At 38.9% G+C, this 144,179-nt stretch overlaps 1 protein-coding gene across 1 annotated transcript; it reads right to left on the bottom strand.

Annotated features, from left to right (window-relative positions):
- Positions 1–12,795: 12,795 nt before the first annotated feature.
- Positions 12,796–13,849, bottom strand: LOC103981759 (NDR1/HIN1-like protein 6). Its single transcript, XM_009398493.3, has one exon. The coding sequence runs from the start codon at positions 13,764–13,766 to the stop codon at positions 12,990–12,992; it is 777 nt and encodes a 258-aa protein (XP_009396768.2). The 5' UTR covers positions 13,767–13,849; the 3' UTR covers positions 12,796–12,989.
- Between the last annotated feature and the right edge of the window lie 130,330 nt (positions 13,850–144,179).

A 144,179-nucleotide genomic window follows, 5' to 3' on the forward strand; every position in this document is an offset into this window, starting at 1 on the left:
TCCTTCACCCTCTCCTAAAGATTTACAAGGAAACAGGGATATACATTCTCCCTAGGTAACACAATCTACTATATACGCAGTTTTTCAGTTTCATATATTTTGCGGACCAATCTTCGCACGACGACGAACATCTCTTTGGGAATCGGGGATTTTGTTTTCTTGTTCTTCCGCTGCGCATGTGATGTCGCCCCCAAGATTTTCCAACAGTGGTATCAGAGCCAGGTTGTTCGTGCGATAGATTGGTTTTGAACTGCGTGTGTTGTGTTTTGGAGAAGCTTTTTGACGTCAAAATCATTGATGCAAAAGCGAAAAAGGGCAGCAACTATTGCTGCCCTCGCTGCCATCACAGATGATAGCACTACCATCGGCGTATAGGCAAGCAGCCTGCAGCCGCTTGGTGTGTGGCGTTATCACAGTGAGCACTGCTCTCACCCCACGCAGCGATAGAAACTGCGAAAAAGTCTCGATTTTCTCACGCACCAATCGTCAATCAATGATCTATTGGTGTTATCACATTGGTGTGTGGTGTTATCACAGTGAGCACTGCTCTCACCCCACGCAGCGATAGAAACAACGGAAAAGTCTCAATTTTCTCATGCACCAATCGTCGATCAATGATCTAGTACTTAACTTTAGAAAATTTGGTCTTGTTTTTGTTTTTCGCAACGCATGAGATACCGACCGGCAGATTTCCCAACACTGACCCTATGGGCGATTTTACCCATAGGCGGCACTACCCCCACGGGTGCCTACCTACGGCCCACATACTATTGGCCACAAGCAATCGACGGCTATCCGTCGGCCACCTACATGCAGGTGGCTGGGCATCGGCCAAGGCTGCAAGCAATAGTTGTTGCTTCCTCTCACCTTTTGTGTCAGCAATTTTGACATTTAAAACCTTTCTAAAATATAACACACATAGTTCAAGACTAATCTTTCATATGAACAACCTAGCTCTGATACCATTGTAGGGAAATCTATTGGGAAATCTAGGGGGGTGACATCACATGCGCAGCGGAAGAACATTAAAAAGAAAATCCCTAATTTCCCAAAGATATGTTCATTGTCGTGTGATAATTGTTACGCAAAAATCGCGAAACTTAAAACTACGTATATGAAAGATTGTATTACCAAGGGAGATTGTATATCTCCGAATCCCTATAGATCTCTAGGAGAAGGTGAAAGAGGTCAAGTATCCTCCTCTCTAGTGGTGATCCACACAGTAGGGCTACGACGATGCTCCTCAAAACTCCAGGCCTGATTTGAGGTAGAGAGAGGGAAGAGAATAGGAGAGGCAAGCAAAAAGCTCTTGCCTATGAACCACTGATTCTCTCCTATTTATAGAGGTCCCCTGTCAACTTAACCCTAATGGATCCTACCCTATTGGGTATCATATCTTCATCCAACTACCCAAGTCTCATAGATTAGTGGATTTCTATCCAATAATCTCTCATTTGCTCTTATTGGATCTCATCCATAGGATCCAATAATTCAGGAGCTTATTGGATATCTAATAAGATAGGGGCTTTGACATATATCTCATATCCGAATCTCTACTCATCGTAATACCCACCATATGTATGTGACCGTCTAAACCCAATATCGAGTTGACCATAAGTCAATCCTGTCGGAACTCCTTCTGGCTAAGTGAATTATTATCTCCATAATAATTCACTCAACTTATCGATTGCGAGCATACTAGGCCACTACGCCGTAGTCCCCAAATAATATAGTGGAATCCAATTGATAGGACCCTAGTAAGGTTGGGTCCTACTCAACTAAGAAGTAGGTAATAAAACCCTATGAGATTGTAATAAACCCCACCTAGCCATCTCTATCGTATAAAGAAGAGTGGCTATGGTTTATATTTGGGTCTTTGGGCTTCCTAGCCGTCGCCCCTTTTACTGGGCTGGTTGGTTAGGGTTGAGGGCAAAAGGGATAACTCACTTAGGAAGCAGCCCCTAGGGCTAGGGTTAGGAGGTTATTTCTTAGAGAAGCATTAGGAGTTGTAAATGAATAGAAGTCTTGAGTAGGAGTCTTATTAGGAGTTGGTTAGAAGCCCATTAGGAATTAGAGATTAGAAGCCCTATAAATAGCCATGTATTCATCCTCTTTTTTTAAGTAATAAATGAATCTTTTCTACAGCTTTTGAGCAGCAATTTGGAGGAAGGAACCCCTATAGAGTACCAAGGAGGTCGATCCCCTAAAGAGATGAACCCCAAGCTTAAAATCTGCAAGGGTTCTAACATCTGGTACCAAAGCAGCGATCTTGCTGCTTTTGCTACCATCCCTGCCGCCCACCACTAGCTAAGCAATTTCCACAATTGCTCTTGACGTTGCCATCTCCATTGTCATCTTCTGCCATAGATCAAATCATTCTACTATCGTCACCTCCAATTGCATTAGAGATTTGGTATTCTCCTATCACTAATATATTTTGTTGTTGCAATTTTCCATTCAAAATACCAAAAAGAAGTCTTCTTACCTATCCCGTACTGTGAATTCCTTTCGTCGCAAAAGTTATCATCTTTTTGAACGAAGGATTGCTATAGAAAATTTCAATCGCATATTGTTGCCTTAACCGATCTATTTACAATCTTTTTTGAATGAAATTTCTTATACACTTCATAGATCATCTTGGCTTCCATCTAAGATTGATCTATTAAGGAATTCATCTCTAAAAACGTTCTTGTGTTGCTATAAATTTTCATCGTAAAATCGCTAAAATTTTTCGACGAGAATTCTGCTATCGCAACTTGCACCAATTTCCTTGCTGTTATACTGCCAAAATTTCCTTGATTAAATTGGTCACCTTTGCTATTATATAAACCAAGATTTTGCTGTCAAATTCCCTCCTCAAATCTCTCAGTTTTTGCTAGAAATTTTATCGAGAAATCGTTATTTCTTCGACGATAATTCTGCTCTTACAAGACAACACATATATGGAACAACTTCCACTTATTTCTATCAAATCTTTGCTGCCCTCTATTATAGATCTAAAACTTTTTTCCCTAACCTTCATCCACTACTATCATAGCTCTAAAACTCCACTAAACGACACCCTCAAGCTGCACCCAAAACAGCCACAAAACAAGCCTAAACCGTAGCCTACATCCACCAATCCACCAACCCTTTTGACGACCACTTTTCTCACCTATACATGCCTTTAACCCAATAACAAAAGAGAGATATTAACATTACAGATTTGGAGGTATATACTATGGCATCTGAGGAGGCAATCAATGCTAAATTTGAAGCCTTCAAGGCGCAAATAGAGGATAAGATTCAGACTCTCTTTACCGAACTCAATTTGGGCCGACCAACAAGCCTAAAGAAATTACATCAAGGAGAGAGCTCTGGCCAATCGCCCAAAAGCTCAGAAAAGGGGTCCTAATAATTCCTCCTTCTTCAAATCAGCCTTGTCCTCAAGGCTAAGCAGCATCAAACTCAGAGAGCTTCTCTTTCAACACTTCAGTCATAGGCTATCTGCAGCGCATCACAACCTGTTGATCAAGTAAATATGGTCTCCACTTTTTGATAGTGTAAGCAACAGGTCGATCTTTCAGTGTAATAATCATTGCAAGAAACTCTTGGCCTTGTATAATCAATTTTATCTTTGAACATTTGCTATCATAAGCTAAAATCCGTCCATCAACGATTTTTACTTCAAATCTGTCACAACCTTCAATGTGGTGGGCTAATCGGTCAACAGTCTCACTACCCATAAAATTGTTAGTGTTACTAGTATTAATCAAAACTATAACATGATGATGTTTCAAAGTTCCGCCAACTTTCATAGTTTACGGGTTAGAGTAGCCAGTTAATGCATGCATTGTCTATATGGTAGGTTCAATATCTTCATTAGTTTTCACACCTTCATGATCGAAGTCCAACTCTTCTGCTTTCGGTTCCTCTCCAATTGGCTCAATCATCAGAAGTTACTCTTGTTTACATCGGTGCTCCATACTCCAATTTTCATCATAGCACAAACTCTTCACTGATCTTTCTTTGAGTTCTTCTCGGGTTAGTCTACGAGTGATAGGATTTTGACTAGGAGTAGATATGGTGGGCTGTTTGCTGCTCACCTGTTTATTGACACCTCTGTTTTGATAGTATTCCATGTTGATTTTTTCCTCATGTAGGGGTGCAAATGAAATCGCAGCTATCATGGTGTGTGGTTGACGAGCCTTAACTTCACACCGAATCTCTGGATTAAGCCCTTTAATAAATGTACGCAAAAGTTATCGTTATGACCAATCTCGAGTTTGATTTGTCAATCTTTCAAACCTACTCTGATATTCCAATATTGTAGAATTCTAACGAATTTTGACGAGCTATCCATCAACATTCTCATATTCTGATGGGCCGAAGCGAACAAGAAGCCCTCTTTTGAACTGCTCCCATAAAGGAACTCCGTGGGAAGTTTCATACCAATCGTACAACTGGATTGCATCTCCATCGAGCTAGATTGAGGCTACTTCTATCTTGGATTCTTTTAGGATTCTGTAAAAACAAAAATATTTTTCCGCCATAGAGATCCAACTAGTCGGATCCCCATCTTCCCATCTCGGAAATTCCACCTTCATGTGTGAGTAGTTTGTGTCATAGTCTTGGGGCCCTTTTCCTGAATTTTCATATCTATGCAATGTAAAACTTGAGCTCCCATCTTGTTGAAACTTGCTAAAGTGCTCCAACAAGCTCCTTTTGAAATCATGAAAGGGTTACTTGTAGCCGATTCTCAATTATGGTTTCCAACGCTTTCATTAGTCGATTCTCAATTCTGGTTTCCAACGCTTCCATTTGTGCTTTCACTAAGTTATCGACAACCATTACGTACAACTACAAATTTGTAATTTCAACTCCTATTTTTGATGCCGGTCAAGGGCATCAGCACTATCGATGTGAAGTTGCCAAGGAGGTGGACGTCGAGGATAGTGCTTCGGTCGCTGCGTTGGAGGAAGAGTTGCTGCCCTATTTTTGTCGTTGCATGGGGTGAGAGCGCCGGTGCTGGAAGGTGACTGCGTTAATGTGGTTGTAGCTGTTACGACCCAAGGGGTGATCTCCGAGCAGCGGGGTTGAGGCTACAGTGATGGCAACCTACGGTTGCTGCATGCGCTGCTAGAGGGTGGCTGCTGCAGAATGAAGGGTTGGTCATTGGCCAGGAGCAACGGCGGCGACGGTTACAATCGGCGGCTGCGGTAGTAAAGTGTCACGGACAAACTTCGAAACAAGATGTTTGATGTAATGCTTATGTATGTCCGTGTCTTTTGGTATGTTCATGCTTTGTACAGCATATAGAGGGATGGTCGAAGGCTTAATAGTCCCATTTTAGTTGGGTTGGTGGCCGCTTTAGGCTTATAAATAAATGTTGTGTCATGTGGACACTTATGAGAGATTTTTGGTCTGCAATGGATCATTTTGACCCTTTGTTGTGCAACTGTTCAGAGCTTATAAAGTCTGTTTGTAATTTGCATTATCTATGAAGTGTTTTCGGAAATGTTTGCTTGTGGATCCCGAATGAGGCGTTTTCTCTAACCTGTTCTCTCTTTTGTGGGTCCTAAGAGACCGTGGGAGGCTTCGGGGAGGCTGACCTTTGCGGACGGATACGCAAGGGTGTTGTACGACTTAGGCAAAACCAGCTAAGTCTATGATAGATGGTATCAAAGCGGGACAAAGAATAGAAACACTTAGCATGCAAATGTGGGGGACCTAGCGGGGATGCGTTGAGGGCAGTCAGCACACGTGCGACCGTTTGGGGGAAAACGGGCATGGAGATGTAGGAAAAAGGAGTCGCTCAAAGGAGTGAGCATTTGAGATTAGCATTCAGAGGAATGGCCAACCCTTCGTGCAAAAGGCACCACGAGAACAGGCAAGCTTGGAAGAATGCGGAGTGCACAAAGGTTGGGATGATTGAGTTTGAGCTACGGCTCAATGTTGACAACTATACTTGATGGTACTCAAGGCAAGCGAAGCGCTTGGTACAGGATGAGACCATACAAGGTGGAATGAGTTGTTCAACGACCGAAAGAGTTATGTAAAGCTCACAGAGGTGAGGGGAATTGCTAACTCGAAGAATTTGGTACTCATGTATGGGCTTGTATGCGGACGATGGAATGTTCGCGGCCATCCCAAGGCGACCGAAACTCAACGCCATGGAGCATTGAAACTTTCTCTTCGGTATGTGAGGGATACATTTGTAGGAGGCTGAAGTATGCATCAAGTTCAGCATGTTGCTAAGCCTTGAGTGGTGTAGCGGGGGCTGTATTGATGTGGAGTCGCAATCTAGCAAGTGAGTTTGTAGGAGGCAGAACAATGCACAGTTTGTTAAGCAAATCGGAGTAGTCCAAAGGGACGGTGGTCTCCGAAACAAAAAGAGATGTTGCTCCAATGGGATAGTTATCCAGGAGGGATAAGTCCCGGCTCTCTAGAGGGAGAATCATGTGGGACAGACCGCACATGTTGAGGAGGAGTACCTCAACAAACAACAACTCCACGAAGCTCAATGGACCGAGTAAGCGGCAAGGAGTCATCTGTTAGGACTCTAGCTAGGAGAGTCCTAATTGAGAGGGACATTCATGCAAAACCTACCTAAACCGACCCCTATTAAAGAGGTGAAGTGGCCGGCTAGGGTTAGGAGGTTATTTCTTAGAGAAGAATAAGGAGTTGTAAAGGAATAGGAGTCTTTAGTAGGAGTCCTATTAGGAGTTAGTTAGAAGTAGAAGTCTTAAGTAAGAGTACTATTATGAGTTAGGGTTTAGAAGCCCTATAAATAGTCATATATTCCACCTCTTTTCATAAGCAATAGATGAATCTTTTCTGCAGCCTTTGAGCAGCAACTTGGAGGGAGGAACCCCTATAGAGTTCCAAGGAGGCCAATCTCCTAAAGAGATCAACCCCAAGTTTAGAATCTGTAAGGGTTCTAACACCTGGTATCAGAGCAGCATTCTTGGCATCTTGTTGCCCTTCCACAGCCATCCATCAACCCTCCACAGCCACCCAAAGCAATTCCCACAATTGCTTAAAAGATCGTCGCCAAATTCTGCCATCATCTCCACCACCACGGATCATCCTTTGATCTCTCCGTGAATTGCAATAGGTTCTAGTTTCCTACCTTATTGCTACTGCAATCTAGTTATCCTTATTCAAAAATTCTAAAAAAATTGTTCCTATATTGCTGCATAAACTTTTCATCACAGAGTTTTCATCTCTACGACGAAAGATACATTGCAGAATTCCAACCGTATAGCACCATCTGTTTGATCTTGCTACTATGCTTTTTCTATCCAAATTTCTATGAAATTTTTATGACATCTTTGACACTTCCTAACAGTGGATTTCCCTTTGGTTTCATCGAAAAATTCTCAATATAAACTACTGATCTTTTATGTCCAATCTGCTACACTTGAAAATCTATGCTGTAGAAAATTTTAACCGCATATTGTTGCTTTAACCCATCTATTTGTAATCTTTTTTGAATGAAATTTCTTATACACTTTATAGATTATCTTGGCTTCCATCTAAGATTGATCTATTGAGAAATTTATCTCTAAAAACGATTTTGTGTTGCTGCAAATTTTCGTCGTACCCATCTATTTGTGGCCACAGGCAGCGCACACGGGTGGGGCACTCGTAGGCTGCCAGCCCCGTCGGCCACAAGCCTGCTACATGCAGGTCGTTGGCTGCAAGCCTACTGCATGCAGGCCGTCGGCCGATTGCTGCAAGCGCAGCACCTGTGCGTGTGCCGGCGTTGTGCTACAAGCGTAGTGCTTGCACGTGCACCGACGCTGTGATGCCTGCCTACAGTTGCATGTACGCAGATTGAGTGCAGCAAGGGCAGCAACTATTGCTGCCCTTTCTCGCTTTTGCGTCAACAATTTTGACGCCAAAAGCTTCTCTAAAACACAACACACATTTTGAAACCAATCTATCGAACGAACAACCTGGCTCTGATACCACTGTTGGAAAATCTTGGGGGTGACATCACATGCATAGTGGAAGAACAAGAAAATAAAATCCCCAATTTCCTAAAAAGATATTCATCGTCGTGCAAAGATTGGTGTGCAAAAATCTGCGAAACAAACTGTGTATAGAATATATTGTATTACCTAAGGAGATCGTATATCCCTGTTTCCTTGCAGATCTCTAGGAGAGGGTGAAGGAGGTCAAGCGTCCTACTCTCTAGCGGTGATCCACACAATAGGGCTGCGACGACACTCCTCAAAACTCTAGGCCTGCTCTGAGGTGGAGAGGGGGAGGAGAATAAGAGAGGCAAGCAAAGGCTCTAGCCTATGAACCACTGAATCCCTCTTATTTATAGAGGTCCCTTGTCAAACCCTAATGGATCCTCCCCTATTGGGTATTGGATCTGCATCCAATTACCCAAGCCTCGTAGATTAGTGGATCTTTATCCAATAATCTCTTATAGGCTTTTATTGGATCTCGCTCATGGGATCCAATAATTCAAGGGCTTATTAGATATCCAATAAGATAGGGGCTCCGGCGGATATCTCATATATGAACCTCTACTCATCGCAATGCCTACCATATATGTGTGACCCTCTAGGCCTAACATCGAGCTGGCCGTGAGTCATACTTGTTAGAACTCCTTCTGGCTTAGTAAATTATTATCTCCAGAATAATTCACTCGACTCATCGACTGCGGACGTACTAGGCCACTACGTCACAATCCCCATATGATATAGGGGAATCCAATCCATTGGACCTGTCTATCCTCAGTTACCGTATACCTGTAGTCCCTCATCCATCTAATATCCCAGAGACCTTATACCGGGTATGGTGCTGTCAGACCCATACGATTTCTACTCGAGTCTCGCTCTAATCGGATTCTCCCGGAGAACTCTTTCTCCCTCAATCCGAATGACCCTAGCCAGGGATTTGTCTAAGCAAAAAAAACACCGAGATATTCCTCTCATGACACCGAGAGCGGATGATCCTCTATCGACACTCAATAGCCCTCGTAAGGTCGACTGCCACTCCCAATGACTAGCTGTACTAGATATAGGACATGCAAACATATAAGTCTGGTATCAAAGAATGGAGCACTCAATCAGGACATCCTTGGTGTCTCAAGTCTAAGGACCAGATACACCACTGAGACTACAAAATCACTGTCTAACAATAAGGTATCATCAACCATCTAGCATTCCATAAGCAGATCAATTAGTGAACTCATTCTCCAATGAGCACCTGTACTGTATTCCTAGTGTCCCCATATAAGCAGTTATGAGACCAGCTGCATCCATCATATGGATGGGTATACAGAACACCAGTCTATCCGGTTATCTCGATGCCCCCCTCAAGTAACCTATGATCGGGATTATTTAAGATCTGCATTTAAAGGTGAATCGGTCTAATTATCGTGCATATATGTAATAGTCAATATAAAGTGATAAATGTCAAAATATAATAAGCAAAAAGATTCTGTATTAAGTCACACGTGCCATCACTCACGTGATTGGCTTACTCGGCACCTATGATTAGCATATTCCTCTCATGATACCGAGAGCAGATGATCCTCTATCGACACTCAATAGCACTCGTAAGGTTAGCTGCCACTCCCAATAATTGGTTGTACTAGATTTGGAACTTCCAAACCTATAAGTCTGGTATCAAAGAGTGGAGTACTCATGCAAGACATCCTTAGTGTCTCAAGTCTAAGGACCAGATACATTACTAGGACTATGAAATCGTTATATGAGAATAAGGCATCATCAACTATCCAATATTCTATGAGTGGATCAATCAGAGAACTCATTCTCCAATGAGCACCTGCACTGTATCTTTAGTGTCCCCACACGAGCAACTATGAGACCAACTGCCTCCATCATATGGACTAGTATACAGCATACTAGTATGTCCAGTTATCTCGATGTCCCTTTCGAGTAACATATGACCAGGATTATTTAGGGTCTATGTTTAAAGGTGAATCGATCTTATTATCATAATCTCATCACGATTCGATTCCCATTGCACAGACCTAAGGACATCACAATATATATGTGTTTATGCAATAATTAATATAAAATATTAAAATATAATAAGTAAAAATATTGTGTGTCAAGTCACACGTGTCATCACTCACGTGATTGGCTTGGAGGGCACCTATGACTAGTAACGTCACCCCTAAATTTTCCTACAACCAGTCGCCTCCATCATATGGACGAGTATACAACGCATCGGTCTATCCGATTATCTCAATGTCCTTCTCAAGTAACATATGACCGGGATGATTTCGAATATGTGTTTAAAGGTGAATCGATCTCATTATCGTGATCTCATCTGATTCTTATTGCATAGATATAAGGACATCATAATATACATCCATATAATATGTGATAAAATGCTAGTAATAATAAGCAAAGAGATCGTCACAACGTGTTACATATGTCATCATTCATGTGATTGGCTTGTAGGGCACCTATAACAAACACTACATAAGACCATCTGGGCCCAGAAGGCGACGATGTGCTCCACTAGGTTGGAGCCACCATTATAGGCCTCCAACATTGGGAGGCAGAAGTTGAGGGAGATAGGTTTGTCCTGGATTTCTTCAATAAAGGGGGACCCTATCGAGGTGTTTTTCCCGAGTTCTTCCTTAGACTTGTGGAATTCTCTTTGGACCTCATCCAGGCACCGATTTGCCAACTACAACTAGGCCCGAAATGAGTCATCCGTCGAGTTGGACTATAGAGTGTCAAGCTCCGGGAAGGTCGAGGTAGTGTATCTGGGCATGAGGGCATCGTACTATGCGGTTGGCCTCGGGTCTTCAAGCTACTCCTCGATCGATGGGTGAACATTCGAAGCCAAGGGGGGCTGGTCGACCAAGATGGCATCATGAGGTGTAGGGGTGAGTGCAAGCTAGATCACAAGTGACTGCTACAAGGGAGGAGCCACCTATTGAGCTAGCTGGGGTATAAGGGGTGTGATGGTCTGCATTATACCCACCAATACCCTGCACCTGGTAGGTGAGGTTGAGGAACGCCACGACAAGGACGACTAGCTACCCTACTTCAACCCTAAGGGACGAGAGCCCGAGGTCATTGAACAAGTGCCAATAGCAACCCAGGGTCTGAGCTAAGGCGCTCCCATTCATGTGCGGGAGAGTAGGCAACTGCGCCACGAGTTCAAAGATGGAGTTGGTGGCGGGCACCTCCTCGCTAGGGTGCTCGCTGGGATTATTCATTGGTGGATACTCTTACGATATCGGGCCCTCCTAGTGCCAAAAATATTGGTGTCTTCATGCTGTGTTCCAGGAGCCGATACGGCTCGGTTCGGTTCCGATCGTGTGAGGGCATCCACGTGGATGTCTAAGGTGGTGATGGAAGGATAAGGTCGGGTTGGGGTTGACGCCTCCTAGACTAACCCGATGTAAGATTTGAGCTCTATCTTCAGTGTTACTTTCCTACACAAAAGGTCAATGTCGGGAGGGGGATCCCTAACTCGACCCCTCTAAAGCTCAAGTTAGATCGAGGTGAGTTTAAGGGTGTTTTTGGTCCTCCCTATCACTGACCAGGGGATCATTATTTATACCTATCATCGAGCGTTGATCATACGTAGGTCGTTGATGATCGTCGATACTCCGGGCGACTAGCTCGTGCACTCCACACGTGTAGATCGACCCACATGGCTCTGTGTCGTGTGACACCGTCTTGTACGACCTCGGGCAACGGAGGCACCATCGCATATTATCATTGAGCCTATCACATCATATCGAGCTCGTACCACATGCGTGCACCTCGTCAGTTCCAAAATGTTACATCAACTTTGAGGTGACTATCTACTATTATTGAGTGGACGGTATTAGAATATTCTCAATTAGATCTTTTCCCCATTGTTGGCTGGCTTAAAAAGTGAAGATAATGATGCCCGATAGGCGTAGCTGTTTGACGCGGAAGATTAGAAATGAGGAAAACCCGCACACGGGGGAGGTCTTCCAAACCCACATGTTGGGAATTCCTTCGCATCCAAAGCAATGGTCATCCACCCCAAGTCCATCGACCTCGTGCCCTCACGTGCGCTCTCAGGTGCGTATCTGATCTCTGCAACGCGTCCTACTCCCGGCTATTCCCATTCCCAGAGGAAGAACCGACTACAAGGCTTACGCGGTTGGGATTTTTAATCGCCATCCATAATAAACAACCAAACCAAAGTGTCAAGCACGGTCGAGGATATTAAACGTGTCTATATGATGGTCGTTATCTGATAAACGCAATTACTAAGCATGCGTACTTTCTACTACCAATCCCGTGAGGTTAATCTTATGAACTCGTTCGCACCGAAGCTTCTTTAGGATTCGGTATATTACATACGCTACATAGATTGTGAATTCTTGCGCCCGATGCAGCACAAAAACACATCGTCATCAGTACTCGACCGCCCACCCACGCGGTTAAATTGGAAAAAAAAAAAAATTCTAAAGCCAGCCCACCACACTCAGTCCACACCACGGCGGTGCACCGCACGCTCCCTCTGCAGTACCCATCAGTGGCGTTGTTACTGACATGGATCCATCGTGACACAACACTTATCCACATACAACACCACCACCACCACCACCACCAGACCGTGGAGCCCCTTTCTATCATGTGCCAATGCAAGTGGTGTTAGCGACACTTAACATCACCATGAAAGCATGCCCTCCACTTGTTATATTCCCTCCACCACCCTTGTTTACTTTTGATAGTGTCCATTCGAAAGTGATAACGACGATTCGAGGAAGGCGAAGAATCAAGGCAAATTGTCAACATAGATCATCGAAGAATTCCAATCCCCAAATACCAAAGAACACAAATATTAAGATCCAAGAAGGCCATCGGAACTGACAAATCAAATAGAGGGAGGTTTACAAAGGGGGAAAAAAATACTGTACTCCACTAGAGAGAGAAGGGGGGCAAAAAATCAATATAGATACCTTCCTTCTAATCTAATTTATTTTCCTTGCTTTTAACCTGGATAGCCAGTAATTGTTTCTAGATCGTCCAGTTCCAGATCTTGATTCGAAGTTTCACCTTGCATTTGGCCGACCCGGTGGTTGTGGCGGTGGCGTTGCCCTTGGCGACCACCGCCTCAATCCCGTCGCACGAAGCGCGGATGCCGAGGCGCTTCGACTTGAACCCTCCGATCTTGACCCCGGCCCTGGTGTCGAGCTCGATCTCCAAGGGGTACCGTTTCCTCTTTCTCAGATCCGACGCCTCCGTCGGGTCCAGGCTCCGCCCTGAGCTCGACACGGTGGTTTTGAGCACCGTGGTATTGTCGGTGCCCTGTGCGAAGCCCGGGATCGTCCCCTCACCTATCGTGACCCCGCCGGAGGAGGCGGAGATAGCGACGTCGTCGTAGACGAAGACGAGCTTCCTGTTGGGGTTGCGGGCGGTGACGGAGAGATCGAGGCGGGAGGTGAGGAGGTCGGCGGCGGAGAGGTTGAGGGCGGCAAGACGGAGCGAGGAGACGGAGAAGGTGGGGTGCTGGGGGCGGTAAAGGACGTAGAGGACGCCGGCGGCGATGGCAGCGAGGAAGACGAGGGCGATGAGAAAGAGGGTGAGCCAGAGGCAGCAGATGCAGCAGCATCCCCGGCGGCGGCGGCGGCGGGGCGGCGGCGGCTGGGGACGGTAGGGGAGGCGGTACTGCTGGGCCTTGGTTGGCGGGAAGGTGGGTCGCGCCCCGTTGGCTGTGGCGGCGCCGCCGTTGGCGGTGCCATTACCGTTGGCGAGTCGGGGAGGGTTGGAGTTGGGTTGCCTCGACGCCTCCATTGCCAACGACGTCTCTCTCTCTCTCTCTCCGTGTGACACGCACAATGAGACGCACCGCTGAAGTGGTAGTAGGAGAATAATTAGGGGGTGGCGAACCGCCACGGGTAACCGGAATTGTGGTGGCGAACCGCGTGGGACGTGTCGCCAGTTGGTTTAGTGGTCAATTGGTGACAGAGATGGACGGATAAATAGATATACTTTTGTGATAGTAGAACAAAAATCCAACCAATGGGAAGGACATGACAATTTTTCATAATTTTCACGGCGAAGCAACATCCGTGTGGTAGCACCGCCACGGGTAGCACTTCTAAACTCCCAACTCCTTATTTGATATAATAGATTAAGATTGTCTCATCAAAACGATAAACACAGAAACACAGGATGCTTGTCCGGTCGCGGCATCAGCAGCTACTACCCTCATCTTTAATCGTATTAATTAATACGACCGATCCGATGAACAACCTTTCATTGTCAGCTGCAAGAGCAACATAATTGAGCTACGCAAAATTCCAAGAGTACTCAAAATCTCTCGGTAATTGTCGCCCACCTGTTACAGTGGGTGCACCACCGCCACGAATTGAAGGTGAAACATCATGAATACGTCAGCGACGAGAGTTGGGACCCTCTCCCACTTTATGTATGTTCCTCCCTCCAATTCGGACAATCCTTGTCAAGGATGACATCATAATGATGGAATAGGTGGATTAACTATCATGCGATCTAGAGAGGACCCAAACCTAAGCCCAAGCCCCGGTGAACACGTCTTCCGAGTGTGTCCGCACATCGAATACGGCCAAAGCGCCGCTGCTGATGCCTTAATGGGTTTCGTATTAGCAAGTCGTCGGCATTGTCCATGTGAGTTGCAGCTCGGAATTGATATGGGAAGCAAAATGGGTATCGATCGAATTAGCAAGTCTAGCTTGACATTGTCAAATTAGGATACTGACATAGTTAAAGTAACGGGTACCCTCTCGGTTGTTCCTCCTCCCAGCTTGATTACCTGAAACAACATCTCGCCCGGGAAGAGCCAAAGGCTGAAACTAAAACATGCAGCAATAATAAACCGGCGAACCTTCTATGGGCCTAACTGGACTCTGAGACAAAAGCCGGTATCTTCAGACTTCATCTTGCCCCCTATGAGCCCATTAGACTATCATTCGCGGAATTGGTGGAGTTGAGCTCTTTCCTAGATCCAATCCATATACTCGATGAATCGGTTGCAATGATTTATATTACATGAAAGATTTTAGTTTAGAATTACTTATCTGTGAAGAATATCAGGGAATGCATTTTCATACAAGTCGTAAATTGACTCTCAAAGCATAATCTCATATCATAAAGGATCGAAAGAGTACTAAGTCAAAAATAATGAATGTTTAAAAACCTAAGATACCCCTAAAATTCTTACACACATAATGATTTGTCCAAAAAAAATTTAAAATTATTTAGTATTCTAAATAATAGTCAAATGATAGTTATCCAATGAAAATTAATAACAATGGCATAAGGTAGGTAATATTTAATACTTTATGATGATAAAAATTTAAATTTAAGTTTAAAGGAATAATTCTAAGATTATTTATTTTAGAGTGATAGATATAAAATCAGGAAGTATTCTCTCAAACGGACAACACGCCACTTATCCATCCTCATTACATTTAACGTCACAATAAAATTACTTTGTGTGCTTTGCTTTAGCGATCGTACTATTTGAAAAATGATTGCACATCAAAGGGAGTGCTGATTTGAGATCGTTACCCCGGGTTCTATCCTCTTATTTAAAAAGGACATCATTCGTTCCATGTGTTTCATAACTAGTGGACAATCCTAATTCCAATGTAATGAAGCACCAGAATGGATCCTTGCCTTGTTTGACAAGCGTGCGTAAACGGAGACCCCTTTCTGGGGCTCAAACATTCCCAATTACGACTCCGATTATGAATCAAAACACATGACACACATCCTTCGTGATAGTAGTCAACAGAAGGGGACAATGCATTTCTAGATGTCTAGCACATTCTCTCGGTATGAGATAAGTCGCCCGATGAGGCGGCACACGAGGCACTCTGCCATCTTATAAATGAGTAAAATTGTCATGCGTATTTCAAACGAGACTACAGACCATCAAGAGAGAGAACGAAAATCATAGCGATGATCAATCATTCTCCACCACCAAATAAGAGGAGGTAAGAATAGTCTTCGGTATTTCTTCTTGACTTTAGTCTCTTTTAATCCTTTTGCTCTCTAGTTGGACTACGTGTTTCCGATCTCTGAATGCTTGTTGGAATCTGCTGGAACGATCCTAATATTCTTGCAAATAATTTATCCTCGATTTGTAAATTCCCTTTTGTTTCTGTCGATCTCTTGGTTGGTTTAGTTATCTCTAGTGTGGATATTTTCTAATTCATGGTGGCTGAAAATTGATCGCTTGTGTTGAGGAAGTGACTTGATTTTAAACAAGTTACTTGTTCGATCGTGGTTTTGGGTCTGATTCTTGGGTCTGATTCTTTGAGAGACACATGTGGAATCAAGATTTTTCTTGTTTGTCTTATCAGGTTTTTATCTATGGTGTTCATCCATCCCTTGATATGACTTTAGAAAAGCTGATTAGATTTGGTTAGGAGTGAGTCTACGGTATTGTTAGAACCCTTGCAGATTCTAAACTTGGGGTTGATCTTTTTAGGGGATCGGCCTCCTTGGAACTCTATAGGGGTTCCTCCCTCCAAGTTGCTGCTCAAAGGCTGCAGAAAAGATTCATCTATTGCTTATGAAAAGAGAAGGAATAAATGGCTATTTATAGGGCTTCTAAACCCTAACTCCTAATAGGACTCCTACTTAAGACTCTTACTTCTAACCAACTCCTAGTAGGACTCCTAGTCAAGACTCCTATTCCCTTACAACTCCTAATTCTTCTCTAAGAAAACACCTCCTACATAAATGCCCCTCTCAATTAGGACTCTCCTAGCTAGAGTCCTAACCAAATGTCCCTCTCAATTAGGACTCTCCTAGCTAGAGTCATAACAGTTTTATATGAATGTCCCTCTCAATTAGGACTCTCCAAGCTAGAGTCCTAACAGACCCGCCCTCTTCAAATCGGCCTTGTCCTCGAGGTTGATGATTCGTGAATTCTGGGAATTTGATCTTCAAGTCGTCATAGTTCTCCCAAGTGGCATCTTCTATTGTTAGGTTCGCCCACTGTATTAGCACTTCATTAGTGGGTCATCATCGTCGAGTCACGATCCGTCGATCAATAATAGCACTTGGCTGGGTCTGGAGTTCTCTTTGTGTAGTCATATTTGGTGGGTGGCTTTGGGCTGTCTCCAAGCACCTATTTAAAACTTTCGTCTGGCCGTCGGTTTGTGGTTGATATGTTATACTCCTTTTCAATTTAGTACCCTGCATATGAAATAACTTTGTCCAAAATCTGCTCGTGAAGATGCAAGTAGAATTTATCGTAAGCACAATGCGTCCCTTATAGTGTAATTCTTTTGAGTCCCAATTGTAATGAGCCATGGGGCTTGGTGCTTCCTCCAATTTTTTTTATAATCTTACTAGTCTCTGAATCTTCCTGCCATTCCATCTTAATATCCTTAAGAAAGTCGCTGGTCGGAAGTGAAACGGTCGAAACTTCAACTTGCTCGGGTAGCTGCGAAAGCGCATCTGCAAGAACATTCTCTTTCCCCTTTTTGTATATTATTTCATAATCAAATCCAAGATGTTTTAGTACCCTTTTTTGCTGCTCAGGGGATGATATTTTTCGCTCCAAAAAGTACTTGAGGCTTTTATGGTCGGTTTTAATTTGAAATCGTCGGCCAATCAAGTAGGGTCTCCACCTCGTTGCTGCGCGCACAATGGCGAGCATCTCCTTATCATATGTTGACTTATTTGGATGGGAGGGAGATAATGCCTTGCTAGTGTATATGAGTGGTCGACCATCTTGCATGAGAATGGCTCCAATTCCGACTCTAGATGCGTCGGCCTCAATAATGAAGGGTCGGTTGAAATCTGGTAGTGTTAGCACCGGCGTCGTCGTCATGGCTACCTTAAGTTTGTCGAAGGCAGCGGAGGCTCTGTCCGACCATTGGAAGACATCTTTTTTCAGTAAGGAAGTAAGTGGTGCACTGATCTCTCCATAGTTTTTCACGAACTTGCAGTAGTAGCCTGTTAAACCCAGAAAGCCATGTAGTAATTTTATGTTCCTCGGGGTCAGCCAGTTTTGCATTGCTCCAATTTTGAAGGGGTCTACTGCCACACCTTCCTCTGATATGATATGCCCAAGATATTCCACCTTCTTATGAAGAAAGCAAAAATTCATAGTGGTTGTTGTGTGTTCAAAAGGTGGTTTTCGGTGTGTCTTCTTCGCATACTCATATTTGATGATACCCGGATCGAAGGTCCAGCTTTGTGAAGATTTATGCTTGTTGAATCTCGTATTTTGATGATGAAACTACTTGATATATGTTTATGATTTAATCTGCGTTTTGAGTGACGTAGGATGCCTCGATCAGGATGAGACAATTAAAGCAGGAAAATCATGTTGTGCCAGAGGAACATGTCAGAAGATTGGACGTCGGGCCGGTGGATCGGTCGACGTATCGACAGAAGGCTTCGGGTCGTGGACTCGGGCATCGGGCCAAGAAGAGCGAGTATTGTGCCAAGGATATCGGAGTTGCGGAGTCAACTGGCCGATTGGGCAATAGGCTGCAGGAAAGGACGATGCGCCGAAGAATCGGACGAAGCGTCGAGGGACCAATGACATGCCGGACAACTTGGTTAATTACTTAGGATTAATTGTCTCGATCGAAGTTTTTGTTTTGAGTGTGCAGGATTAACTACGATGAAAGTTAGACAAGCAGCAGGAGTTGCGCCGGAGTCAAGTTCATGATCACGTTGGGAGTTCGAGAGTTCGACGGAAGTTCGGACGGTCGTCGGAGGTTCTGCGAGAATAGATCCGAGAAGTCCAGAAGCTTGCCAAGCGAAGCTCGTCGGAACTTGCCAAGTGGATCGTCGCAAAGTCCAGGAGTTTGCCGGAAGTCCGCAGGAGCATCACCGAGGGTTCATCGGATGATCGACGGAAGTTCGCCGGAAACTCGCCGGAAGAAGCGATTGACGCACCGAAGCAAAGCTGCAGAAATTGTCTTAGATCTAATCGTAGTTAGCATGTTGATTAAGTTAGAAAATGGGAGGTGATCCCATTAGCTTAATCTTGGGGCAATTGGGCCCTTGAAAGACTGAAATTGGGCCGAATGGAGCTAACCATTCGGACCCTGATTGCACCAGGAGGTGCAACCGCCTAGGCCAGGAGGTGGCACCACCTGGGCTAAGCCTCCCAGCGAGATTGGGAGGTGCAACCGCCCCAGCCAGGAGGTGGCACCGCCTGAGCTCAGTCTTCGAGCTAGACTGGGCGGTGCAACCTCCTTGACAGAGAGGTGGCACCGCCTGAGCTCGGTCTTCGAGCTCTGGCAGAGAGGTGCAACCGCCCCTGACAGAGGTAGCACCGCCCAGAGGCTCAATCTTCGAGCTCTGCCAGGCGGTGCAACCTCTCCAGTCAGGAGGTGCAACCGCCTGATCCCGGAATTTCGGGATTTGATCGTTTTGAGCTCCAAATTTGAATTGGGTTGGGGCCTATAAATACCCCACTCATTCAGCACTGAAAGCACAGAACACACACTCGAAATCTTGCTATCTTTCTGTGTTTCTTAGAGCTCAAAACTGCTAGTTCTCGTCTTTCTATTCTTCAAGTTTGAATTGTAAAGAGAGGAGAGAAAACTTCTGTAAGGGTTGTCTCCTAAGCCCGTCAAAAGGAGTGAATCTGTAAGAGGGTAGCTGGCCTTCGCCTATTGAAGGAAGGCCTCTAGTTGACGTCGGTGACCTCGTCGGTGGAGGAAGCCAAAAGTAGAGTAGGTCAAGACTGACCGAACCACTCTAAATCTCTGGTTTGCGTTTACTTTGAGCACTTTATCATTACTGCAAACCTCCTACATAGCTACTGCTCTCTGCGCCTTTACGAACAAGTTTCTAAGTGCTGATCTTTCCGAATCTACATTCAGACGTAAATCGGTGTTTTCATACATTACATTTTACGATTACGTTTTGTAACTGCAAACTGTCTTCTACGCTTTTACGAACGAGTTTCTTTGCAGTTTACATTTACGTTTTGATTCTATTTATAACTGCAAACTATCTTCTGCAATTTTGCGAACGAGTTTCAAGGTTTAGACGAAAATCTGCATTTAGACGTAAAACTGCATTTAGACGTAAATCGGCTTTCCTCGTACAATTATCATATTTCAGTTTACGTTTACGTCTTGATTTCAATTGCATACTGCCTTCTGGGAGTCTACAAACGAGTTTCAAAGTTCAGACGTAAATCTGCGTTTAGACGTAAATCTACGTTTAGACGTAAATCTGCGTTTAGACGTAAATCTGCTTTTTGCAGATTACTTTTTGAGCTGTACAATAGCAGCACACTGTCTTTATACTTCTGCTTAAACTGCTTTTGATCTAAACAAGTGATTTACGCAATCTGAGCTTAAACGTAAACTGCGCTTAGACGCAAACTGTGTTTAGACGCAAACTGCGCTTAGACGCAAACTGCGCTTAGACGCAATCTGAGCTTAGACGCAGTCTGCATTTAGACGCAAACTGCATTTAGACGCAAACTGTGTTTAGACGTAAACTGCACTTAATCATAAGTAATCTTAGAATCGGCTTTTACATCAAAATAGTTTTTATCGAATGAACGCAGCCTTCGTTTTTAATCGCTGAAAGATTTCCGCTGCACTAATTCACCTCCCCCCCTCTTAGTGCTCTCGATCCTAACAATTGGTATCAGAGCGGGGTATTTCTCATTTCGGATTTACACCCGAGAGAAATGGCTCTTCAAGAGGGCTTTTCGGTCTTTCGTCCACCGTTCTTTAACGGATTGGACTACACTTATTGGAAAACTCGAATGAGAGTTTTCTTGATTTCTCTAAATCTGGATTTATGGAATATCGTTGAAAACGGTTTTCAACTTCCCTCTAAACCGATGAACGAATGGTCGGATTTAGAGAAGAAGTATTTTTCTTTAAACGCAAAGGCTATGAATGCCTTATTTTGCGCTTTAGACAAAAATGAGTTCAATCGGGTTTCTTTGTGCGAAACGGCTTTCGATATTTGGCGCACTCTTGAAATCACGCATGAGGGAACTAGTAGAGTCAAAGACTCGAAAGTTAATATTTTACTACATGATTTCGAGCTTTTTCATATGAAACCAAGCGAAACCGTTGTTGACATGTACACCCGTTTTACGGATGTCGTCAATGGTTTAAAATCACTTGGTAAAAGCTTTTCGGATTTTGAACTTGTTAACAAAGTTTTGCGCTCACTTTCTAAAACTTGGGATTCAAAAGTAACTGCTATTCAAGAATCGAAAAACTTGAACCAATTTTCACTTGAAGAACTAATTGGTTCATTGATCACATATGAAATGACGTGCAATGCACGTGAAGAACTTGAGAACCACCTTCCAAAGAACAAGAAGGATTTGGGACATAGAACATTTGAAGACCACTCGAGCATAAGTTCAAGTGATGGTGAACTTAAACTACAAATGAAACAAAAATTAAAAAGTAAAAAGAACGGAACTACTTGCTTTGAACGCAAGAAGAAGAACAAAAATTGGGATGAATCGAGCTCCTCTGAAGACGAGGAGAAAATCAACAAAGGTGAGGTGGCAAACTACGCCTTTACGCCTTTCGACGCTGAGGTAATCAAAATGCCTTTAATTTACTTCGAAATTACATGATGTTTTTCATGATGCATTTTTCTTTTTCTTTAAATTTTCTTGAAAATTGCATTTTTAATAATTTAATAATGAAAATGCAAAAATATGATCATGCTTGTAATTTTGAAAATGATAATGAAAATTGCATGTCTTATGTTAGTGCAAGATAGAAATCTAATAATTGTACACCTAGTAAGATTAAATCTTATTTATGTGCTTGAGAAGCAAGAATGTATATTTTGATGATTTTCATATTGCTTTTCAATGACGATACATGGCTTTTATCTGGAAGGCTTGATATTTTTCATTGTCTTTGTTTGTTAAATATGATGTATGATTTTGACATAAGAATAAAGATTTGAGATTTTAAAGTTATACATGATGATGGTTTTATGATGAAATTCATTTCACGATCCTAAACGTTGATGCATGTTTTCATTTGACATAAATGAAAAGGCATGCTAACATGAAATCGATCACTTAAGATGAAACACTTAAAGAAAAGGGGAGAAATATATGAATTGATGCTATAAACACTATGCTATGATTATCCCATGCTTGCATCACCAAGAAATATATGATTGCTATCATTGCTATATGCCTTGTATCAAGATATCAAACAAAATCTTGCTTCACAGTTTTACGCATTGATATCTTACCATATGATGAAATGCTACAATTGATGAATACTTGAAATGTAATCCTCTATCTTATTGATTTTTCAATAAATCTATGCTTGTCATACATGAATTTATTGAATCTAATTTTGAGGATGATTTCAGATTTGACAAATGCTTGATTCGTATTTATGACATAAGATACACTTTAAATATGAATCATGCATCAATCATGTTAAATGCTTCAATCATTTTCTATCTCTAGAGTTCTCGATTTTGATGAAATACAAGTGATAAATTCATTTATGATATCTTGTAAATCACTTGAATTATGAATGAGTTTTTTATGATGCGTTAAAAGAATCACTTAAAAAGAAAATGATTTTCCCATCTTATCGAGATTAATGATTTCATGATATTGTGTGAATCTCAAAATTGATTTTGATGAAATAGTAATAACGTTATTCATGTTATGAATCTTAAAAATGATAATATGCTTCATGTGATAATATGAATACATGAAACACTTATGATATTCCGTGTATTCATAAAATATTTATCTCATCATCCAATAACTCTTCTTGATATTGCTTATGAGATGAAATGAAATAATGCATGAAATACAAATGAGGAGTCAATGATCATGCATAATAGGATGTAATGAATTCTGACATTTAGATACCATCGTTTGAATATCTATGATTATGTTGCCAAAATGATATATCATGAATGCTTGAATATCATGTTTGATATGCTCATGATGATGATTGATTTTTCGGTATCGTGCATAAAAAAAAAAATGAAATGTAATGTTAATGAATTTGTGCATTGAAACTATAATGATGCACAAATAAGAATGATTACTTACCTTTGTCATGATTTAGAAATTGATGTAAAGGGTTTTTTCCTTTTTTTTGACAATGACAAAGGGGGAGATAGATTGCTAGCACAATTCAAGAAAAAGGCAAAAATTACAAAAGAGAAGAAATTGCTATCTTGAACATCACCGAAAATTGCTAGCTTGAAATGTCAAGAAAATGCAAAAACTTGTTTATTTTCTTGCACATCTAAAGAGAAGATGCAAATGTAACACTTGCCAAATTGTTTGCTTGCCTCATGTAAAACATTATCTCTTGCTAGTTTGGCATTTTGCTAGCTTGCACTTTGCAACGAAAGCAAAAATGACAATTCTCAAAAGAGAAGAAAGAGCTTGTTATCTTGAACATCACAAGCTTGTCAAACAAAAATTGCAAAAGTGCTATCTTGCCTATCTCAAGAAGAAAAACTTGCATATCGTAAAAATTTGCTAGCTTGCAACTTGCATATTTCAAGAAGCAAGAGTTGCCTTCTTGAACATCTCTAAATTGCTAGCTTGCAAGTTTTAAAATGTTGCAACATTGCTAGCTTGCATGTTATAAAAGTGCTATCTTGTATGCTGTAAAACTTGCATATCTAAAACTTGATAGCTTGAATGTTCTAAGCATGATGTAACATTTGCTAAATTTTCCGGCTTCAAAACTGCATGATGATAAAACTTGATATTATGTTTTTCATGCAATGAGTTGAACCAATATCATAAACACTTGATTGTGGTACTTCTCCTTTTTGTTGATGACAAAGGGGGAGAAGTATGTTGATGACATCACATGTTATGCATAAGTTTATGATGACATGTTGCTTGGATTTTTGAATCCAAGAGTTTCTATTAATATGGCATATTGATAGGGGGAGTTTGTTTAAACTCTGGGAGTTAAGGTTAACTCCGTTTATGATGACATGTTGCTTAGATTTTTGAATCTAAGAGTTTCTATCAATATGGCATATTGATAGGGGGAGTTTGTTTAAACTCCGGGAGTTAAGTTTAACTCCGTCATCAAGTAGTTGTCATCATCGAAAAGGGGGAGTTTGTTGAATCTTGTATTTTGATGATGAAACTACTTGATATATGTTTATGATTTAATCTGCGTTTTGAGTGACGCAGGATGCCTTGATCAGGATGAGACAATTAAAGCAGGAAAATCATGTTGTGCCGGAGGAACATGTCAGAAGATTGGACGTCGGGCCGGTGGATCGGTCGACGTATCGACAGAAGGCTTCGGGTCGTGGACTCGGGCATCGGGCCAAGAAGAGCGGGTATTATGCCAAGGATATCGGAGTTGCGGAGTCAACTGGCCGATTGGGCAATAGGCTGCAGGAAAGGACGATGCGCCGAAGAATCGGACGAAGCGTCGAGGGACCAATGACATGCCGGACAACTTGGTTAATTGCTTAGGATTAATTGTCTCGATCGAAGTTTTTGTTTTGAGTGTGCAGGATTAACTACGATGAAAGTTAGACAAGCAGCAGGAGTTGCGCCGGAGTCAAGTTCATGATCACGTTGGGAGTTCAAGAGTTCGACGGAAGTTCGGACGGTCGTCGGAGGTTCTGCGAGAATATATCCGAGAAGTCCAGAAGCTTGCCAAGCGAAGCTCATCGGAACTTGCCAAGTGGATCGTCGCAAAGTCCAGGAGTTTGCCGGAAGTCCGCAGGAGCATCACCGAGGGTTCATCGGATAATCGACGGAAGATCGCCGGAAACTCGTCGGAAGAAGCGATTGACGCACCGAAGCAAAGCTGCAGAAATTGTCTTAGATCTAATCGTAGTTAGCATGTTGATTAAGTTGGAAAATGGGAGGTGATCCCATTAGCTTAATCTTGGGGCAATTGGGCCCCTGAAAGACTGAAATTGGGCCGAATGGAGCTAACCATTCGGACCCTGATTGCACCAGGAGGTGCAACCGCCTAGGCCAGGAGGTGGCACCGCCTGGGCTAAGCCTCCCAGTGAGATTGGGAGGTGCAACCGCCCCAGCCAGGAGGTGGCACCGCCTGAGCTCAGTCTTCGAGCTAGACTGGGCGGTGCAACCTCCCTGACAGAGAGGTGGCACTGCCTGAGCTCGGTCTTCGAGCTCTGGCAGAGAGGTGTAACCGCCCCTGACAGAGGTAGCACCGCCCAGAGGCTCAATCTTCGAGCTCTGCCAGGCGGTGCAACCTCTCCAGTCAGGAGGTGCAACCGCCTGATCCCGGAATTCCGGGATTTGATCGTTTTGAGCTCCAAATTTGAATTGGGTTGGGGCCTATAAATACCCCACCCATTCAGCACTGAAAGCACAGAACACACACTGAAAGCACATAACACGCACTGAAAGCACTGAAAGCCTCAAAACTGCTAGTTCTCCTCTTTCTATTCTTCAAGTTTGAATTGTAAAGAGAGGAGAGAAAACTTCTGTAAGGGTTGTCTGTTAGAACCCTTGCAGATTCTAAACTTGGGGTTGATCTCTTTAGGGGATCGGCCTCCTTGGAACTCTATAGGGGTTCCACCCTCCAAGTTGCTGCTCAAAGGCTGCAGAAAAGATTCATCTATTGCCTGAGAAAAGAGGAGGAATACATGGCTATTTATAGGGCTTCTAAACCCTAACTCCTAATAGGACTCCTACTTAAGACTCTTACTTCTAACCAACTCCTAATAGGACTCCTACTCAAGACTCCTATTCCCTTACAACTCCTAATTCTTCTCTAAGAAAAAACCTCCTACATGAATGTCCCTCTCAATTAGGACTCTCCTATCTAAAGTCCTAACAGTTTTACATGAATGTCCCTCTCAATTAGGACTCTCCTAGCTAGAGTCCTAACAAACCCGCCCTCTTCAAATCAGCCTTGTCCTCGAGGCTGACGATTCATGAATTTTGAGAATTTGATCTTCAAGTCATCATAGTTCTCCAAAGTGGCATCTTCTGTTAGTAGGTTTGCCCACTGTATTAGCAATTCAGTAGTGGATCGTCGTCGTCGAGTCATAATCCGTCGATCAATAATGGCACTTGGCTGAGTCTGAAGTCCTCCTTGGGTAGTCATATTTGGTGGGTGGCTTTGGGCTATCCCCAAGCACTTATTTACAACTTCTGTCTGGCCATCGGTTTGTGAGTGATATGACATACTCCTTTTCAATTTAGTACTCTTATAGTGTAATTCTTTTGAGTCCCAATTGTAATGAGCTACGGAGCTTGGTGCTTCCTCCAATTTTTTTATAATCTTACTAGTCTCTGAATCTTCCTACCATTCCATCTTAATATTCTCAAGGAAGTCGCTGGTCGGAAGTGAAATGGCCAAAACTTCAACTTGCTCGGGTAGCTGCGAAAGCGCATCTGCAAGAACATTCTCTTTCCCCTTTTTGTAAGTTATTTCATAATCAAATCCAAGAAGTTTTGTTACCCAGTTTTGCTGCTCAGGGGATGATATCTTTCGCTCCAAAAAGTACTTGAGGCTTTTATGGTCGGTTTTAATTTGAAATCGTTGACCAATCAAGTAGGGTCTCCACCTCGTTGCTGCGCGCACAATGGCGAGCATCTCCTTATCATATGTTGACTTATTTTGATGGGAGGGAGATAATGCCTTGCTTGTGTATGCGAGTGGTCGACCATCTTGCATGAGAATTGCTCCAATTCTGACTCCAGATACGTCGGCCTCAATAATGAAGGGTCGGTTGAAATCTGGTAGTGTTAGCACCGGCGTCGTCGTCATGGCTGCCTTAAGTTTGTCGAAGGCAACGGAGGCTCTGTACGACCATTGGAAGACATCTTTTTTCAGAAAGGAAATAAGTGGTGCACTGATCTCTCCATAGTTTTTCACGAACTTGCAGTAGTAGCCTGTTAAACCCAGAAAGCCATGTAGCAATTTTATGTTCCTCGGGGTCAGCCAATTTTGCATTGCTCCAATTTTGAAGGGGTCTACTACCACACCTTCCTCTGATATGATATGCCCAAGATATTCCACCTTCTTTTGAAGAAAGCAAAAATTCATAGTGGTTATTGTGTGTTCAAAAGGTGGTTTTCGGTATGTCTTCTTCGCATACTCGTATTTGATGATACCCGGATAGAAGGTCCAACTTTGTGAAGATTTGTGCTCCCTTTCATCTTACAACTCATCTACTACTGGAATAGGGTATTTATCCTTAATGGTTATGCCATTTAGAGTTCGGTAATCAACATATAATCGCCATATTCCATCCTTCTTTCGTATGAGGAGCACCGGTGAAGAGTAGGGGCTACAACATGGCCGAATAACTCCTGTTTTGAGCATCTCTTTTACATTCCTTTCTATTTCATCCTTCTGGAGATGTGGATACTGATATGGCTGAGCATTTGCTGGAGATTGGCCTGGAAGAATCATTATACAATGATCATGCCGACGGGTAAGAGGTAGGTTGCGTAGTTCGTCAAATATATCTGAAAATTCAGCAAGCAAAGGAAGTAGATATGGATCTTCCAATTTTGTTGGCTCTCCCTTAGTTTGCTGCTCAAGTTGTACCAAAAAGCCACTGCATGCTTTATGCAAAACCTTCTTCATTTGTTGTGTGCAAATCATCGTTACGTCGCCCCCACGTTTCCCGTGCAGTATCACCTGTTTCTCCTTACTGTAAAATTTCATAATTAGTTTCATAAAATTCCAAGAAAAATTACCTAATGTTGTCAACCATTTAATTCTGAGCATGGCCTCATGATCATCAAGAGGGAGAAGGAAGAAATCTGTAATTATCTCTTGGTCCTACAGCAATAGTTTCTCCTGCGGGCGCCTACGATCACACTTCAAAATCCGTCTGTCGGTGACCTTAACATCAAACCTGCAACGATTCTCGATAGGTAATGCTATTCGGATAGCAACCTTACTGTTTAGGATATTATTAGTGCTGCCCGTGTCGATGAAAACAGTGATCAGTTGTTGTTTGAGAAGGCCTCCAACTTTCATCATTTGCGGGTTTGAGTAGCCGGCTAGTGCATGTACCGTAACTTCGGTCGGTTGTGGCTCTTCTTCTGCATCTTCTTCTTTATGTTCAATGCTCTCTTCTGGATGTTCAATGACCTCTTCTTCTACTGGTTCAATGATAAAAAGTCTCCCTTTACTACAACGATGCTCATGGCTCCACGGCTCGTCGCAATGCCAACATAACCCCTTCGCAGATCGCTCCTGAAGCTCTTCTCTTGTCAACCTTTTTGGTGCAGGGACTCGGTCAACAGTAGGGGGGGCTAAGGGCTTCAATATTACTGGTTGAGGAGTGACCCTAGTCCTTCGAGCTTCATGGTTGAATTGCTCCTCTTGATGTCGTGCGAAAGATATGGCTGCCATAAGCGTGTACGGTTGTCGCGCTTTAACTTCTCCTCGGATCTCCGGCTTCAAGCCCTCAATAAATGTCCTCAATAGCTATTTTTGAGACCAATCAAGAGTTTGATTAGATAACCTTTCAAACCTGGTTTGGTACTCCTGAATGGTGGAGGTTTTTGTCGGATCTTTGCTAGTTGTCCGTCAATATTCTCGTAATCGGTTGGTCTGAAGCGGATCAGCAGTCCTTCTTTGAATTGTTGCCATGAAAGGACTCTATAAGTATGTTCAAACCAGTCAAACCACTGTATAGCATCCCCTTCAAGATGTATAGCTGTAATTTTCACCATAGATGCATCCGCGGTTTTATGGTACTGAAAATATCGCTCCGCATGCAAGATCCAAACAATCGGGTCTCCTTCTTCCCATCTAGGGAAGTCCACCCTTATGCATGGATAGTTGGGATCGATCATAGAGCCTCCCCTCCCTTGGAACTCATCTCTTCGGGCCTGGTGCGATTGGGCAAAGCTCTCTCCGTGATATGATTTTTTCGGGCTTAGTAGTCGGCCCAATCTGAGTTCGGTAAAGAGCGTCTGAATCTTATCCTCCATTCGCGCCTCCAAGGCTTCGAATTTAGCATTGATTGCCTCCTTAGATGCCATAGTATATGCCTCCAAATCTATGATGTTAAGATCTCTCTTTTGTTGTCAGGTTAAAGGCATGTATAGGTTGAGCGAAGTGATGGTCGAAAGGGTTGGTGGATCGGTGGATGTAGGCTACGATTTAGGCTTGTTTTGTAGCTGTTTTGGGTGCAGTTTGAGGGTGTGGTTTAGTGGAGTTTTAGGGCTGTGGATGAAAGTTTTGGATCTATGGTAGATGGCAGCAAAGGTTTGAGAGAAATCAGTGGAAGTTGCAGCAAGTATGTGCTGTCTTGTAAGAGCAGAATTGTCGTCGAAGAAACAGCGGTTTCTCGACGTAATTTCCATCAAAAACTTGAGAGAATTGAGGAGGGAATTGATAGCAAAATCACAGTTTATATGACAGCAAGGATGACTAATTTAATCAAGAAAATTTCGGCAGTATAACAGCAAGGAAATTGGTGCAAGTTGCGATAGCAGAATTCTCATCGAAAAATTTCAGCAGTTTACGATGAAAATTTATATCAACACAAAAATCGGTTTTAGAGATGAATTCCTCAATAGGTCAATCTTAGATGGAAGCCAAGATGATCTATAAAGTGTATAAGAAATTTCATTCAAAAAAGATTGCAAATAGATGGGTTAAGGCAACAATATGAGGCTGAAATTTTCTACACCATAGATTTTTAAGTATAGCAGATTGGACGTAAAAGATCAGAAGTTTATATTGAGAATTTTTTTATGAAACCAAAGGGAAATCCACTATTAGGAAGTGTCAAAGCTATCATAAAAATTTCGTAGAGATTTGGATAGAAACAACGTAGTATCAAGATCAAACAATCAGTGCTATGCGGCTGAAATTTTACGGTGCAGATTTTCAAGTATAGCAGATTAGATGTAAAATATCAATAGTTTATATTGAGAATTTTTGGACAAAACCAAAGGATAATCTGCTGTTAGGAAGTGTCAAAGATGTCATAAAATTTCGTAGAGATTTGGATAGAAAAAACATAGTAGCAAGATCAAACAGACAGTGCTATACGGTTGGAATTCTGCAATGTATCTTTCGTCGTAGAGATGAAAACTTTATGACGAAAAGTTTATGCAGAAATATAGGAATAATTTTTTTGGGATTTTCAAATAAAGATAACTAAATTGCAGCAGCAGTAAGGTAGAAAACCAAAACCCGTTGCAATTCACGGGGAGATCAAAGGATGATCCGCGGTGGTGGAGATGATGGCGGAATTCGACGACGATCTTTTAAGCAATTGTGGGAATTGCTTTGGGTGGTTGTGGAGGGTTGATGGATGGCTGTGGAAGGGTAGCGAGACGCCAAGAACGCTGCTCTGATACCAGGTGTTAGAACCCTTGCAGATTCTAAACTTGGGGTTGATCTCTTTAGGAGATCGGCCTCCTTGGAACTCTATAGGGGTTCCTCCCTCCAAGTTGCTGCTCAAAGGCTGCAGAAAAGATTCATCTATTGCCTGAGAAAAGAGGAGGAATACATGGCTATTTATAGGGCTTCTAAACCCTAACTCCTAATAGGACTCCTACTTAAGACTCTTACTTCTAACCAACTCCTAATAGGACTCCTACTCAAGACTCCTATTCCCTTACAACTCCTAATTCTTCTCTAAGAAAAAACCTCCTACATGAATGTCCCTCTCAATTAGTGTTAGGATCGAGAGCACTAAGAGGGGGGGGTGAATTAGTGCAGCGGAAATCTTACAGCGATTAAAAAACGAAAGCTGCGTTCGTTCAATAAAAACTATTATGATGCAAAAGCTAATTCTCAGTTTGTATCTAAGTGCAGTTTGCGTCTAAGCGCAGATTGCGTCTAAGCGCAGTTTGTGTCTAAACACAGTTTGCGTCTAAGCGCACATTGCGTCTAAGCGCAGTTTACATCTAAACGCAGATTTACGTCTAAACGCAGTTTTACGTCTAAACGCAGATTTACGTCTAAACGCAGTTTTACGTCTAAACGCAGATTTACGTCTAAACTCAGATTTACGTCTAAACGCAGTTTTACGTCTAAACGCAGATTTACGTCTAAACGTAGTTTTACGTCTAAACGCAGATTTACGTCTAAACTCAGTTTACGTCTAAAACGTCTTTACACAGTTTGAGCAGTTTTACGTCTAAACGCAATTTTACGTCTAGACGCAGTTACAAAGGGATCTGAACTTTAGAAACTCATAAAAGCGCAGAAGACAGTTTTGCAGATGTAAATGAAATCACGACGTAAACGTAAACTGCACAGAACCTTGTCCGTAAAAAAAAAGCGCAGAAGACAGTTTGCAGTTGTAAGTGAAATCAAGACGTAAACGTAAACTTCACATAACTCATTCGTAAAAGCGCAGAGAGACAGTTTGCAGTTTGTAGATGGAATCAAGACGTAAACGTAAACCACACAGAATTCGTTCGTAAAAGCGCAGAGAGCAGTTTGCAGTTTGTAAATGGAATTAAGACGTGAACGTAAACTGCACAGAACTCGTTCGTAAAAGCGCAGAGAGCAGTAGCTATGTAGGAGGTTTGCAGTAATGATAAAGTGCTCAAAATAAACGCAAACCAGAGATTTAGAGTGGTTCGGTCAGTCTTGACCTACTCCACTTTTGGCTTCCTCCACCGATGAGGTTACCGACGTCAACTAGAGGCCTTCCTTCAATAGGCGAAGGCCAACTACCCTCTTACAGATTCACTCCTTTTGACGGGCTTAGGAGACAACCCTTACAGATGTTTTCTCTCCTCTCTTTACAACTCAAACTTGAAGAACAGAAGGAGGAGGAAAACTAGCAGTTTTGAGCTCTAAGAACCACTGAAAAGATCAAGATTTCGGGTAAGTTCTTACTCTCTCAGTGCTGAATGGGTGGGGTATTTATAGGCCCCAACCCAATTCAAATTTGGAGCTCAAAACGATCAAATCCCGAAATTCTGGGATCAGGCGGTTGCACCTCTTGACTGGAGAGGTTGCACCGCCTGGCAGAGCTCGAAGACCGAGCTCAGGCGGTGCCACCTCTCTGCCAGGGAGGTTGCACCGCCCAGTCTTGCTCGAAGACTGAGCTCAGGCGGTGCCACCTCTCTGTTAGGGAGGTTGCACCGCCCAGTCTAGCTCGAAGACTGAGCTCAGGCGGTGCCACCTCCCGGCTGGGGAGGTTGCACCGCCCAGTCTCGCTGGAAGGCCTAGCCCAGGCGGTGCCACCTCCTGGCCTGGGCGGTTGCACCTCCTGGTGTAATCAGGGTCCGAATGGTTCATTCCATTCGGCCCAATTTCAGTCTTTCAGGGGCCCAATTGCCCCAAGATTGAGCCAATGGGATCACCTCCCATTTTCTAACTTAATCAACATGCTAACTACGATTAAATCTAAGACAATTTCTACAGCTTTGCTTCGGTGCGTCAATCGCTCCTTCCGGCGAGTTTCCGGCGAACTTCCGTCGATCATCCGATGAACCCTCGGTGATGCTCCTGCGGACTTCCGGCAAACTCCTGGACTTTGCGACGATCCACTTGGCAAGTTCCGACGAGCTTCGCTTGGCAAGCTTCTGGACTTCTCGGATCTGTTCTCGCAGAACCTCCGACGACCGTCCGAACTTCCGTCGAACTCTCGAACTCCCAACGTGATCATGAACTTGACTCCGGCGCAACTCCTGCTGCTTGTCTATCTTTCATCGTAGTTAATCCTGCACACTTAAAGCAAAACTTCGATCGAGACAATTAATCCTAAGCAATTAACCAAGTTGTCCGGCATGTCATTGGTCCCTCGACGCTTCGTCCGATTCTTCGGCGCATCGTCCTTTCCTGCAGCCTATTGCCCAATCGGCCAGTTGACTTCGCAACTCCGATATCCTTGGCACAATACCCGCTCTTCTTGGCCCGATGCCCGAGTCCACGGCCCGAAGCTTTCTGTCGATACGTCGACCGATCCACCGGCCCGACGTCCAATCTTCTGACATGTTCCTTCGGCACAACATGATGTTCCTGCTTTAATTGTCTCATCCTGATCGAAGCACCCTGCGTCACTCAAAACGCAGATTAAATCATAAACATATATCAAGGAGTTTCATCATCAAAATACGAGATTCAACAATTAGGACTCTCCTAGCTAGAGTCCTAACATTGTCTCCTAAGCCCGTCAAAAGGAGTGAATCTGTAAGAGGGTAGCTGGCCTTCGCCTATTGAAGGAAGGCCTCTAGTTGACGTCGGTGACCTCGTCGGTGGAGGAAGCCAAAAGTGGAGTAGGTCAAGACTGACCGAACCACTCTAAATCTCTGGTTTGCATTTACTTTGAGCACTTTATCATTACTGCAAACCTCCTACATAGCTACTGCTCTCTGCGCCTTTACGAACAAATTTCTAAGTGCTGATCTTTCCGAATCTGCATTCAGACGTAAATCGGTATTTTCATACATTATAGTTTACGATTACGTTTTGTAACTGCAAACTGTCTTCTGCGCTTTTACGAACGAGTTTCTTTGCAGTTTACATTTACGTTTTGATTCTATTTATAACTGCAAACTATCTTCTGCAATTTTGCGAACGACTTTCAAGGTTTAGACGAAAATCTGCATTTAGACGTAAAACTGCATTTAGACGTAAATCGGCTTTCCTCGTACAATTATCAGATTTCAGTTTACGTTTACGTCTTGATTTCAATTGCATACTGCCTTCTGGGAGTCTACAAACGAGTTTCAAAGTTCAGACGTAAATCTGCGTTTAGACGTAAATCTACGTTTAGACGTAAATCTACGTTTAGACGTAAATCTGCTTTTTGCAGATTACTTTTTGAGCTGTACAATAGCAGCACACTATCTTTATACTTCTGCTTAAACTGCTTTTGATCTAAACAAGTGATTTACGCAATCTGAGCTTAAACGTAAACTGCGCTTAGACGCAAACTGTGTTTAGACGCAAACTGCGCTTAGACGCAAACTACGCTTAGACGCAATCTGAGCTTAGACGCAATCTGCATTTAGACGCAAACTGCGTTTAGACGCAAACTGTGTTTAGACTTAAACTGCACTTAATCATAAGTAATCTTAGAATCGGCTTTTACATCAAAATAGTTTTTATCGAACGAACGCAGCTTTCGTTTTTAATCGCTGAAAGATTTCCGCTGCACTAATTCACCCCCCCCCCTCTTAGTGCTCTCGATCCTAACAGTTCTCCCTTAGTAACTCATCTACTACTGGAATAGGGTATTTATCCTTGATGGTTATGCCATTAAGAGCTCGGTAATCAACACATAATCGCCATATTCCATCCTTCTTTCGTATGAGGAGCACCGGTGAAGAGTAGGGGCTGCAACATGGCCGAATAACTCCTGTTTTGAGCATCTCTTTTACAATCCTTTCTATTTCATCCTTCTGGAGATGTGGATATTGATATGGCTGAGCATTTGCTGGAGATTTGCCTGGAAGAATCATTATACAATGATCATGCCGACGGGTAAAGAGGTAGGTTGCGCGGTTCGTCAAATATATCTGAAAATTCAGCAAGCAAAGGAAGTAGATTTGGATCTTCAAATTTTGTTGGCTCTCCCTTAGTTGTTGCTCAAGTTGTACCAAAAAGCCACTGCATGCTTTATGCAAAACCTTCTCCATTTGTTGTGTGCAAATCGTCGTTACGTCGCCCTCACGTTTCCCGTGCAGTATCACCTGTTTCTCCTTACTGTAAAATTTTATAATTAGTTGCATAAAATTCCAAGAAATATCACCTAATGTCATCAACCATTTAATTCTTAGTATGGCCTCATGATCATCAAGAGGGAGGAGGAAGAAATATGCAATTATCTCTTGGTCCTGCAACAACAGTTTCACCTGCGGGCACCTATGATCACACTTCAAAATCCGTCCGTTGGCGACCTTAACGACAAACCAGCTGCAATTCTCAATAGGTAAGTTCATATAGACAGCAACCTTACTATTTAGGAAGTTATTGGTGCTGCCCGTGTCGATGAGAATAGTGATCGGTTGTTGTTTGAGAAGGCCTCCAACTTTCATCGTTTGTGGGATTGAGTAGCCAACTAGTGTATGTACCGTAACTTTGGTCGGTTGTGGCTCTTCTTCTGCATCTTCTTCTTCATGTTCAAGGCTCTCTTTTGGATGTTCAATGACCTCTTCTTCTAGCGATTCAATCATAAGAAGTCCCCCTTTACTACAGCGATGCTCACGGCTCCACGGCTCGTCACAATGCCAACATAACCCCTTCGCATATCGCTCCTGAAGCTCTTCTCTTGTTAACCTCTTTGGTGTAGGGACTTGGTCGACAGTAGGGGGGGGTAAGGGCTTCAATATTACTGGTTGAGGAGCGACCCTAGTCCTCCGAGCTTCATGGTTCAATTGCTCCTCTTGATGTCGTGCGAAAGAGATGGCTGCCATAAGTGTATACGGTTGTCGCGCTTTAACTTTTCCTCGGATCTCCGGCTTTAAGCCCTCAATGAAGGTTCTCAATAGCTGTTTTTGAGACCAATCATGAGTTTGATTAGATAACCTTTCAAACTTGGTTTGGTACTCCTGAATGGTAGAGGTTTGTCGGATCTTTGCTAGTTGTCCGTCAATATTCTCGTAATCGGTTGGTCTGAAGCGGATCAGCAGTCCTTCTTTGAATTGTCGCCATAAAAGGACTCCATAAGTATGTTCAAACCAGTCAAACCACTGTATAGCATCCCCTTCAAAATATATAGCTACAATTTTCACCATAGATGCATCCGCGATTTTATGGTACCGAAAATATCGCTCCACGCGCCAGATCCAACCAATTGGGTCTCCTTCTTCCCATCTAGGGAAGTCCACTCTCATGCATGGATAGTTGGGGTTGGTCATAGAGCTTCCCCTCTCTTGGAAGTCATATCTTTGGACTTGGTGTGATTGGGCAAAGCTCTCTCCTTGATATGATTTCTTCGGGCTTAGTGGTCGGTCCAATCTGAGTTCGGTAAAGAGCGTCTGAATCTTATCCTCCATTCGCGCCTCCAAGGCTTCAAATTTAGCATTGATTGCCTCCTTAGATGCCATAATATATGCCTCCAAATCTATGATGTTAAGATCTCTCTTTTGTTGTTAGGTTAAAGGCATGTGTAGGTTGAGAGAAGTGATGGTCGAAAGGGTTGGTGGATCGGTGGATGTAGGCTACGATTTAGGCTTGTTTTGTGGCAGTTTTGGGTGCAGTTTGAGGGTGTGGTTTATTGGAGTTTTAGGGCTGTGGATAAAAATTTTGGATCTGTGGTAGATGGCAGCAAAGGTTTGATAAAAATTAGTGGAAGTTGCAGCAAGTATGTGCTGTCTTGTAAGAGTAGAATTATCGTCGAAAAACAATGGTTTCTTGATGTAATTTCTACCAAAAACATAAGAGAATTGAGGAGGGAATTGATAGAAAAATCACAGATTATATGATAGCAAGGATGTCTAATTTAATCAAGAGAATTTCAGCAGTATAACAGCAAGAAAATTGGTGCAAGTTGCGATAGCAGAATTATCGTCGAAAAATTTCAGCGGGTTACGATGAAAATTTGCAGCAACACAAAATTATTTTTAGAGATGAATTCCTTAATATATCAATCTTAGATGGAAGCCAAGATGATCTATGAAGTGTATAAGAAATTTCATTCAAAAAAATTTGCAAATAGATGGGTTAAAGCAATAATATGCCGCTGAAATTTTCTGCAGCACAGATTTTTAAGTATAGCAGATTGGACGTAAACGATCAGTGGTTTATATTGAGAATTTTTTTATGAAACCAAAGGGAAATCCACTGTTAGGAAGTGTCAAAGCTATCATAAAAATTTTGTAGAGATTTGGATAGAAACAATATAGTATCAAGATCAAACAAATAGTGCTATGCGGCTGAAATTTTACAGTGCAGATTTTCAAGTATAGCAGATTAGACGTAAAAGATCAATAGTTTATATTAAGAATTTTTTGAAAAAACCAAAGGAAAATCTGCTGTTAGGAAGTGTCAAAGATGTCATAAAAATTTCATAGAAATTTGGATAGAAAAAGCACAGTAGCAAGATCAAAGAGATGGTGCTATGCGGCTGGAATTCTGCAATGTATCTTTCGTCGTAGAGATGAAAACTTTGTGACGAAAGGTTTATGCAGCAATATAGGAATAATTTTTTTTTTTGGATTTTCGAATAAGGATAACTAAATTGCAGTAGCAGTAAGGTAGGAAACCAGAACCTGTTACAATTCACGGGGAGATCAAAGGATGATCCACGGTGGTGGAGATGATGGCGGAATTCGGCGACGATCTTTTAAGCAATTATGGGAATTGCTTTGGGAGGTTGTGGAGGGCTGATGGATGGAAATGGAAGGGCAGCGAGATGCCAAGAACGCTGCTCTGATACTAGGTGTTAGAACCCTTGCAGATTCTAAACTTGGGGTTGATCTTTTTAGGGGATCGGCCTCCTTGGAACTCTATAGGGGTTCCTCCCTCCAAGTTGCTGCTCAAAGGCTGTAGAAAAGATTCATCTATTGCTTATGAAAAGAGAAGGAATAAATGGCTATTTATAGGGCTTCTAAACCCTAACTCCTAATAGGACTCCTACTTAAGACTCTTACTTCTAACCAACTCCTAGTAGGACTCCTAGTCAAGACTCCTATTCCCTTACAACTCCTAATTCTTCTCTAAGAAAACACCTCCTACATAAATGCCCCTCTCAATTAGGACTCTCCTAGCTAGAGTCCTAACCGAATGTCCCTCTCAATTAGGACTCTCCTAGCTAGAGTCATAACAGTTTTACATGAATGTCCCTCTCAATTAGGACTTTCCAAGCTAGAGTCCTAACAGGTATTCATTAACTTGGGAAGTTTCTAAAATCGAGATCCGTTAGTGTCCACGTATGATTTCCTTCTTCTCCCTTGATTAATACATATCGTTGAATGTGATAGATAACATCAGCTTCTTGCATATTCTCGATAAAACCATTTCATCTGATTGAAGATGAACTTCTCAACCGCAATCAACTCTTCGTTATGTTGGTCTCCTGGCCATCTTCAGATAAGTTGAGACCTCTCTGTGGGTTGGTAGAGTGGTAAAAATATTGATCTTATCAAGGAATTTAACTGACTTTTTTTGTTGGTGCATCTGCTTTGTAACTGCAGGCTCTACATACTTCAGAATCTGGACTAGTGCACAACTCTTGTTCTGATCGGCACTAAACCTTAGGCATTTTCTCGGTCACCTCACCATTTCCTATGGTCACATCTTACTCATGTTTTCACAGACTAGCTGCTCGATGTTAAGACGTCAGTGAAAGAATTGCTTGTCTGACTTCTCGATCCCCAATGAGTTTTCTCATTTAAATCGTTACTTTTGAATTTTACTGCTAGTGTGTTTCCCTGAGGTCTTTACGCGTTGATATTTGCCGCCATAGTGCAATATTCTAGAGAATTAAGTAAACCAAAATTCTATATGTTTCTATTCTGACACAAATAAAATATAAAATATAATTATTGATGAGTATGTTTGAAATAGTAAACTTAATGATTATTTATACATGTTAGCAGAGAGGATTTTTCTCAACTGCTCAGAGATTTCCTTATGTAGTTGAGAAATTGAGCTTCCATCAAGGATGTTGATCTTGGACCGATGTAATAAAAATAGTTTGTGGGCGAGAGACTTTGTGAGTGAGTCTGCTAGTTGATCAGCTGTATGCACGTGAGAAACACGTAGTTGATGTCTGACAACTTGATCTTGCACGAAGTGGAAGTCGATAGCAATGTGTTTCATGCGAGAGTGGAACACTGGATTGACACATAGGTAGGTAGCTCCAACATTATCATAATATATTGTAGGAGTAATGGTGGAGTTGACGTTGAGTTCCTTGAGCAGATTTGTGATCCAATTGAGTTCAGCAGCGGTAGTGGCGATGACACGGTATTTAACATCAGTTGTAGACCGTGCGATTGTCTTTTATTTTTTAGAACTCCAACTGATGGGAGTAGCTCCAAAGAAAACAATATACCCTAACATGGATGTTCAATCATCAAAGTTTCCTGCCCAGTCAGCATCAGCAAAGGCATGGAGATGGAGTGGAGCATTATTGCGAAGAAAAAGGCCATGATTGAGTGTCCCTTTTAAGATATCGTAGAATTTGTTTGACCATAGACCAATGCGTAGTAGATGGTCGATGCATAAATTATGATAATTTATTGACTGTAAATGAAATATCTGGACGGGTTAGAGCCAAGTATTATAAGGAGCCAAGGACTTGTTGATATTGAGTAAAATCGGTAGAAGGGCTTCCATCACATAACTTGAGTGATTCACTAGTAGAGAGGGGAGTTGTAACCACTTTTGCATTCTGCATGTTTGTCTTAGATAATAGATATACTTTCTTTGTGATAGGAAGAGACTTGTGCTAGGGTTGCAGTGGCACTAGGAGGGGGGGGGGGGGGGGGGTGGGGGGGGGTGAATTAATGCAGCAGATTAAAACTAATAAGTTTAAAAATGATTTCGTAAATAAGTAGAGATTTAAATTGACAATGAATGTCCTGGAGAAAGTAGCTCGAGCAAATCGAGAAGAAAATAACGGTTCAGAAATGTAAATACTCACACATTCAAGAGACACTCCAATTTAAAGTGGTTCGGTCAAAATGACTTATATCCACTTGCGAAGCCTTCATCGATGAGGCTCCCAACTTCCACTAGCAAATCACTTTGAAGGGGAAGGACAAATACCCATCTTACAACCTTTTACAAGTTGAAAACAAAGTTTGCTAAAGACTTTGCTAAGGCTTTTTTCTCAATCTAATGCTTCACAAAAGTTGTATTCTCTGCTGAGAATTGAGGGGTATTTATAGGCCCCAAGAGGATTCAAATTTAGGCTCCAAAATTTGAATTCTCTTAGGTTTCCGAGACTAGCGGTGCCACCGCCTATCAATGTCATATTGATCAGTGACTGGCGGTGCCACCGCTTGTTGGTGGCAGTGCTACCGCTTGTCAATTTCAACAATGACAGAGTTCTGGCGGTGCCACCATTGAAACTCTCGGGTTCTGGGTGGTGCCACAGCCCGACCTTATGGATCACTGGTTGGGCTTCAAGTCCGACCCAAGCCAAGTCACATTCTGGCCCAGTTGGCTCCTGACTAGGATATAGGATTATCCCTTAATCCTAACCCTAATTACATGCAAACTACGTAACTGAAAATATAGTCCTAAGCAAGTTTTAAAATGGCAAATGTCGAGTCTCGTTCCGGCGAGTATTCCGGTGATCTTCCAATGGACTTCCGATGCACCTTCAGATTTCTTCCGGTGGACTCCCAATAGGCTCTCGATCTTGTGGCGAGTTCAATGAGTAGCCGAGCCTTTTCGGTGATCTCTGCGAACCTCCAACGATCTCTTCGGTGGACTTTCGAAAACTTCGACACGTCCCCGATTTCTTCTCGGTTGGCTCCGGCAGCATCTTCGATGAATCTTCGGACTCTCAAACACCCATCGAACTTGACTCTGATTTTCTTGCTTTATGTTTTCAGGCTATCGTAGTTAATCCTACACACTTAACTTAATAATATAGATTAGATCAATTAACCCATCAATTAATTTCATCATCAAAATCCGAGATTCAACAATCTCTCCATTTTTTATGATGATAATCAATCGATGACAGAGTTAAACATAACTCCCCCTATCTATGTGCTATATTATGAGAAGATAAAAACACTTGAATTCAATCTCTTGAATTCAAGCCTAAACTGATAAGTTCTATCCGTTGATCTTATCGTTATTCTCTTTAAGCATGAGTAAATACGAAACTTCATATTTCTCATCATTTCAAGTTATAAAAATCATTTTCAAGTCGAATAATAAAAGATAATTATTACTTCAACAAGATATAAGAATTTTCAATATGAATTTCATATGATCAATCAATCTAAGAACTTGAGATATTCTCAAGGGATTTTGTGATGCATATAACACATTTTGCATTACACAAGCATTTATAAGTCAAGTCATCACAAGTCATCTTTTGCTCATTCTTCTCCTCCTTTGTCATCAACAAAAAGGAAATGAGAATTGAAGCATAAAAATCATTAGAAAAGAAATCCAACCTTAAGATCGATCATACAAAATTCAGCATCCATCCAAAATTTATCTCATAAAAAATCATCATTTATCCAGAATTCATCTAAAAAAAAATCAGCATTCATCCAAAATAAAAAAAAAACAATCAGCATTCATTCAAAATTCATCTCATTAAGAGGCATGGCTTTCGTACAAAAGAAAGAAGATGACAAAACTTTAACTTGGCATTAAGAGTAGTCATACAAGGATAATATGTCAAGGTAATAGAATAAGAAGGCATATCGATTAATCCTTAGGAGGAAATCCATAGTTCTTATACATGACATCTATTTTTTGATTCATTTGTCACAGTTCCTTCAAAATTTCCATTTGATGAATTTGAATTTGAGTTGGTCTTGTTGTGATTTGATCTAATGCAATTCTACCATAATGAGTTCTTCAGAAGATGAAGCAGGAGCTGAAGGTGCTGCACCAAAGGGACTAGGAGGAGGAGATTCATTTCCCCTAAAAATTGATGTTTTGAGGTGTTCTACTGGTGGGGGAATTGGATCAGTCCTTCTAGGTTGCCTAACCCATATACTATTGCTAAATGTGCACCTAAGTCTTTTTAGTAGATTTCTATTAATGGTGTTAAATCGATCAACTTGAATTATTTCTTCATCAGGCGAGACACAAATATCGTGGGCAAGTATTAATCGAGTAATTAACCCTCCATATGGTAACATAGTGTCTTTACTATTATATCCTACATGTGTTGCCGGATTAAGTATCTAAAGCAATTATGTTGTCCGGTTATAATCTAGTACATGGTGCTTAGCTTTATTTGACTTATTTCATTAAGATGAAATTGCTTGGGAAGTAGTATTCTAGTCATGATGTGATGAAGAATTTTAGAGTTAAAAGGTAGTAGGTGCTTGCAACTTTTGAGTATCATGCTTGGGTTCGGATTTTCAAAGACGGTTTCTAAGGCTTCGGAGTAAGTTGCTCCGATTACATTGACATCCTATTTATTTCTAGAGTAACATCCCTTATCCTTTTCAGTAATTCCAATTAGTTCACAAATGATACTATCAAAGATTCTAATCTGTGTTCCTAAAAGGTAAGTACTTAGGCTTTTATTGTCCATACATAAGTTTGCATAAAATAGCCTAAATAACCTAGGATAAATTGGTTCATTGATTTGTAGGAGAGGTAAGGCATCTAAATGTGCAAACTACCTAATGGGTTCTAGGGTTCCTAGTTCATTTAGATCAACATGTTTATCCTTATGTATAGTTCTTGTTTCGAAATTTGGAAACCCAAGTGCTCTTTCTTCTGATCTAAAAAGATTTTGGTCATATGAATCTCCTTCAACCCTTTTCCCTTTTGTTCTTGTTGATCTCTTGGGAGCTAGACAAGATGATGGATCAAGTATATGAAACTATGAAGAGTGGGCAAAATAATGAGAAAAGGAAGGAAAGATTTCAGATTTTACCTTATGGAGAATTTCTTGAAAGATGGAGAGCTTGAGCCAATAAGAATCCTTCTTCTAGGCTTCTAAAGGTTAGAATAAGGGTTGGAGAAGTTTTGGAGGAGTTATGGGAGAGCTTGAACTAGTTTCTCATGGGTTGAGGGCGGTTCCACCGTCGGCCCTAACCCCTCTTTTTATAAAGGGGATCTTAGGCGATGCCACTGCCTGGCGCCCAAGCGCTCAGGCAGTGCTACTGTCGGTTTTGGTGGTGCCACCGCTAGCATGCCATGGAAGAGAAAAAATTTTTTTTCTTTCCTCCCCTTTTTGTTTTTCAACGGTGTTTGACTCAAGATAATATAGGATCTTGGTTATACTTTAATATGTCATTTGGAATCGAAAGAGAAGGAGGAAATCAAATCCACGAAAGAACGAAAAGAGTATGAAAAAAAACTTTTCAGAAAATACATTCAAACAAGCTTATTCTCGGGGACAATTTAACATGCCTAGTTCCCTTCTAATGAATTCAAATTGGTCTTCATTTAATGCTTTTGTAAAGATGACTGCTAATTGATGTTTTGTGTCAATAAACTCTAGAACGACATTATTGTTAAGGACATGAACACGTATGAAATGATGCCTAATGTCGAGATGCTTAGTTCTAGAGTGTTGAATTGGATTTTTAGTAAGACATATGACACTTGTATTATCACATTTTATGGGAATGTTTTTCAAGTGAATTCCATAGTCTTCTAATGTATTCTTCATCTAAACAACTTGGGCACAGCATGCACTTGCAGCAATGTATTCGGCTTCCATCGTAGATAGTGCAACTGAGTTTTGTTTCTTGGAAGTCCAAGAAACAAGTGCATGTCCTAAAAATTGACATGTTCTGGATGTACTTTTTCTATCTATCCTACAACCGCCAAAATCGGCATCTGCATAAGCTATTAAATCGAATTTATCAGATTTCGGATACCACAATCCTAAATTGGGACTTCCTTTAAGATATCTAAATATTCTTTTAACACTCTTAAGATGAGATAATTTAGGATTAAATTAAAATCTAGCACAAAGTCCTATACTAAACATGATATTCGGTCTAGTCATAGTGAGATAAAGTAGACTACCTATCATTCCCCTATATGTTTTCTGATCGAAATTCTCACCATTTTCATCCATATTTAACTTTGTCGAAGTACTCATCGGAGTGTTTATCACTTTTAAACCATCCATGTTAAATCGTTTTAACAATTCTAATGTATATTTAGATTGATTAAGAAATATACCATCACTAAGTTGTTTAATTTATAATCCTAAAAAGAAGGTTAATTCACCCATTAGACTTATTTCAAATTCATGACTCATACACTTGGCAAATGATTCACATAGTGATTCATCCGAAGAACCAAAAATAATATCGTCAACATAAATTTGCACAATAAGAAAATTATTTTCAAAGTGTTTGATAAATAATGTAGTATCAACCTTGTCTTTGGTGAAATTATTTAAAATAAGAAAGGAACCAAGCCTTTCATACCAAGCTCTAGGAGCTTGTTTCAAGCCATAGAGAGCCTTAGTAAATTTGAATACATGATTAGGAAGAAGAGAATTTTCAAATCCGGGAGGTTGTTCGAAATATACTTCTTCAGAAATAAAACCATTCAAGAAGGCACTTTTGACGTCCATTTGAAATAGTTTAAAATTATTACTACTAGCATAGGCAATGAGCATCTTAATGGCTTCTAATCTTGCTACAGGAGTGAATGTTTTTTCGTAGTCGATACCTTCTTCTTGGTTGAAACCTTTGGCCAGTAATCTAGCATTGTTTCTAACCATGATACCGCATTCGTCTTGCTTGTTTCTAAAGACCCATTTAGTACTAATGACTAAATGGTCACTAGGTCTAGGAACAAGCTTCCATACCTCATTCCTCTCAAATTGGTTCAATTCCTCTTGCATTGTAATAACCCAAGAATCATCTTTCAAGGCCTCGTCAATGCATTTAGGTTTGATTTGAGAAAGGAAGGTGGCGTTAGCATAAAAATTCTTGAGGGAAGAACGAGTTTGAACCCCTTTTGATGTATCTCCTATAATTAGCTCCTTTGGATGAGCATCTACATACTTCCATTCCTTGGGTAAGGAAATTTCAGAAGAAGATGCATCCAAGTTGCTAGTTGACATGCATCACATACTTTGTCCTTAACAAACTTCATATTGGGAATCCCTCGCACTAATTCTCTAGATGAGATCTTCAATATTAGTTTCATACTTGCATGGCATAATCTCCTATGCCAAAGCCAAGCATCATCATTCAAAGTGGAGAAGCACATTTCATTACTTAGTTCATCAAGGTTGATGGTGTAGACATTATTTTGTTTTAAAGCAATCATTGACAAGTTATTGTTTGGTTTTTCAATGATGCACGCATTAGATTCAAATATAATGATATAACCTTTATTACATAATTGACTAATGCTTAAGAGATTATGTTTTAATCCATCAACTAGTAATACATCATCAATTGGAAAACATGAATTGTTACCTATGGTTCCCTTGCTAATGATTTTACCTTTGTTGTTGTCTCCGAAGGTGACATACCCTTCTTCTTTGCTAGTGAGCATAGAGAAATGAGATGGATCTTTAGTCATGTGTCTTGAGCATCCACTATCAAGATACCATCTCTTACTCGTAGCTTGTGGGTTTATCTACAAAAGAGGATGGTTTTTAGGTACCCATATGATTTTGGGTGCCTAAAAAATTGATCTACCAATTTTGTTATTCATCATTGAAGTATTTATAGTTCCTTTAGGAACCCATATCAACTTATGTGGACTATTCTTCCTAAATAGACATTTGTAAACACATGTCCGGATTTATAACAAAAGTTACATTTCAAATAAGGTGAAACGTGTAATGTGGGTCCTTTAATGAAAGTGGTAGGATTTTGGTGAGATCCTCTCACAAAACCAATTCCACTTCTATTTGCAACGTGACCCTTGTTTGCAAGGATCATGTCCAATCCCTTGCTACCGACCTTAAACTTGTTTAAGGTCTCTTTAAGTAGCAAATTTTCACTTTTGATTGCTTCTAATTGTTCGCATTTAGAGCATGGAGGAGTTTGAAGACTATCAAACTTATTTTGTAGTAAGATATATTCTTTCTTTAAAAGATTAAACTTCTTACTAATAGTTCTACACTCATCAAATAATTCATGAAAAGTGATAGAAAGTTCATCAAAAGATAAATCTTCATTAATTAAATCACATACCTCTTCTCCTAAAGCCATTAGCGCAAAGTTTGCCTCCTCTTTGTTGCTAGCTTCTTCACTTTTTGAAGCACTTGAATTATCCCAAGTCGCTTTTAAACCTTTCTTCTTCTTCAGTTGCTTCTTCTTGGCTTGGGGGCATTCATTTTTGAAGTGCCCCGGCTTCTTGCATTTGTAGCATATTACTTGGTCCTTTTTATGTTCAAGTTTGTTTTTGGTGTTATTTTTAAATTTGTTCTTTCTTATAAATTTTTAAAAATTTTGAGTTAAAAGTGCAATGTCGTCATCACTGTCCTCATCACTTGATGTTCCTTTCAAGTGGTCTTCTTGTGATACAAGCGCCATATCGTTCCTGTTCTTTGGAATGAGGTTCTCGAGCTCTTTATGAGCATGACATGTCATTTCGTAGGTCATTAGAGACCCAATAAGTTCTTCAAGAGGAAATGTTTTAAGGTCCTTGGCCTCTTAAATGGTCGTAACTTTTGGATCCCAACTTTTTGGGAGGGATCTTAAGATTTTAGTTACTAGTTCAAAGTTAGAAAAATCTTTACCAAGAGCTGAGTCCATTGATGACATCCGTGAAACGGGTGTACATGTCTCCGATGAACTCACTTGGTTTCATTCGGAAAAGTTCGTAAGAGTGCACAAGAATATTGATTTTGGACTCTTTCACTTGGCTAGTGCCTTCATGAGTGACATCAAGAGTTCTCCAAATATCAAAAGCCGAATCACAAATTGGAACACGATTAAATTCATTTTTGTTTAGTGCACAAAACAAGACATTCATAGCCTTTGCGTTTAAAGCAAAAATCTTATTCTTCGATTCATTCCATTCGCTCATCGGAAGAGAAGATTTTTGAAATCCATTTTCGACAATAATCCAAAGCTCAAAATCCATGGAAATGAGGAAGATCCTCATACGAGTCTTCCAATACATGTAATCTGACCCATTAAACATAGGTGGACGTATAATAGAATGACCCTCACTTTCAAGAGATGTAAATACTCACACATTCAAGAGACACTCTAATTTAAAGTGGTTCGATCAAAATGACCTACATCCACTTGCGAAGCCTTCATCGATTAGGCTCTCAACTTCCACTAGCAAATCACTTTGAAGGGGAAGGACAAATACCCCTCTTACAACCTTTTACAAGTAGTTCATACTCTTACAAATTTTCAATGAGAAAGAAAGAGGTGAACACTCAAGCAATTGAAAACAAGGCTTGCTAAAGACTTTGCTAAGGCTTTTTTCTCAATCTAATGCTTCACAAAAGTTATATTCTCTACTGAGAATTGAGGGGTCTTTATAGGCCCCAAGAGGATTCAAATTTGGGCTTCAAATTTTGAATTCTCTTGGGTTTCCGAGACTGGCGGTGCCACCGCCTGTCAATGTCATATTGACCGGTGATTGGTAGTGCCATCGCTTGTTGGTGGCGGTGCTACCGCCTGTCAATTTCAACATTGACAGAGTTCTGGTGGTGCCACCACCAGAACTCTCGGGTGTTGGGTGGTGCCACTGCCCGAACTCTCGGGTGTTGGGCGGTGCCACCGCCCGACCTTACGAGTCACTAGTTGGGCTTCAAGTCCGGCCCAAACCAAGTCACATTCGGGCCCAGTTGGTCCCTAACCGGGATATAGGATTATCCCTTAATCCTAACCCTAATTACATATAAACTACGCAATTGAAAACATAGTCCTAAGCAAGTTTTAAAACGGCAAACGTCGAGTCTCATTCCAGCGAGCATTCCGACGATCTTCCGGTGGACTTCCGATGCACCTTCGGATTTCTTCTGACGGACTCCTAATAGGCTCTCGATCTTGTGGCGAGTTCAGTGAGTAGTTGAGCCTTCTTGGTGATCTCTACGAACCTCTGACGATCTCTTCGGTGGACTTTCGAAAACTTTGACACGTCCCCGATTTCTTCTCGGTTGGCTCTGGCAGCATCTCCGACGAATTTTCTGACTCTCAAACACCCATCGAACTTGACTCTGATTTCCTTGCTTTATGTTTTTAGGCTATTGTAGTTAATTCTACACACTTAACTCAATAATATGGATTAGATCAATTAACCCATCAATTGATTTCATCATCAAAATATGAGATTCAACAACCTGAAGATGTAAATGTTGCTTCTACTCCCAGAAAGTAACTCAAGGTTCCTAGAACTTTTAGGGTGAATCAATCGGCCAATTGCTTTAGGAAAGTTTGAGTTTCTAAGGGGTCATTGCCTGTGAGAATAATATCATCCACATACATCAAAAGATATATTGTGGCTCCATTTTATTATCGGAGGAATAATGATGTATCAGACTTAGAATTGATGAAACTAATTGATGTAAAAAATGAGCCAAGTTTAGTATACCAAGCTCGTGGAGCTTGATGAAGTCCATAAATAGCTTTTTGTAGTTTACAAACATGCCTTGGATACTGAGGGTGGATGAAGCCAGGAGGTTACTACATGAAGATATTATTAGTTAGAGTCCCTTGTAAAAAGGTATTGTTAACATCGAGTTATTGTAAATGCCAACCTTTTGAGATGGTCAAACTCAAAATAAGTCGGATTATTGTGGATTTAACAATATGACTAAATGTCTTTGTAAAGTCAACCCTAGGACGTTGATGAAATCCTTTGGCCACTAAACATGCTTTATATCTGGCAATAGATCCATCTGGGTTCTACTTAATTCGAAAGACCCACTTACAACCGATGATATTTTGTGTGAGATGAGAGGGTACAAGAATCCATGTAGAATTATGGATAAGAGCATCATATTCTTCACACATAGCTTTATGCTAGTATGGAGATTTTTGAGCTTGCGTAATTGTGGTAGGTTCATTGGTCTTTGACGAGGATGTTATAATAGCATGTAAGTCAAGGACTTGTCTACTAGTCATAGGTGCCCAACAAGCCAATCACATGAGTGATGTCATGTGTGACTTGACATGCAGTCATTTTGCTTATTATATTTTGGCATTTATCACTTTATATTGACTATTGCATATATGCATGTATATATTATGATGTCCTTGGATCTGTGCAATGGGAATCGGATCGTGATGAGATCATGATAATGAGATCGATTCGTCTTTAAACACAGATCCTAAATAATCCCAGTCATAGGTTACTCGAGAGGGACATCGAGATAACCGGACAGACTGGTGTGCTATATACCCATCCATATGATGGTTGCAGTTGTCACGCCCCCTGAATTATCTCATTCAGGAGGTGTGACCTAGTCTAAAATTAATAATATTATAATTCATCGTCAATTCAATCCAGGATCTAATCTAACAATTTGAGGATACTAAGAACCATTCAAATCAATCTTCACAATTCAAAAACCTGTACGTTTCATAAATCTTACTCCACTTCACTCAGAGATTCATAAAATTCCAAAGGCAACTCAACTAAACATCAACCACAACACAAATCCATAATCGTAGGAAATATATACATGAGCGGTCCTTTAAACTTTTACAATACATAAGTATCAACATATCCTTAACATTACATCAGAGGTAAAGTATACAATACAATAAAAACATATCAACCAACAAAATTAGCCCAAAAATCTTCTAGCCTTTCACTGCTTCAAACCAATTCTAGCTTTTCAGTGCGTGACAAACTACCCTGAAAAATTTATATAGCAACGGGGTGAGCATAAAGAGTTCAGCAAGCGACTAACGTATCCATAGCGATAGGAGAAGTTTAAGCAGGCTTAGTATCAAGATAACAAAAGCAGAAATACAAGTGTTCATTTAGAATCATCTCATTTGATATAAAAAATATCACAAAGGGTTACAGGGTTACCTCATTCGAAAATAGGTGTTAGACATAACAATAGGAGAAAGGAAATTGGAGCATTTCATTAGCAAAAGAAGCATTTAGGCATGTATCAAATGGCACATGAAGCATTTGGGTGCATATCAAAGGCGTAAGAGTGTTTAGGAGCATAACAATAACATACGAAACACTTCAAAGTATAACAAGTGAACCGAATAATAAACACAAGCTTGTATGTCATTTTTGATGTAGCATGCATTCCATTTTTATCCAAAGCATAAATATTAACTCATAAGCAAAGCTTTGGATATCATATCAAAAACATAGAGGGCATTGTGGGACCACATACATAATGTGATTCATCCATTTCTGGATGACTACCAAGCATAAATCTCCCACGTCTGGGAGCTCCATTCACCCACGTCTTAGTGAAGTCAATGGGAGCCGAAAGAGCATCGCGGGCTCTATGCATAGCTCCTTTTACCATTTCTGGTAAAGGTTCATAATGTCCCACAAGACACTAGAGTACAAAAGGATAGTATGAACAATAACGTTGGCATATATCGGAAGCACATGTGGAACAAAGGAGATATGCGTGTGCCTTTATCAAACAAGGAAATGCAAACAAAGCATTACATAATAAATTTCAGACATACAATAATTTCAGGATAAACAATACAAGAATTTTAAAGCACTAATATAAAGCCCAATTGAAGAAGAATTTAGCAGAAATCAAATTTCCAATAGGATAAAACTTGAAGAGTCAAAACCCAACAAAGTTTTCAATTCTAGCAGAATTTGAATGGTACATTTCTTGAATTGTTTGACAGACCAAGCATGATCCAATTCACTAAAAATAGGTATAATTGGAAAGCTATATCAATCTATTTTCAGATGAAGTAAAAACAAGAAGTTACAATAAATAGAGTAAAGGAAGGTCAGAATTGATCATCTCTATTTTGTAGAATTGATATAATCAATTTAAACAGATATTTTAGAAGTCAACCATATTTCAAAATTTCCAAGTTAGGTGTCAAAAGAAAGATATGTGAATCTAGTTTCCAAAGAACTAAGTTTTGTATAATTCAGAATTTTCACTAGAGAGTTATGAGCAATTTAGTAACAGAAGGATTGAATTGATCATCTCTGTTTTACAGAATTGACAGAATCAATTTAAATAGATGTTTTAGAAGGAAAACATACTTTAAAATTTCTAAATTAGTGTTAAAAGAAAGATATGCGAATCTAGTTTCTACAGAACTAAGATTTGCATAATTCAGAATTTTCACTAGAGAGTTATGAGCAATTTAGTAACAGAAGGTCAGAATTGATCATCTCTGTTTTATAGAATTGATAGAATCAAATTAAACAGATGTTTCAGAAGGCAAACATGCCTCAAAATTTACAAATTAGGTGTCAAAGGAAATATATACGAATCTAGTTTCCAAAGATCTATGTTTTAAATAATTCAGAATTTTTACTAGAGAGTTATGAGCAATTTAGTAAGAAGGTCAGAAGTTGTAGTATCTATTTTACTGAATACAAGAGGTCTTTTCATTCATATGTTTGGAAAGGTACATTTACTCCAAATCATTAATTTTTTTTATATCAATGAATGCTCTATAAGTCTCCTTTCATATAAAAGATATTTTTCCTCAATCCGAATTTGGAGCAAAAAGTTATGGCCACTCAAATACTGAAGGTCAAAATCTGAAAAAAATTCCAGATTCAACATTTGATGTATAGGTGGCATACATATCATACATGAAGCCACAATCTTCCATTTTTCTCAAAATCAAGGTGAAAACAAGGATCAAAATATATCTCTAGGCTAGTTTGAACACTTGCCTTAAAATGTTTTGATTTCTAAATGTAAGAGATTTGATGCAAAGCCTTAAGCCAAGATAAAACTTCTTCTTCAATTCTTTCTCTTTCTCTTCTCCTTCAATTCCTTCTCTTCTCAAGTTACGTTGGATGCAAAGTTTCCCTCAATTATGCCTTAAATTACTTAGGTTTGACTCATGCAAAAATAGTGAGGTGGCAAGCATGCATGGAGGTTTAGGTATCATCTTTAGAATAAATGTAAGTGGCTCATCCTTGCTAATGACACATGTCCTCCATTTTATTTTATTTTATTTATTTTTTTCTTAGTGTGAATTTTTCACAAATCACCTCCAATTAATAAGATTCACATTTTCATCCCTCACAATAATTTCAATATATATAAAAAATATTTAGTGGTAAAGAATTATAAAAAAAATCCTCATATTTACAAATAAGTCCTTAAAAATTTTTAAAAATGAGGGATGTTACACTCTTCCCTTCTTAAAAGAAAATTTAGTCCTTTAAATTTGTCATACTTCTTTCAGCAAAAAGATGAGGATAAGCTTTCTTCATTTCTTCCTCTAGCTCCCAGGTCGATTCATTTGTAGGATGATGCTTCCAAATTACTTTAACCAAAGTAATGATTCTATTTCTTAAGATCTTCTCCTTTTTATCAATAATCCGAATGGGCTCTTCTTTGTAAAACAAGTCTTTCTCAATCACAATCGGCTTATACTCAATGACATGAGAGGGATCAAGTATATACTTTTTGAGCATTGACACATGAAATATATCATTGATATGACACGTCGATGGCGGTAAGGCAATCTTGTAAGCGACAAAGCCAATTCTTTTAATGATCTCAAAAGGTCCAATAAACCTTGGGTTTAACTTTCCTTTCCTTCCAAATCTGACAATGCCTTTAGAAGGGGAGACCTTAAGGAATACAAAATCCCCTACTTGGAACTTGATATCTCGTCTTCTGTGATCAGAATAGCTCTTTTGCTGACTCTGAGCAGCCTTTAGTCTTTTTATGATAACCTGAATCTTTTCAATAGTCTCATATACTTTATCTGGTGCTAATAACTTTCTATCACCAACTTCCTCCTAACATATAGGCGTTCTGCACATTCACCTATACAATGCTTCATAAGGAGCCATCTGAATGTTCGAATGGTAACTATTATTATATTTAAACTCAATAAGAGAAATATCTTTATCCCATTCACCTCTCCAATCCATAACATAGGCTCTAAGCAAATCCTCAAGTACTTGAATTGTTCTTTCAGATTGACCATTAGTCTGAGGGTGATAGGCAGTGCTAAACTTTACTTTGGTGCCCATAGAATCTTGTAATCTCCTCCACAATCTAGAAAGAAATATGGAGTTTTTATCCGAGACGATATCTTTCGGGACACCATGAAGTCTTACTATTTGAATAACATACAAATATGCAAGCCTATCAAGAGAATAAGTCATATTGATTGGTAAGAAATGTACAGAGTTGGTTAACCTATCAACAATGACCCAAATAACATCATTCTTTCTAGAGGTTCTGGGTAGTCCTGAAACAAAGTCCATAGTAATGTATTCCTATTTCCATTTAGGAATATCTAAGGGTTGTAACAAACCTCCAGGTCTCTGGCGTTCTACTTTGATTTGCTGTCAAACACCTTGAAACATATATTGTAATCTCCTTCTTCATGCCTTTCCACCAATAATGACTTTGGAGATCCCTATACATTTTTGTGCTACTAGGATACATGGTGTACTTTAAATTATGACCTTCGTTTTGTTCTGGTTTTTGATATTTGGGTGATTTGGAACATATATTCTATCCCCAAATCTCAATAGGCCATCATCTGAAATTTAAAAATTCAACTTCAATCCCTTTTCAACTTCATTCCTTAAGTATATTAAATATAGATCTCATAGTTGTCCTTCTTTAATTTGTTGAATGAGATCAGTTTGCACCTGGATAGAGGCCATCAACATTATTGAGTCTTGCCCTTTCCTCATTACATTTGAATCATAATTTCTTTCTAATAGCTTCCATTGTTTCACAACCAGACTAGCCATAAAACTTGTAGATTTTCTACTAAGTGCATCAGCTACAACATTTTGCTTTACTAGGATGATAATGGATGGTACAATCATAATCCATTAGAAGTTCTATCCATCTTCGTTGCCTCATATTTAACTCATTCTGTGTAAAAATGTACTTTAAACTCTTGTGATCAGTAAAGATATCAAATGTCCGCCCATATAAGTAATGTCTCCAAATCTTTAGAGCAAAGATGATTGCTGCCAATTCCAAATCATGAGTCGGATAATTCAATTCATAATTCTTTAGCTGCCTTTAAGTATAAACAATTATTTTCCCTTCTTGCATCAAAATACCTCCAAGGCCCTTTCTTGAAGCATTAGTATAAACTACAAATCCTTCATTACCACTTAGAATAGTGAGAATAGGGGCACTAGTCAATATTCTTTTTAATTATTGAAAACTTTGCTCACAATCACCACTCCATTCAAATTTTACATTCTTTTGATCAGTCTCTAAATAGAAATCACTAAACCTCAAAATTTATTACACATCTAGCATATCAAAATTCTTAAAAATCCTCAAATCATGCTCTGATACCAACTCTGTCACGCCCTCCGAATTATCTCATTCAGGAGGTGTGACCCTCTCTAAAATCAATTATATTATAATTCATCATCAATTCAATCTAGGATCCAATCTAACAATTTGACGATACTAAGAACCATTCAAATCAATCTTCACAATTCATAAACCTGTACGTTTCATAAATCTAACTCCACTTCATAATTCATAAACCTATATGTTTCATATATCAATCTATTTTCAGATGAACTAAAAACAGGAATTTACTATAAATATAGTAAAGGAAGGTCAGAATTGATCATCTCTGTTTTACAGAATTGATAGAATCAATTTAAATAGATGTTTCAGAAGTCAAACATACTTTAAAATTTCCAAGTTAGGAGTCAAAACAAAGATATGCGAATCAAGTTTCCAAAGAACTAATTTTGCATAATTCTGAATTTTCACTAGAGAGTTATGAGCAATTTTGAAACAAAAGGTTAGAATAGATCAACTCTGTTTTGTAGAATTGATAGAATCAATTTAAATAGATGTTTCAGAAGGAAAATATACTTCAAAATTTCTAAATTAAGTGTCAAAAGAAAGATATGCGAATATAGTTTTCAAAGAACTAAGCTTTGCATAATTCAGAATTTTCACTAGACAGTTATGAGTAATTTAGTAACAGAAGGTCAAAATTGAACATCTTTGTTTTATAGAATTGATAGAATCAAATTAAATAGATGTTTCAGAAGGCAAACATACCTTAAAATTTCCAAATTATTTGTCAAAAGAAAGATATGTGAATCTAGTTTCCAAAGAACCATGTTTTGTATAATTTGGAATTTTTACTAGAGAGTTATGAGAAATTTAGTAACAGAAGGTTAGAAGCTGTAGTATCTATTTTACTGAATACAGGAGGTCCTTTCATTCATATGTTTGGATAGGCACATTTGCTCCAAATCTTTTAATTTTTTATATTAATGAAAGTTCTATAAGTCTCCTTTCGTATAAACAAGGTTTTTCCTTAATCTGAATTTGGTGCAAAAAGTTATAGCCACACGAATACTGAAAGGTCAAAATCTAAAAAAAATTCCAAATTCAACATTTGATGTATAGGCGGCATAGATATCTTACATGCAGCCACAATCTTCCAATTTTCTAAAAATCAAGGTGAAAATAAGGATCAAAATTTATCTCTAGGATGGGTTAGAACACTTGCCTTAAAATATTTTGATTTCCAAATGTGGGGGATTTTATGCAAAGCCTTAAGCCAAGATAAAACTTCTTCTTTAATTCTTTCTCTTTCTCTTCTCCTTTAATTCCTTCTCGTCTTCTCAAGTTACGTTGGCTGCAAAGTTTCCCTCAATTGTGCCTTAAATTACTTAGGTTTGGCTCATACTAATAGTGAGGTGGCAAGCATGCATGGAGGTTTAGGTGTCATCTTCAGAATAAATGTAAGTGGCTCATCCTTGCTAATGACACATGTCCTCTATTTTATTTTATTTTATTTATTTTTTTCTTAGTGTGAATCTTTCACAAGTCATCTCCAATTAATGAGATTCACATTTTCGTCCCTTACAATACTTTCAATATATATATATAAAATATTTAGTGTTAAAGAATTATAAAAAAACCCCTTATATTTATAAATAAGTCCTTATAAATTTTTAAAAATGAGGGATGTTACACTCTCCCCTCCTTAAAAGAAAATTTAGTCCTCTAAATTTGTCATACCTCTTTCGGCGAAAAGATAAGGATAAGCTTTCTTCATTTCTTCCTCTAGCTCCCAGGTTGTTTCATTTGTAGGATGATGCTTCCAAATTACTTTAACCAAAGTAATGATTCTATTACTTGAGATCTTCTCCATTTTATCACTAATCCGAATGGGCTCTTGCTTGTAAAACAAGTCTTTCTCAATCACAAGCGGCTCATACTCAATAACTTGAGAGGGATCAGGTATAAACTTTCTGAGCATTGACACATGAAATATATCATGAATATGACACATTGATGGTGGCATGACAATCTTGTAAGTGACAGAGCCAATTCTTTCAAGGCTCTCAAAAGGTCCAATGAAACTTGGGTTTAACTTTCCTTTCTTTCCAAATCTTATAACGCCTTTGGAAGGGGAGACCTTTAGGAAGATAGAATCCCCTACTTGGAACTCGATATCTCGTCTTCTGTGATCAGCATAGCTTATTTGTCAACTCCAAGTAGCCTATAGGCTTTTTATGATAACTTGAATCTTTTTAGTACTCTCTTATACTTTATCTGGTGCTAACAATTTTCTGTCACCAACTTCCTCCCAACATATAGGCGTTTTACACTTTCGCCCATATAATGCTTCATAAAGAGCCATCTGAATGCTCGAATGGTAACTATTATTGTAAGTAAACTAAATAAGAGAAATATCTTTATCCCATTCACCTCTCCAATCCATAACATTGGCTCTAAGCTAATCCTCAAGTACTTGAATCTAGTTTAGAAAGAACTAAGTGTTACATAATTCAGAATTTTTACTAGAGTGTTATGAGTAATTTAGTAACAGAAGGTCAGAATTGATCATCTCTGTTTTGCAGAATTGATAGAATAAAATTAATTAGATATTTTAGAAGGCAAACATATCTCAAAATTTCCATATTAGGTGTCAAAAGAAAGATATGAGAATCTATTTTCCAAAGAATGATGTTTTGCATAAATCAAAATTTTTACTAGAGAGTTATAAGAAATTTAGTAACAGAAGGTCAGAAGCTGTAGTATCTATTTTACCGAATACATGAGGTCAATTCATTCATATGTTTGGATAGGTACATTTACTCCAAATCTTTTAATTTTTTATATCAATGAAAGTTCTATAAGTCTCCTTTCGTATAAAAGATGTTTTTCCTCAATCCGAATTTGGTGCAAAAAGTTATAGCCACACGAATACTGAAAGGTCAAAATCTGAAAAAAATTCCAGATTCAACATTTGATGTATAGGCGGCATGGATATCTTAAATGCAGCCACAATCTTCTAATTTTCTCAAAATCAAAGTGAAAACAAGGATCAAAATTTATCTCTAGGATGGGTTAGAACACTTGCCTTAAAACGTTTTGATTTCTAAATGTGGGGGATTTGATGCAAAGCCTTAAGCGAAGATAAAACTTCTTCTTCAATTCTTTCTCTTTCTCTTCTCCTTCAATTCATTCTCCTCTTCTCAAGTTACATTGGCTACAAAGTTTCCCTCAATTGTGCCTTAAATTACTTAGGTTTAGCTCATGCTAAAATAGTGAGGTGGCAAGCATGCATGGAGGTTTAGGTGTCATCTTTAGAATAAATGTAAGGGGCTCATCCTTGCTAATAACACATGTCCTCCAATTTATTTTATTTTATTTATTTTTTCTTAGTGTGAATCTTTCACAAATCACCTCCAATTAATGAGATTCATATTTTGGTCCCTCACAATACTTTCAATATATATATAAAAATAATTAGTGCTAAAGAATTATAAAAAAAATCCTCATATTTATAAATAAGTCCTTATAAATTTTTAAAAATGAGGGATGTTACACTCTCCCCTCCTTAAAAGAAAATTTAGACCGCTAAATTTCTTATACCTCTTTCAGCGAAAAGATGAGGATAAGCTTTCTTCATTTTTTCCTCTAGCTCCTAAGTCGTTTCATTTGTAGGATTATGCTTCCAAATTACTTTAACCAAAGTAATGATTCTTTTACTAGAGATCTTCTCCTTTTTATCAATAATCCGAATGGGCTCTTCCTTATAAAACAAGTCTTTCTCAATCACAAGTGGCTCCTACTTAATGACATGAGAGGGATCAGGTATATACTTCCTGAGCATTGACACATGAAATATATCATGAATATGACTCATCGATAGTGGCAAGGCAATCTTGTAAGTGATAGAGCCAATTCTTTCAAGGCTCTCAAAAGGTCCAATGAAACTTGGGTTTAACTTTCCTTTCTTTCCAATTCTTACAACGCCTTTGGAACGGGAGACCTTTAGAAATACAAAATCCCCTACTTGGAACTCGATATCTTGTCTTCTGTGATCAGCATAGCTCTTTTGCCAACTCTGAGCAGCATTTAGCCTTTTTATGATAACCTGAATATTTTCAGTAGTCTCTTATACTCTATTTGGTGCTAACAACTTTCTATCACCAACTTCCTCCCAACATATAGGCATTATGCACTTTTGCCCATACAATGCTTCATAAGGAGCCATCTGAATGCTCCAATGGTAATTATTATTGTAAGTAAACTCAATAAGAGAAATATCTTTATCCCATTCACCTCTCCAATCCATAATATAGGCTCTAACCTAATCATCAAGTACTTGAATCTAGTTTCCAAAGAACTAAGCGTTGTATAATTTAGAATTTTTACTAGAGTGTTATGAGTAATTTAGTAATAGAAGGTCAGAATTGATCATCTCAGTTTTGTAGAATTGATAGAATCAAATTAAATAGATATTTTAAATGGCAAACATATCTCAAAATTTTGAAATTTGGTGTCAAAAGAAAGATATGCGAATCTAGTTTCCAAAGAATAATATTTTTTATAATTCAGAATTTTTACTAGAGAGTTATAAGAAATTTAGTAACAGAAGGTTAGAAGCTGTAGTATCTATTTTATGAAATACATGATGTCTATTCATTCATACGTTTGGATAGGTACATTTACTCCAAATCTTTTAATTTTTTATATCAATGAAAGTTCTATAAGTCTCCTTTCATTTAAAAGTGGTTTTTGCTCAATCCGAATTTGGTGCAAAAAGTTATAGCCACATGAATTCTGAAAGGTCAAAATCTGAAAAAAAATTCCAGATTCAACATTTGTTGTATAGGCGGCATAGATATCTTACATGCAGCCATAATCTTCCAATTTTCTCAAAATCAAAGTGAAAACAAAGATCAAAATTTATCTCTAGTATGGGTTAGAACACTTGCCTTAAAATGTTTTGATTTCTATATGTGGGGGATTTGATGCAAAGCCTTAAGCCAAGATAAAACTTCGTCTTCAATTCTTTCTCTTTCTCTTCTCCTTCAATTCCTTCTCCTCTTCTCAAGTTACGTTGGCTGCAAAGTTTCCCTCAATTGTGCCTTAAATTACTTAGGTTTAGCTCATGCTAAAATAGTGAGGTGGCAAGCATGCATAGAGGTTTAGGGGTCATATTTAGAATAAATGTAAGTGGCTCATCTTTGCTAATGACACAAGTCCTCCATTTTATTTTATTTTATTTATTTTTTTCTTAGTATGAATCTTTCACAAATCTCCTCCTATTAATGAGATTCATATTTTGGTCCCTCACAGTACTTTCAGTATATATATAAAAAAATATTTAGTGCTAAAGAATTATATAAAAAATTTTCATATTTATAAATAAGTCCTTATAAATTTTTAAAAATGAGGGATGTGACACTCTCCCCTCCTTGAAAGAAAATTTAGTCATCTAAATTTGTCATATCTCTTTTGGCGAAAAGATGAGTATAAGCTTTCTTTATTTCTTCCTCTAGCTCCCAAGTCGTTTCATTTGTAGGATTATGCTTCCAAATTACTTTAACCAAAGTAATGATTCTATTACTTGAGATATTCTCCTTTTTCTCAATAATCCGAATGGGCTCTTCCTTATAAACCAAGTCTTTCTCAATCACAAGCGGCTCATACTCAATGACATGAGAGGGATCAGGTATATACTTTCTGGGAATTGACACATGAAATATATCATGGATATGATACATCGATGGTGGCAGGGCAATCTTGTAAATGACAGAGCCAATTTTTTCAAGGATCTCAAAAGGTCCAATGAACCTTGGGTTTAACTTTCCTTTCTTTCCAAATCTTACAATGCCTTTGGAAGGGGAGACCTTTAGGAATACAAAAACCCTACTTGGATCTCGATATCTCATTTTCTGTGATTAGCATAGCTCTTTTGCCAACTCTGAGCAACTTTTAGCCTTTTTATGATAACCTGAATCTTTTCAGTAGTCTCTTTTACTTTATCTGGTGCTAACAACTTTCTATCACCAACTTCCTCTCAACATATAGGCGTTCTGCACTTTCGCCCATACAATGCTTCATAAGGAGCCATCTGAATGCTCGACTGGTAATTATTATTGTAAGTAAACTCAATAAGAGAAATATCTTTATCCCATTCACCTCTCCAATCTATAACATAGGCTCTAAGCTAATCCTCAAGTACTTGAATCTAGTTTCCAAAGAACTAAGCGTTGTATAATTTAGAATTTTGACTAGAGAGTTATGAGTAATTTAGTAATAGAAGGTCAGAATTGATCATCTCAGTTTTGTAGAATTGATAGAATCAAATTAAATAGATATTTTAAATGGCAAACATATCTCAAAATTTCTAAATTTGGTGTCAAAAGAAAGATATGCGAATCTAGTTTCCAAAGAACAATGTTTTGTATAATTCAGAATTTTTACTTGAGGGTTATAAGAAATTTAGTAACAGAAGGTCAGAAGTTGTAGTATCTATTTTATGGAATACATGAGGTCTATTCATTCACACGTTTGGATAGGTACATTTACTCCAAATATTTTAATTTTTTATTTCAATGAAAGTTCTATAAGTCTCCTTTCATTTAAAAGAGGTTTTTGCTTAATCCGAATTTAGTGCAAAAAGTTATAGCCACACAAATACTAAAAGGTCAAAATCTGAAAAAAATTTCAGATTCAACATTTGATGTATAGGCGGCATAGATATCTTACATGCAGCCACAATATTCCAATTTTCTCAAAATCAAAGTGAAAACAAGGATCAAAATTTATCTCTAGGATGGGTTAGAACACTTGCCTTAAAATGTTTTGATTTCTAAATGTGGGGGGTTTGATGCAAAGCCTTAAGCCATGATAAAACTTCTTCAATTCTTTCTCTTTCTCTTCTCCTTCAATTCCTTCTCCTCTTCTCAAGTTACGTTGGCTGCAACGTTTTCCTCAATTATGCCTTAAATTACTTAGGATTAGCTAATGCTAAAATAGTGAGGTGGCAAGCATGCATGGAGGTTTAGGTGTCATCTTTAGAATAAATGTAAGTGGCTCATCCTTGTTAATGACATATCTCCTCCATTTTATTTTATTTTATTTATTTTTTTCTTAGTGTGATCTTTCACAAATCACCTCCAATTAATGAGATTCATATTTTGGTCCCTCACAAGACTTTCAATATAAATATATAAAATATTTATTGCTAAAGAATTATAAAAAAATCCTTATATTTATAAAAAAGTCCTTATAAATTTTTAAAAATGAGGGATGTTAAACTCTCCCCTCCTTAAAAGAAAATTTAGTCCTCTAAATTTGTCATACCTCTTTCGGCGAAAAGATGAGGATAAGCTTTCTTCATTTCTTCCTCTAGCTCCCAGGTCATTTCATTTGTAGAATTATGCTTCCAAATTACTTTAACCAAAGTAATGATTCTATTACTTGAGATCTTCTCCTTTTTCTCAATAATCCGAATGGGCTCTTCCTTGTAAAACAAGTCTTTCTCAATCACAAGCGGCTCATACTCGTTGACATGAGAGGGATCAGGTATATACTTTTTGAGCATTGACACATGAAATATATCATGGATATGACACATCGATGGTGGCAGGGCAATTTTGTAAGCGACAAAGCCAATTCTTTCAAGGCTCTCAAAAGGACCAATGAACCTTGGGTTTAACTTTTCTTTCTTTCCAAATCTTACAACGCCTTTGGAAGGGGAGACCTTTAGGAATACAAAATCCCCTACTTGGAACTCGATATCTCATCTTCTGTGATCAGCATAGCTCATTTGCCAACTCTGAGCTGTCTTTAGCCTTTTTATGATAACTTGAATCTTTTCAGTAGTCTCTTGAACTTTATCTAGTGCTAATAACTTTCTATTACCAACTTCCTCCCAACATATAGGCATTTTGGACTTTCGCCCATACAATGCTTCATAAGGAGCCATCTGAATGCTCGAATGATAACTATTATTGTAAGTAAATTCAATAAGAGAAATATATTTATCCCATTCACCTCTCTAATCCATAACATAGGCTCTAAGCAAATCCTCAAGTATTTGAATTGTTCTTTCAGATTGACCATCAGTCTAAGGGCGATAGGCAGTGCTAAACTTTACTTTGGTGCCCATAGAATCTTGTAATCTCCTCCACAATCTAGAAAGAAATCTGGAGTCTCTATCCGAGATGATCTCTTTCGTGACACCATGAAGTCTTACTATTTCATCGACACATAAATTTGCAAGCCTATCAATAGAATAAGTCATATTAAATGTGTTGAATCTCAGATTTTGATGATGAAACTAATTGATTGTGTTTAGATGTTTAACTGTATTTTGAGTGATGCAGGTCTACTCGATCAGGATTAGACAATTAACGCAGGAGGAATTGACGTTGCGTCGAAGGAGATCACGTCAGGATATTGGATGGCAGAAGGCTTCGGGCGTCGGGCATCGGGCCAAGGAGAGCGAAATTGCGCCAAGGATATCGGGGTTGCGGAGGTCAACCGCCGATTGGGCAACAAGCCGCAAGTGAGGACGATGCACCGAAGAATCGGACGAAGCGCCAACCAATGACGTGCCGGGCAACAGAATGTCAATTTGCGTTATAATAATTGTCTAGATCGGAGTAGAGTGTTTGCTTGTGTGTGCAGGATTAACTACGATAACCAGAAAACACAAAGCGAGAATACCGGAGTCGAGCTCGATGGACGTTTAAGAGACCGAAGAATCATCGGAGATGCTGCCGGAACCATCCGAGAAGAAATCGGGAACGTGTCGGAAGTTCGCCAAAGAAATCGTCGGAGGCTCACGGAGATCACCGAGAAGGCTCGGCTACTCGTTAAAGTCATCACAAAGATTGGGAGCTTGCAGGGAGTCCGTCGGAAGAAGTTCGTCGGAAAGCTCGCCGGAACAAGACTCGACGTTCGCGGTTAAAAAACTTGCTTAGGATTTTTTTTGGTTATGTAGTCCACTTGTAATTAGGATTAGGATTAAGAGATAATCCTATATCCTGGTTAGGGGCCAACTGGGCCCAAAGTCAGAGTTGGTTTAGGCTAAAAAATTAAGCTAAACCAGCGAACTAGAGAGCCAAGATTGAAGCCCAACTAGTGGCTGAAAACACTGTAGTCGGGCTAAAAACACTGTAGGCGGTGGCACCGCCTAGCTGGGCGGTGGCACCGCCCAGCACCCGAGAGCTGGGCGGTGACACCTCCTGGCTGGGCGGTGGCACCGCCCAGCACCCGAGCGCTGGGCGGTGGCACCGCTTGGCTGGGCGGTGGCACCTCCAACAGCGGGAACCCAAAGAGAATTCAAATTTTGAAGCCCAAATTTGAATCCTCTTGAGGCCTATAAATACCCCTCAAATCTCAGTTGAGAGAACAACTTTTTGAGCAGCAAGTGTTTGAGAGAAAGGCCTTAGAAAAGTGTTAGCTTGTCTTGTTTTCAATTTGCTAGTGTTCACCTCCTTCATTCTTGCTAAAAATTTGTAAGAGAGTGAACTGCTTGTAAAGAGTTGTAAGAGGGGTGTTTACCCTTCCATTTCAAGAGACTTGCTAGTGGAAGGTGGGAGCCTCATCGAAGAGGGGCCTCGCAAGTGGAGTAGGTCATTTGACCGAACCACTCTAAAAATCGGCGTAATCTCTGGTTTGCTTTTTATTATTGTCATTTACATTACTGCAAATCTTCTTACTGCTTTAGTTCCTTATTACTCTTGCTGCACAATTTTAAGAATACGTCTTCAAGTTAAATTTCTCAAGTTTCGTTCTTAACGTACGAAAGATCTTGTTAAAATCGAAGTTTTAATCCGCTGCACTAATTCACCCCCCCCTCTTAGTGCCGCTCCGATCCTAACAAAATGTGCATACTTGGTTAACCTATCAACAATGACCCAAATAACATCATGCTTTCTAGAGGTTCTGGGTAGTCTTGAAACAAAGTCCATAATAATGCATTCTCATTTCCATTCATGAATATCTAAGGGCTGTAACAAACCTCCAAGTCTCTAGTGTTCTGCTTTGATTTGTTGACATCTCAAACACCTTGAAACATATATTGCAATCTCCTTCTTCATACCTTTCCACCAATAATGACTTTGGAGATCCCTATACATTTTTGTGCTACCAGGATGCATAGTGTACTTTGAATTATGAGCTTCGTTCAAGATCTGGTTCTTAATATCTGGGTCATTTAGAACACATATTCTATCCCCAAATCTCAATAGGCCATCATTTGAAATTTAAAAATTCAACTTCAATCCCTTTCCAACTTCATTCCTCAAGTATATTAAATGTGGATCTCATAGTTGTCCTTCTTTAATTTGTTGAATGAGATCAGTTTGCACTTGGATAGAGGCCATCAACATTATTGAGTCTTGCCCTTTCCTCATTACATTCGAATCATAATTTCTTTCTAATAGCTTCCATTGTTTCACAACCAAACTAGCCATAAAACTTGTAGATTTTCTACTAAGTGCATCAGCTACAACATTTGCTTCACCTAGCTGATAATGGATGGTACAACCATAATCCTTTAGAAGTTCTATCCATCTTCGCTGCCTTATATTTAACTCCTACTGTATAAAAATGTACTTTAAACTCTTGTAATCAGTAAAGATATCAAATGTCCGCCCATACAAGTAACGTCTCCAAATCTTTAGAGCAAAGATGATGTTAGGATTGGAGCGGCACTAAGAGGGGGGGGGGGGGGGGGGGGTGAATTAGTGCAGCGGTAAAGTGTGATAAACTTTTGACGATTTAAACACTTTCAGAAACTTCGTACGATAAAAGTAACATTTTCGTTTGAAACCGTTTCGATTGCATTTTAACTTGAAGAGATAAGTAAGACGGAGACCAAGAAGTATAGCATTAAAGTACAAATGGTTTGTAGTAATGTAAATGACAATAAGTAAATGCAAACCAGAGATCACACCGATTTTACAATGGTTCGGTCAAATGACCTACATCCACTTGCGAGGCCCCTCTTCGATGAGGCTCCCACCTTCCACTAGCAAATCTCTTGAAATGGAAGGGCAAATACCCCTCTTACAACTTTTTACAAGCGGTTCACTCTCTTACAGATTTTCAGCAAGAAAGAAGGAGGTGAACACTAGCAAATTGAAAACAAGACTAGCAAAGACTTTTCTAAGACCTTTCTCTTAAACAATTGCTACTCAAAAAGTTGTTATCTCAGCTGAGATTTGAGGGGTATTTATAGGCCTCAAGAGGATTCAAATTTGGGCTCCAAAATTTGAATTCTCTTTGGGTTCCCGATGCTGGCGGTGCCACCGCCTGTCAGTGGCGGTGCCACCGCCTGTCACTATCAGACATTGACAGTGCTGGGCGGTGCCACCGCCCAGTTAAGCGGTGCCACCGCCTAGCTCTCGGGTGCTGGGCGGTGCCACCGCCTAGGCCAATTCAGCTAACTGGTTGGGCTCCAAACTTGGCCCAAACCAGTCCGAACTCGGGCCCAATTGGCCCCTACTTGGGTTATAAGATTAACACCTAATCCTAACCCTAATTAACATACTAACTACGAATTTAAAGACATTTTCTAAGCTATTACAAAGTTCGTAAGTCAAGACTTCTTCCCGCGAGCATCCGACGGTCTTCCGATAAACTCTCGGAAACCATTCTGCGGACTCCCGACAAGCTCCTAGACTTCACGATTTGATCTTGGCGAGTTCCGATGAGCTCCTTCGGTAAGCTCTGATCTTTCTCGGCGAGCTCCGCGAACTTCCAACGAACCTTCCGGCGAGCTTCCGAAAAACCCTTCGGCAAGCTCCCTACTCATTCTTGGCTAGTTCCGGCAGCATTCCCGACGAACCTTCGGACTTCCGTCGAACTCTTGAACTCGCAATGAATCATTCGTGCTTGACTCTGACACTTTGTTTTGCTTTATGTCTTCGCCGTTATTGTAGTTAATCCTGCACACACAAGCAAAAACTCTACTCCGATCTAGATAATTATTATAAAGTGAATTGATATTCTATTGCCCGGCACGTCATTGGTTGGCACTTCGTCCGATTCTTCGGTGCATCATCCTCTCTTGCGGCTTGTTGCCCAATCAGCGGTTGACCTCCGCCACGCCGATATCCTTGGCGTAATTCCGCTCTTGGCCCGATGCCCGACGTTCGAAGCCTTCTGCCATCCAATATCCTAACGTGATCTCCTCCGGCGCAACATCAATTCCTCCTGCCTTAATTGTCTAATCCTGATCGAGTAGACCTGCATCACTCAAAATGCAGTTAAACATAAACATAATTATCAATTGGTTTCATCATCAAAATACGAGATTCAACAATCTCCTCCTTTTTGATGATGACAACCAATTGATGACGAAGTTAAACTTGACTGCCGGAGTGTAAACAAACTCCCCCTATCAATATGCCATATTGATAGAACCTTGAATTCAAACTGAATTCAAGTCATTGCAATATTCATCATGAATACTTGCAACACGTTATTATGAACTCATGCATAAACTTATGCATATCATGTCATCAACATACTTCTCCCCCTTTGTCATCAACAAAAAGGAGAAGTACAACTATTCTTTGTGTTTGTAATATAAGTTCAACTCATTGCATGAAAAACATAATATTAAGTTTTATCATCATGCAGTTTTGAAGCTAGAAAATTTAGCAAGTAATGCATCATGCTTAGGACATTCAAGCTATCAAGTTTTAGATATGCAAGTTTTACAGCATACAAGATAGCACTTTTGGTAATGTTCAAGATAGCAAGTTCTACATCATGCAAGCTAGCAATATTTGAGATGTTCAAGAAAGCAACTCTTGCTTCTTGAAATATGCAAATTTGTCAAGTTTTGCTAGATGTGCAAGTTAGCATTTTTGCCTCTTAAGATAGGCAAGATAGCACATTTGCTTCTTTTGAGATAGCAACTTTTTGCTTCTCTTTAGACTACAAGCTAGCAATTTTTACGATATGTAAGTTTCACAATATACAAGCTAGCAAAAATTTTGAAAGCAAATGCAAGATAGCTTTCTTGTGTAAGCTCATAATTCTTGCTTCCTATTGCAATGTGCAAGTTGCAAGTTTTGCTTCTTGAGATAGGCAAGATAGCACTTTTGCAATTTTTGTTTCTTAAGATAGGCAAGCTTGTGATGTTCAAAATAACAAGCTCTTTCTTCTAGAAGTGTCATTTTTGCTTTCTTTGCAAAGTGTAAGCTAGCAAAATGTTTGAAAAAGTGATCAAGTTTTGCAACATACAAGCTAGCAAAAATTCCAAACTAGCAAGATATAATGTTTTACATGAGGCAAGCAAACAATTTGGCAAATGTTACATTTGCATCTTCTCTTTTGAGAAGTGCAATTTTTGCTTTCATCTTGAATTGTGCAAGCTAGTTAGTTTGCCTCTTTTCATGATGTCCACACTAGAAATTCTTGCTCCCCCTTTGTCATTGTCAAAAAGAAGGGAAGACCCTTATATCAATTTTCATATTATGACAAAGGTAAGTATCATTCTTATTTGTGCATCATTATATATTCAAATTAAAACATACACAATTTCAATAACCTTATTTTTCATGCACGATACCGAAAAATAAATCAATCATCATTAATAAGCATATCATACATGATACTTAAACATTAAAATTTTTAAGCATTTATCAACATGTTGATCATGATACCAAACATTCATCATTTAAAGCATTCATGATACACATCATATGCAATAAATACATCATGTACATCATTATCATAAGTATTGCATACATCATTTGAACTTTATGAATATTTCATCATTGCATGCATTATACCAAAACATTTCAAGCCATGCAAGCCATAAATACAAAGAAATCATGTCATGAAGGATAAAATCATTTGAATACCAAAAGACATGATTCATATAGTAAATATCTTCTTTAAATAAAATATCAAGAAAAATCATAGGAGTACAAAGAAGAGATCTTGTTTTAAAAGAAAAATCAAGTAATAACTCCAAGAACTCACAAGGAAAAATCATGATTCATTTAGAAAATCTCCTCTCAAGAGAATATCAAGTAAAATCGTAGAAGATCGATTAATGAGAAATTTTGATTTATAATAAAATCTCATGTATCGAATGTCGAGAAATCGAAATGATGATTTATATAAAAAATATCACAAGTTATATTCAAGAGAAAAATCATCATTTATTTTCAACTTATTCAATTTGTCACATCAATATTTCTTAGATATGCATGATACCAAAATATGGTTTTAAATCTTTAACATATAACATGCATAAATTGAAAGGAGAAGGGAAGAATTCAAACGTATAAAGATTTCAACCATCTCATAAACAAATGTAAGACCAAGTCATGAATCCAAAATTCCATGAATCAAAATGATCATCAAAGGTAATCTCATGTTATTCCAATAAATCAATATCATGATTTTGATAAAACTCATTTCAAATTTAAATCATCAAAATCATCAAAATATCAACATTACTTTCAAGAGATTCAAAATGGTATACATAGATTTATCATAATAAACATCAAGATCAATAGGATAGAGAAAAATAAATTTTCAAGGAAAAAATATTTTCCTCTTTTTAGTTGTTTCAATTCATATGATTTTATTTCACTTATACCAAATAAAAACATGTATAATGTTTAAAACCGAAAGTGTAAGATTTTTTACAACAAAGATTAATAAGGCACTTTCATTATGGTAAAAATCAATAATCCATAAATCACAAGATTCATATGCATAATTTCAAAATTTATTAAGCATGATCATTATGCATGACACAAAAACATGGTTTCAAAATGTTTAATATTTTCATTACATCATTATGCAATGGTTTCATTGAACATAATTTTGAATGATTCTTATAGATAACTAAAACTTCTTTAGTTTTAATTTATGTGATTGACTTTATATTAGCATGCTCAAGTTTTGTTCTTATGTCAAAAACATACATCATGTTTGAAAACCAAAGACAAGGTTTAAAAAAAAATCATCAAGCCTTCCATATAAAAACCATGCATCATCATTGAAGGTTAATATGGAAATCATCAAAATACACATTCTTGCTTCTCAAGCACATATATATTATTATTTAAATCTAACATTTTATTCTATAAACATAAAACATATAATTTTCAAGAAAAATAATTATTCAAAAGAAAAGAGAAAATGCATCATGGAAAACATCAAGTAATTTCAAAATAATTCAAGAGAGTTGAGTTACTTACCTTGTAGTCGAAGCCTGTCAAAGCCCAATTCGCCGTTTCACCTTTGGAAGCTCTTGATTCATCCTTGGTTGCCTTCCTCTTCTTTGACCTCTTCCTCCGTTCAAGTTCATTATTTATTTTAGATTTTTGTTTAATAAACTTATTAAGATTTAGTGTTCGAAATTCAAGTTCATCATTGTCGTCATCACTTGAGTCATTGCTCAAGTGGTATCCATTTGTCCGGAGTTCCAAATCCTTCCTGTTCTTTGGAAGGTGATTTTGTTTATCATGTGCATTGTGCACCATTTCATATGTCATCAACAAACTAATTAGTTCTTCAAGTGGAAAAATATTTAAATCTTTTGTTTCTTGTATTGCGGTTATTTTAGAATCCCACCTTTTTGGAAGGGATCTTAAGATCTTACTTACGAGATCAAAATTCGAAAAAGATTTACCAAGAACTCTTAGATTATTGACGACATCCGTGAAACGGGTGTACATGTCGCCTATATTCTCGCTTGGTTGCATTTGAAAAAGCTGAAAATCATGCAATAAAATGTTAACTTTCGAGTCTTTGACTCTACTAGTTCCCTCGTGCGTGATTTCAAGTGTTCGCCAAATATCGAAAGTCGTTTCGCACGTAGAAATCCGATTGAACTCATTTTTGTCCAAAGCGCAAAATAAGACATTCATAGCCTTTGCGTTTACAGAAAAATATTTCTTCTCCAAATCCGACCATTCGTTCATCGGTTTAGAGGGAAGTTGAAAACTGTTTTCAACGATATTCCATAAATCCAAATTCATATAAATCAAGAAAACTCTCATTCGAGTTTTCCAATAAGTGTAGTCCAATCCGTTAAACAACGGTGGACGAAAAACCGATAAGCCCTCTTGAAAGCCATGAAGAGCCATTTCTCTCGGGTGTAAATCAGAAATGAGAAATACCGGGCTCTGATACCAATTGTTAGGATCAGAGTGGCACTAAGGGGGGGGGGGTGAATTAGTGCAGCGGTAAAGTGTGATAAACTTTTGACGATTTAAACACTTTCAGAAACTTCGTACGATAAAAGTAACGTTTTCGTTTGAAACCGTTTCGATTATGTTTTAACTTGAAGAGATAAGTAAGACGGAGACCAAGAAGTAGAGCTTTAAAGTACAAATGGTTTGCAGTAATGTAAATGACAATAAGTAAATGCAAACCAGAGATCACACCGATTTTACAATGGTTCGGTCAAATGACCTACATCCACTTGCGAGGCCCCTCTTCGATGAGGCTCCCACCTTCCACTAGCAAATCTCTTGAAATGGAAGGGCAAATACCCCTCTTACAACTTTTTACAAGCGGTTCACTCTCTTACAGATTTTTAGCAAGAAAGAAGGAGGTGAACACTAGCAAATTGAAAACAAGACTAGCAAAGACTTTTCTAAGACCTTTCTCTTAAACAATTGCTGCTCAAAAAGTTGTTATCTCAGCTGAGATTTGAGGGGTATTTATAAGCCTCAAGAGGATTCAAATTTGGGCTCCAAAATTTGAATTCTCTTTGGGTTCCCGATGCTGGCGGTGCCACCGCTTGTCACTGTCAGACATTGATAGTGCTGGGCGGTGCCACCGCCTAGCCTAGGCGGTGCCATCGCCTAGGCCAATTCAACTCACTGGTTGGGCTCCAAACTTGGCCCAAACTAGTCCGAACTCAAGCCCAATTGGCCCCTACTTGGGTTATAAGATTAACACCTAATCCTAACCCAAATTAACGTACTAACTACGAATTTAAAGACATTTTCTAAGCTATTACAAAGTTCGTAAGTCAAGACTTCTTCCGGTGAGCTTCCGGCGAACTTCCGGCGGTCTTCCGATAAACTCTCGGAAACCATTCTGCGGACTCCTGACAAGCTCCTAGACTTCACGATTTGATCTTGGCGAGTTTCGATGAGCTTCTTCGGCAAGCTCCGATCTTTCTCGGCGAGCTCCGCGAACTTCCAACGAACCTTCCGGCGAGCTTCCGAAAAACCCTTCGGCAAGCTCCCTACTCATTCTTGGCTAGTTCCGGCAGCATTCCCGACGAACCTTCGGACTTCCGTCGAACTCTCGAACTCGCAATGAATCCTTCATGCTTGACTCCGACACTTTGTTTTGCTTTATGTCTTCGTCGTTATCGTAGTTAATCCTGCACACACAATCAAAAACTCTACTCCAATCTAGACAATTATTATAAAGCGAATTGACATTCTGTTGCCCGGCATGTCATTGGTTGGCGCTTCGTCCGATTCTTCGATGCATCGTCCTCTCTTGCGGCTTGTTGCCCAATCAGCGGTTGACCTCCGCAACGTCGATATCCTTGGCGCAATTCCGCTCTTGGCCCGATGCCCGACGTTCGAAGCCTTCTGCTATCCAATATCCTAACGTGATCTCCTCCAGCGCAACGTCAATTCCTCCTGCCTTAATTGTCTAATCCTGATCGAGTAGACCTGCATCACTCAAAATGCAGTTAAACATAAACATAATTATCAATTGGTTTCATCATCAAAATACAAGATTCAACAGATGATTGCTGCCAATTCCAAATCATGAGTCGGATAATTCAATTCATAATTCTTTAGCTGCCTTTAAGTATAAGCAATTATTTTCCCTTCTTGCATCAAAATACCTCCAAGGCCCTTTCTTGAAGCATCAGTATAAACTACAAATCGTTCATAACTCTCTTTACCATTTCTGAGTAAAGTCAATAGGGGCCGATAGAGCATCGTAGGCTCTATGCATAACTCTCTTTACCATTTCTGGTGAAGGTTCACAATATCCCACAAGACATCAGAGTACCAAAGGGTAGTATGAACAATAACGTTGGCACATATTGGAAGCACATGTTTACAATATCTGCGTGTGCATTTATTAAACAAGGAAATACAAACAAAGAATTCCATAATAAATTTTAGACATACAACAATTTCAGGATGAACAATACAAGAATTTCAAAGGACTAATATAAAGCTCAATTGAAGAAGAATTTAGCAGAAATCAAATTTCCAATAGGATAAAATTTGAATAGGCAAAACCCAACAAAGTTTTCAATTATGGTAGAATTTGAATGGTACATTTCCTAAATTGTTTGAGTGACCAAGCATGGTCCAATTTACTATAAATAGGAGTCATTGGAAAGATGTATTAATCTATTTTCAGAAGAACTAAAAATAGGAAGTTGCAACAAATAGAGGAAAGGAAGGTCAGAATTGATCATCTTTGTTTTGTAGAATTGATAGAATCAATTTGAATAGATATTTTAGAATTCAATCATACTTCAAAATTTCCAAGTTAGGTGTCAAAAGAAAGATATGCAAATCTAGTTTCCAAAAAACTAATTTTGCATAATTCAGAATTTTTACTAGAGAGTTATGAGTAATTTAGTAACAGAAGGTTAGAATTGATCATCTCTGTTTTGTAGAATTGATAGAATCAATTTAAATAGATATTTCAGAAGGAGAACATAATTTGAAATTTCCAAATTAGGTGTCAAAAGAAAGATATGTAAATCTAGTTTCTAAAGAATTAAGCTTTGAATAATTCAGAATTTTTTCTAGAGTGTTATGAGTAATTAATAACAGAAGGTCAGAATTAATCATCTCTGTTTTGCATAATTGATAGAATCAAATTAAATAGATATTTTAGAAGGCAAACATATCTCAAAATTACCAAATTAGGTGTCAAAAGAAAGATATACAAATCTAGTTTCCAAAGAACAATGTTTTGCATAATTCAGAATTTTTACTAGAGAGTTATAAGAAATTTAGTAACAGGAGGTCAGAAGCTGTAGTATCTATTTTACTAAATACATGAGGTCTATTCATTCATATGTTTGGATAGGTACATTTACTCAAAATCTATTAATTTGTTTTATCACCAAAATTTCTATAAGTCTCCTTTTATATAAAAGAGGTTTTTCCTCAATCCAAATTTTCTTCAAAAAGTTATAGCCACACGAATACTGAAAGGTCAAAATCTGAAAAAAATTCCAGATTCAACATTTGATGTATAGGCGGCATAGATATCGTACATGCAGCTACAACCTTCCAATTTTCTCAAAATCAAAGTGAAAACAAGGATCAAAATTTATCTCTAGGATGGGTTAGAACACTTGCCTTAAAATGTTTTGATTTCTAAATGTTGGAGATATGATGCAAAGCCTTAAGCCTAGATAAAACTTCTTCTTCAATTCTTTCTCTTTCTCTTCTCCTTCAATTCCTTCTCCTCTTCTCATGCTACGTTGGCCGCAAAGTTTCACTCAATTGTGCCTTAAATTACTTAGGTTTAGCTTATGCTAAAATAGTGAGGTGGCAAGCATGAATGGAGGTTTAGGTGTTATCTTTAGAATAAATGTAAGTGGCTCATCCTTGCTAATGACACATGTCGTCCATTTTATTTTATTTATTTTTTTCTTAGTGTGAATCTTTCACAAATCACCGCCAATTAATGATGTTCATATTTTGGTCCCTCACAATAATTTTAATATATATATATATATATATATATATAATATTTAGTGCTAAATAATTATAAAAAAAATCCTCATATTTATAAATAAGTCCTTATAAATTTTTAAAAATGAGGGATGTTACACTCTCCCCTCCTTAAAATAAAATTTAGACCTCTAAATTTGTCATACCTCTTTCGACGAAAAGATGAGGATAAGCTTTCTTCATTTCTTCCTCTAGCTCCCAAGTCATTTCATTTTTAGGATTATGCTTCCAAATTACTTTAACCAAAGTAATGATTCTATTACTGGAGATATTTTCCTTTTTATCAATAATCCGAATGGGCTTTTCCTTGTAAAATAAGTCTTTCACAATCACAAGTGGCTCATACTCAATGACATGAGAGGGATCAGGTATATACATTTTGATTATTGGCATATGAAATATATCATGGATATGACACATTGATGGTGGCAAGGCAATCTTGTAAATGACAGAGCCAATTCTTTCAAGGATCTCAAAAGGTCCAATGAATCTTGGGTTTAACTTTCCTTTCTTTCCAAATCTTATAATGCCTTTGGAAGGGGAGACCTTTAGGAATACAAAATCTCCTACTTGGAACTCGATATCTCGTCTTCTGTGATCAGTATAGCTCTTTTGCCAACTCTGAGTAGCCTTTAGCCTTTTTATGATAACCTGAATCTTTTCATTAGTCTCTTGTACTTTATCTGGTGCTAATAACTTTCTATCACCAACTTCCTCCCAACATATAGGCGTTTTACGCTTTCGCCCATACAATGCTTCATAAGGAGCCATCTGAATGCTAGAATGGTAATTATTATTGTAAGTAATCTCAATAAGAGAAATATCTTTATCCTATTCACCTCTCCAATCCATAACATAAGCTCTAAGCTAATCCTCAAGTACTTGAATCTAGTTTCCAAAGAACTAAGCGTTGCATAATTCTGAATTTTTACTAGAGTGTTATGAGTAATTTAGTAACAAAAGGTCAGAATTGATCATCTCTATTTTGCATAATTGATAGAATTAAATTAAATAGATATTTTAGAAGGCAAACATATCTCAAAATTTCCAAATTAGGTTTCAAAAGAAAGATATGCGAATCTAGTTTCCAAAGAACAATGTATTGCATAATTCAGAATTTTTACTAGAGAGTTATAAGAAATTTAGTAACAGAAGGTCAGAAGCTATAGTATCTATTTTACTAATTACATGAGGTCTATTCATTCGTAAGTTTGGATAGGTACATTTACTCCAAATCTTTTAATTTTTTATATCAATGAAAGTTCTATAAGTCTCCTTTCATATAAAAGAGGTTTTTCCTCAATCCGAATTTAGTTCAAAAAGTTATAGCCACACGAATACTTAAAGGTCAAAATCTGAAAAAAAATTTCAGATTCAACATTTGATGTATAGGCGGCATATATATCTTACATGCAGCCACAATCTTCCAATTTTCTCAAAATCAAAGTGAAAACAAGGATCAAAATTTATCTCTAGGTTGGGTTAGAACATTTGCCTTAAAATGTTTTGATTTCTAAATGTGGGGGATTTGATGCAAAGCCTTAAGCCAAGATAAAACTTCTTTTTCAATTCTTTCTCTTTCTCTTCTCAATTAATTCCTTCTCCTCTTCTCAAGTTACCTTGGCAGCAAAGTTTCTCTCAATTGTGCCTTAAATTACTTAGGTTTAGCTCATGCTAAAATAGTGAGATGCCAAGCATGCACGGAGGTTTAGGTGTCATCTTTAGAATAATTGTAAATGACTCATCCTTGCTAATGACACATGTCCTCCATTTTATTTTATTTATATTTTTCTTAGTGTGAATCTTTCATAAATCACCTCCAATTAATGAGATTCATATTTTGGTTCCTCACAATACTTTCAATATATATATATAAAATATTTAGAGCTAAAGAATTATAAAAAAAAATCATCATATTTATAAATAAGTCCTTATAAATTTTTAAAAATGAGGGATGTTACACTCTCCCTTCCTTAAAAGAAAATTTAGAACTCTAAATTGTTCATACCTCTTTCGGCGAAAAGATGAGGATAAGCTTTCTTCATTTTTTCCTCTAGCTCCCAGGTCATTTTATTTGTAGGATTATGCTTCCAAATTACTTTAACCAAAGTAATGATTCTATTACTTGAGATCTTCTCCTTTTTATCAAAAATCCGAATGGGCTCTTCCTTGTAAAATAAGTCTTTCTCAATCACAAGCGGCTCATACTTAATGATGTGAGAGGGATCAGGTATATACTTTCTGAGCATTGACACATGAAATATATCATGGATATGATACATCCATGGTTGTAAGGCAATCTTGTAAGCGACAAAGCCAATTCTTTCAAGGATCTCAAAAGGTCTAATAAACCTTGGGTTTAACTTTCCTTTCTTTCCAAATCTTACAATGCCTTTGGAAGGGGAGACCTTTAGGAATACAAAATCCCCAACTTGGAACTCGATATCTCATCTTCTGTGATCAGCATAGCTCCTTTGCCAACTCTGAGCAGCCTTTAGCCTTTTTATGATAACCTGAATCTTTTCAGTAGCCTCTTGTACTTTATCTGGTGCTAATAACTTTCTATCACCAACTTCTTCCCAACATATAGGCGTTCTGCACTTTCGCCCATACAATACTTCATAAGGAGCCATCTGAATGCGGGAATGGTAATTATTATTATAAGTAAACTCAATAAGAGAAATATCTTTATCCCATTCACCTCACCAATCCATAACATAGGCTCTAAGCTAATCCTCAAGTACTTGAATCTACTTTCCAATGAACTAAGCGTTGCATAATTCAGAATTTTTACTAGAGTGTTATGAGTAATTTAGTAACAGAAGGTCAAAATTGATCATCTATGTTTTGCAGAATTGATAGAATCAAATTAAATAGATATATTAGATGGTAAATATATCTCAAAATTTTAAAATTAGGTGTCCAAAGAAAGATATGTGAATCTAGTTTCTAAAGAACAATGTTTTGTATAATTCAGAATTTTTACTAGAGAGTTATAAAAAATTTAGTAACAGAAGGTCAGAAGTTGTAGTATCTATTTTACGGAATACATGAGGTCTATTCATTCATATGTTTGGATAGTTACATATTCTCCAAATCTTTTAATTTTTTATGTCAATGAAAGTTCTATAAGTATCCTTTGGTATAAAAGAGGTTTTTGCTCCATCCGAATTTGGTGCAAAAAGTTATAGCCACACGAATACTGAAAGGTCAAAATCTGAAAAAAATTCCAGATTCAACATTTGATGTAAAGGCGGCATAGATATCTTACATGCAGCCACAATCTTCCAATTTTCTCAAAATCAAAGTGAAAACAAGGATCAAAATTTATCTCTAGGATGGGTTAGAACACTTGCCGTAAAATGTTTTGATTTCTAAATGTGGGGGATTTGATGCAAAGCCTTAAGCCAAGATAAAACTTCTTCTTGAATTCTTTCTCTTTCTCTTCTCCTTCAATTCCTGCTCCTCTTCTCATGTTACGTTGGCTGCAAAGTTTCCCTCAATTATACCTTAAATTACTTAGGTTTAGCTCATACTAAAATAGTGAGGTGGCAAGCATGCATGGAGGTTTAGGTGTCATCTTTAGAATAAATGTAAGTGGCTCATCCTTGCTAATGACACATGTCTTCCATTTTATTTTATTTTATTTATTTTTTTCTTAGTGTGAATCTTTCACAAATCACCTGCAATTAATGGGATTCATATTTTGGTCCCTCACAATACTTTCAATATATATATATAAAATATTTAGTGCTAAAGAATTATAAAAAAATCCTCATATTTATAAATAAGTCCTTATAAATTTTTAAAAATGAGGGATGTTACACTCTCCCCTTCTTAAAAGAAAATTTAGTCCTCTAAATTCGTCATATCTCTTTCGACGAAAAGATAAGGATAAGCTTTCTTCATTTCCTCCTCTAGCTCCCAGGTCATTTCATTTGTAGGATTATGCTTTCAAATTACTTTAACTAAAGTAATGATTCTATTACTTGATATCTTCTCATTTTTATCAATAATCCAATAGAGGTGGTCAATAGTTTCTTCCTGTTGCATACAAAGGGAGCATCGATCAACATGATAAATATCTCTTTTCTTCATATTGTCTATTGTAGGTAGTTTATCACGAAGGGCCTGCCTTGTGCATAAGGAATGTCTCTGTGATCCCGATCGATCCTATGTCCAACTTCTTGGGATCAACTTGTTGTTCCTTTACCTGATTTGATTCCATACTGATGTGGCACTAAATTTACCATCGTCATGAAGCCAAATAAGCATATATGAAGAGTTGATCCTGATTGGAATAGCTATGATAGTCAGCCAAAGTGATAACATTTTAGGCGAAATAGGATTAGGGAGATACCAAGTACTATTAGCAATGAACTCAGAAACCTTCCAATCTTTGGGAGCCCCAAGATATTTTCATATTCTATCACCATATAATTAAAATATACTCTTTCTATTCACCCAAGTATCGTACCACATATTAGTACTAGTTCCGAAAGCGATTGCATAGGAAATGTGTTTGATTAGCCAATTCCTTGCCTTCAAAATTCCTTTCCAAGTTGCAGAGTGATATATTCTTACTGAAACTTCCCAAATTGATTCCTTGGAAAGATACCTAGCAGAAACCCATTGTGACCATAAGGAATAATTATTTTGTAAAAGATCCCACAATTGTTATATTAAACATGGTTTATTCCAATCTCTAGTATTTCTCAAGTTCAGGCCCCCTTTATCTTTCGGTTTGCAGATGCTGTCCCAATTTGCCATATGTATTGTCTTATCATTTGTGTCATTCCAGAAGAAGTTCATAAATAACCATTCAATATCCTGGAGAATTACAATAGGTAGAAGAAATGCACTAGAGCAATAAATAGAGTAAGAATATAACACCGAATGGATTAGTTCAAGTCGTCCTGCTTTTGAAAGAAGTCTATTTTTTCAGGAGAAAATTTTATTCTTTATTTTTTGCAAGATAGGCTGACAATAAGTTTTGTGAATGCTAGTGGATATGAGTGGGAGACCCAGATACGGAACTAGCAGATTTCCCTCACTAACACCCAGAGTGTGTGCAATAAAATCCTTATCCTTGATGCAAGGACCCATGTAGACTTTACTTTTCGCATGATTTAACTGAAGGCTAGAAACTATATCATAGTCATTCAGAATAGTAGCCAGGTTTCTCACTGAAGTTGAATCATTATGAAGAAAGATAAGAAGATCATCTGCAAAGGTTATGTATGATATATAAATAGAACCAGCATGGGGTAACTTAATGCTGCCATAAGAGATTGCCTATTCCAACATATAATTGACTCCTTCCATTACAATAGTAAAGAGATATGGAGAGAGTGGATCGCCTTTTCAGATGTCATTCGTACTCCCAAAAAAGTCAATAAGTGAGCCATTGAAGAATATCTAAAACTTTCGAGTTTTCAAGTAACATTGAATCCAATTAACCCATTGCTGAGAGAAGTTTATACCGAGGAGCATTTTATAGATAAATTTCCTATTAACTGAATCAAAGGCTTTTCATAAATCAGCTTTAAAACATATTTTCATCCCTCTTGCTTTCGAGTGTAGATCCTTGATCAAGTCATTAGCAAGAAGAATATTATGATGTATACTTCTCCCTTTGATGAATGCAGCCTGATTAGGACTAATAATCTTAGGTATTACCTTTTGCATTCTATCTGACAACCAATTAGTGAAGGAGTTAATCTTAACTCCCCCTATCTATATACCATACTTGAGAAAATGTAAACTTGAATTCACAATCGAAATTGGAAATCACATGAATTGTGTATTATTATAAATTCAAGTTATAAAAATTTCAAATGCACAATTACTTCATACATGATAAAATATTTTGGCATAGCCTTTCATCACTACTTGCATGAAATATTATTATTATTGCATTGTAATACTCAAAAGTTAAGAATCTGATATAACATTCTAAATTCTCAGCTTTTAAAGATATCACACCATCATAGAGATCAAAGTAAGCACAGAGTTTCAATATCAAAGTAAGCACGATATTACATCATCGTATGATAACATGCTCATCATTTAAAGAGATCACAACATTATCAAAGCACAGAATTTCAACATCAAAGTAAGTAGCATTTTACGTTTACAACATCAAGGTAAACAACATAGGATTACAATATCAAAGTAAGCAGAGTAAAAGAGAGGGATTTTGTCCACTTCTCTCCCTTTGTCATCAGCAAAAAGACATAACTATTCAAGTGATGGCAGGTCAAAATGTCTAAATAAGGTATTGAGTTGTTGATGAATCTGCTGCAACTCAATTAAAATTTAATCTTGGAGTTGTTCAAGTTGATCTTGATGTTGTTCAAATCGATCCATTCGAGTCTTTATGTCGTCAATAGATGAGAGAGGTGCTTGCTCTATTGGAGATGTTGCCTCAAAGGGACTAGTTAGAGGAGATTGATTATCCCTAAAAATTAGTGTTTTAGGTTCTGGTTCAGGTGGAAGAGGATCAGTCTTTCTAGATAGTCTAGTCCATATCCCATTTTTTAATATACACCTCAACTGTCGAAGTAGGTTTCTATTTATGATATTAAATCTATCTAGTTTCATAACTTCTTCATCAGGTAGGATAGCTATGTCATAAGCATGGATTAGTCTTATGATCAGGCCACCATATGGGAGCATCATATCATTTTTCGAAAATTCAATCATGTTTTGTTGGATTAGGTAACAAAAACAATTGTTATGTCCCTTCATAATCCAATACATGGTACCTAATTCTATTTAGTTTACTTCATCATGATGATATTGTTTTGAGAGAATAATACTTATCAAGATGTGATGAAGTATTTTGGTGCTAAAAGGTAGTAAATATTCATAGCTTTTAGGAAGAATATATAAGTTAGGATTATAAAAAATTGTTCCTAAGGCATCAGTATAAGTAGTCCCAACTAATTCTTCATCTCATTGTCCTTTAAAATAGCAGCATTCTTCTTTCTCCGTAATTCCTATGAGGTTACAAATCATGCTATCTGAAATAAGTATATCATGTCCTAAGAGATAGGTAGATACGCTTTCGTTTTCATCTACATATAAATTGTTGTAAAATAGCCTAATAAATCTAGGATAGATAGGTTCACTTATTTGAAGAATTATAAGAATGTCTAGATTAGCAAACCATTGAATGGGTTACAAATCACTTAATTCCTCTAAATCAATATATTTACTCTTATGAATATTTCTAGACTCTATAGATGAAAATTTAAGTGCATGTTGATGAGAATCGAAAAGTAGGGAGTCATATGCTAGAACCCTTATAGATTCTAAACTTGGGGTTGATCTCTTTAGGGGATCGGCCTCCTTGGAACTCTATAGGGGTTCCTCCCTCCAAGTTGCTGCTCAAAGGCTACAGAAAAGATTCATCTATTGCTTATGAAAAGAGGTGAAATATATGACTATTTATAGGGCTTCTAAACCCTAACTCATAATAGGACTCTTACTCAAGACTCCTACTTCTAACCAACTCCTAATAGGACTCATACTCAAGACTCCTATTCCTTTACAACTCCTAATTCTTCTCTAAGAAACAACCTCCTAACCCTAGCCAGCCTCTTCACCTCTTTAATAGGGGTCGGCTTAGGTTGGTTTTACATGAATGTTCCTCTCAATTAGGACTCTCCAAGCTAGAGTCCTAACAGACCCGCCCTCTTCAAATCAGCCTTGTCCTCTAGGTTGATGATTCATGAATTTTGCAAATTTAATCTTTAAGTCGTCATAGTTCTCCCAAGTGGCATCATCTATTGATAGGTTCGCCCACTGTATTAGCACTTAATTAGTGGGTCGTTGAGTCACGATCCATCGATCAATAATGGCATTTGGCTGGGTCTGGAGTTCTCCTTAGGTAGTTATATTTGGTGGATGGCTATGGTATATCTCCAAGCACCTATTTATAACTTTCGTATGGCTATTGATTTGTGAGTGATATGCCGTACTCCTTTTCAATTTAGTACCTTGCATATGGAATAACTTTATCCAAAATCTACTCTTGAAGATGCAAGTAGAATTTGTCATAATCACAATGCGTCCCTTATAGCGTAATTCTTTTGAGTCCCAATTGTAATGAGCCACGGAGCTTAGTGGTTCCTCCAATTTGTTTATGATCTTACTGGTCTCCGAATCTTCTTGCCATTCCATCTTAATATCCTCAAGGAAGTCACTGGTCAGAAGTGAAACAACCGAAAATTTAGCTTGCTCGGGTAGTTGCGAAAGCGTATCTACAACAACATTCTTTTTCCACTTTTTGTAAGTTATTTTATAATCAAATCCAAGAAGTTTTGTTACCTATTTTTGCTGCTCAAGGGATGATATCTTTTGCTCCAAAAAGTACTTGAGGCTTTTATGGTCGGTTTTAATTTGAAATCGTCGACCGATCAAGTAGGGTCTCCACCTCGTTGCTGCATACACAATGGTGAGCATCTCCTTATCATATGTTGACATATTTTGATGGGAGGGAGATAATGCCTTGCTAGTATATGTGAGTGGTCGACCATCTTGCATGAGAATGGCTCCAATTCCGACTCCAAATGTGTCGGCCTCAATAATGAAGGGTCGCTTGAAATCTGGTAGTGCTAGCATTGGCATCGTCGTCATGGCTGCCTTAAGTTTGTCGAAGGCAACGAAGGCTTTGTCCGACCATTGGAAGATATCTTTTTTCAGTAAGGAAGTAAGTGTTGCACTAATCTTTTCATAGTTTTTCATGAACTTGCGGTAGTAGCCTATTAAACCCAGAAACCCATGTAGTAATTTTATGTTCCTCGAGGTAGGCCAGTTTTGCATTGCTCTAATTTTGAAGGGGTCCACCATCACACCTTCCTCTGATATGATATGCCCAAGATATTCCACCTTTTGTTGAAGAAAGCAAAAATTCGTAGTGGCCGTTGTGTGTTCAAAAGGCGATTTTCAGTATGACTTCGTCGTATACTCATATTTGATGATACCCAGATCGAAGGTCTAGCTTTGTGAAGATTTGTGCTCCCTTTCATCTAGCAATTCATCCACTACTAGAATAGGGTATTTATCCTTGATGGTTATGTCATTAAGAGCTCGGTAATCAACGCATATTCGTCATGTTCCGTCCTTCTTGCGTACAAGTAGCACCGATGAAGAGTAGAGATTGTAACTTGGCTGAATAACTCCTGTTTCGAGCATCTCTTTTACAATCCTTTGTATTTCATCCTTCTGGGGATATAAATATTGATATGACCAAGTATTTACTGGAGGTTTTCCTGAAAGAATCATTATATAATGATCATGCCGACGGGTAAGAGGTAGGTTCTGCGGTTCGTCAAATATATCTGAAAATTCAGTAAGCAAAGGAAGTAGGTTTGGATCTTCAAATTCTATTGGCTCTCCCTTAGTTTGCTGCTCAAGTTTTACCAAAAATCCGCTGTATGCTTTATGCAAAATCTTCTCCATTTGTTGTGTGCAAATTATCATTACGTCGCCCCAACGTTTCCCGTTCAGTATCACCTGTTTCTCCTTACTGTAAAATTTCATAATTAGTTGCATAAAATTCCAAGAAATATCACCTAATGTCGTCAACCATTTAATTATGAGCATGGCCTCATGATCATCAAGAGGGAGAAGGAAAAAATATGCAATTATCTCTTGGTAAGGCCTCATGATCAGCAACAGTTTCACTTACGGGCGCTTACGATCATACTTCAAAATCCATCCATCGACGACCTTAACGTCAAACCTACTACAATTCTCAATAGGTAAGGCCATCTGGACAGTAACCTTACTGTTTAGAAAGTTATTAGTATTGCCCATGTCGATGAGAACAGTGATCGGTTGTTGTTTGAGAAGGCCTCCAACTTTCATCGTTTGCGGGTTTGAGTAGCCGGCTAGTGTTAGGATCGGAGCGGCACTAAGAGGGGGGGGTGAATTAGTGCAGCGGATTAAAACTTCGATTTTAATCAAAATCTTTCGTACGTTAAGAATGAAACTTGAGAAATTTAACTTGAAGGCGTATTCTTAAAGTTGCGCAGCAAGAGTAATGAGGAACTAAAGCAGTAAGAAGATTTACAGTAATGTAAATGACAATAATAAAAAGCAAACCAGAGATTACGCCGATTTTTAGAGTGGTTCGGTCAAATGACCTACTCCACTTGCGAGGCCCCTCTTCGATGAGGCTCCCACCTTCCACTAGCAAGTCTCTTGAAATGGAAGGGTAAACACCCCTCTTACAACCTTTTACAAGCAGCTCAACCTCTTACAAATTTTCAATAAGAAAGGAGGAGGAGAACTCTCTAGCAAATTGAAAACAAGACTTGCTAAGACTTTCTAAGACTTTTCTCTCAATCAAAATGCTTCTCAAAAGTTGTTCTCTCAGCTGAGATTAGAGGGGTATTTATAGGCCTCAAGAGGATTCAAATTTTGGGCTCCAAAATTTGAATTTTCTTAGGGTTCCCGGTGCTGGATGTTCCACCGCCCAGCCAGGCGGTGCCACCGCCCAGCACTCGGGTGCTGGACGGTGCAACCGCCCAGCCAAGGAGGTGTCACCGCCCAGCTCTCGGGTGCTGGGCGGTTTCACCGCCCAGCCAGGCGGTGCCACCGCCTGGCTCTCCGATTCATTGGTTTGGCTTAATTTTAGCCCAAACCAAATCTGACTTTGGGCCCAATTGGCCCCTAACCAGGATATAGGATTATCTCTTAATCCTAATCCTAATTACAAGTGAACTACATAACACAAAAACATCCTAAGCAAATTTTCAACCGCGAACGTCGAGTCTTGTTCCGGCGAGCTTTCCGACGAACTTCTTCCGACAGACTCCCTGCAAGCTCCCAATCTTTGTGATGACTTTAACGAGTAGCCGAGCCTTCTCGGTGATCTCCGCGAGCCTCCGACGATTTCTTCGGCGAACTTCCGACACGTTCCCGATTTCTTCTCGGATGGTTCCGGCAGCATCTCCGATGATTCTTCGGTCTCTTAAACGTCCATCGAGCTCGACTCCGGTATCCTTGCTTTATGTTTGCTGGTTATCGTAGTTAATCCTGCACACTTAACTCAATAATATGGATTAGATCAATTAACCCACCAATTGATTATATCATCAAAATCCGAGATTCAACAATCTCCCCCTTTTTGATGATGACAATCAATTGATGACGGAGTTAAACATAACTCCCCCTATCTATATGCCATATTATGAGAAGATAAAAAACACTTGAATTCCATCCCATTGGATTCAAGCATAACCCGATAAGTTCTAATCGTAGAACTTTATCGTTATCCTCATTAAACAATAGTAAGTACGAAACTTCGATGAAAATCATAAGTTAAATGATACGGGACGAATTTTGCTACGACAGAAGATAAAGATTTTCAATATAAATTTCATGATATCAAACTTGTGATATTTTCAAGGATTTGCAAGTCATATAAGACATTCATATCACACAGAAGATAAAGATTTTCAATATAAATTTCATGATATCAATCTTGTGATATTTTCAAGGATTTGCAAGTCATATAGGACATTCATATCACATAAGTTTTTGTAATTCATATTAGTCATGCTATCGTTCTGGTGCAAGTCATCACTTCTCCCCCTTTGTCATCAACAAAAAGAGACAAGCCAGCTAATTGATGATCATAGAAAAAGGTTTAGCATTTATCAAAGTTCATCATTCAAATTTGCCAGAAATAGTTTATCCAAAAGACATCATCATCTATGCAGATTAAGACAGTAGTTATCTAAAGGAAAGATCAGTTATCGTACAATCGATGACAAACATGAACTTGTTTTTAAAAGCAAACAGAACAGAATAAAAAGATACATCAATTTAATCCTTAGGAGGTAATCCATAGTGCTGATACATGATATCTATTTTTTCATTCATCTGTCGTAGTGTCTTTAAAATTTCAACTTGTTGATTCTGAATTTGTTCTTGCTGTGATTTGATCTGAGATAGCTCCGCCATAATGATATCTTCAGAGGAGGAAACAGGAGCTGAAGGTGCTGCTCCAAAGGGACTAGGAGGAGGAGATTCATTTCCCATAAGAATTGGTGTTTCGGGTTGTTCTATTGGTGTAGGAATTGGATCCGTCCTTCTAGGCTGCCTAACCCATATGCCATTGCTAAGAGTGCACCTAAGTTTTTTTAGCAGGTTTTTATTTATTATGTTATATCGATCATTTTGAATAGATTCTTCATCGGGTGGTATGCAAATGTCATAGGCATGAAGAATTCTAGTGATTAACCTCCCATATGGCAATATAGTATCTTTAGTCATAATTTCCTGCATGTGTTGGCGAATCAAGTACCCAAAACAATTATGCTGACTGGTCATAATCCAATACATGGTTCCTATCTCTAATTGACTTACTTCGTCAAGATGAAATTGTTTGGGGAATATGATGCTTGTGATAATGTGATGAAGAATTTTAGAGTTGAAAGGCATTAAGTGTTCACAGCTCTTGAGTAGGAAGTCAAGGTTTGGATTTGCAAAAATTGTTTTCACGGCTTCGGAATAGGTTGCTCCTATTTTTTTGACGTCCCATTTACCTTTAAAATAGCATCCCCTATCTTTTTCAGTTATGCCAATTAGCTCACAAATGGTGCTGTCAAAAATTCTAATGGGTGTTCCTAGAATGTAAGTGCTTAGGCTATCATTGTCTTCATATAGGTTGGCATAGAACAATCTCACTAACCGTGGATAGATTGGTTCATCTATTTGTAGTAGAGGTAGAGCTTCTAGTTGAGCAAACCACTTAATGGGATCTAAGTCCTCTAGTTCATCCAAATCAACGTATTTTCCCTTATGGATACATCGTGTTTCAAATTTTGGAAAGCTAAGGGCTACCTCTTTTGATCTAAAAAGGTCATGGTTATATGAATCTCCTTCAATCCTTATTCCTTTTGATCTCTTTGGTGCCATTTTCTAGACAAGATGATGATGAAATTGTGAAAAATAAGCAAGAGAAAGAGAAAAGAAATGAGGGATTTCAAGTGTTACCTTGTGGAGATTATGTTGAGAGATGGAAAGCTTGGACCACCAAGAATCCTTCTCCAATGTTTCTAAGAGGTAGAATGAGGGTTAGAGGGAATGGGAGAGGGTTTTGGAGGGGTCTTTCTTCGGGTTGGGGGCGGTGTCACCGCCGGCCCTAACCCCTCGGGTTAAAAGGGTGACTCGGTCGGTGTCACCGCCTGGCGCCCGAGCGCCAGTCGGTCCAACCGCCTGATCTGGCGGTGCCACCGCTGGCATCACGTGGAGGAAAGAAAAAAATTTCTTCCTTCCTTTTGTTTAGCTTCTTCCCTCAAGATCATAATTTATACTTTAATGGATCATTTTGAATTGTAGAAGAAGGAAGAATTCAAATTTATAAACGAAGGGAAAAGAACGAGTCCTTTTTTTTTTTGTGAAGTTCATTTTAGGGACAATTTAGCATGCCTAATTCCCTTCGGATGAATTCAAATTGGTCTTCATTCAAGGCTTTTGTGAATATATCTGCTAATTGATGCTTTGTGTCAATGAATTCTAGAACAACATTATTGTTAAGGACATGATCACGTATGAAATGATGCCTAACGTCGATGTGCTTAGTTCTAGAATGCTGAATTGGATTTTTAGTAAGGCATATGGCACTAGTATTATCGCATTTTATGGGAATATTTTCAAGGTGAATTCCATAGTCTTCTAATGTATTTTTCATCCAAATTACTTGTGCACAACATGCACTTGCAGCAATGTATTCGGCTTCCGCCGTAGATAGTGCAACTGAATTTTGTTTCTTGGAAGTCCAAGAAACAAGTGCATGTCCTAAAAATTGGCATGTTCCGGATGTACTTTTTCTATCTATCCTGCATCCGCCAAAATCGGCATCTGCATAAGCTATTAGATCAAAATTTTTAGATTTTGAATACCACAATCCTAAATTTGGAGTTCCTTTAAGATACCTAAATATTCTTTTAACACTCTTAAGATGAGATAATTTAGGATTAGATTGAAACCTAGCGCAAAGTCCTACACTAAACATAATATCCGGTCTAGTCGCAGTGAGGTAGAGTAGACTACCTATCATTCCCCTATATGTTTTTTGATCGAAACTTTCACCATTTTCATCCATATCTAACTCAGTCGCAGTACTCATAGGGGTGTTTATTGCTTTTGAATTATCCATGTTAAATCGTTTTAACAATTCTAATGTATATTTGGATTGGTTAAGAAATATACCATCACTAAGTTGTTTGATTTGTAATCCCAAAAAGAAAGTTAATTCACCCATTAAACTCATTTCAAATTCAAGACTCATACATTTGGCAAATGATTCACATAGTGATTCATCCGAAGAGCCAAACACAATATCGTCAACATAAATTTGCACAATAAGAAAATTATTTTCAAAATGTTTAATAAACAATGTAGTATCAACCTTGCCTTTGGTAAAATTATTTAAAATAAGAAAGGAACCAAGCCTTTCATACCAAGCTCTAGGAGCTTGTTTTAAGCCATAGAGAGCTTTAGTCAATTTGAATACATGATTAGGAAGAAGAGAATTTTCAAATCCGGGAGGTTGTTCGACAAATACTTCTTCGGAAATAAAACCATTCAAGAAAGCACTTTTAACATCCATTTGAAATAGTTTAAAATTATTACTACTAGCATAGGCAAGGAGCATCCTTATGGCTTCTAATCGAGCCACGGGAGCAAAGGTTTCTTCGTAATCGATACCTTCTTCTTGGTTGAAACCTTTGGCCACTAATCTAGCCTTGTTTCTAACCACGATACCATTTTCGTCTTGCTTGTTTCTAAAGACCCACTTAGTACCTATGACTAAGTGGTCACTTGGTCTAGGAACAAGCTTCCATATCTCATTCCTCTCAAATTGGTTCAATTCTTCTTGCATTGCAATGATCCAAAAATCATCTTTTAAGGCTTCATCAATACATTTAGGTTCAATTTGAGAAAGGAAAGCGGCGTTAGCACAGAAATTTTTGAAAGAAGAACGAGTTTGAACCCCTTTTGATGTATCTCCTATAATTTGCTCTTTTGGATGAGCATCTACATACTTCCATTCTTTTGGTAAAGAAATTTCGGAAGAAGATGCATTCAAATGGCTATTTTGAGGAGAGGGTTCATTTAAATTCAAATTATCAAAACCAAGATCATCATCAAAATCATTTTTCTTTAAATCGGAAATTTCATTAAAAACTACATGAATAGACTCTTCAATTACTAAAGTTCTTTTATTAAAAACCCGAAAAGCTTTAGAAACGGAAGAGTAACCAAGAAAGATGCCTTCATCGGATTTAGCATCAAATTTTCCTAAAGCATCCCTTTCATTTAAAATAAAGCATTTACAACCAAAAACTTTAAAATAGGAGATGTTTGGTTTTTTGTTATTCCATAATTCATAGGGAGTTTTGGATAAGGATGGTCATATTAGGACTCTATTCATGATGTAACAAGCCGTATTTACGGCTTCGGCCCAAAAGTACTTAGGTAAACTATGTTCATTCAACATAGTTCTTGCCATTTCTTGTAGGTTTCTATTTTTCCTTTCAACTACTCCATTTTGTTGAGGATTTCTTGGAGTTGAGAAGTTGTGATTGTACCCATTACTTTCGCAAAAATTTTGAAAGTCACGGCTTTGGAATTCACCACCGTGATCACTCCGAATTGATGAAATCATGAAGCCTTTTTCGTTTTGAGTGAATTTACAAAATTTAGAGAAACACTTGAAGCAATCACTTTTGTGAGCTAAGAAATAGGTCCAAGTGTATCTAGAGTAGTCATCCACAATCACAAAAGCATATTTGCTTCCACCTAGACTTGTTGTATCAATTGGTCCAAATAGGTCCAAATAGTCCACCTAGACTAGTAGTGCTAATTTGATTTTTTGGTTTGAAGCTTGTTTTTATTTGTTTGCCTAGTTGACATGCATCGCATACTTTGTCCTTAATAAACTTTATATTTGGAATTCCTCGTACTAATTCTTGAGATGAGATCTTAGATATTGTTTTTATGCTTGCATGACCTAATCTCCTATGCCAAAGCCAAGCATCATCATTTATGACGGAGAAGCACATTTCATTACTTAGTTCATCAAGATTGATGGTATAGACATTATTTTGTTTTAAAGCAATCATAGTCATGTTATGATTTGATTTTTCAATAATGCACATATTTGATTCAAATCTAACGATGTAACCTTTATCGCATAGTTGACTAATACTCAAGAGATTATGTTTCAATCCATCAACTAGTAAGACATCATCAATGGAAAAATTAAATTTGTTACCAATAGTTCCCTTGCCAATGATTTTGCCCTTGTTGTTGTCTCCGAAGGTAACGTACCCTTCTTCTTTGCTAGTGAGCATAGAGAAATGAGATGGATCTCCAGTCATATGTCTTGAGCATCCACTATCGAGATACCATCTCTTGCTCCTAGCTTGTGGGTTTGTCTACAAAAGAGGATGATTTTCAGGTACCCATTTGATTTTGGATGCCTAAAAAATTGACCCACTAACTTTGTTATTTATGATTGAATTCTTTATAGTTCCTTTAGGAACCCATATTAATTTTTGTGAACTAATTTTCCTAAATGGGCATTTGTAGGCAATATGTCCGGATTTGCAACAAAAGTTGCATTTCATATAAGAGGAAACATGTAATGTAGGTCCTTTTTGTTAGGATCGGAGCGGCACTAAGAGGGGGGGGGTGAATTAGTGCAGCGGATTAAAACTTCGATTTTAACAAGATCTTTCGTACATTAAGAACGAAACTTGAGAAATTTAACTTGAAGGCGTATTCTTAAAATTGTGCAGCAAGAGTAATAAGGAACTAAAGCAGTAAGAAGATTTGCAGTAATGTAAATGACAATAATAAAAAGCAAACCAGATATTACGCCGATTTTTAGAGTGGTTCGGTCAAATGACCTACTCCACTTGCGAGGCCCCTCTTCGATGAGGCTCCCACCTTCCACTAGCAAGTCTCTTGAAATGGAAGGGTAAACACCCCTCTTACAACTCTTTACAAGCAGTTCACTCTCTTACAAATATTTAGCAAGAATGAAGGAGGTGAACACTAGCAAATTGAAAACAAGACAAGCTAACACTTTTCTAAGGCCTTTCTCTCAAACACTTACTGCTCAAAAAGTTGTTCTCTCAGCTGAGATTAGAGGGGTATTTATAGGCCTCAAGAGGATTCAAATTTTGGGCTCCAAAATTTGAATTTTCTTAGGGTTCTCGGTGCTGGAGGTTCCACCGCCCAGCCAGGCGGTGCCACCGCCCAGCGCTCGGGTGCTGGACGGTGCAACCGCCCAGCCAAGGAGGTGTCACCGCCCAGCTAGGCGGTGCCACCGCCTACAGTGTTTTCAGCCCAACTATAGTGTTTTCAGCCACTAGTTGGGCTTCAATCTTGGCTCTCTAGTTCGCTGGTTTAGCTTAATTTTTAGCCTAAACCAACTCTGACTTTGGGCCCAGTTGGCCCCTAACCAGGATATAGGATTATCTCTTAATCCTAATCCTAATTACAAGTGGACTACATAACCAAAACACATCCTAAGCAAATTTTCAACCGCGAACGTCGAGTCTTGTTCCGGCGAGCTTTCCGACGAACTTCTTCCGACGGACTCCCTGCAAGCTCCCAATCTTTGTGATGACTTTTAACGAGTAGCCGAGCCTTCTCGGTGATCTCCGCGAGCCTCCGACGATTTCTTCGGCGAACTTCCGACACGTTCCCGATTTCTTCTCGGATGGTTCCGGCAGCATCTCCGATAATTCTTCGGTCTCTTAAACGTCCATCGAGCTCGACTCCGGTATCCTTGCTTTATGTCTTTGTCGTTATCGTAGTTAATCCTGCACACACAAGCAAACACTCTACTCCGATCTAGACAATTATTATAACGCAAATTGACATTCTGTTGCCCGGCACGTCATTGGTTGGCGCTTCATCCGATTCTTCGGTGCATCGTCCTCTCTTGCGGCTTGTTGCCCAATCGGCGGTTGACCTCCGCAACCCCGATATCCTTGGCGCAATTTCGCTCTCCTTGGCCCGATGCCCGACGCCCGAAGCCTTCTTCCATCCAATATCCTAACGTGATCTCCTCCGACGCAACGTCAATTCCTCCTGCGTTAATTGTCTAATCCTGATCGAGTAGACCTATATCACTCAAAATGTAGTCAAACATTTAAACACAATCAATTAGTTTCATCATCAAAATCCGAGATTCAACAATCTCCCCCTTTTTGATGATGACAACTAATTGATGACTAACGGAGTTAACCTTAACTCCCCGGAGTTTAACTAAACTCCCCCTATCAATATGCCATTGATAGAACACTTGGATTATCCCAAATCCAAGTAACATTCATCACATGTTATGAAAAACATTTAAACTATCATGCAAATATATAAAATATTTAATTCAATGCATGAAGTCATCAATATACTTCTCCCCCTATGTCATCAACAAAAAGGAGAAGTAGCTCTAGCTATTTTAAAAGATATGCAAGTTTTTGCAACATAAAGCTAGATTTTCATCACAACATATAAGCACAAAAGTATAGCAAGATTTTTAAGTTCAATCATGGCAATTCAACACTTGCTTCTTGTGCACGATTGCACTTTGCTTTTCTTTGCAATGTGCATGATAGTATTTCTTTGTAATATTCAAAATAGCAAATTGTACATCATACTAGCTAGCATATTAAAGATGTTCAAGATAGTAAGTTTTTATTCTCTTTTGAGAAGTGTTATTTTTGCTTCCTTTACAAAGTGCAAGCTAGCAAAGTATTTGAAAAAGTGAGCAAGTTTTGTAACATACAAGCTAGTAAAAATTTCAAAAGCAAATACAAGATAGCTTTCTTGTTGAAGTGTGTAAGCTATCGATTCTTACTTCCTATTGCAATGTGCAGGTTGCAAGTCTTGCTTCTTGAGATGGGCAAGATAATGATGTTCAAGAAGACAACTTTTGCTTCTTGAAATAAGCAAGTTAGCAATCTTTGCTACTTAAGATAGGCAAGCAAGCAATCAAGTTTTTTGCATCTTCTTGACTTGCGCAAGCAAGCTATCTCCCCCTTTGTCATTGTCAAAAAGAAGGGAAGACCCAATACATCAATTATGACAAAGGTAAGTATCAATCTTAATTGTGCATCATCATATTTTCAAATTAGAATATGCACATTTTCAAAAACCTTATATTCATTCATGCATGATATTGAATAAATCGATCAACATTATAAGGATATCACACATGATACTAAAATTTTTAACTATTTGTCAACATTTTGATCATGATACCAAATATTCATCATTTAGAGTATTCATGATACAAAACATTAAATCAATATTTATAATACATCATTTTAGCGACAACTCATAGTATTTTAAATCATGATTTACATCATATGTAATACATCACATCATAATTAGAAAGCACAAGTATTGCATATATCATTGCAAATCATAAATGTTTCATATCATGATGGTATCAATTTGTCAAATTATATCCTACCAAAAACTTATCCCCATTTGTATTTCATGCATAATTTCACTTCATCACATTAGGCGTATCAAGAGGAATTAATTGGGTGATGAGATTAATATTTCACGAATACATGGAATTGTATAAAAAGTCATATCATAAGTGTTTCATACATTCATATCATCACATGAAGGAATATAAACAAAAATTAGTGATGAGATCTTACTTCATGAATACAATAAAATTCATATAGCATATCATGGTTTATTAGAATTAGTCTTCCTTTTGGTGAAATAGCAAAAAGAGTGGTAGGAGAGCAAGATCTCAATTCATGCATATCAAATATTCAATCATCAAAATCATGAACCATCTAGAAAATTCTCCTCTTTAAATATTCAAAGAGAGAATCATGATGAACATTCTTGGTTTACATAAAGTTTCAAAACATAATTGTCAAGATTATGAATACTAAAAGACTAAGAAACATTTCGACAAATCTCCTTTTAAATAGAAAAGAAAATGTTGATTCATAAAGGATTTCATGTTATGAATTTCAAGAGATCAAGATCATGATTTCAATAAAAAATTATTCAAATTTAAATCATCAAAATCATTATCAAAATCCAAGAGATTCACAAAGATGATACAAATGGATTCATCAAAATCAATAAGATTGAGCAAAATAATTTTCAAGAATGTTATCCTCTTTTCGGTTATTTCAAAACATATGATTTTGTTTCATTTATACCAAATAAAAACATTTATCATGTTTAAAACCGAAAGAGTAAGATTTATTACAACAAAAATCAATAAGGTACTTTCATTATGGTAAAAATCAATGATCCATAAATCGTAAAAGATTCATCATCCATAATTTCGAAATTTATTAAGCATGATCATTAAGCATAACACTAAAACATGGTTTCAAAATGTTTAATATTTTCATGCATATCAAATATTTTCAAATTCGAACATGCAAAATTTAAAAACTATATCTTCCATTTTTCATACATAACTCAATCATCATTATGAGCATATTGTACATGATATTCAAGTCATAAATTATCAAGATGTCAAGTAGAGTAGGTTAATTTGAATGTATCATTTTTAGTGAATACCAAGAAGAATCACTTCATGAAAGAATTTTGATTCATGGAAAAATTTCATGTATCAAATATCGAGAAATCAAGATGAAAATAAATATGTAAAAATATTACAAGTTGTATTCAAGAGAAAAATCATCATTTGTTTTCAACTCATTCAATTTTGTCAAATCAATATCATGATTTTGATATAACTCATTTCTAATTCAAATCATCAAACCAAAATTATTTTCAAGGGATTCATATAAATCAACAAGATAGAGAAAAATAATTTTCAAGAACAATGCTTTTCTCTTTTTAGTTATTTAAATTCATGTCATTTATGCTAGATAAAAATGTGCATCAACATTTAGGATCAAAAAATGAATTTTATCATAAAAACCATCAAGACCAATAAATCATAAAAATCATCATGTATATAACTTTACAATTTCATGCATAAAATCATCAAATCATAGCATCAAAACTTTCAATGGTTTCATTACAACATCAAGTAAGGTTTTATTGAACATAATTTTGAATGATTCTTATAGATATTTAAAATTTCTTTAGTTTTACTTTATATGATTGACTTTATATTAGCATGCTTCAAATTTTTATTCTTATGTCAAAACTATACATCATGTTTGAAAACCAAAGATAAGGTTCATAAAAAATCATCAAGCCTTCCATTCAAAAGTCATGCATCGTCATTGAAAATCAATATGGAAATCATCAAAATACAAATTCTTGCTTCTCAAGCACATATATAAGATTAATCTTACTAGGTGTATAAGCATTAGATTTATATTTAACATTTTACTGCATTAACATAACACATGCAATTTTCAAGAAAATTAATCCTAAACTAAATTAAAAATAACTCAAGAAAGTATTATGTAATTTCTAAATAAATTAGTGGGATTTTGATTACCTCATTGTTGTAAGAGGGTGAGGCATAGTTTGCCACCTCGCCTTTCTTGATTTTCTCCTCGTCTTCGGAAGAGCTCAATTCATCCCAACTTTTGTTCTTCTTGCGTTCAAAGCAAGTAGTTCCATTCTTTTTGGTTTTTAATTTTTGTTTCATTTGTAGTTTAAGTTCACCATCACTTGAGCTTATGCTCGAGTGGTCTTCATGTGTTCTATGTCCCAAATCCTTCCTATCATTTGGAAGGTTTTCTCGAGTTTCTTTTTTGTCACATTGTTCATTTCGTAGGTCATTAGAGACCCAATAAGTTCTTCGAGAGGGAATGTTTTAAGGTCCTTGGCCTCTTGAATGGCCGTAACTTTTGGATCCCAACTTTTTGGAAGGGATCTTAAGATTTTAGTGACTAGTTCAAAATTAGAAAAACTTTTACCAAGAGCTTTGAGTCCATTGATGACATCCGTGAACCGGGTGTACATGTCTCCGATGGACTCACTTGGTTTTATCCGGAAAAGTTCGTAAGAATGCACAAGAATATTGATTTTGGACTCTTTCACTCGGCTAGTGCCTTCATGAGTGACCTCTAGAGTTCTCCAAATATCAAAAGCCGAGTCACACATCGAAATGCGATTAAATTCATTTTTGTCAAGTGCACAATATAAGGCATTCATAGCCTTTGCATTTAGAGAAAACATCTTCTTCTCCAAATCATTCCAATGGTTCATTGGAAGAGAAGAAATTTCAAATCCATTTTCGACTATGTGCCATAAATTCAAATCCAAAGAAAGTAAGAAAACTCTCATTCGAGTTTTCCAATAAGTGTAGTCCGTCCCATTGAAAAAGGGAGGACAAATGAGAGAGTGACCCTCTTGAAAGCCGTAAAGAGCCATTTCTATTTGGGTGTTAGACCAAGGTAGAAAAACGTGGCTCTGATACCACTTGTTAGGATCGGAGCGGCACTAAGAGGGGGGGGGGGTGAATTAGTGCAGCGGATTAAAACTTCGATTTTAACAAGATCTTTCGTACGTTAAGAACGAAACTTGAGAAATTTAAGTTGAAGGCGTATTCTTAAAATTGTGCAGCAAGAGTAATAAGGAACTAAAGCAGTAAGAAGATTTGCAGTAATGTAAATGACAATAATAAAAAGCAAACCAGAGATTACGCCGATTTTTAGAGTGGTTCGGTCAAATGACTTACTCCACTTGCGAGGCCCCTCTTCGATGAGGCTCCCACCTTCCACTAGCAAGTCTCTTGAAATGGAAGGGTAAACACCCCTCTTACAACTCTTTACAAGCAGTTCACTCTCTTACAAATTTTTAGCAAGAATGAAGGAGGTGAACACTAGCAAATTGAAAACAAGACAAGCTAACACTTTTCTAAGGCCTTTCTCTCAAACACTTACTGCTCAAAAAGTTGTTCTCTCAGCTGAGATTAGAGGGGTATTTATAGGCCTCAAGAGGATTCAAATTTTGGGCTCCAAAATTTGAATTCTCTTAGGGTTCCCGGTGCTGGAGGTTCCACCGCCCAGCCAGGCGGTGCCACCGCCCAACGCTCGGGTGCTGGACGGTGCAACCGCCCAGCCAAGGAGGTGTCACCGCCCAGCTAGGCGGTGCCACCGCCTACAGTGTTTTCAGCCCAACTACAGTGTTTTCAGCCACTAGTTGGGCTTCAATCTTGGCTCTCTAGTTCGCTGGTTTAGCTTAATTTTTAGCCTAAACCAACTCTGACTTTGGGCCCAGTTGGCCCCTAACCAGGATATATGATTATCTCTTAATCCTAATCCTAATTGCAAGTGGACTACATAACCAAAACACATCCTAAGCAAATTGTCAACCGCGAACGTCGAGTTTTGTTCCGGCGAGCTTTCCGACGAACTTCTTCCGACGGACTCCCTGCAAGCTCCCAATCTTTATGATGACTTTTAACGAGTAGCCGAGCCTTCTCGGCGATCTCCGCGAGCCTCCGACGATTTCTTCGGCGAACTTCCGACACGTTCCCGATTTCTTCTCGGATGGTTCCGGCAGCATCTCCGATGATTCTTCGGTCTCTTAAACGTCCATCGAGCTCGACTTCGGTATCCTTGCTTTATGTCTTTGTCGTTATCGTAGTCAATCCTGCACACACAAGCAAACACTCTACTTCGATCTAGACAATTATTATAACGCAAGTTGACATTCTATTGCCCGGCACGTCATTGGTTGGCGCTTCATCCGATTCTTCGGTGCATCGTCCTCTCTTGCGGCTTGTTGCCCAATCGGCGGTTGACCTCCGCAACCCCGATATCCTTGGCGCAATTTCGCTCTCCTTGGCCCGATGCCCGACGCCCGAAGCCTTCTGCCATCCAATATCCTAACGTGATCTCCTCCGACGCAACGTCAATTCCTCCTGCGTTAATTGTCTAATCCTGATCGAGTAGACCTATATCACTCAAAATGTAGTCAAACATTTAAACACAATCAATTAGTTTCATCATCAAAATCCGAGATTCAATAATCTCCCCCTTTTTGATGATGACAACTAATTGATGACTAACGGAGTTAACCTTAACTCCCCGGAGTTTAACTAAACTCCACCTATCAATATGCCATTGATAGAACACTTGGATTATCCCAAATCCAAGTAACATTCATCACATGTTATGAAAAACATTTAAACTATCATGCAAATATATAAAATATTTAATTCAATACATGAAGTCATCAATATACTTCTCCCCCTATGTCATCAACAAAAAGGAGAAGTAGCTCTAGCTATTTTAAAAGATATGCAAGTTTTTGCAACATAAAGCTAGATTTTCATCACAACATATAAGCACAAAAGTATAGCAAGATTCTTAAGTTCAATCATGGCAATTCAACACTTGCTTCTTGTGCACGATTGCACTTTGCTTTTCTTTGCAATGTGCATGATAGTATTTCTTTGTAATATTCAAAATAGCAAATTGTACATCATGCTAGCTAGCATATTAAAGATGTTCAAGACAGTAAGTTTTTATTCTCTTTTGAGAAGTGTTATTTTTGCTTCCTTTACAAAGTGCAAGCTAGCAAAGTATTTGAAAAAGTGAGCAAGTTTTGTAACATACAAGCTAGTAAAAATTTCAAAAGCAAATACAAGATAGCTTTCTTGTTGAAGTGTGTAAGCTATCGATTCTTACTTCCTATTGTAATGTGCAGGTTGCAAGTCTTGCTTCTTGAGATGGGCAAGATAATGATGTTCAAGAAGACAACTTTTGCTTCTTGAAATAAGCAAGTTAGCAATCTTTGCTACTTAAGATAGGCAAGCAAGCAATCAAGTTTTTTGCATCTTCTTGACTTGCGCAAGCAAGCTATCTCCCCCTTTGTCATTGTCAAAAAGAAGGGAAGACCCAATACATCAATTATGACAAAGGTAAGTATCAATCTTAATTGTGCATCATCATATTTTCAAATTAGAATATGCACATTTTCAAAAACCTTATATTCATTCATGCATGATATTGAATAAATCGATCAACATTATAAGGATATCACACATGATACTAAAATTTTTAACTATTTGTCAACATTTTGATCATGATACCAAATATTCATCATTTAGAGTATTCATGATACAAAACATTAAATCAATATTTATAATACATCATTTTAGCGACAACTCATAGTATTTTAAATCATGATTTACATCATATGTAATACATCACATCATAATTAGAAAGCACAAGTATTGCATATATCATTGCAAATCATAAATGTTTCATATCATGATGGTATCAATTTGTCAAATTATATCCTACCAAAAACTTATCCCCATTTGTATTTCATGCATAATTTCACTTCATCACATTAGGAGTATCAAGAGGAATTAATTGGGTGATGAGATTAATATTTCACGAATACATGGAATTGTATAAAAAGTCATATCATAAGTGTTTCATACATTCATATCATCACATGAAGGAATATAAACAAAAATTATTGATGAGATCTTACTTCATGAATATCATAAGTAATGAGCAACTTGCTCGGTGTTGGACTCCTCTTCTTCGGATGCGCTTGAATCATCCCACGTTGCCTTGAATGCCTTCTTCTTTGATGTTCTCTTTTTGGCTTGAGGACAATCGTTCTTATAGTGTCCCGGTTTTTTGCATTCATAGCAAATCACTTGGTCCTTCTTTTGTTCAAATTTATTTTTTGTATTATTTTTAAATCTATTCTTTCTTAAATATTTTTTAAATTTTTGAGTCAAAAGTGCAATGTCATTGTCACTGTCCTCATCACTTGATGTTCCTTTCAAGTGGTCTTCTTGTGATTTGAGTGCCATATCCTTCCTGTTCTTTGGAAGGGGGTTCTCGAGCTCGTCATGAGCTTGACATGTCATTTCGTAGGTCATTAGAGACCCAATGAATTCTTCAAGAGGGAATGCTTTAAGGTCTTTGGCCTCTTGAATGGCCGTAACTTTTGGATCCCAACTTTTAGGGAGGGATCTTAAGATTTTAGTTACTAGTTCAAAGTTAGTAAAATCTTTACCAAGAGCTTTGAGTCCATTGATGACATCCGTAAACCAGGTGTACATGTCTCCGATGGACTCACTTGGTTTCATTCGGAAAAGTTCGTAAGAGTGCACAAGGATGTTGATTTTGGACTCTTTCACTCGGCTAGTGCCTTCATGAGTGACCTCAAGAGTTCTCCAAATATCAAAAGCCGAATCACACATTGAAACACGATTAAATTCGTTTTTGTCTAGTGCACAAAACAAGGCATTCAAAGCCTTTGCATTTAAAGCAAAAACCTTCTTCTCCGATTCATCCCATTCGCTCATCGGAAGAGAAGATTTTTGAAATCCATTCTCGACAATAGACCAAAGCTCAAAGTCCATAGAAATGAGGAAGATTCTCATGCGAGTCTTCCAATATGTGTAATCCGACCCATTAAACAAAGGTGGTCGTGCAATAGAATGACCCTCTTACATGCCGGAGTAAGCCATCTCTCTTGGGTATTAAACCAAATATGAGAGATAACCTTGCTCTGATACCACTTGTTAGGATCGGAGCGGCACTAAGAGGGGGGGGTGAATTAGTGCAGCGGATTAAAACTTCGATTTTAATCAAAATCTTTCGTACGTTAAGAACGAAACTTGAGAAATTTAACTTGAAGGCGTATTCTTAAAGTTACGCAGCAAGAGTAATGAGGAACTAAAGCAGTAAGAAGATTTGCAGTAATGTAAATGACAATAATAAAAAGCAAACCAGAGATTACGTCGATTTTTAGAGTGGTTCGGTCAAATGACCTACTCCACTTGCGAGGCCCCTCTTCGATGAGGCTCCCACCTTCCACTAGCAAGTCTCTTGAAATGGAAGGGTAAACACCCCTCTTACAACCGTTTACCAGCAGCTCAACCTCTTACAAATTTTCAATAAGAAAGGAGGAGGAGAACTCTCTAGCAAATTGAAAACAAGACTTGCTAAGACTTTCTAAGACTTTTCTCTCAATCAAAATGCTTCTCAAAAGTTGTTCTCTCAGCTGAGATTAGAGGGGTATTTATAGGCCTCAAGAGGATTCAAATTTTGGGCTCCAAAATTTGAATTTTCTTAGGGTTCCCGGTGCTGGATGTTCCACCGCCCAGCCAGGCGGTGCCACCGCCCAGCACTCGGGTGCTGGACGGTGCAACTGCCCAGCCAAGGAGGTGTCACCGCCCAGCTCTCGGGTGCTGGGCGGTTTCACCGCCCAGCCAGGCGGTGCCACCGCCTGGCTCTCCGATTCATTGGTTTGGCTTAATTTTAGCCCAAACCAAATCTGACTCTGGGCCCAGTTGGCCCCTAACCAGGATATAGGATTATCTCTTAATCCTAATCCTAATTACAAGTGAACTACATAACACAAAAACATCCTAAGCAAATTTTCAACCGCGAACGTCGAGTCTTGTTCCGGCGAGCTTTCCGACGAACTTCTTCCGACGGACTCCCTGCAAGCTCCCAATCTTTGTGATGACTTTAACGAGTAGCCGAGCCTTCTCGGTGATCTCCGCGAGCCTCCGACGATTTCTTCGGCGAACTTCCGACACGTTCTCGATTTCTTCTCGGATGGTTCCGGCAGCATCTCCGATGATTCTTCGGTCTCTTAAACGTCCATCGAGCTCGACTCTGGTATCCTTGCTTTATGTTTGCTGGTTATCGTAGTTAATCCTGCACACTTAACTCAATAATATGGATTAGATCAATTAACCCACCAATTGATTATATCATCAAAATCCGAGATTCAACAGCTAGTGCATGTACCATAACTTCGGTCGGTTGTGGCTCTTCTTCTACATCTTCTTCTTCATGTTCAAGGCTCTCTTCTGAATATTCAATGACCTCTTCTTCTATTGGTTCAATCATAAGAAGTCTCCCTTTACTACAGCGATGCTCACGGCTCCACGGCTCGTCGCAATGCCAACATAACCCCTTCGCATATCGCTCTCAAAGCTCTTCTCTTGTTAACCTCTTTGGTGTAGGGACTCAGTTGATAGTAGGGGGGGCTGAGCGCTTCAATATTTTTGTTTGAGGAGCAATCCTAGTCCTCCAAGCTTCATGGTTCAATTGCTCCTCTTGATGTCGTGCGAAAGAGATGGCTGCCATAAGCGTGTACGGTTGTCGTGCTTTAACTTCTCCTTGGATCTCTGACTTCAAGCCCTCAATAGCTGTGTTTTAGACTAATCATGAGTTTGATTAGATAACCTTTCAAACCTGGTTTGGTACTCCTGATTGGTGGAGGTTTGTCGGATCTTTGCTAGTTGTCCATCAATATTCTTGTAATCAGTTTGTCTGAAGTGTATCAGCAGTCCTTCTTTGAATTATCACCATGAAAGGACTCCATAAGTATGTTCAAACCAGTAAAACTACTGTATAGCATCCCCTTCAAGATGTATAGCTGTAATTTTCACCATAGATGCATTTGCGGTTTTGTGGTACCGAAAATATCGCTCCGCGCGCGAGATCCAACCAATCGGGTCTCCTTCTTCCCATCTAGGGAAGTCAACTCTCATGCATAGATACTTGAGGTCAGTCATAGAGTTTCCCCTCTTTTGGAAGTCAGATCGTTGGGCTTGGTGCGATTGGGCAAAGCTCTCTCCTTGATGTGTTTCTTCGGGCTTAGTAGTCGGCCCAATCTGAGTTCGGTAAAGAGCATCTAAATCTTATCCTCCATTCGCACCTCGAATACTTTGAATTCAACATTGATTACCTCCTCAGATGCCATAGTATATGTCGCCAAATCTGTGATGTTAAGATCTCTCTTTTGTTGTTGGGTTAAAGGCATGTGTTGGTCGAGAGAGGTGATGGTCGAAAGGGTTGGTGGATTGGTGGATTTAGGCTACGGTTTAGGCTTGTTTTGTGGCTATTTTGGGTGCAGTTTGAGGGTGTGGTTTGGTGGTGTTTCAGGACTGTGGATGAAAGTTTTGGATCTATGGTAGATGGCAGCAAATGTTTGATAGAAATCAGTGGAAGTTGCAGCAAGTATGTGCTGTCTTGTAAGAGCAGAATTATCGTCGAAGAAATAGCAGTTTCTCGATGAAATTTCCACCAAAAACATAAGAGAATTGAGGAGGGAATTGATAGCAAAATCACAGTTTATATGACAGCAAGGATGTCTAATTTAATCAAAAAAATTTTGGCAGTATAACAGCAAGGAAATTGGTGCAAGCTGAGATAGCAGAATTCTCGTCGAAAAATTTCAGCGGCTTGGGACGAAAATTTGCAGCAACACAAAATCGTTTTTAGATTTGAACTCCTCAATAGACCAATCTTAGATAGAAGGCAAGATGATCTATGAAGTATCTAAGAAATTTCGTTTAGAAAATATTACAAATAAATGGGTTAAGGCAACAATATGCGGTTGAAATTTTCTATAGCACAGTTTTTCAAGTGTATCAAATTAGACGTAAAAGATCAGTGGTTTATATTGAGATTTTTCTAACAAAACCAAATAGAAATCTACTTTTAGAAAGTGTCAAAGCTATCATAAAAATTTCATAGAGATTTGGACAGAAAAAACATAATATCAAGATCAAACAAGCAATACTATGCGGCTGAAATTTTACAATACAGATTTTCAAGTATAGCAGATTAGACGTAAAATATGAATGGTTAATATTGAGAATTTTTTAGCAAAACTAAAGGAAAATCTGTTGTTAGGAAGTGTCAAAGATGTCATAAAAATTTCGTAGAAATTTGGATAAAAAAACACAATAGCAAGATCAAACAGACAATGCTATGCGGTTGGAATTCTGCAATGTTTCTTTCGTCGTAGAGATGAAAACTTTGTGCCGAAAAGTTTATGCAGCAATATAAGAACAATTTTTTTGGGATTTTTGAATAAGGATAACTAAATTGTAGCAGCAGTAAAGTAGGAAACCAGAACCTGTTACAATTCACGGGGAGATCAAAGTTTGATTCGCGGTGGTGGAGATGACGATGGAATTTGGCGATGATCATTTAAGCAATTATAGGAATTGCTTTGGGTGGTTGTAGAGGGTTGATGGATGGCTGTGGAAGGGCAGCGAGACATCAAGAATGTTGCTCTGATACCAAGTGTTAGAACCCTTGTAGATTCTAAACTTGGGGTTGATCTCTTTAGGGGATCGGCCTCCTTGGAACTCTATAGGGGTTTCTTTCTCCAAGTTGCTGCTCAAAGGCTGCAGAAAAGATTCATCTATTGCTTATGAAAAGAGGTGGAATACATGACTATTTATAGGGCTTCTAAACCCTAACTCATAATAGGACTCTTACTCAAGACTCCTACTTCTAACCAACTCCTAATAGGACTCCTACTCAAAACTCCTATTCTTTTACAACTCCTAATTCTTCTCTAAGAAACAACCTCCTAACTCTAGTCGACCTCTTCACATCTTTAATAGGGGTCGGCCTAGGTAGGTTTTACATGAATATCCCTCTCAATTAGGACTCTCCAAGCTAGAGTCCTAATATCATAGTTTTCATCTAATCTCCTCTTCCATTTGTCCCTAGAGGATCTTCTAGAACTCATAGAGACTACAATTGTGAAGATAAATAATTGACAAAAATAAGTAATGCAAAGGAGAAATCGATTTAGTTTAGTGATTAACTTTGTAGTTTTGTTTTCTTACCAAAAAAAAAGTTTTTTTTTTCTTCTTGTGATTTCTAAAATAATGTTGGAGATTGATCCTTGATTTAGTAGAAAGTGGAGATTTTTTTGTGTTGCTAGAGGGAGAGAAAGAGATTCAAGAATTTTGGGGCACTTGGGAGAGTTGTGGAATGAGTTTGGGTCGGTTCTACCACTAGCCCTAACTTGTTCTTTATATAAGGCAGTTGCGAGCTAGCGGTGCCACCGCCTACAACCCATTACAACTGGGCGATGCTACTGCCTACAACCCATTACAACTGGCGGTGCTACTGCCAACTAGGCGGTGCCACCGAGGAAGGTAGTGAGCACTGCTCCGATTGTGGTGTGTTGTGGTATTGACATTGAGTGGTTCCAACTTGCAATATTTCTATCATTGTAAAGTGCACACACTCATTTACACATCATAAGTTCATCACGTAAAGATTTGCATCAGATAAAAATTCACACCAAAATTCATGATTCATCATACAAAATTTATACGCAATCATCGTAAACAAAATGCGTATGATAAGATTCATATGACTCATTGCGCAGTTCATGAGTGAAGTGAGTAAAATAAAATCGAGAAAGTTCAAAAAATGAAATTCAATAAATTCATACATTCGAACATGTTAACATCCCTAATTCTCTTCTAAAAAAATCAGATTATTCTTTATTTAAAGGTTTGTAAAGATATCGACTAATTAATGTTTTGTATCAATAAATTCTAAGATTACTTCATGATTATTAATAAGATCTCGTATAAAGTGATGCCTAATGTCAATGTGTTTTGTTCTAGAGTGTTGAATAGGATTTTTTATTAAACATATTGCACTTGTATTATCACATTTATAGAAATATTCTTTAGATAAATTTTATAATCTTCTAATGTATTTTTCATCTAAACAACTTGTGCACAACATGCACTAGCTACAATGCATTTAGCTTCGGTTGTGGATAATGCAACTTAGTTCTGTTTCTTAGAAGACCAAGAGACTAGTGTGTGTCCTAAAAATTAATATGTTCCGGATGTGCTTTTTCTATCTAATCTACATCCAGCAAAATCCACATCTACATAAGTAATTAATTTAAAGTTCTTAGATTTTGGATACCATAATCCTAGATTAGTGGTTCCTTTAAGATATATAAGAATTCTTTTAACTACTTTAAGATGAGATATCTTAGGATTAGATTGAAACCTAGCAAAAAGTCCTACACTAAACATGATGTCCGGTCTAATTACGGTGAGGTATAGTAAACTACCTATTATACCCCTATAAGTTTTTTTATTAAAGCTTTCTCCACTTTCGTCAATGTCTAACTTATTTGAGGTACTCATAGGAGTGTTGATAGCTTTTGAACTATCCATATTAAATTATTTTCAGAAGTCTAATACATATTTTGTTTGACTAATAAAAATATTATTATTATGTTGTTCAATTTACAAGCCTAAAAAAAAGGTTAGTTCACCCATTAGACTCATTTTAAACTCTTGACTCATGCTTTTGGAAAACGATTCACATAATGATTCATTTATGGAACCAAAAATAATGTCATCAATATAAATTTGAATAATAAGAAAATTATTTTTAAAATTTTTAATAAACAATGTAGTATTGACCTTGCCTTTAGAGAAATTACTTTTAATAAGAAAGGAGCTAAGTCTCTCATTCCAAGCCCTTAGGGATTGTTTCAATCCATAGAGAGCTTTAGTCAATTTAAACACATGATTAGGGAAATTATCATACTCAATTCCAGGAGGTTGTTCAACATAAACTTCTTCGAAAATAAAGCCATTAAGAAAAGCATTCTTAACATCTATTTGAAACAACTTAAAATTATTACTACTAGCATAGGCAAGGAGCATCCTTATGGCTTCTAATTGTGCCACAAGAGCGAACGTTTCTTCATAATGTTGAATCTCGGATTTTGATGATGAAGTCAATTGTCATTTGTTATCTAATCTATATGTTGAGATAAGTGTGCAGGATTAACTACGATGAAAGTAAGACATGCAGCAGGAGTTACGCCGGAGTCAAGACAATGATCACGTTGGGAGTTCGAGAGTTCGACAGAAGTTCGGACAGTCGTCGGAGGTTCTACGGGAACAAATCCGAGAAGTCCATAAGCTTGCCAAAGAAGCTCGTCGGAACTCGCCAAGTGAATTGTCGCAAGTCCAGGAGTTTGCCGGAAGTCCGCAGAAGCATCACCGAGGTTTCATCGAATGATCGACGAAAGTTCACCGGAAGCTCGCCGGAAGAAGCGATTGACGCACCGGAGCAAGTTGCAGTAAATGTCTTAGGAAAAATCGTAGTTAGTACAATGATTAAGTTGGAAATGGAAGGTGATCCCATTAACTTAATCTTGGGGCAATTGGGCCCCTGAAAAACCCAAATTGGGCCGAATGGATCAACCCATTCGGACCCTGATTTCTGCCAGGCGATTGAACCGACCAAGGTAGGAGGTTGCACCGCCTGGGCTCAGTCTCCGAGCGAGACTGGGAGGTGCAACCGCTCTAGCCAGGTGGTGGCATCGCCTGGGCTCAGTCTCCGAGCGAGACTCGGAGGTGCAACTGCTCCAGCCAGGCGGTGGCACAGCCTGGGCTCAGTCTCCGAGCGAGACTGGGCAGTGCAACCTCCCCTGACATGAAGTGGCACCGCTTAAGCTCAGTCTTCGAGCTCTGCCAAGCGGTGCAACTGCCTCAGTCAGGAGGTGCAACCGCTTGAGCTTGGTCTTCGAGCTCTGTCAGGAGGTGCAACCACCCCTGACAGGAGGTAGCACCGCCTAGAGGCTCAGTCTTCGAGCTCTGCTAGGCGGTGCAACTGCCTCAGTCAGGAGGCGCAACCGCCTGATCCCGGAATTCCGGGAATTGATAGTTTTGAGCTCCAAATTTGAACTGGGTTGGGGCCTATAAATACCCCACCCATTCACCACTGAAAGGGTATGAACTTACACCAAAATCTTGATCTTTTTCTGTGATTCTTAGAGCTCAAAATTGTTGTAAAGGCCAAAAGTTCTTCTCTCATTGTTCTTCCAAGTTCTGAGTTGTAAAGAGAGGAGAGAAAATTCTGTAAGGGTTGTCTCCTAAGCCTGTCAAAATGAGTGAAACTGTAAAAGGGTGGTTGGCCTTCGCCTATTGAAGGAAGGCCTCTAGTTGACGTCGGTGACCTCGTCGGTGGAGGAAGCCAAAAGTGGAGTAGGTCAAGATTGACCGAACCACTCTAAATCTCGGTTTGCATTTACTTTATATTATCTTTACTGCAAACCTCCTCTAAAGCTTACTGCTTTCTGCGCATATACGATCGGGTTTCAAGCTTTGCACTTTCCGAATCAGCGTTTAGACGTAAATCTGTTTTTTCGTACGATCATCATATTTCAGTTTGCGTTTACGTTTTGATTTCAATCATAATTGCAAACTACCTTTATATCCTTGCTTAAACTTCATTTCGCCTAATCAAGTGATTTACGAATCAGCATTTAGACGTAAATCAGCTTCTTCGTACGAACGTCGTATTTCAGTTTGCGCTTATATTCTGGTTTTCATCATAACTGCAAACTGCCTTTATAGATTGATTTTAACGTCATCTCGCTTGATCTTAAGTTAAAGTAATCTTATAATCGACTTTCACACCGAAATCGTTTTTATCGTTCGAACGTGTTTTATCGTTGAAAGATTTCTACTGCACTAATTCACCCCCCCCCCCTCTTAGTGCTCTTGATCCTAACAATTGGTATCAGAGCGGGGTTAACTCTCTAACGGATTAAAACCCAAGAGAGATGGCATACGCCGGAAACCAAGAGGGCCATTCTATTACACGTCCACCCATGTTCAATGGGATGGACTACACCTATTGGAAGACCCGAATGAGGATCTTTCTTATTTCTATGGATTTTGAACTTTGGAATCTTGTCGAAAACGGATTTTCGAAGCCTTCTCTTCCAATGATCGATTGGAATGAATTGGAGAAGAAGGCTTTCACTCTTATTGCAAAAGCTATGAATGCCTTATTTTGTGCACTTGATAAAAACGAGTTTAACCGTGTTTCGACTTGTGAAACCGCATTTGATATTTGGCACACACTCGAAGTGACTCATGAAGGCACAAGTAGAGTGAAAGAGTCAAAAATCAATCTTCTGTTACATTCTTTCGAACTTTTCAGGATGAAACGGAGTGAAACCATTGGCGACATGTTTACCCGTTTCACGGATGTCGTCAACCGTCTAAAAGGACTCGAAAAAAGTTTTTCGGATTTTGAGCTCGTAAATAAGATTCTAAGATCTCTTCCTAAGAGTTGGGATCCTAAAGTCACTACTATTCAAGAGGCGAAAGATCTAAGCAACTTCCCTCTTGAAGAACTAATCGGGTCATTAATGACCTACAAGATGACTTGCAAAGCTCATGAAGAGCAAGAAGACATCCTTCCAAAGAACAAGAAGGATATGGCACTTAGAACTTCAGAAGACCACTTGAGAGAAAACTCAAGTCATGAGGACTGTGATGATGACTTGGCACTTCTAACAAGAAAATTTAAAAAATTCATTAAAAGAAACAAGTTTAAGAATGACGCAAAAAATAAACTTAAACCCAAGAAGGACCAAGTTATTTGCTATGAGTGCAAAAAGCTGGGACACTACAAGAGTGATTGTCCCCAAGCCAAAAAGAGAACATCAAAGAAGAAGGCACTCAAAGCAACGTGGGATGACTCGAGCGCGTCCGAAGAAGAGGAGTCCAACACCGAGCAAGTTGCTCACTACGCCTTAATGGCCATCGGAGAGGAGGTAACGAATTTAATAGATGCAGATTTATCATTTGATGAATTATTAAATGCCTTCGATGACTTATTTGATGAATGCAAGATTATTAGTAGAAAATACAAATTGCTAAAAAAGGAGCATGACAGTCTTACTTGTAATTTTGATAAGTTAAAAGCTCAATATCATGATAGTTTAGGCTCATGAATAAAATGCCATGATCTAGAAACTCCCCAAAAGGAAAACTTGCTACTTAAGGACACCTTGAAGAAATTCGAGATTGGTAGCAAGTCATTGAACATGATCCTTGCAAACAAGGGTCACGTTCCCAAAAGAAGTGGAATTGGATTTGTGAGAAGTCCTCTCCAAAATCCAACCACCTTCATAAAAGGCCCCATCTTACATGTTCGACACCAAAGCAATTGCAACTTTTGTTGTAAACTTGGACACAAAAAGCATTATTATCCATTCAAGAAAATTAGTCCGAATAAATTAATTTGGGTTCCTAAAGGAACCATGACAAATTCTATGCAACATGATAAACAATATAGATCTATTTTTGAGGAACCCAAAAGCAAATGGGTACCTAAAAATCATCCTTTCCTGTACAGACATAAAAAAATTATAAGCTGGAGCAAGAAATATTATTCTGCTCCTTGGATTCTCGATATTCATGACCCAAGATCCAAAAAGAACTTGCAATGCTCTCTAGCCTAAATAACAGATGAAGATTAGAAATTTAAAATCACAAATGTGATTTAGATACAATCCTATTTGATTTTTCAAAATTAGAAACGCATGATTCTCAATTCACATATCCTCTGGATTTTCGAACCCATCAATTTCATCCGTTCATAACTTTCGAATCCAACTTTATATCATGAACTGACTAAGTTTGTCATGAACTTGCAAGGCTTATCAACTTGAACAAACTATCACAAACATGTGTACGACATTAAGAGTATGCACGTCAAAAGATCTATCTTGATCGTGCAAAAGTTCTTATCTTAAAATGAAAACTCTTACGTAATTACGTAAGTAAAGTTGATTGCTCTGAATGAAAATTCTTCTCAAGACAGAAATTCTCAAATCAGATCACACTGCGATCAGAACAAGTGCTCACCGCCTGCAGGCGGTGGCACCGCCCCAGCTGGAGGTAGCACCTCCGGCTGTCACGTGTTGCAAGCGGTTGCACCGCCCTAGCCAGAGGTGCAACCGCCCGCAACTCTGCCCTTTTTAACCCAAGCTAGGGCCGGCGGTGAAACCGACCCCAACTCACTCCCTTCCCCTCTTTACTCTTCCAAAGCTCCTCCATCCCCATTTCTCCCTTCATAGCATCCCAAATACCCCTCATTTCGGAGCAAAACATCAACAATCCTTCCCTCTCTTGAAGATCTCACTAAGGTATTCTCTAAGAAGCCCTTAAATTCTGTTTTTGATTCATTTATTCTTGCTCATCACTATTCTTCTAAACAGTAGTAGTTATGGGATCTAGAAGATCCTCAAGGGACAAAGGAAAGAGGAGATTAGTGGAAGATTTTGATCTCACCCTTTTCGATTCAAAATACCATGCTGAAAAGTTTTCCTCTTTCGAACTTAGGAGTGTCAATAAGGGAAAATATGTAGATTTAAATGAACTAAGAGACTTAGAGACAATCCAATGGTTTGCAAATTTAGATCTACTCCCTATTTTACAAATTAATGAACACATCTATCCAAGAATTGTTAGATTATTTTACAACAACATACAAATAGATGAAGAAGAAAGAATGTCTACCTATCTTTTAAGACAACACATCTCCATTACGGATAAATTCATTTGCGACATGATAGACATTCCCATAAAAAGTGGAGGACTTTACTTTAGAGGATCATGGGATGATGAAACTGTTGGAACAACATATGTTGAAGCCTTAGGAACAATTTTTGCCAATCCCAACTTAGCATTTGTTCCTAAAAGTTGTGAACATCTACTGCCTCTAAACACTAAGGTACTTCATCATATCCTAACTAGCATCAATCTCCCTAAACAATACCATCATGATGAAGTAAGCCAATTATAATTAGGAACTATGTATTTGATCATGAAAGGACATGACATCTGTCTTGGTTATCTTATCCAATAAAATATGTTAGAACTATCTAAGAAAGACATGATGCTCCTATATGGTGGTTTAATCACTAGAATAATGAAAGCCTACGATATTCTAATACCACCGGAAGAATAAGTAATTAAAGTAGATAGGTTTAGCATAATAAATAAAAATCTACTTCACCGATTAATATGTTTTTATAGAAACGGTAACTGGGTTAGAATGCCTAGAAGAACCGATCCCCCTCAACCTAAACCAGAACCGGAAACACCAGTCTTTAGGGGTACCTAATCTCCTCCGATCTGTCCCTTTGAGGAAACACATCCATTTGAGCAAACTCATACATCATCTGTCGAAGATATTGGGATTCGGATGGACTGATTCGAACAAAGACAAGAACGGCTTGAACATCGAAAAGATCAAATCCTATCTGAGCTGCAACAAATTCATCGACAATTTGACTCTTTATTTAGGCACTTTAATTTTCCACCTCATGAATGAGCTTGTATGAACACAATCATCTATGTTGTTGTAAACTCCTTATGTTACTCACCATGATGGGCTTTGCCTTGATCCTTGATATGGTTACCTGATATATTTTTTTTTGTGAGCATATGTAGAGTTACAAACATCTCTCATTGTTTATCTTAGATTTTACATTGAAACTAAATGTTTTGAAAACCTTGTGCCTTGATTTCCATAATAAATATAATTTGAGAAAGTGATATACCAATGCAGTTGATAAGTCATGACATTGCCATGATATTAACACTAAACATCAACTAGCTGATATTTTTACCTCTAAGTGAAGAACAATTTGATTTCATAAGAAGAGAATTAGGAATGTTGATGTGTCCGAATACATAAACTAGTTAAAATTATTTTTCGGACTTTATTGAATGATCAAATCACTTGATTGCCATTACATGCCTAAATAACATGTTGGAAATTATGTGTTGAATCCAAAAATGTTTTGTCTTCATGATTGTATTTGAAAATCTGTAGCATAGTCTTGTCTGAATGCATGAAAGAGTTCATTTCATTTTCGGATTCGCTTAACAATTGGAATGCTAAAAATCAGATTTTCTCATACACTCTTATGAAAAATATTTTTTCTGAAATGGATTTGATGAAATGATTCCTACTTATGAATTCCATCTTGAAATATGGATGATAGTATTTTTACTTGCAAAAAGCTGTTTCACACACATATCTTGACTCAAAGTAAACTCACAAATAGCTGGTATCACAAATGACTTTTCTCCTTGATGCAAAAAGATTATAACAAATAAAAAGGAAGAAGTATTCAAAGCAATCTACGAATCATGCTTTCCTTTATATGCTTGATTTCCTATCACTTACTATTGGAAAATAACATGAACCCAGTAAAGGCATGAACAATTATCGCACTTATGCTCAAAATTTGCTTATACTGTTCTACTGGTATCACAACTACCATGCTTTTTATTGATGACAAAGGGGGAGAAATATATGAACTGATGCTATACACACTGATGCTATAATTATGCCATGCTTGCATCACCGAGAAATATATGAATTGACACACTGATGCTATAATTATGCCATGCTTGCATCACCGAGAAATATATGAATTGATACTATAAACACTGATGCTATAATTATGCCATACTTGCATCACCAAGAGATATATGAACAGATGCTATGATTAATTTGCATTATGCCTTGTTTGTATCGTGTCAAGATATCAAACAAAAAAACTTGCATCGAAATTCTATGAGTTGATATCTTACAATATGATGAATTGCTACTATTACCATCATTCAAACTTGTTATATTTGAAAATGAATGTCAAGCCTTGACATCATCTTTAGAGAGATACATCATGATGGGAGTCATGATGGGAGTATTGATAAGTTCAAATGATTTTAACTTATCAATATGTCTCTTGAATTCTTAGGTTTTGAATTCAAGAATGACTTATCTCAAGTATGGCATATAGACAGGGGGAGTTAAGGTTAACTCCATTATCAATTGATTGTCATCATCAAAAAGGGGGAGATTGTTGAATCTCGGATTTTGATGATGAAGTCAATTGTCATTTGTTATCTAATCTATATGTTGAGATAAGTGTGCAGGATTAACTACGATGAACGTAAGACATGCAGCAGGAGTTGCGCCGGAGTCAAGACAATGATCATGTTGGGAGTTCGAGAGTTCGATGGAAGTTCGGACAATCATCGGAGGTTTTGCCAGAACAAATCCGAGAAGTCCATAAGCTTGCCAAAGAAGCTCGTCAGAAGTCGCCAAGTGACTCGTCGTAAGTCCAGGAGTTTCCCGGAAGTCCGCAGAAGCATCACCGAGGGTTCATCGGATGATCGACGAAAGTTCGCCGGAAGCTCGCCGGAAGAAGCGATTGACGCACCAGAGCAAGTTGCAGTAAATGTCTTAGGAAAAATCGTAGTTAGCACAATAATTAAGTTGGAAATGGGAGGTGATCCCATTAACTTAATCTTGGGGCAATTTGGCCCCTGAAAAACCCAAATTGGGCCGAATGGATCAACCCATTCGGACCCTGATTTCTGCCAGGCGGTTGAACCGCCCAAGGCAGGAGGTTGCACCGCCTGGGCTCAGTCTCTGAGCGAGACTGGGAGGTGCAACCGCTCCAGCCAAGCAGTGGCACCACCTGGGCTCAGTCTCCGAGCAAGACTGGGCGGTGGAACCTCCCCTGACAGGAGGTGGCACCGCCTAAGCTCGGTCTTCGAGCTCTGCCAAGCGGTGCAACTACCTCAGTCAGGAGGTGCAACCGCCTGAGCTCGGTCTTCGAGCTCTGTCAGGAGGTGCAACCGCCCCTGACAGGAGGTAGCACCGCCCAGAGGCTCAGTCTTCGAGCTCTGCCAGGCGGTGCAACCGCCTCAGTCAGGAGGTGCAACCGCCTGATCCTGGAATTCCGGGAATTGATAGTTTTGAGCTCTAAATTTGAACTGGGTTGGGGCCTATAAATACCTCACCCATTCAGCACTGAAAGGGTATGAACTTACACCGAAATCTTGATTTTTTTCTGTGATTCTTAGAGCTCGAAATTGTTGTAAAGGCCAAAAGTTCTTCTCCCTCTGTTCTTCCAAGTTTTGAGTTGTAAAGAGAGGAGAGAAAATTCTGTAAGGGTTGTCTCCTAAGCCCGTCAAAAGGAGTGAAACTGTAAAAGGGTAGTTGGCCTTCGCCTATTCAAGGAAGGCCTCTAGTTGACGTCGGTGACCTCGTCGGTGGAGGAAGCCAAAAGTGGAGTAGGTCAAGATTGACCTAACTACTCTAAATCTTGGTTTGCATTTACTTTGAGCATATTATCTTTACTGCAAACCTCCTCTAAAGCTTATTGCTTTCTGCGCATATACGATCGGGTTTCAAGCTTTGCACTTTCCGAATCAGCGTTTAGACGTAAATCTATTTTTTCGTACGATCATCATATTTCAGTTTGCGTTTACGTTTTGATTTCAATCATAACTGCAAACTACCTTTATATCCTTGCTTAAACTACATCTCGCCTAATCAAGTGATTTACGAATCAGCATTTAGACGAAATCAGCTTCTTCGTACGAATGTCGTATTTTAGTTTGCGCTTATATTCTGGTTTTCATCATAACTGCAAACTACCTTCATAGATTGATTTTAACGTAATCTCGCTTGATCTTAAGTTAAAGTAATCTTAGAATCAGTTTTCACACTGAAATCATTTTTATCGTTCGAACGTGTTTTATCGTTGAAAGATTTTCGCTGCACTAATTCACCCCCCTCCCTCTTAGTGCTCTTGATCCTAACGCATAATCGATACCTTCTTCTTGGTTAAACCCATGACTATCATGCCCCCCCCCCCCCCCCCCCCCCCCCCTCCCGAATTTAATTTTCATTCAAGAGGTGTGAACCTAACTCAAAATTGATAATATTATAATTCAACAAACTATCCAAGATCCAATCACACATTTGAGGTCATTAAGAAAAACAACATTTAAGTCATTCACCTCTACAATCCATAATTCACAAAACCTGTGTAGTTTATAATCATGTATCATGTCACTAGATGATTCTTAAAATCCAAAGGCAACTTAATTAAACTATAACCACATCATAAATCCATAGTTATGAGAATCTATACAATTACAAAACTAATATGTACCATATGTTTATATCATTCATTACATAATTTTAACTTAATATTCCCAAAATCCTAACATGAGAGGTACTTTTCAAATATTTACGGGATACATCAATCTAGATTTGTCATTGATACATACAAAAGGAACTTATACAACATCAACATATCAAGTGCAAAAGATTTGCCCCAAAATCTTCTAGCTTTCCACTGCCTCAACCCAAACTACATATTTTAGAGAGTGATAAGCTATCCTGAAAAATTTATATAGCAATAGGGTGAGCATATAAAGCTCAACAAACAACTAACATATCCATAGCAAAGAGGACAGTTTTTCAAACAAATAAGGTATCAAAAATACAAAGCAGAGATATAAGATGAAACAGAAGCATGTGTTGTTTGAATTCAGAATTACGATGTCATTTCATTCGAAGCATGTTTTGTTTATATAATCGAGGAAAGGTAATTGGAGCATATCATTGACATAAGGAGCATATCTATGATATATGGTAATTTTAAGGTATAGCAAAGACTTATAATATTTCGGAAACATATCAAAGAACAAAACATGAATAGAAGCTCAAATGTCACATGACGTTGCATTCATTTCAATCTTATCCAAAGCATGTATAGAAACATAACCAAAGCTTTGGATATCATATCAAACACATAGAAGGTGAAGTGGGATCATAACATAATATGGTCCATCCATTTCTGAATGACCACCAAACATAAGTCTCCCACGTTTGGGAGCTCCATCCACCCACGTCTGAGTGAAGTCATAGGGGGCCAGTAGAGCATCGCGGGCTCTAAGCATAACTCCCTTTACCATTTCTATCAAAGGTTCACATTTATCCCATAAATACTAGAGTACAAAGAGATAGTATGAACAATAAATTTAGTATATATCGGAAGCACATGCGGAACAACAAAATATACATGTGCCCTTCGAGTCAATATGATACAAACATAATCCTTCACAAATATATTCCGATTTGAAAGGAAACAAAAGCAAGAGCATACAAGGATTTCAAGAAATCACATATAGCTCAATTGAAATAAGAAAGTTAGATGAATTCAATATCCAAAGAAATGAAACTGGAAGAGGCACATATCGAAAGCAAATGCGGAATAATGGGATGCATGTGCCGAATCATTACGATGCAAACATGAACTTTAGATGATAGCTGCAGATGTACAAATAAATAAAGGACAAAAGTATACAGGAATTTAAGGTAATAATATAAAGCTTAACTGAAGCAAGAGTTTTTGCTGAAATCGATTTCCAAAGAGAAGAAACAAGAAAAGACGAAATCGACCAAAGCTCAATTTTGGCAGAATTTAATAGGAACATTGTATGAACTATTTGGATAATCAATTATGCTCCAATTTATACAAAATAGATGTCATTAGAAAGCTTTATCAATCTAGTTTTAGGAAAATCAAGTTTTACAAGAATTGAAATTTATAATAGGGAGTTACAGATAATTTCATAGTGAAAGGTCTGAAAATATTAGCTCTATTTTACTGAATCCATAGGGTCGATGAAAGCAGATGTTTCAGTTAGCAATTATACTCCAAAAATTTCAGATCAAGTATATACATAAAGCATTTTGAGTCTAGCTTCGAATAATCAAACTTTGTTTGAATCTGAGTTTACAACAGAAAGTTATAAATAGTTAAGCAACAAGAGGTCAGAAATTTTAGTCCCTATTTTACAGAATCTATAGGGTTAATTTAAATAGAAGTCTTAGTATGCATTTAAATGCCAAATCATCTATTCTTAGTATCAAAATAAATATTTTTTTGTCTAATTTCAAATGGAATAGGTTTTGTCTAAATCAGAGTTTATTACAAAATGTTATGACCGAAACATTGCATAGAGGTCAAATTACCAAACAATTACAGATTCATGGCTTTGTATCAAAACGAAAGAAGGTATGGTTCTTAGTTAAAATCTCTCAAATTTTACAGAATAAAAATGGAAATAGAGATTAAGGTTACTGTGGGATGGGGTTAGAATACTTGCCTTAAAATTATTTGAATCGCAAATGTGAGAAAATTGATGAAAAACCTCAAGCTCTTCTTCTTCTTCTTCTTCTTCTTCTTCTTCTTCCCTTCTCTTCTCAAACTCACGTTGGCTGCAACTCTTCAGGTTTGTTTTCTTTAACCTTTTATCTAATTATTTGGGTTTTGGCTTATGCAAAAGTTTCAAGGTGTCATGCATGCATGAAAGGGGCTAGGTGTCACCTTTAGAGCAAAGATAAGTGGCACCAACCTTAGGTTAGCTAGTGACACATGTACACTATTTTTTTTTAACTTAAATCTGGATCTTTCATAAATTATATCAAACTTCTAATATTTACTCTTAGGTCCCTAGCCATAAACTTTTAATATAATATCATTTAATATAAAATAATTATTAAATAATCCTTATTTTTACAAACAAACCTTTTACTAAATTTTCAAAAATGGGGGATGTTACAATGACCACTAATCTAGCCTTGTTTCTAACCACAATACCAAATTTATCTTGCTTGTTTCCAAAGACCCATTTAGTATCAATAACTAAAAGGTCATTTGACCCATTTTATACATCTCATTTTTCTCAAATTGGTTCAACACTTCTTGTATCGTGATAACCAATGAATCATCTTTCAAGGTCTTCTCAATGCATTTAGGTTCAATTTGGGAGAGGAAAGTGGCATTTGCATAAAAATTCTTAAGAGAAGAACGAGTTTGAACACCTTTTGATGTATCTCCTATGATTAGCTCTTTAGGATGGGCACCTACATACTTCCATTCCTTCGATAAGGATGTTTTAGAAGAAGATGCATCCAAGTTGCTAGATGGAGATGGTGTTTCATTTAAATTTAAAGCATCAAATTTAAGATCATCATCAAAATCATTTTTCTTAGTTTCAGAAACTTCATTAAAAACCACATGCATAGACTCTTCTATAACCAAAGTTCTTTTATTAAAGATACAAAAAGTCTTAGAAATAGAAGAATAACCAAGAAAAATTCCTTCATTGGATTTTGCATCAAACTTCCCTAAGGTATCCTTTTCATTCAAAATAAAACATTTGCATCCGAAGACTTTAAAATATGAAATGTTGGGTTTTTTGTTGTTCCATAACTCATAAGGAGTTTTCGAAAGCAATGGTCTAACTAGAACCCTATTTCATGACATAACATGTCGTATTTACGACTTCGGCTCAAAAATATTTGGGTAGGCTATGTTCATTTAACATGGTTCTAGTCATTTCTTGTAAGTTTCTATTTTTTCTTTCTACTACTCCATTTTATTGAGGATTTCATGGAGTAATGAAATTGTGGTTGTATCTATTAGATTCATAAAAATTCTTGCAAATCACAGTTTTGAAATTCACCACCGTGATCAGTACGAATTGATGAAATCATAAAACCTTTTTCATTGTGAACAAGTTTACAAAACTTAGAAAAATATCTAAAACAATAACTTTTGTATGCCAAAAAATAAGTCCAAGTGTATCTACTATAGTCATCCACGATGATAAAGGCGTATTTGCTACCTCCTAGGCTTGATATAGCAATCGGTCTAAACAAATCCATATGGATCAATTGCAATGGTCTAGAGGTACTTATTTGGTTCTTTGGTTTGAAACTATATTTTATTTATTTTTCTAGTTGACATGCATCACACACATTGTCTTTAATGAACTTTATGTGAGGAATCCTCTTACAAGTTTTTAGATGAGATTTGAGAGATTATTTTCATGCCAGCATGACCTAATCTCCTATACCAAAGCCAAGCATCGTCATTCAAAACCGAAAAGCACATTTCATTACAAAGATCATCAATGTCGATAGTGTATATATTATTTTATTTTAAGGCAATCATAGATGTGTTTTTGTATAGTTTTTTAATAATGCAAGCATTAGATTTAAATCTAACGATATAACCTTTTTCACACAATTGACTAATGCTCAAAAGGTTATGCTTTAAGCCATCAACCAACAACACATCTTTAATAAAGAAGTTGGATTTGTTACCTATGGTTCCTTTGCCAATGATTTTACCCTTGTCGTTGTCTCCGAAGATGACATATTCTTCGTCTATGCAAGTGAGCTTAGAGAATTGAGATGGATCTCTGATCATATGCCTTGAGCATCCACTATCAAGGTACCAACTCTTGATCTTAGCTTGTGACAGTAAACGTTTCTACAAAAAAGGATGATTATTAGGTACCCATTTGACCTTGGGTGCTTAAAAAATCGATCGGCTTAACTTATTATTTTGCATGTTCTTTATGGTTCCATGGGCGTCTCAAATCAATTTTGCATGAAGTTCTTTATGGCTTAACTTATATTTTGCATGGGTGCCTCAAATCAATTTGTGTGGGCTACATTTCTTAAATAGACAAAGATAAGTTATATGCCCAAATTTGCAACAAAAGTTACATTTGTTTCAGCGTGAAACATGTAAAGTAGGACCTTTAACAAAGGTGGTTAGATTTTGGTGAGAGCTACTCATAAATCCAATTTTGCCTTTTCTATAAACGTGACCCTTGTTTGCAAGGATCATGTTCAAGGACTTGCTACTAACCTCAAACTTTTCTAAGGTTTCTTTGAGTAGTAAGTTTTCTTTTCTAAGTGTTTCTACTTCATGGAATTTTGTGCAGGGAGCTAAACTATCATCATGCTCAATTTTTAGAGTTATGCTTTTTACTCAAGGTTCTACATTCATCAAACAATTCATGAAAAGCACTTAAAAGCTCATCAAAAGATAATTTTGGGTCTAATGAACTTGTTATCTCATCTCCAATAGCCATTAGTGCATAGTGAGAAACTTGCTCAGTGTTCATTGGCTCCTCTTCTTCAGATACAGTTGAGTCATCCATGTTGCTTTAAGAGCCTTCTTCTTCTTTGGTTGCTTCTTCTTTGCTAGGGGACATTCGCATTTGTAATATCCTGGCATCTTGAATTCATAGCATATCACTTGATCTTTCTTGGGTTTAAATTTATTTATAGTGTCATTTTTAAATTTATTCCTTTTTATGAATTTTTTAAACTTTCTTGTCAAGAGTGTCAAGTCAACATCAAAGCCCTCATCACTTGAATTTTTTTTCAAGTGGTCTTCTTGAGTTCTTAGTATCATATCCTTCCTGTTCTTTGGAAGGTTGTTCTCAAGCTCTTCATGAGTATTACAAGTCATCTCATAGGTCATTAGTGACCCGATTAGTTCTTCGAGAGAAAAGTCATTTAAGTCCTTGGCCTCTTGAATGGCCATTACTTTAGGGTCCCAACTCTTTGGAAGGGATTTTAAAATTTTATTAACAAGTTCAAAATCCGAGAAACTTTTACCAAGTCCTTTTAGACCATTGATGACATTCATAAATCGGGTGTACATGTCTCTAATGGTCTCACTCGGTTTCATCCAAAACAACTCATAAGTATGCACTAAAAGATAAATTTTTGACTCCTTCACTCTATTAGTACCTTCATGAGTCACTTCAAATGTGTGCCAAATATCAAAAGTCATTTCACAAATAGACACACGATTGAACTCGTTTTTATCTAAAGCACAAAATAAAGCATTCATAGCCTTAGCGTTTAAGATGAAAGTCTTCTTCTCCAACTCATTCCAATTGTTCATTGGAAGAGAAGACTTTTGAAAACCATTTTCGATAATGTTCCATAACTCAAAATCCATAGAAATTAGAAAAATCCTCATTCTAGTCTTCCAATATGTGTCATCCATTCCATTAAACATGGGCGGACGTGTAATTGAGTGACCCTCTCAATTGCCGACAAATGTCATCTCTCTTAGGTTTCATACCAAATGTTATCTCTCTTGGGTTTCAAACCTTGCTCTGATACCAATTGTTAGGATCAAGAGTGGCACTAAGAGCGGGGGTGAATTAGTACAGCAAAAAACTTTCACGATTAAACCCGATTCCGAAGAATATTCGTTTCGATTCAATCTGTTTCGGAGAAAAATTGAATTTGAAAGCTTTCATAAAAGTGCAAAGAGAAGATTAAGAAGGTTTGTAGTAATATAATTGTACAAATGAAAAGCAAATAAAAAATTTAGAGTGGTTCGGTCGTAGTGACCTATATCCACTTTCGGATTCCTCCTCCATCGAGGTCACCGGCGTCCACTAATGGCCTTCCTTCAATAGGCGAAGACCAACAACCTTTTACAGTACTTTCTCCTTTTCATGGGCTTAGGAGATAACCCTTACAAGTCTCACACCTCTCTTTTATGATCTCAACACTTAGAAAGGGGGGAGACGACTCTAGCACTTTTTACAACACTTTAACACTCAAGAATTCAGGATTATGCCAATGCTTTTGTGCCCTTTCATGCAGAAAAGAGTAGGGTATTTATAGGCCCCAGTTGGCTTTAGAATTAAAGCCAAACAGTGTTATATCCCCGGATTTTGGGGTACTGGTGGTACCACTACCATTATTGGATGGTACCACTGCTTGACACATGACATTGGGTGGTACAACCGCTTGATAGAGCTCGGAGACTAAGCTCTAGCAGTACCACCACCTGACAGGGGCGGTACCACCGCTGGCAGCATTAACTACCGACGGTACCGTTGCCTAGTCTAGGTGGTACCACTACCCAGACAACCTTGGAGACTAAGTCACCAAGCAATGCCATCGCTCCCACTTACCTTCCTATACACACAAGGCTCATCTTCGTTCTTAACGAAGTCATAAGATTTGATTGCCTCATCAAATCTTATGTTCCAACTTTGGGAAGCTTGCTTTAGCCCATAAATGGATCTAAGCAACCTACACACCTTATATGGGTAGTTCTTGGACACGAATCCCTTAGGTTGCATCATATACAACTCCTCCTCGAGGTTCCCATTGAGGAATGCGGTTTTCACATCCATCTGCTAGATCTCATAATCATAGTGTGCTGCAATAGCCAATAGAATTCTGATGGAATTTAGCATTGCTACGAGTGAGAAGGTTTCGTCGTAGTCAACACCTTGCCTTTAACGATACCCCTTAGCCACTAGCCTTGCTTTATAGGTCTCTACCTTTCCATCTACTCCGATCTTTTTCTTAAAGATCCACTTGCAACCGATGGGTACAATACCTTCGGGCGCATCAACTAGGTTTCAAACCTTGTTAGAGTACATAGAATCCAGCTCAGAATTCATGGCTTCTTGCCACTTCCCGGAGTCTATACTCATAATAGCCTCCTCGTAGGTTTGAGGATCAATGTCCTCAATATCCTCTCCTCTAATATGTCCTACATATCTCTCAGGAGGATGAGATACTCTACCAGACTTACGTAAAGTTGAAACTTGTGTATTAGGTACCTGAACATACTTGGGCTGTAGAGTGGTGCTTTAGCTTGGTTCTCCGACCTCGCTCAACTCTATCATTCTCCCACTATCTCCGCCAAGAATGTGTTCCTTCTCAAGGAACACTGCTCTCTTAGCTACAAAGACCTTTTGGTCCTCGAGATGATAGAAATAATACCCATAAGTTTCCTTAGGGTATCCCACAAATTTGCATCGCTCTTTCCTTGATTCTAACTTATCGGGGTTGTGTCTTTTAACGTGGGCAGGACAGCCCCGAATCTTAATAATCTTAAGATTAGGCTTCTTCCCTTTCCATATCTCATATGGTGTAGACACTACCGACTTAGTTGGAACTCTGTTCAGAAGGTAAGCTACGGTCTCTAGGGCATATCCCTAGAATGAGATGGGTAGGTCAGCGAAACTCATCATGGACCGTACCATGTCTAATAGCGTACGATTTCTCCTTTCAGAGACACCATTGAGCTGAGGTGTATAAGGAGGTGTCCATTGGGATAATATCCCATGGTCCTTGAGGAACCGAGTAAACTCTATAATTAAGTACTTACCTCCTCGATCTGATCGAAGAGTTTTGATACTCTTTCCAGTCTGGTTCTCCACCTCATTCTTATACTCTTTGAATTTCTCAAAGGCCTCGGACTTGTACTTCATTAAGTATACATATTCATACCTTGAAAAATCATCAGTAAAGGTAATGAAGTAGGAGTAACCATCAATGACATGAGTTGACATGGGTCCACTGATAAAACCCTAAAGTCTTATCATAGGCTCTGATACCAAATGATAAGACCCTAAAGTCTTATCGTAAAAAAGAAGAAGAGAAAGGGGAGAAATAGGGATGATAATGATCGCTTCGAGGGGATCGGCCTCCTTGATCACTTCGAGGGGATCGGCCCTCCTTGATCACTTCGAGGGGATCGGCCTCCTAGGGTTTGTCCAAAGACATAATAGTATTTTTTATAGATTACTGAAAAGAAGCAGTTACATCCCTATTTATAGAGTTCAACCCATAGTCCATCAGGACTTGAACTTTAATAATAAATAAATATTAAATAAACCTCTACTTGAATCGAACTGAACCAAACTAACTCAATAAACAACTGGACTAAACAGACTCAATAAACATTATTCAAAAGCTCACAAAAAGGGTCCTAACAGTTCCTCCCTTTTCAAATCAGCATTGTCCTCAAGGTTGAGCAGCATCAATCTCGGGGAGCTTCTTTTTCAGCACTTTAGCCATAGACTATCTGCAACGCATCACAACCCGTTGATCAAGTAAGTATGATCTTCACTTTTTGACAGTGTAAGCAATAGGTCGATCTTTCAGTGTAGTAATCGTTGCAAGAAATTCCTGGCCTTTGCTATCATAAGTTAAAATTCGTCCATCAGCTTCGAATATATCACAGCCTTCAATGTGGTGGGCTAATTGGGTTGTAACTTTCCTGTCTATAAAATTATTAGTGCTATCTGTATCAATCAAAATAGTGATAGGTTGATGCTTCAAAGTTCCTCCGATTTTCATAGTTTGTGGGTTAGTGTAACCATCCAATGCATGCACTGTATGTGTGATGGCTTCAATATCTTCATCAGTTTTCATACCTTTATGATCGGAGTCCAACTCTTTTACTTCCGGTTCCTCTCTAATTAGCTCAATCATCAGAAGTTGCCCTTGTTTACATCGGTGCTCCATGCTCCACTTTTTATCATAATACAAACCCTTTGTTGATCTTTCCTTAAGTTCTTCTTGGGTTAGTCTTCGGGTGTCAAGGCTTTGGTTGCGAATAGATAGGGCTGGTAGCTTACTGATCATCTAGTTATTGTCACTTTTGTTTCCATGATTTTCCCTGTTGATTTTTTTCTCATGTAGGTGTGCGAATGAGATCGCAGCTATCATAGTGCGAGGTTGACGAGCCTTAACTTCACACCGGATCTCTGGAATAAGACCTTCAATAAATGTATCTAGAAGTTGTCGTTCCGACCAATCTCTAGCTTGATTTGATAATCTTTCAAACCTATTCTGATATTCCAACACTGTAGAAGTCTGACAAATTTCTTAGAGCTGTCTATCCACCTTCATGTATGAGTAGATTGTGTCATAATCTTGGGGCCCTTTTCTAGTATTTCTAGATCTGTGCAATGTAGAACTTGAGCTCCCACCTTGTTGAAATTTACTAAAGCTCCCCAGTAAGTCCTTTTTGAAATCATTAAGTACTTCTTGTAACCGGTTCTCAATTCTAATTTCCAATGCTTCCATTTGTGCTTTCACTGAGTTATCGGTGGCCATTTCGTAAGACTACAAATATGTAATCTCAACTCCTATTTTTGGTGTTGGTCAAGGGCATCAATCACTGTCCTATTTGGTGCTGCTGTTGTGACGCAGTTGGTTGCAACACTATGGGAATAAAGGGTTGCTGTGAGGATGCGGGGATGTAGCTGCGGTTGCCGCGTGGGAGGTAGCGATGCTTGTTACGGTCGCTGCGTAGATGGATCGCTGTTGCTGAGGGCTTGGAGGCAGCGATGGTTGTGACTGATGTGACCCAAGTAAGTAATCGCCGAGCAGCCGTGTTGAGGCTACGGTGATGGCAATCGACAACTGCAGCAGCGGAGGCAGAACAAGAGGGAGGTGGCATTGAAGCAGCCGGGGTTGAGGCTGCAGTGGTGGCAACCGGCGGCTGCGGCAATGATGCAGAGCCAGGGGGCTACAACAACGGTGCAGATTGAGGGGGTTGAGGTGAAGGCTGCGGTGGCTAGCAGCAGCAGTCATTGCTGGCCGAAGCACAGCGGCGGCGGTGGATAAGGAGGCAACGAGGGTCGTGGCAGGCTGGGCTGCGAGCGGCGTCGTCGCTGGCTGGGCAGTAGTGGCGACGGTGGTGGCAACCGACATTTGCAGTAGCAAGGGGACCCGCGACTACGATGGTGGTAACTGCCCTGTTTCGGTCACCACGGATGCAGAGCAAGGGGGAGTAGCAGCTAGGAAGCGAGCGGGAGCAGCGGCTGGGAGGCGAGCGGCGATCGTCGCACGGGGGAGCAGCGGTTGGAAGGCGACGGCGACGGCGCTCGAGGTGACGACGGTGGCTGGAAACAAGGGCAGCAGATGTGAGTTGCCAGTGATTGCCTTGTTTCAGTTACAAAAGATGCTGAGCAAGGGGGATCGGCTGCCGGGGAGGCGTGCGGCGGTCGTCGCACGGTGACTGGCAGTGCTGGTGGCTCGGCAACGAAGGAGAGGCATGGCGTTGAAGTGGCCGAGAAACAACGACGGCGGTAGAGGTAACCGGTGCATGCGGCAGTAGAGGGACTGGCGGCCTACTCTGTTTCTATCGCACAACAGAAACAGCGATGCCGATAGATTGCACGGCCGAAGCTGCAACCAAGGGAAGGCAGCGATGGCGGTGCGGCTAGGGCAGCGTCGCTGACGGTAGAAGCGGTTATGGGTGGTCCGCTGGCTGGGAAACAGTGGCCGCGGCCCTTCTCGCTCGAGCGAGATGCGGGCAGCAAGGAGGCGAGGTGAGAAGGTTGTTGGCCGGGGCACAGCGGCAGCGGTGGGCGCTGGCCGGGGAGCAGCGGCAGCGGTGGTCGCAGACCAGGAAGCAGCACCGGCAGTGGAGGGGAAGGGAAGCAGGGGCGGTCAGCGCCGGGAAGCAAATGTTCCTTCTTGGTTGAGAAGGAACAGCGTGCGTGGCTGCTGGCTTCGCACTCACAATTTTTTTTTTTTTTTTTGAGATGACGTACTACAGCGAGAACGCCGAGGATCGCCGCTCCGATACCAAATGATAAGACCCTAAAGTCTTATCGTAGGCTCTGATACCAAATGATAAGACCCTAAAGTCTTATCGTAAAAAAGAAGAGAAAGGGAAGAAATGGGGATGATAATGATCGCTTCGAGGGGATCGGCCTCCTTGATCGCTTCGAGAGGATCGGCCTTCCTTGATCACTTCGAGGGGATCAACCTCCTAGGGTTTGTCCAAAGATAGAATAGTATTTTTCATAGATTACTGAAAAGAAGCAGTTACATCCTTATTTATAGAGTTCAACCCATAGTCCATCAGGACTTGAACTCTAATAATAAATAAATATTAAATAAACCTCTACTTGATTCTAATTGAACCAAACTGACTCAATAAACAACTAGACTAAACAGACTCAATAAACATTATTCAAAAGCTCATAAAAAGGGTCCTAACCATAAATGGCATGAGTTGACATGGGTCCACATACATCACTATGTATGAGTTCCAAGAGCTCAGTGGCTCTCTCTCCAGTTCCACTAAATGGAGAGTTGGTCAGTTTTTCACGAAGGCAAGGCTTGCAAGTTGCATATGACTCATAGTCGAATGGATCTAGATATCCATCATTTAGCAACTTTTGAATCATTCCCTCATGGATGTGACCTAGCCTACAATGCCATAGGTATGCACTGTTCACCTCATCTCGTTTCCTCTTAGACACATTTACATTCATGATATGTACCTGAAGCTTCATCAAGCTTTTGTTTCGCCCTTTCTGCAAGGTACTCTTTGCAGTTCCTCTTCTAATGCTCATCTTTACCACAGTGGAAGCACTAGCATTTGTCTTTTGTTGGGTCTTTCTTAGCAATCTTTGCTTTACCTAGTCTGCCCTTGCCCTTTCCCCTTTTAAAGGACCTTTCTGCTTTTCTTTTCTTTCTGGTCTCACTAGTGTAGAGAACTAGCTTCTCTTTCTTAATAGTACTCTCTACCTCCCTCAACATATTGAGGAGCTCTAGGAGAGTCACCTTAAGCTTGTTCATATTAAAATTCATTATGAACTGTGAAAAGGAATTTAGTAGGGACTGAAGGACAATGTCCACACACAAGTTATCCTCTAGGATCATTCCTAGACCTGTGAGTTTCTCTATCCACTCAATCATCTTTAGGACATGGTTCTGAACTAGTGTCTCCTCAGTCATCCTAGCGTGGAAGAGGCTCTTGGATATCTCATATCGCTGAGTCCTTCCCTGTTCCTCAAACAATTTACGGACATGTAGGAGAATGGATCTGGCATCCATCTTTTCATGTTGTCTCTATAACTCAGGAGTCATAGAGCCCAACATATAACATTGAGCAAGAGTGGAGTCATCAATATACTTCACATAGCGAGCGATCTCTTCCTCGCTTGCCCCTTCTTCGGGCGCAAGCATTACTGTATCAAGGACGTACATGATTTTCTCTTTCATGAGAACAATTCTCAAGTTACGGAGCCAATCCGTATAATTTAGACCAGTGAGGCGGTTGACATCAAGTATGCCACGTAAGGGATTTGAAAGCGACATTTTATAAAATAAAGATGCTGCAGAAATGAATAACATGCAGATTTTGCAAGAAATAAACTATTAAGATATGGACTTCTATCTTAATATGCTCCCACTATTTTACTAACGAGTCACACGACACCCTCAGCACGTGAAACGGAAGTCTCCGGCAGACTTCTAGTGGGGATCAGGATCCAATCAATGTCTTAGTGTAACCTCGAGGGACTCGACCAATCACACTAAGCCTAAAAGGTAGGCAACTCTTGCCGATCACAACTCCTTATGATTCCCGTCCTGTTCGGCCTCCGAATCACCATGGTCTCGAGGGACTCGACCAACCATAATGCTTAGTTAAGTCAACACATTCGTTACAAGATGAGTCTGATTTGATGATATACCCTCGAGGGACTCGACCAAGCATACCATGTCCTTAGGTCACCGATGACATTTCTATGTCGTAAGCAAGATAGCGAATCGCGATATAGGTGAGTCTCGAGGGACTCGACCAACTTAACCTACACCGGGAATCGATTTCTACTTATAACGATGGAAGGCCATGTGGGTCAATCTAATTGCCTCACGTTTATCGACTTAATATTATCGAGAGAGATGTTTCTATGATTTGATCTCTTAATATAACATGTCACACATATACATATTTAATATATATCTACATCGCATGCAAATATATATACATATCTAGTATATGTATAAGCAATCACACCAGATGATCATGGACCACAACCTAATATGATTAGGCCCGAGCCAGTAGGCCTAATCACTAACATCAAGATCTATGTGTGCAACGGTGCATCTCCATGCCCTGTGATCGTCCATCTCGTCTTCGTCGGTTCCGTCGACATCTCGATGCATCTTCATGCATCGCGATCGTCCGTCTCATGGGTCCCGCTATCGCATCCACACTCCCGCTGTGCCTCCTCATGTGATTACAACTTAATCATAGGCATGCAGGCCCGACAATAAATGAGAAATATAATGGAGGCTTGCATACCACAATAATAATAATCACAAGTACACACATCACACGGTCGATGATCATCTGTCCATACATCATACATCACATGTATAATTAATCATCATCATGTAGGACTACTAGATAATAATAAAATAATAATCATCTAAACTTTTTAATTAATTAATATTTTATAAAATCAGGGACATATAGGGAATTTCTTAATTCCGAGGGGCATTTTTATAATTTAGACAAAAGATAGAAATAGAAATTTCTCAAATTTCGAGGGGCAAAATTGTTTTTTGCCTAGAAAACCTTAATGCCCTCATCCTCCTGTTAGAACCCTTGCAGATTCTAAACTTGGGGTTGATCTCTTTAGGGGATCGGCCTCCTTAGAACTCTATAGGGGTTCCTCCCTCCAAGTTGCTGCTCAAAGGCTGCAGAAAAGATTCATCTATTGCTTATGAAAAGAGAAGAAATACATGGCTATTTATAGGGCTTCTAAACCCTAACTCCTAATAGGACTCCTACTTAAGACTCTTACTTCTAACCAACTCCTAATAGGACTCCTACTCAAGACTCCTATTCCCTTACAACTCCTAATTCTTCTCTAAGAAAAAACCTGAATGCCCCTCACAATTAGGACTCTCCTAGCTAGAGTCCTAACAGAATGTCCCTCTCAATTAGGACTCTCCTAGCTAGAGTCCTAACATTTTTACATGAATGTCCCTCTCAATTAGGACTCTCCAAGCTAGAGTCCTAACAGACCCGCCCTCTTCAAATCAGCCTTGTCCTCGAGGCTGATGATTCATGAATTCTGGGAATTTGATCTTCAAGTCGTCATAGTTCTCCCAAGTGGCATCTTCTTTTGGTAGGTTCGCCCACTGTATTAGCACTTCATTAGTGGGTCGTCGTCGTCGAGTCACGATCCGTCGATCAATAATGGCACTTGGCTGGGTCTGGAGTTCTCTTTGGGTAGTCATATTTGGTGGGTGGCTTTCGGTTGTCTCCAAGCACCTGTTTAAAACTTCCGATTGGCTGTTGGTTTGTGGGTGATATGTCGTACTCCTTTTCAATTTAGTACCCTTATAGTGTAATTCTTTTGAGTCCCAATTGTAATGAGCCATGGGGCTTGGTGCTTCCTCCAATTTTTTTATAATCTTACTAGTATCTGAATCTTCCTGCCATTCCATCTTAATATCCTCAAGGAAGTCGCTGGTCGGAAGTGAAACGGTCGAAACTTCAACTTGCTCGGGTAGCTGCGAAAGCGCATCTGCAAGAACATTCTCTTTCCCCTTTTTGTAAGTTATTTCAAAATCAAATCCAAGAAGTTTTGTTACCCATTTTTGCTGCTCGGGGGAAGATATCTTCTGCTCCAAGAGATATTTTAGGCTTTTATGGTCGGTCTTGATTTGAAAGTATCGCCTGATCAAGTACAATCTCCACCTCGTTGCTGCGCGCACAATGGCGAGCATCTCCTTATCATATGTTGACATATTTTGATCGGAGGGAGATAATGTCTTGCTAGTGTATGCGAGTGGTCAACCATCTTGCATGAGAATGGCTCCAATTCTGACTCCAGATGTGTCGGCCTCAATAATGAAGGGTCGGTTGAAATCTGGTAGTGTTAGCACCGGCGTCGTCGTCATGGCTGCCTTAAGTTTGTCGAAGGCAGCGGAGGCTCTATCCAACCATTGGAAGACATCTTTTTCTAGTAAGGAAGTAAGTGATGCACTGATCTTTCCATAGTTTTCCACGAACTTGCGGTAGTAGCCTGTTAAACCCAGAAAGCCATGTAGCAATTTTATGTTTCTCGAGGTCGGCCAGTTTTGCATTGCTCCAATTTTGAAGGGGTCCACTGCCACACCTTCCTCTGATATGATATGCCCAAGATATTCCACCTTTTGTTGAAGAAAGCAAAAATTCGTGGTTGTTGTGTGTTCAAAAGGTGGTTTTCCGTATGTCTTCTTCGCATGCTCGTATTTGATGATACCCGGATCAAAGGTCCAGCTTTGTAAAGATTTGTGCTCCCTTTCATCTAGCAATTCATCTACTATTGGAATAAAGTATTTGTCCTTGATGATTATGCCATTGAGAGCTCGGTAATCAACACATATTCGCCTTGTTCCGTCCTTCTTGCGTACAAGTAGCACCGGCGAAGAGTAGAGGTTGCAACTTGGCCGAATAACTCCTGTTTCGAGTATCTCTTTTATAATCCTTTCTATTTCATCCTTCTGGAGATGTGGATACTGATATGGCTGAGCATTTGCTGAAGATTTGCCTGGAAGAATCATTATACAATGATCATGCCGACAGGTAAGAGGTAGGCTGCGCGGTTCGTCAAATATATTTGAAAATTCAGCAAGCAAAGGAAGTAGATTTGGATCTTCAAATTCTGTTGGCTCTCCCTTAGTTTGCTGCTCAAGTTGTACCAAAAAGCCGCTGCATGCTTTATGCAAAACATTCTCCATTTGTTGTGTGCAAATCGTTGTTATGTCGCCCCCACGTTTCCCGTGCAATGTCACCTGTTTCTCCTTACTGTAAAATTTCATAATTAGTTTCATAAAATTCCAAGAAATATCACCTAATGTCGTCAACCATTTAATTCTGAGCATGGCCTCATGATTGTTAAGAGGGAGAATGAAGAAATCTGTAATTATCTCTTGGTCCTGCAGCAATAGTTTCTCCTGCAAGCGCCTATGATCACAATTCAAAATCCGTCCATCGGTGACCTTAACATCAAACCTGCAGCGATTCTCGATATGTAATGATATCCGAACAGCAAGCTTACTATTTAGGAAGTTAGTAGTACTGCCCGTGTCGATGAGAACAGTGATTGGTTGTTGTTTGAGAAGGCCTCCAATTTTCATCGTTTGCGGGTTTGAGTAGCTAGCTAGTGTATGTACCGTAACTTCGGTCGGTTGTGGCTCTTCTTCTGCATCTTCTTCTTCATGTTCAAGGCTCTCTTTTGGATGTTCAATGACCTCTTCTTCTATCGGTTCAATCATAAGAAGTCCCCCTTTACTACAGCGATGCTCATGGCTCCACGGCTCGTCACAATGCCAACATAACTGTTAGGATCGAGAGCACTAAGAGGGGGGGGGGTGAATTAGTGCAGCGGAAATCTTACAGCGATTAAAACCAAAAGCTGCGTTCATTCAATAAAAACTATTATGATGCAAAAGCTAATTCTCAGTTTGTATCTAAGTGCAGTTTGCGTCTAAGCGCAGATTGCGTCTAAGTGCAGTTTGCATCTAAACACAGTTTGCGTCTAAGCGCAGTTTTGCGTCTAAGCGCAGTTTGCGTCTAAACGCAGATTTACGTCTAAACTCAGATTTACGTCTAAACGCAGTTTTACGTCTAAACGCAGATTTACGTCTAAACGTAGATTTACGTCTAAACGCAGTTTTACGTCTAAACGTAGATTTACGTCTAAACGTAGTTTTACGTCTAAACGCAGATTTACGTCTAAACTCAGATTTACGTCTGAACGCAGTTTTACGTCTAAACGCAGATTTACATCTAAACACAGTTTTACGTCTAAACGCAGTTTGCGTCTAAACGCAGTTTGCGTCTAAGCTCAGTTTACGTCTAAACGCACTTTGCGTCTAAACGCAGTTTGCGTCTAAACGCAGATGACAGTTTGTAGTTCTAAATGAAATCAAGACGTAAACGTAAACTGCACAGAACCTTGTTCGTAAAAGCGCAGAAGACAGTTTGCAGTTGTAAGTGAAATCAAGACGTAAACGTAAACAGCACAGAACTCATTTGTAAAAGCGCAGAGAGACAGTTTGCAGTTTGTAGATGGAATCAAGACGTAAACGTAAACTGCACAGAATTCGTTCGTAAAAGTGCAGAGAGCAGTTTGCAGTTTGTAAATGGAATTAAGACGTGAACGTAAACTGCACAGAACTCGTTCGTAAAAGCGCAAAGAGCAGTAGCTATGTAGGAGGTTTGCAGTAATAATAAAGTGCTCGAAATAAACGCAAACCAGAGATTTAGAGTGGTTCGGTCAGTCTTGACCTACTCCACTTTTGGCTTCCTCCACCGATGAGGTTACCGACGTCAACTAGAGGCCTTCCTTCAATAGGCGAAGGCCAACTACCCTCTTACAGATTCACTCCTTTTGACGGGCTTAGGAGACAACCCTTACAGATGTTTTCTCTCCTCTCTTTACAACTCAAACTTGAAGAACAGAAGGAGGAGGAAAAACTAGCAGTTTTGAGCTCTAAGAACCACTGAAAAGATCAAGATTTCGGGTAAGTTCTTCCTTTCTCAGTGCTGAATGGGTGGGGTATTTATAGGCCCCAACCCAATTCAAATTTGGAGCTCAAAACGATCAAATCCCGGAATTCCGGGATCAGGCGGTTGCACCTCCTGACTGGAGAGGTTGCACCGCCTGGCAGAGCTCGAAGACCGAGCTCAGGCGGTGCCACCTCTCTGTCAGGGAGGTTGCACCACCCAGTCTTGCTCGAAGACTGAGCCCCAGGCGGTGCCACCTCCTGGCTGGGGCGGTTGCACCTCCTAGTCTCGCTGGGAGACATAGCCTGGGCGGTGCTACCTCCTGGCTGGGGCGGTGCCACCTCTTTCACTATTTCAGCTCACTTGGTTTGGCTCCAAACTTGGCCAAAACCAATCCGAACTTGGGCCTAATTGGCCCCTACTTGGGTTATAGGATTAACACCTAATCCTAACCCTAATTAATGTGCTAACTATGATTTTAAAGACATTTTCTAAGCTATTACAAAATCCGCAAGTCAAGACTTCTTCTGGCGAGCTTTCGGCAAACTTCCGGCGGTCTTCCGATGAACTCTCGGAAACCATTCTGCGGACTCCCGGCAAGCTCCTAGACTTCACGATTTGTTCTTAGCGAGTTCCAACGAGCTTCTTCGGCAAGCTCCGATCTTTCTCGGCGAGCTCCGCGAACTCCCAACGAACCTTCCGGCGAGCTTCCGAAAAACCCTTCGGCAAGCTCCCAACTCATTCTCGGCTAGTTCCGGTAGCATTCCCGACGAACCTTCGGACTTCCGTCGAACTCTCGAACTCGCAACAAAATCCTTCGCGCTTGACTCCGACACTTTGTTTCGCTTTATGCCTTCATCGTTATCATAGTTAATCCTGCACAATTAAAACAAAACTTCGATCGAGACAATTAATCCTAAGCAATTAACCAAGTTGTCCGGCATGTCATTGGTCCCTCGATGCTTCGTCTGATTCTTCGGCACATCGTCCTCTCCTGCGGCCTATTGCCTAATCGGCCAGTTGACTCCGCAACTCCGATATCCTTGGCACAATAACCGCTCTTCTTGGCCCGATGCCCGAGTCCACGGCCCGAAGCCTTCTGTCGATACGTTGACCGATCCACCGGCCCGACGTCCAATCTTCTGACATGTTTAAACAAAAATCTAAGCAACATGTCATCTTCTGACATGTTTAAACTTAACTCCCGGAGTTTAAACAAACTCCCCCTATCAATATACCTTATTGATAGAAACTCTTAGATTCAAAAATCTAAGCAACATGTCATCATAATCGGAGTTAACCTTAACTCCCAGAGTTTAAACAAACTCCCCCTATCAATATGCCATATTGATAGAACCTTGAATTCAAACTGAATTCAAGTCATTGCAATATTCATCATGAATACTTGCAACACGTCAACATGAACATATGCATAAACTTATGCATCACATGTCATGTCATCAACATACTTTCATCAACATACTTCTCCCCCTTTGTCATCAACAAAAAGGAGAAGTATCACAATCAAGTGTTTGTGATATTGGTTTAACTTATTGCATGAAAAACATATTATCAAGTTTTATCATCATGCAGTTTTGAAGCCAGAAAATTTAGCAAATGTTACATCATGCTTAGAATATTCAGGCTATCAAGTTTTAGATATGCAAGTTTTACAGTATATAAGATAGCACTTTTAGAACATGCAAGCTAGCAATTTAGAGATGTTCAAGAAAGCAACTCTTGCTTCTTGAGATATGCAAATTTGTCAAGTTTTGCTAGATGTGCAAGTTAGCATTTTTGCTACTTAAGATAGGCAAGCTAGCAATCAAGTTTTTGCATCTTCTTGACTTGTGCAAGCTAGCTATCTCCCCCTTTGTCATTGTCAAAAAGAAAGGAAGAATACAGTTTTGTAGTTCTTTTTCCTTTTACAACGATTTCAAAATCATGACAAAGGATGAATAATCAAGTTATGAATGTCAAGACAATTTTTCATCATGAATATTTTATCATTGCATGCATCATTATCATAAGTTGAAGTATTACATGCATAATATCATATCATCATTCATAATTACATTAATGTTTCAATATAGCAATTTCTTCTCAAAATGTGTAACTTAGCACTCATAGCATTTTAAATCATGATTTACATCATATGCAATACATCACATCATAATTAGAAAGCACAAGTATTGCATGCATAAATCATAAATGTTTCATATCATGATGGTATCAATTTTGTCAAATTATATCCTACCATGCATGATCAATAACTTCTCATTTGTATTTCATGCATTATTTCATTTCATCTCATAAGGAATATCAAGAAAAGTTATTGGATGAGGAGATAAATATTTTATGAATACACGGAATTGTATCAAAATCATATCATAAGTGTTTCGTGTATTCATATTATCACATGAAGCATATTATCATTTTTGAGATTCATAACATGAATAACGTTATTACTATTTCATCAAAATCGAGAACTCTAGAGATAGAAAATGATTGAAGCATTTAACATGATTGAAGCATGATTCATATTTAAAGTGTATCTTATGTCATAAATACGAATCAAGCATTTGTCAAATCTGAAATCATCCTCAAAATTACATTCAATAAATTCATATATGACAAGCATAGATTTATTGAAAAATCAATAAGATAGAGGATTGCATTTCAAGTGTTTATCAATTGTAGCATTTCATCACATGGCAAGATATCATCAAGTAGAATTACGATGCAAGTTCTTGATATCTTAACATGATGAAAATTCAAATATGGCACTTATAGTATCAATTCATGAATACCAAAAGATATTATTTGTGATTTTAATTTTGCAAGATCATGATTATGATTTAGACATAACTTATTCAAATCAAATCGTCAACTTGAAACTCATAATCAAGTCATTAAAATTAATTTCGAAATTTACAAAATATCATGAAATCAAAAGACAAGTTGCATTTCATTTGAAGAACTCCTTTTTGTTAAATGTAGGGAGCATAATGAACGATCTTGATTTATAAAGAGCTTCATGTTATAATTATCAAGATCATGATTTTAATAATTATTCTCTTTAGCAAAAAATCACAAAAGCACTTTATTTTTGCATAAGAAATCTCATTGTATTATGATTAATAAATTCTTTTTCTGCACATGAATCATAGAAGATATGTATGTGAAACAAATCTTTGCAAGCAAAGACACTATCATTCATATTTCAAGCTGGAATTTATAAGCAGGAATCATTTCATCAAATCCATTTTAGAAAAATATTTTTCAAAATTGTATGAGAAAATCCGATTGTTAGGATACCAATTGTTAAGTGAATCCGAAAATGAAATTAGTACTTTCATGCATTCGGATAAGATTTTCAAGTTCAATTATGAAGATAAAACATGCTCATGATCATAAAAATTTATGTATCCAAAACATATAATTTCCAACATGTTATAGTGTAAAATCATCATGGCAATTAAGTGTTTTGAACATTGAATCAAGAATGTCCGAAAAATAATCTTAACACGTTCATGCATTCGAGCACATTTTTGCCATAGTTTTTCAAATATACTCATGAGAATAACACATGCTTATCATCGGCTTCATGCATAAAATTGTTAATCAAAATATTTAATTTCATCATTATGCATTTCTTCAAATCAAACATGATCTTTAATCAAAATCGAGAAATAACAATGGAAATCAACGTAATGCACATTATTACTTCTTAACCATGATTTCATATTTTCAATCAAGATCATTTTATTTGTTTATCATAAAATATGCAATATTATCATTTTCGAAATTACTTAGTATGATCATAATAATTTTTTAACATGTAATTTTTAAGAAAATTAATTCTAAACTAAAAGAGAAAAATACATCATGAAAGCATCAAGTAATTTCAAAATAAATTAGGGGGATTTCGATTACCTCGTCATTGTAGGCTGTTAAGGCGTAGTTTGCCGCCTTGCTTTTGATGACTTTCTCTTCTTCGGAGGAGCTCGATTCATCCCAATTTTTGTTCTTCTTCTTGCATTTAAAGCAAGTAGTTTGATTCTTTTTGCTTTTTAATTTTTGTTTCATTTGTAGTTTAAGTTCACCATCACTTGAGCTTATGCTCGAGTGGTCTTCAAATGTTCTATGTCCCAAATCCTTCCTGTTCTTTGGAAGGTTGTTTTGTTCATCATTGTCCTCATCACTTGAGTCATCGCTCAAGTGGCATTCATTTGTCCAGAGTTCCAAATCCTTCCTGTTCTTTGGAAGGTAATTGTGTTCAACATGTTCATCATGTGCATTGTGCACCATTTCATATGTGATCAATGAACCAATTAGTTCTTCAAGTGGAAATTGGTTCAAGTTTTTCGATTCTTGAATAGCAGTAACTTTTGAATCCCAAGTTTTAGAAAGTGAGCGCAAAACTTTGTTAACGAGTTCAAAATTCGAAAAGCTTTTACCAAGTGATTTTAAACCATTGACGACATCCGTAAAACGGGTGTACATGTCAACAACGGTTTCGCTTGGTTTCATATGAAAAAGCTCGAAATCATGCAGTAAAATATTAACTTTCGAGTCTTTGACTCTACTAGTTCCCTCGTGCGTGATTTCAAGAGTGCGCCAAATATCGAAAGCCGTTTCGCACAAAGAAACCCGATTGAATTCATTTTTGTCCAAAGCGCAAAATAAGGCATTCATAGCCTTTGCGTTTAAGGAGAAATACTTCTTCTCCAAATCCGACCATTCGTTCGTCGGTTTAGAGGGAAGTTGAAAACTGTTTTCAACGATATTCCATAAATCCAGATTTAGAGAAATCAAGAAAACTCTCATTCGAGTTTTCCAATAAGTATAGTCCAATCCGTTAAAGAACGGTGGACGAAAGACCGAAAAGCCCTCTTGAAGACCCATTTCTCTCGGGTGTACATCCGAAATGAGAAATACCCCGCTCTGATACCAATTGTTAGGATCGAGAGCACTAAGAAGGGGGGGGTGAATTAGTGCAGCGGAAATCTTACAGCGATTAAAACCAAAAGCTGTGTTCGTTCAATAAAAACTATTATGATGCAAAAGCTAATTCTCAGTTTGTATCTAAGTGCAGTTTGCGTCTAAGCGCAGATTGCGTCTAAGTGCAGTTTGCGTCTAAACACAGTTTGCGTCTAAGCGCAGTTTTGCGTCTAAGCGCAGTTTGCGTCTAAACGCAGATTTACGTCTAAACTCAGATTTACGTCTAAACGCAGTTTTACGTCTAAACGCAGATTTACGTCTAAACGCAGATTTACGTCTAAACGCAGTTTTACGTCTAAACGCAGATTTACGTCTAAACGCAGTTTTACGTCTAAACGCAGATTTACGTCTAAACTCAGATTTACGTCTGAACGCAGTTTTACGTCTAAACGCAGATTTACGTCTAAACACAGTTTTACATCTAAACGCAGTTTGCGTCTAAACGCAGTTTGTGTCTAAACGCAGTTTGCGTCTAAGCTCAGTTTACGTCTAAACGCAGTTTGCGTCTAAACGCAGTTTGCGTCTAAACGCAGATGACAGTTTGCAGTTCTAAATGAAATCAAGACGTAAACGTAAACTGCACAGAACCTTGTTCGTAAAAGCGCAGAAGACAGTTTGTAGTTGTAAGTGAAATCAAGACGTAAACGTAAACAGCACAGAACTCATTTGTAAAAGCGCAGAGAGACAGTTTGCAGTTTGTAGATGGAATCAAGACGTAAACGTAAACTGCACAGAATTCGTTCGTAAAAGCGCAGAGAGCAGTTTGCAGTTTGTAAATGGAATTAAGACGTGAACGTAAACTGCACAGAACTCGTTCGTAAAAGCGCAGAGAGCAGTAGCTATGTAGGAGGTTTGCAGTAATAATAAAGTGCTCAAAATAAACGCAAACCAGAGATTTAGAGTGGTTCGGTCAGTCTTGACCTACTCCACTTTTGGCTTCCTCCACCGATGAGGTTACTGACGTCAACTAGAGGCCTTCCTTCAATAGGCGAAGGCCAACTACCCTCTTACAGATTCACTCCTTTTGACGGGCTTAGGAGACAACCCTTACAGATGTTTTCTCTCCTCTCTTTACAACTCAAACTTGAAGAACAGAAGGAGGAGGAAAAACTAGCAGTTTTGAGCTCTAAGAACCACTGAAAAGATCAAGATTTCGGGTAAGTTCTTCCTTTCTCAGTGCTGAATGGGTGGGGTATTTATAGGCCCCAACCCAATTCAAATTTGGAGCTCAAAACGATCAAATCCCGGAATTCCGGGATCAGGCGGTTGCACCTCCTGACTGGAGAGGTTGCACCGCCTGGCAGAGCTCGAAGACCGAGCTCAGGCGGTGCCACCTCTCTGTCAGGGAGGTTGCACCGCCCAGTCTTGCTCGAAGACTGAGCCCCAGGCGGTGCCACCTCCTGGCTGGGGCGGTTGCACCTCCTAGTCTCGCTGGGAGACATAGCCTGGGCGGTGCTACCTCCTGGCTGGGGCGGTGCCACCTCTTTCACTATTTCAGCTCACTTGGTTTGGCTCCAAACTTGGCCCAAACCAATCCGAACTTGGGCCTAATTGGCCCCTACTTGGGTTATAGGATTAACACCTAATCCTAACCCTAATTAATGTGCTAACTATGATTTTAAAGACATTTTCTAAGCTATTACAAAATCCGCAAGTCAAGACTTCTTCTGGCGAGCTTTCGGCAAACTTCCGGCGGTCTTCCGATGAACTCTCAGAAACCATTCTGTGGACTCCCGGCAAGCTCCTAGATTTCACGATTTGTTCTTAGCGAGTTCCAACGAGCTTCTTCGGCAAGCTCCGATCTTTCTCGGCGAGCTCCGCGAACTCCCAACGAACCTTCCGGCGAGCTTCCGAAAAACCCTTCGGCAAGCTCCCAACTCATTCTCGGCTAGTTCCGGTAGCATTCCCGACGAACCTTCGGACTTCCGTCGAACTCTCAAACTCGCAACAAAATCCTTCGCGCTTGACTCCGACACTTTGTTTCGCTTTATGTCTTCATCGTTATCATAGTTAATCCTGCACAATTAAAACAAAACTTCGATTGAGACAATTAATCCTAAGCAATTAACCAAGTTGTCCGGCATGTCATTGGTCCCTCGACGCTTCGTCTGATTCTTCGGCACATCGTCCTCTCCTGTGGCCTATTGCCCAATCGGCCAGTTGACTCCGCAACTCCGATATCCTTGGCACAATAACCGCTCTTCTTGGCCCGATGCCCGAGTCCACGGCCCGAAGCCTTCTGTCGATACGTCGACCGATCCACCGGCCCGACGTCCAATCTTCTGACATGTTCCTCCGGTACAACATGATGTTCCTGCTTTAATTGTCTCATCCTGATCAAAGCATCCTGCGTCACTCAAAACGCATATTAAATCATAAACATATATCAAGTAGTTTCATCATCAAAATACGAGATTCAACAATAACCCCTTCGCATATCGCTCCCGAAGCTCTTCTCTTGTTAACCTCTTTAGTGTAGGGACTTGGTCGACAGTAGGGCGGGCTAAGGGCTTCAATATTACTGGTTGAGGAGAGACCCTAGTCCTCCGAGCTTCATGGTTCAATTGCTCCTCTTGATGTCGTGCGAAAGAGATGGCTGCCATAAGCGTATACGGTTGTCGCGCTTTAACTTCTCCTCGGATCTCCGGCTTCAAGCCCTCAATGAAGGTCCACAATAGCTGTTTTTGAGACCAATCATGAGTTTGATTAGATAACCTTTTAAACCTGGTTTGGTACTCCTGAATGGTGGAGGTTTGTTGGATCTTTGCTAGTTGTTCGTCAATATTCTCGTAATCGGTTGGTCTAAAGCGAATCAGCAGTCCTTCTTTGAATTGTCGCCATGAAAGGAATCCATAAGTATGTTCAAACCCGTCAAACCACTGTATAGCATCCCCTTCAAGATGTATAGCTGAAATTTTCACCATAGATACATCCGCGGTTTTGTGGTACCGAAAATATCGCTCCGCGTGCAAGATCCAACCAATCGGGTCTCCTTCTTCCCATCTAGGGAAGTCCATCCTTATGCGTGGATAGTTGGGATAGATCATAGAGCCTCCCCTCCCTTGGAACTCATCTCTTCGGGCCTGGTGCGATTGGGCAAAGCTCTCTCCGTGATATGATTTTTTCGGGCTTAGTAGTCGGCCCAATCTGAGTTCGGTAAAGAGCGTCCGAATCTTATCCTCTATTCACGCCTCCAAGGCTTCGAATTTAGCATCGATTGCCTCCTTAGATGCCATAGTATATACCTCCAAATCTATAATGTTAAGATCTCTCTTTTGTTGTCAGGTTAAAGGCATGTATAGGTTGAGAGAAGTGATGGTAGAAAGGGTTGGTGGATCGGTGGATGTAGGCTATGATTTAGGCTTGTTTTGTGGCTGTTTTGGGTGCAGTTTGAGGGTGTGGTTTGGTAGAGTTTTAGGGCTGTGGATGAAAGTTTTGGATCTGTGGTAGATGGTAGCAAAGGTTTGACAGAAATCCGTGGAAGTTGCAGCAGGTATGTGCTGTCTTGTAAGAGTAGAATTGTCGTCAAAGAAATAACGGTTTCTCAACGTAATTTCTACCAAAAACTTGAGAGAATTGAGGAGAGAATTGATAGCAAAATCACAGTTTATATGACAGCAAGGATATCTAATTTAATCAAGAAAATCTCGGCAGTATAACAGCAAGGAAATTGGTGCAAGTTGCAATTGCAAAATTGTCGTCGAAAAATTTCAGCGGGTTACGATGAAAATTTGCAGCAACATAAAATCATTTTTAGAGATGAATTTCTTAATAGATCAATCTTAGATGGAATCCAAGATGATCTATGAAGTGTATAAGAAATTTCATTCAAAAAAGATTGCAAATAGATGGGTTAAGGCAACGATATGCAGCAGAAATTTTCTGCAGCATAGATTTTCAAGTGCAGCAGATTGGACATAAAAGATCAGTAGTTTATATTGAGAATTTTTCGATGAAACCAAAGGAAAATCTACTGTTAGGAAGTGTCAAAGATGTCATAAAAATTTCGTAGAAATTTAGATAGAAAAAGCAAAGTAGCAAGATCAAACAGATGGTGCTATGCGGCTTGAATTCTGCAATTCAAGTGCAGCAAATTGGACATAAAAGATCAGTAGTTTATATTGAGAATTTTTTGATAAAACCAAAGGGAAGTCCACTGTTAGGAAGTGTCAAAGATGTTATAAAAAATTCGTAGAAATTTGGATAGAAAAAGCATAGTAGCAAGATCAAACAGATGGTGCTATGCGGTTGGAATTCTGTAATGTATCTTTCGTCGTAGAGATGAAAACTTTGTGACGAAAAGTTTATGCAGCAATATAGGAATGATTTTTTTTTTTTTTTGGATTTTCGAATAAGGATAAATAAATTGCAACAGCAGTAAGGTAGGAAACCAGAACCTGTTGCAATTCACGGGGAGATCAAAGGATGATCCGCGGTGGTGGAGATGATGGCGGAATTCGGTGACGATCTTTTAAGCAATTGTGGGAATTGCTTTGGATGGTTGTAGAGGGTTGATGGATGGCTGTGGAAGGGCAGCGAGACGCCAAGAACGCTGCTCTAATACCAGGTGTTAGAACCCTTGCAGATTCTAAACTTGGGGTTGATCTCTTTAGGGGATCGGCCTCCTTAGAACTCTATAGGGGTTCCTCCCTCCAAGTTGCTGCTCAAAGGCTGCAGAAAAGATTCATCTATTGCTTATGAAAAGAGAAGGAATACATGGCTATTTATAGGGCTTCTAAACCCTAACTCCTAATAGGACTCCTACTTAAGACTCTTACTTCTAACCAACTCCTAATAGGACTCCTACTCAAGACTCCTATTCCCTTACAACTCCTAATTCTTCTCTAAGAAAAAACCTCCTACATGAATGCCCCTCACAATTAGGACTCTCCTAGCTAGAGTCCTAACAGAATGTCCCTCTCAATTAGGACTCTCCTAGCTAGAGTCCTAACATTTTTACATGAATGTCCCTCTCAATTAGGACTCTCCAAGCTAGAGTCCTAACACCTCCCCTACCGCTACCGCTGTCGCCACCGCTGCCATCCTACTGGCGGTAGGCTATGCGGCGGAGGGCAGGGTTGCTGCCCTCTCTTGCAGGCGGCACTCCCACTAGCGGTGCTGCCCCTGCAGTTGGGCGCCCCAGCGGGCACCACCGCCTCCGCGGGCGGGCGCCCCTATGGGCGTCGCCCCCTCCGCGAGCGATTCTGCCCGTGAGGTAGTGCCCGTATGCGGTGCTGCCTCGCCAGGCAGTCGCCCTTGAGGGGTTTTTGCCCACGAGAGTAGCGGTCACAGGCGTCGTTGCCCTACGGCGCGTCGCCACGCGAGAGCAGCGGCCACAGGCGCCGCTACCCTTGCGCGCGGGCATAGTGCCCGCGTAGGTGGCCGCCGTGCCTACGGCCCTACTTGTGGGCGCCGTCGCAGGGGGCTGCCTACACGCGCACGACCTTGCGGCTGCTGCTGCAGGCTGCTTGCCTACACGTGTGTGGCCTTGCGGTTGCTACTGTAGGCTGCTTGCCTGCACATAGATGGCAGTGCTGCCATCTACGACGACAGCGAGGTCAGCAATAGTTGCTACCCTTTTTCAATTTTGCGTCAACGATTTTGACGTCAAAAAGCTTCTCCAAAACGCAACACACGCAATTCAAAAGCAATCTTTTGCACAAACAACCTGGCTCTAATACCACTGTTGGGAAAATCTTTGGGGGCAACATCACAAGCGCAGCGGAAGAACAAGAAAATAAAATCCTCGATTCCCAAAGAGATGTTTGTCGTCGTGCGAAGATTGGTGCACAAAATCCACGAAACTTAAAATTGCGTATAGAGTAGATTGTGTTACCTAAGGAGATCATATATCCCTGTTTCCTTGCAGATCTTTAGGAGAGGGTGAAGGAGGTCAAGCGTCCTCCTCTCTAGCGGTGATCAACACAATAGGGCTGCGACGACACTCCTCAAAACTCCTGGCCTGCTCTGAGGTGTAGAGGGGAAGGAGAAGGAGAGGCAAGCAAAGGCTCTAGCCTATGAGGCTCTGAATCCCTCCTATATGAAAAATATTTTTCTAAAATGGATTTGATGAAACGATTCCTGCTTATAAATTCCATCTTGAAATATGGATGATAGTGTTTTTACTTCCAAAGATTTGTTTCACATACATATATTGATCCTTGTAAAAATGAAGCATGATTTAATCTCTCATCGATTTTAACTTCACTCAAGTAAACTCACAAATAGCTGGTATCACAAA

Source organism: Musa acuminata, chromosome BXJ2-4 (genome assembly GCF_036884655.1).
Source record: "Musa acuminata AAA Group cultivar baxijiao chromosome BXJ2-4, Cavendish_Baxijiao_AAA, whole genome shotgun sequence".
Classification (NCBI taxonomy): domain Eukaryota; kingdom Viridiplantae; phylum Streptophyta; class Magnoliopsida; order Zingiberales; family Musaceae; genus Musa; species Musa acuminata.

Excerpts from the sequence above, each read along its gene's own strand:
- LOC103981759 (XM_009398493.3), bottom strand. The coding sequence starts at position 13,766 with ATGGAGGCGTCGAGGCAACCCAACTCCAACCCTCCCCGACTCGCCAAC.